Source organism: Wyeomyia smithii, chromosome 1 (assembly GCF_029784165.1).
Source record: "Wyeomyia smithii strain HCP4-BCI-WySm-NY-G18 chromosome 1, ASM2978416v1, whole genome shotgun sequence".
Lineage (NCBI taxonomy): Eukaryota > Metazoa > Arthropoda > Insecta > Diptera > Culicidae > Wyeomyia > Wyeomyia smithii.
Window position 1 is genome coordinate 26047439 of NC_073694.1, and position 116533 is coordinate 26163971.

Consider the following 116533-nt stretch of genomic DNA (forward strand, 5'->3'; position numbering starts at 1 on the left):
AAATTATTCTTGAAATAGACGAATAATCGAACAATGTGTTCGAAAATTTTTATTCCTGCATTCTTCTTCATATTTTTTTTTCGATATATTATTAATAAAATTTTTATTGTTATATCTTATTATTCTTTTGCGTTCTGCAAAATAAAATTTCTGAGTCGATGAAGTCTCCAATTCAAACTACATACCAGCACTACTTTCTTAACTAAGAGAGAACAAATCGAAATCGGCTGTCCACACTTTTATTTCAGATAACCATACCTAGTTGATTGCTTTTCAATGCCTCCTCGGTAGAGAGTCTCGCTTTCAGGCCATTCCGAGAGAAAGAGCTAAGCTAAATGTTTACTTCTTCGCACGTAGCACCTGTGGAAACGAGAAAATCTCTTTCTGCTACGCAGGTAAACTAAAAAATTCAAAACAGAGAGCGAATACCGAGAGAACTTGTTGAGCAGAAGAGCAAGAGAAACCCACACGGATACTCACTCCCAGTGTGCATTTGGTTAAACCAACCTCAGCTAAGTCAGTATCGAATGTGCGGTCCCATCGAATGCAGCAGTAGCAGCAGCTAGAGTGTAGTCTACGGGTGTTGTGACAGTGCGTGCTTTGAAAAAGTGTGGTGGAATTTGCCAAGTGTATCCACAAGGCAGTTTCAAATATCCAGGGAGGCACAAAAAGAGAGAGTGAGAAAAAAACAGGTCTTCCGTTCCGACGATTCGCGAAGCGCACGGTTGGTTGATGAAGCAGAAGACGGCGAGAAGAAAACAGGTATCACACCTGTTTCTTTGCCCGTAGCTCTCGACACACTTGTGGAGGTTTCGTTCGTACTCCGGCAGCCACGGACTCAGATAGTGACAAACGAAAAAAAAAAATAGTAATAAAAAAACGGTGTTTCGAGAAAATGCATATTTATTCGGAATAATTACCGAGCTGATATCGAGAAAAGGGCTTCCTCTGGGGCTGGCCGCGGGAAACTTGTGAATTAATTCAGCTAACGCTGTTGCGGAGTGCGTTTGCGAGTATCTGTGCGAAAATAGAAAAAGTTTCCGGGTGAGAAGCGGGTGCGATCGCATTCCTCTGTTGATCTGTTCTGGGATAGGAAAATCTGTCCCCCATTCGAAAACCGGGTGCGTGTGCTGCCGTTTAACTGTGCTTCAAAAATAGATCCCCGACTGCGACTGGCTTGGTGGTGACCCCAGCTCGGATTGGAGCGGAGAAACGACGGGTTGGTGTGTGAGGCGCAGAGTGTCAAAAACTCGTTGCTAGTCCCTTACGGTACAGCAGCAGCACCAGCAGAGGCATCGCGGAGAAAGTTTTGCGGTCAAGCAAGCAACAGAGTGTCGGGGATTTGTGTGTGGCTCGGACTGGGACACAGCGTTTAACACTACCACCATGATGACAGAAACCGTCGTAACGGTGGACCAATCGCATGCGGCTCCGAGGTCCAATGCGGCGCAGGCCAAACCGGATAATAGCCTCAACTGGATCAAGTTTAACGTGCAATACTTCAAATCCATCCCGGGAATCCTAAAGGTGGTGCAAGTGGTAAGTTGCGATAATTTCGGATCTCCTTTTGAGTTTTTTTCTTGATTTGCTGGCTCTGCCAAACTTAATCGCAGGTCTGAGGTAACGCGAAACGTGAGAACCGGCGTTTGTTTTCGTTTTCTGCGGTTGCACACCGTGGTCTTTTTTTGGGGGGTGTATTTACCACAACAAACGTGCGCAATGCGAACGCATTCAATAGTTGCTCCCCCATCTCGTCCCCCGTACCTGGTGGGCAGTCAGTCAATTGTATAACCGCAGCCGTCCGATTCGGCAGCTATTTTTGCGCAGTTTGTGTGCCTGCCTGGTAGGTACCTAAGTGGATAATCGCAGCTTGGAGTTTTTTTGTTTTATATTATAGTCACCTGACAAGATTTTAGGACCACAATCTGACAGGTGTTTCGCAGATAAAAGTACATTATCTTGAATGAGCTTTGCCCACAGATGGGTTACCAACATTTATTTGCCACATAAAATGTTGATACTTTCATTTAAATGTGGATTAAATTTGCTGATATTAATGTTGGACTTTGAAAAAACAAGCCCTGCTTTACAGTCCCAATTCCGTATAAATTCAAACATAGACATTTGACTGATTAAGATGTTTAATGATTGACTTGAATATTTAAAAATGGTAATAATGATAATAATAAAGATGTGTTCAAAATGAAGAAAATGATAAAAATTGGGCAGATCGTATAAAAAGGTCACAATCATGAAAGCAGTGAAAACGGCAAAAATATTGAGAATCTCCAATCATCAAAAATGGTTGAGATGATAAAAAACGGTAAAAATGATAAAAATAATTAAAATAATGAAAAATTTGGAAATTATAAAAAATATATAAGAATAAAAAACTCGAAATGGTGAAAATCAAAAAAAAAATCTAAAATTATCAAAAATACTACGAATGGTAAAAGTTTATGGTAGAATTTTTGAAAATAATAAGAATAAAAATGCCCGATTTTTTTTTCGTTTTGATGAAAACAATAAAATTACTAAAACGGTAACAATGATAAACTGTTAAAAATAGTGAAAAAAGGGTTGAAATATATTTTAAAAGGTGCAACTTGTCAAAATAAGCAATGACTTTCGATAATTTTTGAAATTTAGTTCAGAATTTTTACTATAGATTTTACAGCGTCCAATCTCGGAACTGAATTTGTAAAATAAGATTTGAGATGACTTGAAAAATGAATTTTTTCTCTTAATTTTCCATTATTATACAATTGATAATCAAACATTGGAAGTAGAATCACTTTGACGTAGAATTACATCTTGAGCAACATATATAGGGGTACAAATAAAAATTCGAAAATATCGGGAGCGTCACGGAAATCGTCCTGCTTTCAATTGTTAAAAATTCAGTCAGCTTCCGAAAGATTGTCTTCATTTTTACAGCAATCGATTGAAAAATAGGTATGCTTCCACCAAAACGCAGAAAATGTTGATTTTGTAATGCCAACTATTGTTCTATTGAAAAATGTATAGCCATGTTTCGATCAATCGGAGCTAAAAAAAAAACAAATCCTTCTTTCCCTGCCCAGCTAAAGTATACAAACGATTAAACTTTATAACCGAATTGTTGTTGCCGTTTTACTCGGTTAAGTCTACAAAGATACCTACCGGAAGTTTAACTCTCAGTAGTCATGTATAAAAGCTAGCACGTTGATGATATGGATAACAATTACACAAAAAAAGTGTGTAATTCAATTCTTGAGTTTCTTTGTGTTCATTTCTCTACCGTGGCCGGTGCAGCTTGCAAAAACGTTTCCTTCCTTTGCCAATCACTTACGATTACGTTTACGATTTTTTGTTTTGCTTGTTTGACATGCCCACCGGAAGTTTAACTCTCAGTAGTCACGTATAAATGTTAGCATACAGAAGTTTTGTCTTCAGCAAGAAATGTGTTGACATAGGGGAGGCTGTCGTAATTTTACGTTAACTTTGCGGTCGTTCCGCTTTCGGGTTTGGATTTTCCATTTCCATTAACATTGCGAATTGTATTGCATTTCATTTTCGATTACTAATTCATTTAATATTTTACTTTACTCTGTATAAGGAATTTGCAATATTTTCAATTTTTTGGTCTCAGAATTGGATCTACGATTCTCTCTTCTTGATTGTAGATATTTTAATTAGTTCTGGATTTTTTTTTGCGCTTCATTCTCTATTATTTCTTCTGGATTAATGTTAATTAATAGATTTTCAATTTTTGTTTCTTCTTTTTTGATTGATTCAGATATACTGTTTCATATTTCCAGCTTTCGAGTTTTCAAACTCAATCTTATTTTTTTTTCATTTTCAATTTTCGACAGTGGATATTTTTATTCCTAAAAATCAATTCACAGTTGACGAATTGTTAGTTAATCTCTCGTCTTTTAATTAGAGATTTTTTGACGTAACACTACGTTCTAGTTAAGAAAGGCATGCTGTGGAAAATTTACCACCCCAGTGCATATGGACTCAAAATATGGCTATTTTCAACGAAAAACTGAAAATATCTAATAACAAATGGAAATACCAAAGCAATATATTCTACAAAGTTGTAAGGTTTAGTAAAATGAATAAAATCTTAGAACATCTTGAATTGTTTCGACGATTACAGGAAGAGTTATGAGTAAAAACTGGTTTTGAGGGGTGTTCCTCGAAATACTCGATTTTATCATGTCCAAAGTACAGATAGAAAATTATAGTGTTCAGTGTTTTTATATCTAACTGTTATGGAAAAACCGAAAACGTCAAGAGAAAGGCCTTGTTTCAAGGAATAAACTTGCTGAACACACAAAAATTAATGTTTCACCGTCAAATCTAAAACTATCACGATTTTTCAAGTTTGGACCACTGTGCCATGTTGTGACTCCACTTTTTTTCTAATTACTCATTTTCCTAGTTGCGCAAGACACAATAAGATTTTATTTCGTATGTAATATGAGGTTCGACACAGAAGGCAGAATCACAAAAGGCAGAAATTCTATGACCGTACACACTCGAAAGATAGAATTTCGAAGGGAACGAAAGGCACAATCACTAGAAGCAAATCCTGCCTAATTGGTGCGAATTCTGGTCACGCTCCCGAAGCCACTACTCTACATTTATTATTTATTATTATTTGGTAACCAGGCTTTTGGCTGGTTGCAAGCAATGACCAGTTTTGACGGGAGGTGCAAGTCTTCAAGGTCCTCAAGACTATCAAGGCGTCGTGGACAGTAATTTTCCGTTAGGTATGACTTAGTCTCAACGGCTTGTTGTATAAAATATGCTCAATATTCTGCCTTTCATAATTCTGCTTTTCGAGATTCTGTCTTTCGTGATTCCGCTTTCTGGTTATTCGCCTTTTGTGGGAGACCCGTGATACGAATATACGAAACATTTCAATATTTTATTCGATGTGTAAGGAAGTTTTCAAAACAAAGCCAGTATTTTCAAAATGATTGACCATCCCTTTTTGAAAGAAACCGCTAGCATTTCAGTTCAAAAGAACAGTTTTAAGATCAGCATATATGTACGTCAACCATGCGGTCATGTCCTGGATTTTCAATTCTCTGATATTCGATTCTTGATTTTTGACTCGCGATTTTCAGATCATTTCATGTCAGCTCTTCGAAATTTAGTTTTGGAATTGACTGTGAGTCTCGATTTGCATATTTTTTTGTATGAACCCCACTACGACCAGTAGTTTTTTGATCTTTTGTGGCATTTTGTGCTGTTCGCACATTTTTTGACCCTTTTGCAGTGTAACTTATTGAGAAGTAACTTGCTCCGTGTCATAGTGCTTTTTTTTCTTCTCCTTCAGACTTAGTAAGCTACTTTCTTCCTTATCGGCAGTGTATAACGTGCTATAGGTCTATGATATTATCAAAGCTTTAGACCAGTGGTTATTGAGTCTAGAGGGAAGTTTTGTGTGGAAGAGGCTAAGAATAAACCCATACTTGAAAGTCTTTTTTGCCAACGAATGGCTTGATTCTACTAAGATTCAAACCTATCGCCTTTCAAAGCGGACTCTGTAACCTGTAACGGCTACGAAGCTCTACTGCTAGTGTGTTAAAAGCAAGAATGAAGTTGATTTTTCTACACGCAGTCCTTTGTATCGAGCTGAGCGTAGATTTTTACAATAAAGGCGGGGCGACGCAGACTCGAGAATGAGAAACGAAACAAAATTTAAAAATTTTCTACCTTTAATTTTTTTTATGAACAGAGGGCCCTACTTCTACCATTCATAGTTCTGAAAAGAACCGATTTCATAATTTTCAACTAAAAATGTGTGCTACATATGATGATCGCACCATCTACACGCAGTCTTTTGAATCGAGCTGAGCGTAGATTTTTGCAATAAAGGCGGGGCGAAGCAGACACGAGAATGAGAAACGGAACAAAACACTTTGCTAAATCAAAATATGTAGGCAGTGGAATTTATTGCGTCCATGTTATTGTTATCCGTGCTCGGGAAGCTAGGCAATAGCAAGTGAATGGGAAAGCTCGACCTTGGAACTTTTCATCTATTTTCACAATCAAGCAGTAAAGCAACAGAGTTAAACATTATATCAATCAATTAACACACATTTTATCTATCCATCGACATATAGATGGCTAAGATGCATTAAGTCATTCGCTTGCTATAATCGTTTAAAATCTGACGTTACATTTGCCAGTTTTGACGCGGGACTACGTCTTTGTTTACTATACTGGGATGTATTCTGTAAAATTGGAAATGAAACTGGCAAATATTGCGTCAGATTTCAAACGTTATTAACAGCATAACCACATGATGGATAACAATAACCAAAATCTTGTTGGATAGATAAAATGTATGACAATTTTGTAATATGCTAGTTATCGCTCTAATTTCATTACTAAGCGGTAAAATTGATAAAAAGGTTCAATGACAAATTTACACGAACAATGAACCAATTACATGCGAGCATTCCTAGCACAGACCTTGTGAATGGACACCATCCGTTCCCTTTGATATTCTCTATATCAATATCGAAATAAAAATTGACAGAGTCTCCTCGTCCCAATAGGTCAATTTATTTTTGCTTCCATGAGCTTGGACTAATATGATATCTCGAAGGTAAAAGTTTTCTGAAAAGTTTGAAACAATCCTCATTCTTGAACAATTCCCAAACCTGCTTTCAGAACCTAATAAAAACTGATGTCTTGAAAGAAAACATGCCGGTAAAAGCAACAGTACCAGTGGAGTAAAGAGCCGCAGGTCTCTCGTCGTCTATGATTGCAGCGGTACTCTTCTATTCGTACTTTCCAGCGGTACACCTCTATTCGTACTGCAGCGGTACTATTCGTATTGCAGGGTACATTTTTGTTCGTACGTTTCTATTAGTGTGCAATCGAGGAAAAACTGCAATGCTGCTGCTGATGGTGATTGAAAGTTTATCTATCTCATAAATATGATCACCATAAATTACTCAATAAGAATTGTAAATTCGGATATTCACTAAATAATCGTGACCGGATAGTATCGAAAGAGTAAATTCCCAAATACACACATTCATAGAAGAGTAAGAGCCTGCGAATGCTTGTGATTTTTTTGGTTTATTTACTAAGATTCATTCAGAATCTCTTTTTACGTTTCCACATTGTTAGATATATATAATTATTCTAAGCTTTACCATAATGAACGTATATTAGCTGTCTTCGTAATATAGCGAATGTAGTTGATTGCTACAATTTTTTGCTGGAACTTGTTAATAATAGTGTTTAACATATCTTCTTATGTTTGCCAATTAATGATCCTTTGTAAGGGCTTCCATATTATTTTGAAAGTAAGATCCATATTATAGATTTGATTTGATCAGAGTTAAATAAGACAAAACCATTCATTATGATAACGTAAGTATTATTGGATTTAGTTTTTGAGGATATAGAGTTAATTCTGACTTTGACGCATTATGAAAAATTCTTGGTGCTTCTTCAACAAGCACGATATGCTTGTTCCTTATCAAATACATGTTGTTTGCACAAGAAAAACTACAGGCATAATATCGCCAAATATAAACGATATTCTTTCGAGTGCTGTTGAATATATTTCAAAAATTAATTTCCAGGGGAGGCTGAAAAAAATACGTACAGTCGCTGAGCAAACACATTGATTCTGTCTGCAGACTCTATATATTTTTTTACAAAAAAATCCCCTAATTACAGTGTTTAATCCCACGTCACCATTTCATACAACTTTAGCGCTGTATACCTTTTAGTATCATTTTCAATTTTACAAATGTCTAGATTACATTTGTAGAATACAAAGAATAGAAAACAAAGACGTAGTCCTGCATCAAAAAATGGACTTTTTTTGGATGGCAGGGTGTCGAAAAAATTTTCAAGATGAAATTCCCTGATTTTCCCTGATATTTTCTGAAATAAAATATTAATTTCCCTGATATTTTTCAGCATTCCACACCAAAAAGTGCAACGTAGATCAACGCAACTTCGAAATCTCAGTGGAAAACTCATTCAATCGGATTTAAAACTGAATCGTAGAGGTTCCAAAATAGCTTTTTATGCTGAAAAAAAAAACAGATTTTGCGCTGAAGAGTCATTAAAAAAAGAATGACGTATCGGGTAAAAGTTGTCCCTAAATATTTTTTTGTTTCCCTGTTGTTTCCTGAGCGAAAAATGAATTCTCTGACATTCCCCGACATTCCTTGATTTTCCAGGTTTTGCCAGGTTTTCGACACCCTGAGATGGTAATAAAAAATTAAGACAGATAATTGAGTTTGATAATTTTTTCATAGAAACTAATATATATATATATATGGAAAATTTACTCCAATGCGAGCATGTAGGCATATTTTTGAGTTCTTTCTTCGTTTTATTAATCAATTCCTCCTCAGTTTTTTGTAACGAAATTGTAGGTCTTACGCTTCAGATTCGCTAAGGAATTCACGATGATGCGCAGCTGAGGGACTTTGGAGGGGTTCGCCGACTTGGCTACGACATCAATATTTAGCCGCTCCATCTCCTCCAACGATCGTCTCGAGTAGTGGGCCAACGCCAGATTCGGCCAGAACACCGCGTCTTCGCCCTTATAATATTTCTTGATGAACGACGCTACTTCCAGACTGGCAGAAGAGCGGCTTTGACATACCCTTCTCGCTAATTGTCAATCACAGCAGCACCTTCTTGGGTCACTTGATGTGTGAAATGAACTTCGCCTCGGAGCTCACTTCCTCCGTGAGGGAAGTAAAATACTAAGCGCCCTGCCAGTCATTACCATTCACGGTGAAATAGGTCTCGTCATCCATCAGCATCACCACGTCGCGATTCGCCGGGAAAATCAACTTGACGTTCATATTCAGTTGCTACCGTTGCGTCGTTACCTGCAGCTCCGAGACCAGTGGGCGGGACTGCCACTTCCCGGCCAACCCCTTTTTTAGCCTCTTGTCGCTCAGGGTCGTCGGCCGTTAATAACCGGGCTTTCTTCAATGCTTTGCTGTTGTAGATGCCGGAACGGGCGTCTCCAGCGTCCACAAATTACCGCACGATGTCGGTTTTCGACGAGGCAGGGTACCGTTCTTTGAACGCGCACACTTCTGAACGTAGTTGCTTCACTGTTTTCGCCATCATGATAGAGTTCGACCAATAGAGCTTTTTCTCTGCTGACTTATGGACTACTTTGATTGATGCTGCATAGTAAGTGGAAGTTAAAAAATCGGCAATTTTTGTCCTTTTTGTAACGAAAACGTTAGTCACGAAAATTACATTCCCGCAGACAGACAGACATTCGATACAACCTTCTGTTACATCGTCTGAAATAGTATATTATTCCGATATTCCTTCGCCGGATCAAAGTGCTGGTACTAGTCACCTTGTTTCCCGTGGGAGAATGAACAACGACCGAAGTGGCAGCGAATTGAGTAGCTAGCAAATAATTTAGAATAATTTAAAAAGCTAGAAAATGACAGGAAGAAAAATCGACAAAAAATTCTCTTCGGGGTTTCAGTAATTTAGGTTTCAGTAAAATTTGTTTAACAAAAGCAATAAATCAGACTAGAGTCCGGACGGCCGGTATTTTCTCCGAACGTACGAGAAACTATGTATTACAACTCCATGGTAAAGAACTTTCTTAGTCGACTTTCTGAGAGTTAGAAAGTTTTCATGCTGGAAGACAGAAAGTCGTTTTTTCTAAATAATTATATTTGAGACAATACTAGATTTCGAATTCCGTTTCATAATAATTTCGAGAAGATAAAGTTTTTGAGCCCTACGAAATTCAAAAGTCGAATTTAAAGATCAAAGGCTTTGGAGGTAGTTTGAGCCCTAAACCTTTCTCCCCCTTGGCTGGGAAACAAAGTGTTCTCACTGGATTATTGAATTTTAAGTAATTTATGCAAGCAAATTTGCTGAAAAGTGAAGAAAAGTTGTCAGTGATGTTTTTATTATGCGCAAGCCAGGAAAGTTGTGCAATTGTTAGTGCTAACTCGGTGTATCGCACTGGCTAGCGGTGTGTTATACACGTACAAAAGATAGCGTGGTGATGCGAGCGAAAATGATGGCAGTTGGATAGCGTTGTGCTATGGTGTCGCTTGGTGCTGCTCGGTGTGCGTACCATCACCGACAAAGCACCATCATCAGAATGATGCAGATGACTCAGATGAGTATAAGTTTTGTGTCTCATATTTTTTTGAGAATGCATAGGCACTCGGTTTTGTGTGGTATCTGATAGCGAGTTTCGGTTTGCCCTTTTGGCAAGAGTATGAATGTGAGATTGTGTGAATGATATGTTTGCGGTAGGAAGTTTTTTAGACATGTAGAACATTTTTTCATTGCCAAACTGCCAAGCTGGGTTGCCGGGTGCGATGAGTCTCGTTTTTTTTTTGTTTTCAATTATGCGCTGCGCGTTTGTTTCCAGTAAACGACAAGAGCGTTTTTTGATAATGTGTTGAGATTTTGTTTCATTCCGTGTTTTAGGCGCAGAACGCAACACAAAATAACACTTTGGCATTTCGTAGAATTGTATTGAATAACATCAATTACTTTAAATTGCTATTTGAATGATTGTGATATATGTTTTGAACTGTTTTGCCGCGCATGGCGGGTCGGTCCCGTCAGTATTTTGAGCAAGCCGAGAAAAATTTAATTTAATGAATAATTTCATACCATTGCTCATTACGATATGGGACAATATGTTTGAATGCTTTCCCGAAATTTTGCAAAACAAAGTTGTTGAATTCATGAATTCAATAATTGTTATGGAACTATACATATTAAACTATCACTTCCGCCCAATACTTCAGTTTTGATGGGGGTTCAAATGGGTCGGACACACTATGCGCGGCAGTATTATACTTTCAACTTTTTTATGACTTCTTTAGGATTTTAATAAATTTTTTTGATCCCAAGCGAGGTATCAAGAATTGAGTTTTGTTTTTCCTTCAGTTGCATTAATTGCCCCAATCGGTGAGTTGTTTTCCAATTTTTGAACACGCTGGAATTTGATGGAATTGGAAACATTACAATTTAGAAATTTATCGTTCGTATTTTGACCAGACGGTTACGAACATTTTGCTTAGTTTATGTATCTGCTTGTTTTATGATTTTTCGAGCTTTTGAATAAATGTTGAAACAATTTTATTTAATCACGTTGAATCTTGTCGGTCGACATAGTAACTAACTCTTGATTGCGATTGTTTTGGCATTTTATAAATCAACTTAGAACTCTGTCTTGTTCGATATGCATGTTTGCATTTTTGCAAATTTTAGAGCTATGAATGTATGAAATTTTGCCAGTTTTTATACTCAGTAGGTATCTTAGCTTAATTATTCGAGAAGTAAGAAATAATCAGCGCGAAACTCCGTGTCCCTGCGCGTCTGCGTCGGTAAGAGGGAATAGAGATGTCGTTCACAATGCTCCGGTGTAAACATGTCTTCGGCCCGGAATTTTCGGTGTGTTGTGACTTCCGAGGTGTATCAAATAATTTATTCGAAGACTGCCCGCTTGTTGGTTCTATTCCAGCACGTTACGATTCAGGGCAGGTTTCGTGCAGTAAATATATCATCGTTCGACAAATTATTAAAATCATTCGCAATAATATATACGCGATGTATACCTCTACTGAAGTGCGCTTGCTTTCTTGCAGGATCTAATACGCTTGCTTTCTCGAAGCTATTCAGGATAAATATTAAACACCTATATAAATACTTAGATGCTTCGGGTTGTATATGATTTCCGCGCGCGTCATTCGCGATTCCGTCAAATATCGTGATGACATGATAACACAAACCTTTCTTTCCGCCGCAGTAGTAGAGATTTAGAAATAAACTCAATCTCGGGCTGTCCGTTTAGCCGGAGTTTGTTGCTTTGATATAAGCGTGTTGTCAATCAGAGTAGGTTTCGTTCGGTTTATGAATATCTTGAATAATCTAATGGCTACGCAAAGTATACCTTTGAAAGAACCGCGTTTATCGAAGTGCGGTTCTGCGTTTCTGATACTCGGGATTGACCTTCTTATGGTTCATTGGTTTAAATCAGATTCATATCGTGTAATCGTATATGCGTGGCTCCAATAATATTGTATTGTAAAAATCAGTCAATTTTGTACTCCATTGAAATAAACCATGCACACCTGTGCGCGGCCCCAAAGGCATTGGTAAAGTCTCTTGGTCTAAACCGGTACCAGATATAAATAGGCTAGTTGTGTTTCTCTAGTCAGCCGCCAGTTAAGCAGAACACGTCACCAATATCCGGCAAGCCACCTTATCTCATCAGGACCACCATCATCGTCGCCAAATCAGCATAAAGCAGAATTCCCAGAATGAAAATAATCTATTTCTCACCAGTAGTGTTTAGTCTGCACCAGCACTATCTTTCGATTATACAAAGCATAAACAAACACTCGCTGCGAGGCTATATATAAGAGTATTAAAAGAATTGTAGTTTAGTCTTAAGTCTTAAGTGAATAAAGATAGACGAGCAGAAGCTCAAAAAAATATATTTTTTTGCCCTATTTTGTGGCAGAAGAATTAACTCGGCTGACTATAGAATAAACCGAAAATAGCTAAATAGAGACGGATAGAAGTTGAATGTATGATCGCATCACATATCAAAGTGAACCCTGATCCAACGAGCCCTCCCCTACTAACATAAACCTCCTTCCTGTGATTTTTGTGGAGATGCAGAGGTAAACACGGTCTCCAAATAGCAAGGATCACACTAACATCCCTTTTTTTTTGTATCATGCATGCCTGAAGGGCACTGGGTACTGAAATGCCACTGCGACATTCTTGCTGATTGTCTTTTGTGGCGGGCCCCGATTGCTGTGCACAGGTTACGGATTGCTCGTACTAATTGATGGAGTAGAACTGTTTTGTTGTAAACCTGTACCCCAATTAGGTACAACATAGTTGATGAAACTAATGACCTGCTTGGGATTGGAGCTCCATACTTGGTATGGAGTTAAAAGGTAACTTCCTAAGAAGTTGTACCTAGAGGAAGCAAAAGCTTCGCAAGAGCAAAGCAAATGCTCTGAACTCTCTGGTTCAGATTTTCAGAATCGGCAGGTGTCGTTCAACACTACGCCGATTTTCTTTAAATGAAAAAAAGCGGGACAGTGTCCGGTGAGGAATCCCGTGATTATTCGTAGGTCACTACGATTTAGACTAAGTAGCTTTCTGGCGGTTCCAGGGTTCGGATAGATAAACTGTTTAGCTTGTCTACAGCCCTGTGCCTGTTGCCATTGGGATACTATTTCTAGCCCTTCCCAAGTTAGTAGTTCGCTTTTGATAGCGGAAATGGACGTACCCAGAAACGGCTCGGGGCCAATAAACCGTTGAGCTGATCCCTGTCTTGCTAGGTAGTCAGCGTGTTCATTACCCTCGACTCCGCAGTGTCCGGGCACCCAATACAGAAAAACTGAATTCTGTCGGGAAAGTTCCCGTAGAGTTTCAATGCATTCCCAAACAAGTTTGGAAGCGCATTTGACGGACTTAAGTGCTAGTAGTGCTGCTTGACTGTCCGAAAATATACCGATTTTCGCGTGTCTGTAGTTGCGTTGCAGACATATTTTTGCGCAGATATATATGGCATATACCTCTGCTTGAAAAACGGTGGGCCATTTTCCCAGGGAAAAAGTTTCCCTGATACCGGGTCCGTATATACCAGATCCCGTAAGGGATCCCATTTTCGAGCCGTCCGTATAAAAACTGACGATGCCAGGTGGAAGATTAGGCCCTCCATTGTTCCACATAGAGCGGTTTGTTTCAATCACTCTATATGGAATATCCATGTTGGTCCTAACGTCCATCCAGTCGGAGACTGTGGTTAATAGCGGAGTTAGTTTGAACTCCCTAAGTATGCGAAGGTGGCCGATTTGGTCCCCTTCAAGTATGGTTTTCCTCCTTTGCAACCTTAGAGCGCCAAGCTCTGCTTCGTTTTTCACATGAAGATGTAGAGGTAGTAGGCAAAGCATAGCTTCCATGGCTGCAGTTGGAGTTGTTCGCATAGCGCTGGTAACCGAAAGACATGCAAGTCTTTGAACTTTTTTGAGTTTGGCTTGCGCAGTCACTTCGTTCACCTTAGGCCACCACACTAGGGCAGCATAGGTGATTCTTGGTCGGGCAATGGTCTTGTAAGACCAGAGTGCCAAGTCTGGTTTCAGTCCCCAGGTCTTACCGAACAGAGCTCTGCAGGCCCAGAACGCTGAGATCGCTTTCTTAGCGGCATGATCCAGTTGGGCAGACCAGTTCAGTTTCTTGTCCAGAATAATTCCGAGATATTTGACTTCATTGCTGAAGCCCAGTCTAACTCCATTCAGTATTGGAGGAGTGATGGAGATCGTCCTTCGTCTGCCGAATGGAATTAGGACTGTTTTTAAGGGGTTTATGTTTAGACCCTCATGTAAACACCATGACATGGTGGTATTCAGAGCCGTTTGCATTCGGCTCGACAGAGTTGCGTCATCTTTACCTCTGACGATGAGGACGATGTCATCGGCGTATCCAATGACCTCGTAACCAAGCTGTGAAAGCTTGTTGAGAAGTGCGTCGACAACTAGTGACCATAACAAGGGCGAGAGAACTCCTCCTTGCGGGCATCCCTTGATCACTGACATTATTACAGACGAATCTTTCAAGGTTGCTGTGATCACTCTGCTAGAGAGCATTGCGTGTATCCAGCTCCTTGAAGTGTGGTCGATTCCCTTATGAGAAAGAGCCGTATCAATTGATGCAAAGGACGTGTTATCAAAGGCCCCTTCAATATCACGAAAGGCACATAGCGCCGTCCCCTGATAACTCAGGGACTTTTCAATCAACTAAGCTGTGAAGAGCAGTTTCTGTTGACTTGCCGCATTGATAGGCATGTTGGTTCCTGTTCAGCGGGGAGTCTTTAAGAAACTCATCACGGATATATTTATCCATTATTTTCTCCATCAGCTTGAGAAGTGATGAAGTCAGACTTATGGGCCTGAAAGTTTTAGGTAGGGTTTTGGCCTTTCTTCCAACTTTGGGAATAAACACTACCTTCACCTTCAGCCAGTTATCCGGAATATGGCCCAGGATAAAGCTGGCTCTGAAGAGGTTGATGAGTTCGGACATGATAACTGCGGCCGATTTTTGTAGAAAGATGGGTAGTATGCCGTCTGGACCAGGAGACTTCATAGGGTCGAATGAGCTTAGAGCCCAACCTATTGAAGCTTCCGTGAACAGTCGACGGGCCAGCAGGATGGACTCCCGAGACGCCATATGTCTCGAATTGTCCTGTCGCGACCCTTCACTATTCAGTTCTTCGGTCTCTGTCGATCCAGGAAAGTGGGTGTTCATAAGAACCTCCAGCGTTTCCTTGGTAGTGACAGTGAGGCATCCATCCTCTTTCCTCACTTGTCCTAAACCGTTAGTATGGTCTTCGGACATCGCCTTTTGGAGCCGCGTAGCTTTCGGCAGAGTTTGGATTCTTTCACAGAAACTAACTCTGGATTTCCGTTTAGCCTTGCGTAGCTCGGCGTTGTACTTAGTGAGGGACGCCCTGTAGTCGTCTTTCAGAAATAGAGGCGCTACACATAGTGAGATCAAGGACCTCCTGTCTGATAGCGTTGATAAAAGTGGAGTTATTCCCTACATTACATACATTGACATCGTTAGAAGTAAGGTATTCAAGTAGGTACTCACCCCTGGTGTTGGTGTCCGAGCTGCCCCAGATCGTGTGGTGAGCGTTGGCATCGCAGCCGATCAGAAACGGCTTGTTGATGGCCTTGCAGTACCGCACGAGCGCAGCAACTTCGGGTGGCGGTATATCACCTTGGTCGCCCGGGAAGTAGGCCAACGCGACAACCATTTCCTGCTTTCCTCTGGTTGTCGGTACTTCAACCGTGACGGCAACGACGTCGCGTTGGATAAATTCTGTAATAGGTAAAAATTTTAGTTCTCTATTTAGCAGAATTGCAGTCCTTGGTTTGGACTGCGTGTCACAGTAGATTAACCTACCGTTAGGAGCGTTAAGTCCGAGAACTTTGGATTCGTTGATCCACGGCTCCTGGATGAATGCAGCCGCTAGCTGCTCTTTGGCGAATCTCCTGCAAAGAACACCCGAGGCGCCTTTTGCGTGATGGAGATTCGCTTGCACGCAGCGAAGGCTGCTCACTTTGCAGTGAAGTTGCCGTCTTTGTCCGGATCGGAAGATGATCCTGGTATTGTTAAGTTGCTCTTCCTCACTGTTCGGCTTCGGTTGCAGCAGTCGATTGGCAACAGAAGGTCTTCGCGCAAACTGTGGCGGTTTTTGACTCCGGGGGTTGCGACTGTTCGGTGGTTGATACTTCACACTCTTGCGAGTCTTCGGCGGAACCGTCCGAGCAGCCGCGGGGTTGCGTTGTTTGGGTGGTGACAGGGCACTCACGGGGGAGCATCCTGCGCGTACCTTCCCAACCGCAGGGTTGCGTTTGGGTGGTTGTGGGGCACTCCCGGAGGAGTTTCTCACGCGAACCTTTAGCCCATTCGCAGGATCGCTTTGCCTGGGTGGTGGCAGAGTACTCCCGGAGGAGTTACCCGCACGTACCTTCCCTGACGTTGCGATGGAGTCTTTCCTGCCTGTGACGTTCGGCCTTCCGCTTACCTTTCGGATGCGTGCTTTGCCGAAACCGTAGTGCAGTTCATTATTTCTACTCTCAACGAGTTTGGCCGATTCTTCGTCAATATCCAGAACTAGTTCGACCAAGGTCTTTACCAATTTGCGGTTACAGACTCGCCACATTTTGGTAGAGAGATGGTCGTTCTGATTCTGGAGTGAACGAAGAATCTTCTCGTCCGGAGAGTTCGCACTGTCCGCGAAGTAACCGACATACTGTCTGGCCGTTGTCGGCACAGGCAAGTTGCAGGAAGCCATTTTCTAGATGGCAACCGTTAAACTTGGGCTTGGTGGTTGGATTTTCCTGGTCCGCAATGTGATCGAGGATGGAGGTCCGGACGGCCTGAAGCTGGTCCGTTGTGAGTAGGAAGCTGGGGTGGGTAGCAGAAGTAACCGCAAGGCTTATAGCTCCCATCATGTTCCTATATGAGGCCTTCGAGAGCGGCTTCGAGCCCAATGACCCCAAACCAGTGCCGTTCCGCAGTTTTTTAGGCTGTGGACACTTAGTACTGCTATTTGGGGACACCAAGTCGTCCGACCGCTGTCGCTTGACGGCGACTTGGTTCGACTGAGCAGGCTGCTCTGTTGGAAGGAGGGCCAGCTTCCTGGTTTCTTCGTGCGAGAGACCGGAGCGGAGATTTTTGCTCAGTCGCCGCCTTTGCGCATTTGAAAGTCGCTTGACAAGGGGTGCCGATGATTCGGGTTTCCCTTCGTCATCGGGCCTTGTCTGTGGACCGGGAACTAAGTCCATTTGACTTTCGTCATTCCCTTGTGGAGAAAGTAGGATTAAGGATGAAGCAGAGGGTCCTCCGTCCAGCGATTCGCTGTCGAGGTTGAAATCATCCTCATGCTCCATCTCCTCCGTTCTGCCCGGTGCATTTGTTTTTATTGGACTACGCTCCGATGAGTCCATGGGTTTCGGCAAGGAAAGGCTGCCGGTGGCCGAATTTTGTGAAGTTTTGTCGTTTATAAAATTCCCACGAGTCGCTGGGTAAAGAAGAGTCCGCTGCATCAGTGACCCGCGTGATGCAGTAAGGGCTAATTACTGTGAAGGGTGCCCTGGTACTCCACAGGCTCCGTTAGAGGCTGGGCATTTCTTAACCCCCCCCCCCCCACCACGTCATCCATCGGCACGGGTCGCATAACACCATAGCTTAGGGGTTTTAACCATTGGATTTTACGCAACAGCCAGGGTTAAGAGCTGTTGCAACCATCCTCCTTTACAGGGGCTTTGGACCCTCTGCTACAGTTCTCAATAATTCAAGTCTATTCGTAAAGGCTAAACTGAACCAAGAGAACCGTAACAGGCGGAGTTAGAAACATCCCTTACCTCTTCCCACCTGATTGCAAGGACGTGGCCGGCGTCGTTATTGATCCTTTAAAGTATTGAGTCACTAAAACTTGTACAATGAGAATGGTCGGTCACTCCCAACCCCATTCAGTTGATTCACTGTACAATTTTACTGATTCGGATCAATCACGGAGTGCAACCATTGATATGTGCAGTCAGTCAAGCTAAGCTAAGCTAAGCTAAACCTTTCTCCCCCTTGGCTGCGCCACCTGCGAAAAAATTTAATCATGTTTGACATAGGGTAGGGAACGGTTTAAGCGGTAGCGCCTATTTTAATCAGTCGAAGAAAGGAGGCCTTAAACTCCTGAATTTTAATCAATATCAAAAATTCCAATTATAGAAACGAAAACTTTGTTTGTCTAGCTGTCTTACGAATATAAGAAATACCGTTAATCACAAAAAAATCTGTGAACAATTGCAATTGAAACAAATCGACCTATATTGCAACCATTCAGGAGCCACTTCGAGTGCTGAAAAAAAAACACCTGCAAAACAGATGCAAACTGCTTAAAATAGGTTCTGGGTGATTGGAATAGTGTTCCTTGATTGGTAACTTTTATTGATTATTGTTAAAGTTTGCTAACTTGGTTATACAATCTGAAAACAAGTTCTGAAAAGATAGAGAACAGATTGATATACTTCTGTTTAAATTTCACCCAACACATTTCGAATATTTCGTCTCAATACACAGGCGGTTCCTAAAGCTGCTTAAAATATGTTCCCTGCCCTAATTCGATAGCATTTTTGAATCATTTCTTGAGGTGTTTTTGAGTCATTACTTAGCGCATTTTTGTTAATATGGCTTTTTACAGATGTTTCTGATGTGTTTTTGGTATCTTGGACGCTTCGGTTTTTTCTATTTTTTTTACGTAGAATACATCTTACGGCAACATGTACAGGGGTCCAACTTCAATACAGGGATCCAATTTCGAAAACCAAAAACATCGAGAGCGTCACGAAAATTGTCCAATTTTAAACATTTTAAACTCAGTCAGTTTACAAGCGATTTCCGTCATTTTTGCAGCAATCGATTGGAAAATCATCTAAGCACCCGTCCAAATACAGAAAAAAATTTCTGATTGTTCTAACTATTGTTCTATTGAAAATTGTTGAACCTTGTCGAAACGTAAATGTCGACCTTTGATTGGTCGCTTGCTGACTTTCCCTAAAAAGGACGACAGGATGGAGTACCTAGTTAGCCGGGAATGCACTCGTTCGGCTATATAAGAGACTGCTTCTCCTCAAGCAAGCTCAGTTTACTAGCAGCAGACAGCAGCGGTGAACGTGTGTGAATATCTATAGCGTGTGTCGCTAGCGTGCGTGGCTAGCTATATAGCGCGTGCATGTCTATAGCATGTGTAGCTTGCGTGTGCATGTCTATAGCGTGTGTGGATTGCTATATAACGTGCGTGGCTGCGTGTGCATGTCTATAGAGTGCGTGGCTTGCGTGTGTATATCTATAGCGTATCTGTGCATGTTTATAGCGTGTGTGACTTGCTATATAGAGTGCGTGGTTTACGTGTGCATGTCTATAGCGTGTCTATGCATGGCTTGCTTGTGCATGTCTATCAGTGCTGATAAAAGTCATTTTCCCCAGCAAAATTCTTTGAAAATTACAGCCAATCATTTTCAATTTTCACTTAAAATGATCGCAGCACTCTTTCGAATGTACTAGATTTTCATCCTAGTAAGGTGTGTTATACTCAGATGAAATAGATCGCGCGCATCGTTCACGGTTACGGAATCAAATTTGACGACAAACCCTACCAAATGAACTTCACTTCAAAGCGAAAAAGAAAAACAAACAGTCCACTCAACCAAAATGAACCTCACCGAAACACTTTTTCACTGACACTGACCGATGCCTTGACAATCTTCGTTAACTGATAAACTGATTTTGTTGTCTTGCTCCCATCGCATGAAATATAATGAGGAGTTTTGACAGTTCACTTCCATGCAAAAAGCGGGAAAGGAGAACTCTGAAAGGATTGTAAAAAAATAACGTTTATGGATGCTTTTTTTCACTTTTACTCAAGAGTGTCCACAAATATCAACCCTGATGTCTATAGCGTGTCTGTGAATGTCTGAAGCGTGTGTGGCTTGCTTGTGCATGTCTATAGCGTGTCTGTGCATGTCTATAGGGTGTGTGGCTAGCAGTATGGCGATTGAAATTATCATATATAGTCGCAAATAAATCACCTCATTTTGATTTTAAATATTACAGTGAATCATTCAGAACTAAATAAAAAATTGCCATGTTGAAAAAACAATATTCAGTTGTGAATAAATGGCATTGATAAACATTATTAACCTCTTTTGACTTCAGCTAAGCCTCAAAGTTTACTGAGCGTTTTTTAACATTTATTTGAAGAATGTTTAAGCCAGTGAGTCTGAATCACATAATTTTTCGCTCTAGTCTAGTCTAGTAGTATTTGCAGCAATTAGTTGTAAAATTATCTACGCTACCGCAAACTGCAGAAAATTGTTCGTATTAAACCTAGTTAACCGGGAATGCACTATTGGCCCTCGTCTATCATCTCTTCGTAGCCACTGCCTAAATTAAGCTATCTCAGTGCAACTTGATACAAGAGACAGCTTCAAAACAATTCAATTTTATTCTTGTTTTGGATACGGCAGCAAGTGAAACTGCATAGCTGGACATAGCTTCTGTTGTTGTTCATTGTCGTTACCGGGGCCGTCTGTAGAGGTAAACGTCATCTGGAGCAGAGAGACCATTAAATTGATTAGCTCCATTGAGTGTATTCCCAAAACTATGCAAGAAATACATTGACTTAAGACAGGCTGTCATATTCTACGTTAACTCTGCGGTCGTGTTTTATAAACAACCTCTTAAAGTTTTTTGTTTCAAATTTTTTGACATGTTAATTGTTGACTAGATATCGAAACATTATTTTCAAGACACTGTGAAGGCGGTCTTTGAAGACATGTCTACGAAATGACTTACTGGCGTATTAAGGGTATTATTTTAGGTATTTTAGGTTTCTTATTTTCTAGAACAGTTTGAAATGTTGGAGACATTTGCGTGACTGTGGAGCCGTTTTTGAGATACCCAAAAGATGTTTTTTCTGAAGAAATTAGTGAGATATTTCTAAAAACGTTTTCAGAACATTTTTGAGATGTTTCAAAGGCGTTTTCTATGGCATTTGAAGAATATTTTTCGGCTTTTTTTTTAGATAACGTTTTCAAAATTTCTCAAAAAGGTCACTAACTTTTTCTCAAGCATTTAATTTTGGTGATATTTTAAGGGCAGTTCGCGACATTTTGGAGATAAGTTTTTTTGAGATGTGTTTTAGACACTTTCAAGGCAAAATTTCAGATTTTAGTTTTTGAATTTTTAAAATCAACATTCGATTTTTTAATTTTGAATTGACTTACTATCTAAGTGTAATGAGGTTTAACATTATGAACAATTTCAGTTGATCTCAACGACTTCAGGAGGCCTTGGTTATTGCAAGCAGCTATACCGTAACCAAATAGTATTAATGTTTTATGATCGCACTAAACCGGTAAAGCAGAGACTGGCTTTTCAACTGCCTGGACCCAATCGCGTAGGAACAAACATCTAAACTAACTCAAATCCACTTTCCAGTGCTCGCTCCAGAGAATGGTTCTGACGCGCTGTTAGCGCATTCTCGAAATCCAAAACCGAATTCCATCGTCGTCATAAAATAAAAGTTGGGTGGCGCAACATCCAGAGCCAACAAACAAACAAATCGCGGGTAAATTTCAGCGTAAAAAGTTGAATGAAATTTAACGGTTTTCTCCCAGCTTGGTTCCGATCGGTGTTTTCGTTCCACCGAAGAAGCTGTGAGAAGAAGACAGAAGGGCGAGAGTTGCATTTGAAGTCCACAACAAACCGGAATGGAGTGCCCCTGCGGGTCGCTAGCTAGCTCGCTAGACCCGCACCCATGTTGTTAGGAAGCAGACCAGCAGTTTGTGCAACGGATTTCCTCACCGCAATCCCACCCAAAAAAATGAATAAGTTGAAATTTACATTAATGCACACGCGGGCTTTCATCGTGACACAGTTAGACGACGACGTCGTCGTCATCGTTGCCAGTTAAAACGCACACACTTAACTGCTCACTGGTGGTGAACGGATGCGGAATGCGATTCACGATGCGTGCTGGGGTGGAGTAAAATAATAAATCCAGGCTTGCGTCACTCAAATGTTAAAAACTTTGTCGTTTATGAATGGGTTCTGATAGCTTTTACATCAATTAAATGAAAGTAATGAAGCTCTTGACTCAAAGCTAATAACCACAGTGGATGTCACCATTGCAGAAATTTCGGTCATCGTTCAATAAAACGATAAGATTAGATACGGGTTTGCATTGCGACCGATAAGCTCACAATTCGGTTTCAGATTGCGTATCGTAATACATCATAGCCGTCGTTAAAAACGTTTTGATCGATAGAATATGCAGGCATCGGCCTCTGATAAGATTACACTCGTGTGTGCTCCCATCCATTATCTTACTTGGAGTGCAAACCTCTCATCGTGATCTTACGTTACACCAGTAAACCGTGTAACCTGTGCGGTTGCAATTTCAGCATCGAGTGGAAAATTTATCTAATTTTGGGTACCGCTGCAATAGCGTGTTCACGTGAAAATAACCCTTATTATGGGTACTTTTGCGAGGGAATATTAGTGAAAATTACCCCCACTTGAACACCCCCGCAGCAGCGTGTACCCAACATGACAACTGTCACCACTTGTGCTTAATATGGTTCACATAAGTGTGTTTATTTTCGTTCAAAATCGTTCGGTTTTTTGTTTGTGAACGATATTGTCGCGTTAGTTAGGTTCGATAATTTTTTGTCATGTTTGTGAAATAATTGTTAGGGATAGATAGGCCGGTATTTTCCTCTAACTGCTGTTTTTTTGCAGTCTGTGTCCTGTGAGTCTCACGAAGGTTGTTCCGCGGATACGTGTAAGATCAGCGAAGGTTGTTCCGCTGGCCCGTGAGTGCGAGTGCTAATACAGGTGTTTGCTCGCCGGATAGGGTAAGCTGCGCTATTGGCTACCCCCGGCTAAGTGCCAAGGAGCAGGAAGACACCGCCCCGCCGACGACCACTGCAGCAGAAGCGACCGGAGGATATTTCGAGCTGCAGGAGCAGCAGAAAGCAGCCCGGGACGGCCACCATCGGCGACCCTCACCGCAACTGACAGCTAGAGGAACCGGAATAAACAGATGAGTTTTTGTTTATTTATTTTGTTTATTTTTTTCTTTAGTGTTCTAGCAAAAGTCCGAAATCCGATAGAGGTAGTGACGGTAAAATTTATCAAAGTATCGATTCTCGAATCGATACTGTTATCGAGAAAAAAACTGATACTTTGATAATATCGCTTCCAGAGTATCGATTTTGTTAAGTATCGGATCGTTCGAATAGTTTTTCAAGAACAATGTTTTGAATAACGTTTAAAATAATATTATTGTTTATTGCAACTTAAGTAACATATATTTATTCTAATTAAACCATTCGGACTCATCAATACTTCCCAAAAAACAAAGCTTTTGTAGATATGTCGCCGATAAACGGTTTCATTTTTCCGATATCAATAACCCAGCTTTCGAAAACAGGCGCTCGCACGGAACTGAAGTAATTTAATCACTCAACGGTAATTTAAGATAAACCGCTAATTCATCCCCCGCTTGAGTTTGTTTATTTGGCGTATCAAATGTTAATAGCTTGTGATGTTCCCAAAAGTCGTATGGTTTTTCATGTGATTTATGGTGTATCTGCGTATCTACACTCGCGTCAACTTTTTTGGCTCCATCTCTTCGCTCTATGACGTTACGGATTTTACTCAGCGCTTTAGCACAAGCAGCAGAATCCTGAAAATGGATGTTTTTAAATCTCGGATCTAGGATTGTCGCGAATTTTCTGTTACCGTTAAAAAAACGACACGAAACTAAAGCATATTATATAGCCTGCTCGCACCTACACGAAACTCTATAATGAACTATGTTCTAAAAAGAAGCATAAATGTTTGCCTTCCTTTTTTACCACAAAAGTCAGGAGAACAGCAGAAGTGTTGTAGTCGCGAATAATTTTTTTTAATTCTAACAAAATGTATCGATATCTCAAAAGTATCGAGCTCGAGCATCGATACCAATTTGTCGTGTATCGTGAAAAAAGAATCGATTATGGATCGGTATCGGCAGAATCGTAACGTCACTAGATAGAGGTACACACCGCCCTGTAAGAGTCTGCCGGGCAAATTAAAATACGCAACCCGAAGAGTAGCTAGCTGCCCTCTGCAGTTAGCTATTTTATTAGTGTGTAGGGTAACCCCCACTAATAACCGGCGTCGATTGAGTCAACAACACTCACACACCCACTTTTCTTACATGGAGGTGAAAACGCGAAGAAAATGAGCTCACAGCAATTTGCTTACAGCGAGAAGAATCATTGTTACTTTTCGCAGCTTAATCTTCTATTGCTGAATCGATCAGTACAATAATCCGAATCATATAACGTCTTAATATGACTTTAATACCCAGTTACAGCAGCAGCCAGTAATTCGAAGCTTGTCGCTCTACCCAACCCGCGCGTTACCTGTCTGTCTGTTCTGGTCAACACTTGGACTAACGACAGCATAAATGAAAACGGTATTTGTCCGGCCGCGTTCCGGTGAATAATGGTGACCAAAGGTGGGTGCAGCCGCTAACCGATTCACCTTGAAGTGGGCGGCGTCATTCTCAAGTCTCGTTACCCGGCATTAAAGCTGGTACGAGATATTGTTACTGTTTTAGACAGTAAATTTACTGTGCGCTGGTTAGCACCTTTCCACCGAGTGCTCAAGGTTGATCGTTAGGGACAGTTTTTTTTTTTCAAACGTTCGTGGAATAACTAATTGCAATTGACACCGGTAAGCTGGCAGTTCCCAAAAACTAGTTGGAAACACAATCTTATTGCAACAAAATGCACTGCTGTGTAGGCCAAATCCCACAGTATTTTGCAATGCGAAGGCACTGTTTAAACCTGCTTTTAACATGTAGGTGTTACATATTCATATGTGTCTATCTCGGGTGTCAAACTTGTACTTGAATACCGTTCGGAGTGAATGTGCTCATTTTGGCACCGGGTGGAACAGCTAAAATGAGAGTCATATGAGTCTGAGAAATCCAAAATGATTATACTTAGACATCAAAAAGAAACAATCAAAATATTGATTGAAAATCGTCGTATTCATTATTATTATTTTTTGTTTTTACTTTCAACGACATTTAAACCATTTTAAGAACATTTTTGTGATTTTTATGTTTTGTTGTGCGATCAAAGGATTTGAGAGAATTGCTAATTCCTGTATTAATCTCATTTCTTCTTTTATTCATCAAAAGAAAAAAATCAATTATGTTACATAAGTGATACATTCTTCCGTGACGTTACAACGGTTTGACTATTCTCTCGGCTAACTTTAGGCCTTAACTCGATTATTTTTCAAGAAACCCTTCAAGAAACGGCAGTTAATTTTTCGCTCAAGAATTCTCACTCCGTCGTAACGTCACGAAAATATGAATCAATTGTTATCCATTATTTATCACGTATTTCTGCTAAATTTCCATAAAAAACAGTTCGAAAACTAGTTCTATATATTTTTACTTCTACTTTTTGAACTTTGTTTCATGGGTTGTCCATAAACTGCGTAACAAATTCTCTTTGACGTTTTCCTCGGAGTCCTTATTCTAGTTATGTGGACTTGCTTGTGATTACTTCGTGGATTAAAGTTCATACAAATTCTATTACACTGGTCGACAAAGCGAAAGAAAAGAAACAATGAGAGAAAATAGCTTTTTAACAAACGCTGTGAATTATGCCGAGTAGAGTTAAAAACGAATGATGGTAAAATCGAAAAAGCACTGTAATAACGCTGGAGTCTTGAAGTAAAACATCAAACAGTTGTATACGGGGCGGCTTTACCTCCAGGGGAACATTTTCATATTCCACCGAAAAAGTAGTCATAATTACAAGCTTACTCACGGCTTTCGATATTGCCGAAAAAAGACAGATTCAGGCAAGCGATTAAACGTAAGTTCACAAACAAAACAATAGATTTTTAGACAGAAAAATCTTAAACGCATTGACTTGTTGCCAGCTGAATGGTTGTTGTTGACTATTTCTATGACCGTTCGCGCACTATCAAAACAGAAAGGGGTGCAAAGTGTTATATAATTATACTGTCATAGACACGTTAATGAATTTTTCCTATTATTATATAACTTGGTAGTAAAACTACGGTGAGCGGTCTTACTCTGTTTATTCCTACCTATATGATGGAAAAATCCCGTGTGATTATCTCAAATAACTACGGAGAGGACTAACGCCACAACCAGGCGGCGCCGCGTAAGCCGTGTGATGAAGGAATGTGAAAAAAGGGGCGGACTACGCTGCACACTGTTTGTTGGTATACAGACGAACGTTGTGCGCAAATTAAATTAGTTTATCGTCAACAAACTTAGTTATAAACAGTGTTATATTTGAAATAGTTTCTTGCATTCACGCTATTATACAACTCCAAATAAATGATTTCAGGGTATTGAAAAGTGCCATTGGCATTGTCACAATATTTGCTGCCAGCGAGTCTATTAACTTTATGGCTAGCAAACAACTTTATGGCTAGCAAACATATTTGCATATGATGAAGGATGATTCTCGTTTTCTCATTATTTCTGGCAGCATTTCTTTTAACAAAATTATCAAATGATTTTTTCGAGCGGTGTCTTCGCTGCATATTGTTACGCGATAACTCTTTTTATAACTATTGGCAGGTGGCAGTAAGTAATAATAATTTCAATTGAATAACTTTGAGGCGCCTGAAAGTGCCATTGGTGTGTCTCAAAAGCGGCACCGGCAAGTTTGTTTAATATGTCGTCATTGCGAATTTCGATTTCGCACGGAACTACTAAATGTGTGCATGCTAGCTTTTATACGTGACTACTGAGAGTTAGATAATGGTGACAAATAGTGTCGACTGTTCTGGGGAAGAAAGGTAGTGATTGATTGATAAGTTTGATTGAGACAAAGACTGAGAGTGTCATCTGATATTTGGCCTACAATATCACAGTTTTCCGCATTTTGGTGGACGCACAGGAAATTTTCTAATAGATTGCAGTAACAATGGAGGAAATCCGTTAGAAACGCTTTTGAAGTGGATAACTTTCGTCACGCTCTCAATGTTGTCGGTTCTTCAACCGACTTTCTTTTAGTGAAAAATGATCTGCTGTGCGAGTTCGAATAAAACTTTATGAAATACACACACGGTTTATCTGGAAAAATAAACGAGAAAATTGAAATAATAAAGTGAGAATCATTGACTAAAACTCAATTCAAGGGGTAATATCTACCAAAAAAAAATTTTTTTGTCATTTTTTAATGGCTTAAATCATACTGAAACTATCCTTGAATCGAAACCTACATCGCCCAAGTACTGATCTAAACTCAAAATTCATTTAAATCAATTTTGCCGAACAACTTTTATGCTCCAAAATAACATTTTTCGTTTATTTTAGTCAGACTTCCTGAAATCTCGCTCGTACAGAAAAGAGACAATGCGCTTTGCGCTACAAGTCTCGTTTCTCATTCAGTCGTTTTGTGCTGTGCGCCACATGCGAGCGAGAGAACTTGCAATACGTACGAGCCATGTCTCGTCGCATGGAATTTCTTTTGCGACGTACACGAAGATATCTCGTCTCTCAACATAACGAGCGCGGTGCATGGGCGTTGCGCACACGAGACAACTTGCGCGCAAATTCTCGTGAGCTCGTCTCGCGAGCTAGTTTCACATATTGCTTTGCGCTGATGGCGCAAGGAAGAAATTGATTTTGCCCAGAGGGATGAAGGCAGGAGATTTTATGTGATTTATTATTTACGGTGTTATAGGAGCTGGCGTCAGAGCACCGTTTGAATAATGAATGGTGTGTAAACTAATTCATTTGTTTATCAATTCATATGTTGATTAATCCGACTTTTGTTAACAATAATGAAGAACGTTTTGTTACCATATTTATATATTATTATTTTCTTTGCGAACGGTATAAAAATGCATGGTATTTTTAACTGAAACAAATATATTAGATGCAGAGTGTTAGTTAGATGTTAGTGTTGGTTAACGTGGAGATGCTGTGAGTTTCTGTCGTCGTTTAAGATGTCATTGACTATCATATAATAGAAACCATTCCAAAGAAAATCATATTCAGTTTTGTACCTATAAGATTAGATGTAATTTTTAATTCGAGTACAAGCCTCTCGGGAGTATCAATAACAGAACCAATATAATCAATTTTATATTTTTCAATACATGTTGGGGGTAAAGGTGTTGGATAGAATTCAAAGCATTGTAGCTCAGAATCCTTCAGTTGTACAAAATAAACTGTCTGAGAATGAATTGCAGGGAACTAATAATGCTTACAAAAAAAAATACACCGCAATAAAACCTTTTGTGGTCAAAATAAATTATAAACAAACACCTTATCTTAATTGACAAACAACAATTAAGAGTTAATTTTTTTTTTCATTTTCTTTTCGAAGAAATCCGAAGTTATAACAAAATTTCTGGTTTAAATTTCAGGATAGTGGAATGAAATGTAAATATTTTTATTGGAGGTAAACTTTTATAAAAAAAAATCAAATTAAACATTTTGCAAAACATTCATGCTCTCATGATTTTGGGTAGAGGCGGGCATCGCACTTTTTGGACTAAAATGTTTATCTAAATAACTTATTTTGAGAAAAAAAGAACTGAGAAATCCGATTTTGTAAACCTTTCCCGTTCACATGATTTAAAAATACTTTCGGGTTAATTTAAGCAAAATACTTTGTAGACCAATTAAAGTGAGTGTAAAATATTGCATTTTGAAGAAAAAAGTTAAATCTGAAATGGTGCTTCAGAGCGTCTTTAAGCACAGCAGTGACTTTTTATTCATGACTCAAAATTTTATCCCTAATATTTAACTGTTTGAAGTATTTATTAAAAATGATTTGAAAACGGAAGAAAACCAGATTTAATTTTCCTAAAAAAAATAAAGTTTATGATTTTAAAAGGTTTTAGTAAACATTTTCAATCAAAAAGTTCGACTAGCTTTTGTTGTCAAAGCATTTGTTTATAAGGTTTAGCAGTATGAACAAAATCTTAGAACATCTTAGAATCGTCGAAACATTACAGAAAAAGTAATGGACAAAAAACTAATTTTGAGGGGTGTTTTCCTTTCATTCAGTTCTCGGTTGGATACTACTAGAAACAGTTGAACTCTTATGAGTAATACATTTCTTTTGACAAACTTTTAAATGCATACAGTCTGGTTTGCTACTATCTGCAACCTTCGCCGAAATATGGACTCAAAACCAGCGTTGCTAAACGAGCGAGAAGCATAACATATCCACTCCTTTCTGCTTGAGAATGAGATGTGTGCTACGCTTCTCCAGTCGTTCGCACACACACCTTCGAGACACTCTTTATTATTCACGCACTTGCCAGAGCAGCAGCCAGCATACAACCGCTCGCAAATTCTCTTCTATCTTTTTACTCACGCCGAGTACGCGAGTACTCGAATAAGAGTACTTGACTAGGAGTGCTTGAAAAAATGTGCCCGAAAACGAAAATGCTTCGTTCACCGACTCACGCATGCGGTTTGTCAATCGCTGAACTGATGCCAAGCAGTTTTGCATCGTGCACCGACAGCCGAAAGTGGGGTGATAAATCTATATAGAATCGCATGCTTGAACGTGTAGGGTATCGGAATACCTACTCGCAGTGATGCCACATTTTTATCTGTATTTCGAATCTCAGGAAATCTCCTTGGTGATATTTCAATCTGTATAAAATTCTGCATATTTACTCAACATATCCCTTAGAAGAAAAAAACGCAACATAGTTTGTTCATTGACTCATTTATGCACACGTTTACGCGTAACATATAAATATAATGAAAACTCTAACACGCTCAATAGCATTTGAGTTCATTTTCGATTTTCAACTATATCGAGAAGTTCATTTCGCGACCTCATGAAAATAAAAAAAACTGTATAGTTCTGTACTATTTCTAGAAAATCTGTAATTTGTATATACAGATATCTGTATGAAAAATACACAAAAAATCGGTATAAGTACTGATAAATCTGTATATGTGGCATCCCTGCCTACTCGTCGAAATATTCTTTTTGTCACTCCGCTTCGTCGTGCCTTGTCACTCCGTATCGTCATAATGCGTCTTGACGGTCTTAATAATCACCTCCGCTGGTTGTGCTCGCGAGAAAGGGAGGTACACGAGCGAGAGTGTGTGTGAGAAAACTCGCAAGCATCAACGCTCGGTAGTGTGAAATGAAAAAAGTAAAAGAGAACGAGAAACAGTACGACAGGAGTATCTCTAGTGTGAGATTTTGGTAGCGGCGAGAACGCCACTTGGAGTATCGCATGCTTTTTGCGAGCGAGTTTAACAACGCTGCTCAAAACATGGTTATTTCCAGCAAAAAAACTAGAAATATCTTTACAACAAATAAAAATAGCAAACCAATATATTCTACAAAAATGCAAGGTTTAGCAGAATGAACAAAATCTTAGAACATTTGAATTGTTTCGACGATTACAGAAAAAGTTATGGCCGAAAAATTAATTTTGAGGAGTGTTCCTCGTAAAACTCTGCTTCGTTATATCAGACGTACAGTTAGAAGATTACAGTGTTCAGCAATTCTTTTTCTTATATATTTTCCTACAACTTTGCTGAAGCAATCTGGTATTTTGAAAATTAGAAAAAATAGTTTTTATATCGAACTACTAGGGGGATTGATAAAAAAATCGAAAATGCCAAAAGAAAGGCCTTGTTATATGGAATAAACTTGCTGAAGACACTGGGTACAATCAATATTTCACAGTCGAATCTAAAACGATCACGGTTTTTCGTGTTTAGACCACTGTGGGTTGCTTTGAAAAAAATTTACTATTTAACTTTATTTTTTGCTAACCAAAATCAAGTGTTCATTAACAATTCACTCTGGCCCAAAAAGTTTAAAAAAATACACAGTTTGCCAAGTCAAACACGAGTGCAAAGTTCCATTTAAATCGAATAAAATAGGCTTTCCCTAACAGAACAGCACAAAATAAGTATTACTTTGAGCCTGGTACACGAGAAAGTCTCACGATTTCTGGCGCACGAGCTGTATCATGTATGTACAGTACAGGCGTCTCGCTCAATTCGTAGTGCGACGAAACATCGCTTGCGCATCGCAATCCGAACCGAAAGAGAAGCGAAAGAGCAACCTGCAAATCGCATGTGACGTTGTCTCGTCTCGTAGCACGTACATGGAAATTCAACGAGCGAGAGAAAGATTTCTCTCGTCGCTTGAGAAAAAAGCACGTGCACAGGAAGTCTGATTTTAGTGATGGTCGTTTTTGTTTTTATTTTGACCGTTACAGCGTCTCTACAGCACGTGTTTACTCACAATTTCCGATCAGCCGTTCTCGTGGTGTACGTTCTTTGTTTGAGTTTTTTGATTCTTTTTAACTGTGAGTTATCCTCAAAAGTACTTAAATATGAGTGACAAGTTTGAGTTTTGCGTGGGATCGGACGCCAACCGCGTCAAAGTCACTGAGCGTCGCATGTCTGATATCGCGCAACGCAGCCTTACATCAGATAACAAAAAGAAAGAAGAGGAACATAAAGCCCAGGAATGACAACTTTACGGCGCAGGTCAGCTGACTGAAGGTAGAAAAAATATTAAGGGGCTTTATTATTAAGAGAGCTTCGTAGCCGCAAGGTTACAGAGTCTGCTTTGATAAGCGAGTGGTCGTGTGGGTTCGAAACTAAGTAGAATCAGGCCATTTGGTTGTCAAAGGACTTTAACATGGGTTCATTCTCAGGCTCTCTACTACATACCCTTCCTTCAAGCTGAATTCTTTAGAACCCTTGCTGACTTTCATCTTAACAAAAAAGTCCCTCTTATAATAAAACTGTTCTGAGTAACGTATAATAGTTCTCTTCAGGGAATTGTAATTATGACGCGGTCTTGGCTGGAGTAACGAGGTTTCGATAAGACTCCTTGCTCTTGACGTAATAAGTCCTTCTTATAATAAAACTGATTTCAGAAATATTTACCCTCTACAGGGAATTGTAATTGGCGATATTGGCACGAGGAACGAGATTTCGATAAGACTCCTTCCTCTCGACATAATAAGTCCCTCTTAGAATAAACCTGGCCAGAGAAGAATGTTAAGTGTAGCCTCAGTTCAGGGAATTGTAATTTGACAACATTGCACAGTGGTCCAATGAGGCAAAAAGTGGAACTTAATTCCATAACGCCTTTCAACTTCATCCTAGCTTAATAGTGTCTTCGGAGCAATTGTATGTATGAATGACCCGCATAATTTCAAATTAACAAAAAATATGGAAAGTTTACTATACTAAATATTAAAAAATTAACTTTTTTGTGTTAAGAGATAGAAGAATAGTTCATTCAGCAAAGTTGTAGAAAATTCAAAAATATGAAACTTTGTTGAACAAATGAAAATCCTATCTCTTTTCGGTACAAAGTTATAAAGTACACTACATGGAACTTATTTAAAAGTTAGTTTTTTGTACTTAACTTTTGTTAGTTGCATTCTACACGAAAGTATTGTTCGGAGGAATTGTTACGACACATAAAACTCACATTTTTGCCGAAGACTATATATCTTCAGGACTTTTCCTTACAAAGTTATATCATATTTTAACTTATTTTTTCGATGACTTCAAGAACGTATAGGTTAAAAAGGGGCAAGTGGAATCATGATGTCATTACTTTTCCTTGCAGTTAAGCTGAGGTACTATAAACTTCTTTTGGTTCCATTTGTCCCAATCCACCCATTTTAAAGTACGGCGAGCATATGTTACAGTAGGTTTTCATATATTAAATATACTAACTTTTTTGTGTTAAGAGATAGAGGAATGGTTTATTCGGCAAATTTTTAGAACATACAAAAATATGAAACTTTGTTGAACAAACAAAATTTCTATCTTCATTGGGAACAGAGTTACAGAGTATTTCATGTAAAAGTTACTTAAAAGTTAGTTTTTTGTATTTAACTTTTGTTAGTTACATTTTACAAGAAAACGTTGTTCTAAAGAAGCATTTGAGCATACAAAACACACGTTTTTGTTGAAGGCCACACATCTCCAGGACTTTTCCTTACAAAGTTATAGCGCATTCCAGCATATTTTTTCGATAACTTCAACAACGTATAGAATAAAGATTGGGTGGATTGGCACGGATGTAACTTATAGTAGTTTTGAGCATTTGAGCTAAACTTTGAGAAAAAGAATTGACATCATGATTCCACTTGCCCCTTTTTCCTTTATACGTTCTTAAAGTTATCGAAAAAATATGCTGAAATGTACTATATCTTTGTAAGGATAAGTCCTGGAGATGTGTGACCTTCAACAAAAACGTGTGTTTTGTATGCCCAAATGCTTCTTTAGAACAACGTTTTCTTGTAAAATGTAACTAACAAAAGTTAAATACAAAAAACTAACTTTTAAGTAACTTTTACATGAAATACTCTGTAACTCTGTTCCCAATGAAGATAGAAATTTTGTTTGTTCAACAAAGTGTCATATTTTTGTATGTTCTAAAAATTTGCCGAATAAACCATTCCTCTATCTCTTAACACAAAAAAGTTAGTATATTTATTATATGAAAACCTACTGTAACATATGCTCGCCGTACTCTAAAATGAGTGGATTGGGACAAATGGAACCAAAAGAAGTTTATAGTACTTCAGCTTAACTGCAAGGAAAAATATTGACATCATGATTCCACTTGCCCCTTTTTAACCTATACGTTCTTGAAGTTATCGAAAAAATAAGCTAAAATATGATGTAACTTTGTAAGGAAAAGTCCTGGAGATATATGGTCTTCGGCAAAAATGTGTGTTTTGTGTGTCCTAATAATTCCTCCGAACTACACTTTCGTGTAAAATGCAACTAACAAAAGTTTAGTACAAAAAACTAACTTTTAAATAAGTTCCATGTAGTGTACTTTATAACTTTGTACCGAAAAGAGATAGGATTTTCATTTGTTCAACAAAGTTTCATATTTTTGAATTTTCTACAACTTTGCTTAATAAAATATTCTTTTATCTCTTAACACAAAAAAGTTAATTTTTTTAGTTTTAGTATAGTAAACTTTTCATATTTTTTGACAATTTGCAATTTTGTGGGTCATTCATACAAACAATTGCTCTGTAGATATTATTAAGCTAGGATGAAGTTGAAAGGCGCTATGGAATTAAGTTCCACTTTTTGCCTCATTGGACCACTGTGCATTGGTAGGATAGAAAAGAGGCTCGGCGATATAGTAGAGCAGTAAGCTTGAAATGAAAGGGTAACCTCTCACACACAAGCACGGATATAAATAAAAAAAAAGCGTATCATTCACTTCAATAATGATACTGCCAATAATATGAAGTGCGGAGTACAGTAAACACCTGGGCAACATCACAATCGATCAAAATGTCTCTGGTCGCAGTGATGAGTCCACACAGAGGAAAAAAAAGAGCTTTATTATTGCATTTTGAAATTTTAAATTGATTTGACTTGAGATTTTAACTATAGCTTCTTCATTAGATTATCTAGTGAAGTACACACAATTTTGGCGATTAATTAACAACAACAAATGTTATAAACAATTGAAGTCGATTTTTTTTTGTCGAAAAAGGATATTTTTCAAACCGTTATAATCATGTGTACTTCACTAGCGATACTTATGTAGATAACGAAAAAAAAATTGTTTTGGTTGTAGGTGGCTTTGGGCACGACTTCTACTGCTCGCCGCGGAAGAACTAAAAAAAGCGGTTCACGGCAATTGCTGCACAGCCGCCATTTTGTTAAAAAAATAGCAATTAATTTTTTTTTCTATTCTCCAAGAGTTGCTTAATCCAATGATGTATTATTTATATACCTTGCACCTCAAATGTCCTGTAAAGAAAATCATGAAAAAAGCCTTGTTTTTTTGAGCATTTGGTGGATATTACCCCTTAAGATATTTTATCAAATTAATTTTACTGTTATAAAACATCTTGATTCATATGATAAATTTTCAATTTCTGGATTCGTATTATTTTCAAGAATTATGTGAACCTCGATTTTAATTTGACGCATTATATGTAAACCTTTCTTTTGTTTCTTCCAAAATTTCAAGCTTGTTCCGTAGTTGTTTTTTATCTATTCTTTCAGGATCTCAAAAAAATAAAACACTCAAAACAATAATACAACAATTTCTTCATGGCATGAAAACTTACCAAGCACATTAAGGGAACATCCATAAATGACGTAGCTTTTTTTGACACCCCCCTCCCCCATCGTATCATTTCGTCACAAAATCAGGACCCCCCTCTAGATAATTACGTAGCTTTATAACAACCCCCTCCCCCCACATAATTTTTTTTTTTGCAAATTTTATTATCAAAAACATACCTTGTTTCATAAATGAACAACAAAAGACAAGGAAGTAATAAAAATAACCCTAAACATACAAAACAGTGATAAAAAAGAACAATCATAAAAAAATCAAATATTTTTCTTAGTTTAATATTTTCTGCGTAGCATGGCTTGACCCCCCACCCTCCCCCTCGTCACCTTTCGTCACAAAACTGCAAATCCCCTGCTCCCCCCTCGAATGCTACGTCATTTATGAATGTTCCCTAAGTCAAATTTGGGTTTACACTACTGCCCCCTTAAGGAGGGGAGGGGGGACTGACATACAAATGAAAAACAAATTTTCGCATGACTCGAGAACAAATCAAGCAAATGGAGCCAAAAGTGTCTGTAATAATTGGATGCCTTTTCCTACTCTGGAAGGTGGGGGGAGAGGTACCATACGAATAAAGTACACATTTCAGCTAATTTCTCCGGGAAACAGCTTTAAATGATCGGGATGATACGTGTAAACTTGAGTTCCTGTTTATCCTTCACATTTTCTAACACTTCTGGAGTATTACAAGGCAGCAATATGGGGCCGCTTCTTTTTCTGCTTCATTTCCACGATGTGGCATCGCTGTTAGGTGCTGGATGTGAGCTGGTGTATGCTGATGACCTAAAGCTGAAATTGGTTGTGCGGCCTATTGATAATAATTGTCGTGATATACAGAGACTGCTGGATGTTTTTATATGTTGGTGCCGCAGAAACTGGTTAATAGTAAATACTGCAAAATGCCAGATTATGACGTTCCATCGAACTGTGAAGCCTATTTCGATCGACTATAAGATCAATGGTTATGTTCTCAATAGAGTCTATTATCTACTCCGACGATCGCTTCGATTAATGGTCAAACTGATCTGACAAGAACACCGCGTCTTCGGCTTTATGGTATTTCTTGATGAAAGACTCAACTTCCGACAGGCACTTCGTACTATGAATTTCCTCGTTCACGGCCAGTTCGGAGCGAAAAATAGGCGGCTTTGACGTCCCCTTCTCGCTGATTTTCAGCCACAGCACGACCTTCTTGGAGAACTTGGTGTGTGAAATGAACTTCTCCTCGGTGCTCATTTTCTTGTGGGGGGGGGGGGGGGGGAAGTACACGGTGACAAAAAAGCCCGGTCACACTTTTTTGGGGTCGCCTGTAGCCTACACGTTGCATCTCTCTGGTGCCATCTATATGTCAAATGAAAAGGTTAACTTTGTTGCTCAAATTGGCAGAGTTTCGTTTCTGTGTAGTTTGTTTACATTGAGTTGTGAGCCATGGCAGAGTTAAGAGCAGCTGTTATCGCTGAATATGTGAAAGTGTACAAACCTGGACACATATTCAAACACCTAAAACCGCTCGGAATCAACCGGAAATTCGTGTACCGAACCACAAATCGGTACCTAGAGACCGGAGGCACCGAGGACAAGGCACGATCTGGACGACCAAGGTCTCTGAGAACTCCAAGGCTAAAAAAGATTATACGAGACCGGATTCGCCGGAATCCCGCCCATTCTGCATGGAAGCTGGCCAGGAACCTTAAAATGAACCGAGAATCAATCCGCCTGCTTCTGCGCAAGGATTTAAAACTTACACCGTACAAAAAACAGGTGGTTCATGGGGTTACCAAAGCTACAAAGGACAAGAGGTACCAACGGTCGCGGGAGTTGCTCGGTTGGCGCGCAGATGACGAGATTATTTTTCCGGACGAAAAGCTGTTCGTTTTGGAGCAAACAGTCAATCGTCAAAATGATCGAGTTTGGAGTGTGAGCCTCCAGCAAGCTCCTGCGGACAAGCTGAACGTTTCCCGGTTCCAAAATAAGACGTCAGTGATGGTTTGGGGAGCCATTTGCAAGAGAGGTAAACTGCCTTTTATTTTCATCGCTAAAGGGGTCAAAATCAACGCAGCGTACTACCTGGACACGGTTTTGAATAAAAATGTTCTGCCTCAAGCTGAACTATTGTTTGAAGACGATTACTACTGCTTCCAGCAAGATGGCGCCCCATCCCACACCGCAAAGGTTGTTCAGGCGTGGTGTGAGGAAAACTTGACCGATTTCATTTCGAAGAATGAATAGCCTCCGTTGTCTCCGGATCTGAATCCACTGGATTATTTCGGGTGGGAATACATGATGTCGAAGCTGAACGACTATAAAATAACAAATTTGGAGCAATTCAAGCGAGTTATCACGAAAATCTGGGACGAGATGCCGATGGAGCACGTGCGCGCCGCTTGCGACGACTTTCCGAGACGTCTGAAGCTGGTTCGAACAGAGAAAGGTGGTGTAATTCCGAGATATCGTCTGTGAAGTATCTTCATGAGTTACTGAATAAAGCTATGAAAGCCAGATTCAGATTTTCTTCTGATTCTTTGAAATATTGAGATTTTCCTGTGTGACAGGACTTTTCTGTCACCCTGTAGAATACGAAGCGCCCTGCCAGTCGTTGCCATCCAGGATGAGACAGGTCTCGTCGTCCTATTATTGGCTTGCCTAAAGAATGGTTGATTCGAACACCTTGAAAATTTTTTTCACAGTACCGCAAGCGGATAACTTTCGAATTTTGCAGATAGATGCATTGCAATATAATTACTTCTGCAGTTTGCAAACGTCATAGAAGCCAGCAACCGCACATTCGATGTGGGAGTCCTCTTCACGGTCACCGTGGAGCCGTTTTTACGTTCATTTGATGATGATGGAAGCCATAGTGGACTGGAACAAATACCTTCTCGTTGTCGATCCCAGGTCGCTACAAGAAGCACCATTCGTTCTCCTTGGGCCGAAAAAAAACAATTCTTCTATAAGAGTTTGACTTGGTTGGACCGCTTCGTGCACTTTCGCTCACAGTTTACCTCTGACATTGAAATTTCTGCAGTCGGTTACATCGCGAAAACAGTCTGGCTCATCTACGGAAAGAGGCTCGACAGCAGTTGTCTCGAATCCAGTAATAACATACCCGCTCCCGTTTGCTGTGTCTCGTGGACAGACCACCTGGTTGACTGCAAGCTTCGCCTCATTCAAGTTGCGAAGGGAGCGCTAGCGGCACTTTGTCTTCGACGTCAACGTCCTTCGACTTCTGGCTCCGGTGTCACGATAGATTCGTTCTCATCGGCCAGCGGTTCAATGGTATGCTCATCGCAAGTTATGGGAATCACCAAATTTTCATCCTATGACTACTGGTTCGGATCTTCATTAAATTTGGGTATCCAGGCATAGGCTTAGTATCCCTTAGTTCAAGTCTATCAGCACCTGCTCAACAAGGGTCAGCTCTCCGCAACTCAGTTTGCTGGGAGGGAACATGCGACTGTTGGCTTGGAGACATGTACCTTCAACGCTGCTGTTCCATCGTCTTCAAGAATACGTCTGATTTCAGTTTAAGCAAAAACACAAGTGTTCATCTCACGTAAGCCATTAAATGAACCCTAGCGTTGCTTTCCCTGGTCGCAAGTATCACAAAGATTGAGATTTTTGACATTTATTTACATTCGATGTACGAGCTTCTCGCAGACCATTCGACCCCTTTCCGCTCTCGCTAATATGACCAAGCAGCTGGTGCCATAAATTTGCTTTGCGGTGAGCGTAAATGTCATTCTCAAGCTCTGCAGTCTGCGTAGGGATTGTAGATCGTCTTTCACCTGATCGCTTCACCTTGCCCGCTGTGCCTCTCTCCGTTTCGTTCCTGACGAGTTGGTTTCAAGACTCAATTTGCCGGGCTAACGTCTGGCATCCTCACGACATACCTACTCATAACCTGCCAATCTTAGCGGTGTAGACGACAGATGACTCCCCAAGTAGCTCCTGCAATCTGTGGTTAATTCTCCTTCTCCACGTTGCGTTCTCGATCTGCAGTACTCCGAAGAAGTTACGTAACACCTTCCGCTTGAAGATCGCAAGTGCGCGTTGGTCCTCCACAAGCATAGTTAATGTCTCATGGGCCGGTCTGATCAGTGTCCTAATGTGTGTAGACACTGCGAAGGTTATGCTGTGTATTTAGTAACTGAATGAAATCATCACTGAAGAACGGTATCGACTTTAATTGATTCAATCAGGCTGATTACTGAGCGAAAAACGACCAAAAAACGAGCAGAGCTACGAAAAAGTGAATCTACTGCATGACAATGCTCGGCCTCATACTACCAAAGTCGTTAAAACTCACATCAAACGGAAAGTCCTACCTCGTCCGCAATATTACCCAGATATTACGCCGTCCCATTATTACTTGTTCCATTCGCTGTCACACGGTCTAGTTGCTGATGAGAATGAACTATTTTTCCAGTCGCATTTAAAAAAAAAACAGTGAGAACTCAGTTTCGCAACTAATACCAGTAAACAAAGAAAGCGAGTCACTGGTTGTGTTGTGGACTAACCAAAAGCGAAGTTACTTACGTGGGAGGAATTTGGTTTTACATAGAGGGTCCAGATATTTAAAACTGTTTTTTTAGGGATCTCAGTTGAGTTTACTAGTAAAAAGGTGCGGGATGTTCGGAATATCGTGAATCTTATCTGCAGTTAAATTAAGTGACAGGAGGTTTTCGGTTGAATACTCTTGCAGTAATCCCATATCTTCCCACCTTTTATGGCATCAGAATTGAAGCCATGATACGACAGGGTGGTATCTTAAGCAAACAAGCAACAACTGACCTAAATTGCTTCCCTGTGGAACACCCACAGTCAAATTACTCGAGGTACTGTTAGCCCTAGTGATTTACATATTTCTACTACATATTGCGTTCGGCCAGAGAGATAGCTAACCCGACTAGCAACATCTCTAATTCTGTAGTTTTAATGTTTCTGAAATATGGTTTGGTCAGTCAATGGTTTTTTTCATGTCAAGGGACAAGACTCTCCCAAATTACTCTGTGTCAAAAGCTCCTGTGATAACCTGTTACCGAGTTCTCAAGCGGCAATTAAAGTACTTACTTAAGTCAGCACGAAATTCACCCAGGCAGCATTGCAGATAACACAGAAAATGGGTGATAATTACATATTTCTGTATCACTAACATGGGTCATTTTGAAAATTTATCGTCCCGAATCAACGCGTTCGTCAAACGCATCTTCCAGCAAAGAAAATATGGTGGGCTTTGAGGTATGAGGCTAGAATGCCATCTAGTTCACAACTTGTCGAACTATCTAGTCCATTCAATCTAAGGACGAGTTCTTGTTCTGTTGCTGGCGCCAGGAGTCATTAGTGCCAATGAAAATAAATAGAAATCGCAACTCAAAACTCTAAATTCGAGTTTAATTGATTCTGTAAAATAAAAATGTCAAATAGTGGAACAATTATTAGTCATGAACTCAATTCAAATTTAAGGAAATGAAATATCGATAATCCGCCAACAAGCCGGGAACCGAGAATCAGAATCTACCAAAATTCAGTCAGGAATTTCAATTATTCTTAAGCAAAGTCTAATTGCATAATCAAAGCTCGAAATTAAAAATCGAAAATAAAAAATTCGTCATCCACCGTACAAAAAAAAAATTTCCAAATCCACCATTGAAATATGAATATATTCAAAATTCACTTCTTAAATCCGCATTACAGCCTTAATTTATTCTAACTATAAAATTTCATGTGTTAAGTTCAGTAAACAAGACACAAAATGGAGAAAACAGGAACAAAAACGTCGAAAAGACCTAAGCATTCAAAGAGTTTAAGGAAATTTGAAAAAAAAAAACAATGAACGACCAAATTAGAGAACTCGTCAAAACCACAAATAATAGCTGAAAAGATAATTTCAACATAAATGAATTGATAAAGTCAGAAGACTGAAAGCAGAAAGTGTAAACATTTATGCATGAAAATGTCTTCTCAATGAAGGCACTGTTTGTTCATGAATTTGTAAAGACTCGCTTATCTAATAGACTGGTGTTTACAAACAAGCTGCTTACGTTTAAGATACAACTCTATCGAGTAGCTAAACTTTCACTACTATTTTTCAATTATTATTCCCTATTGTTTACCTTTTTATTATTGCAGTGAATCAACGCAGCAAACCCGGCAAAATTCCCTGGGCAAACGATGATCTCAGTCAGAGTACGCGCCACTTGCACAGCGGTCGTCATATTTTGCATGCTGCGCTCGATACTTACCGTAATTGGAAATTATGCAAGATTGTGTGCGAACCGCTGCTGGCTGGCTGCAGCTCCAAATGGGGGGGGGGGGGGGTTCGGTGGGTTCAAAACAATCAAATTCCTCCCCACCGCGCGGGTACAGGGTAATTCGTTTCATTTTGTTTTCGAATTGCGTTAGCTGTATGTGTGCTAGCTGCGTGTCTTTTTGTTCGTTTCCCCGGTAGAAATATTATTCATAGACGATAAATATGACCAAAGAAATCGCCGCGCTCTGGGAACGAGCGCCGAGTTTGGTGAAGTCCCACACAGCGCAGCGCAAACCAATCGTCGTCTTCTTTAGTCATGACTAACTAACAAACTAAGCTAAGCTAAGATTATTTCCCCATTTTTGGGTCCATGATCTTCGGATGCAGCAGAAGCCCTGCTGTGAATTTTTAACCAACTACCAAAAAAAACCAGACTCATTAACTCCTCCTGCGGGCCTCGCCGATGGACATCGGGAGCAATAGAAAGCGGACCGCGATCGTGATCGCCATAAATATGCTAATCAGTTATGGACTGATTCCAGTTCGATGAGACTCTCGTTTGATGATACGCGATGACAACTCGAACGGAACGGAACGAAATAACATTGTACAAACCCGAAAAATGGCGCCCGTCTGCCTGCTGCTCGCCTTCGATAAACAGCCTGGGAAATGTTGAATTAACAATTTTTCTCTCTCTCTCTCTCTTCTTCAAACCCACAGATAATCGGCATCATCTGCATGGCCAGCGCCTCACCCGCCCTGATCGGGGGAACCCACTTTTTCCTGTTCGTGGTGGTTTCCTCCTTCATCGCGACCGTTCTCTGGAGTTTCGTCTATCTGCTAGGGATTCGGGAAGTGCTGAATCTACCGATCAACTGGATTCTGACGGTGAGTTTGCTCGAGCGAACCACAAAGTAGTAGGGTAACAAAACAAAAAAACCGCACCGAGAGGCGAACCGATCAGTTCCGATGCGCTTTGGCAATCAAGCGTGCCGTCGATCAACAACGAGCAATGCAGCCCGATATTGTTGTTCAGTGTTGTACTCATGTTCGCCTTTTTTCACCTTTTTAGGAACTGATCAATACTGGCGTTTCGACGTTGCTGTACTTAATCGCGTTCATCGTTCAACTTTCAACCTGGGCTAATATTATATTTGTGAGCAGGGCAGCGAATATTACGGCTGGTGTAAGTATCGTAGTTAGGGTTTTTTATTGTTTACATAGTTAAATGACTAAATGACTCGAAGTAAAGTGGCTACTTGTTCTTATATGTTTTGGCCTGGCTTCAATATGGGATGCGAGTTATCGCATTCATGGTGCTCCCACAGACCGTTATTATGAAAAAGTGCAAAGGATCTGAGTACACCATTCGATTCGTTATGGCGTCCTAAATCTCTGATCAAAATTTCATAATCGTCGTACGGTACATTTTTGAGTAATGCACTTTTGAAGGTCGTAAAATACATAAAAGTGGTAAAAAAATGACGCAATACTTATTGTAAAGCACGTTTTTCAACCACCATTTGATAGAATAACTTCCCAAATATTTTCTCCACATCCCAAGTATTATGTTTCATGATATTTACAATTGGTGGAAAGATTTTTTCTAAAACCTCACAGTGCTCGAAGTGCAATCGTGATTATTTTAGATTTAACTGTGGAAAATTTGTTTCATGTACTCAAAGTCTTCAGCAACATTATTTCATATAGGAAAGCCTTACTTTTGGCGTTTTTGGTTTTTCGATCAATCTACCTAACAGTTGAATAAAAAGAATATTTTTTATAATTTTCAATATACCAGCTTGCTTCCTTCGGCAAAGTTGTGGATAAATTTTAAAGAAAAGAAAAACTGAATACGAAATAGAATATGATTCCAAATTAAGCTCAGGATGGCCGGAAACCCCTTCTAAAGGCCAGAAAAGGCTGAAATAGAAAATGATCCCAAATTAGGCTCAGAATGGTCGAAAACCCCTTCTAAAAACCCGAAAAGGCTGAATTAGAAAATGATCCGAAATTAGGCTCAGAAAGGCCAAAAACCCCTTCTACAGGCCAGAAAAGGCCGGAATGGAAAATGATCCGAAATTAAGCTTCTAAAAGCCAGGAAAGGCCGAAATAGAAAATGATTCCGGATTAAGCTCAGAATGGCCGAAAACCCTTTCTAAATACCCGAAAAGGCCGAATTAGAAAATGATCCGTAATTAAGCTCAGAATGGTCGAAAACCCCTTCTAAAAGCCCGAAAAGGCCGAAATGAAAAATGATCCCAGATTAAGCTCGGAATGGTCGAAAACCCCTTCTAAAGGCCAGAAAAGGCCGAAACAGAAAATGATCCCAGATTAAGCTCAGAATGGTCGAAAACCCCTTCTAAATGCCCGAAAAGGCCGAATTAGAAAACGATTTGAAATTAAGCTCAGAATGACCGAAAACCCCTTCTAAATGCCCGAAAAGGCTGAAATAGAAAATGATCCCGGATTAAGCTCAGAAACGTCGAAAACCCCTTCTAAAGGCCCGAAAAGGCCGAATTAGAAAATGATCCGATTAAGCCCAGAATGGCCGAAAACCCCTTCTAAAGGCCAGAAAAGGCCGAAATAGAAAATTATCCCAGATTAAGCTCAGAATGGTCGAAACCCCTTTTTAAAAGGCCGAATTAGAAAATGATCCGAAATTAAGCTCAGAATGGCCGAAACCCCCTTCTAAAAGCCCGAAAAGGCCGAATTAGAAAATGATCCGAAATTAAGCTCAGAACGGCCGAAAACCCCTTCTACAGGCCAGAAATGGCCGAAATAGAAAATGATCCAGGATTAAGCTCAGAATGGTCGAAAACCCCTTCTAAAGGCCACAAAAGGCCGAATTAGAAAATGATCCGAAATTAAGCTCAGAATGGCCTAAAACCCCTTTTAAAGGCCCGAAAAGGCCGAAATAGAAAATGATCCCAGATTAAGCTCAGAATGGTCGAAAACCCGTTCTTAATGCCCGAAAAGGCCGAATTAGAAAATGATCCGAAATTAAGCTAAGAATGGTCGAAAATCCCTTCTAAATGCCAGAAAAGGCCGAAATCGAAAATGATCCCAGATTAAGCTCAGAATGGTCGAAAACCCCTTGTAAATACCCGAAAAGGCCGAATTAGAAAATGATCCGAAATTAAGCTCAGAATGGTCGAAAATCCCTTCTAAATGCCAGAAAAGGCCGAAATAGAAAATAATCCCAGATTAAGCTCAGAATGGTCGAAAACCCCTTCTTAATGCCCGAAAAGGCCGAAATAGAAAATGTTCCGAAATTGAGCTCAGAATGGTCGAAAACCCCTTCTTAATGCCAGAAAAGGCCGAAATAGAAAATAATCCCAGATTAAGCTAAGAATGGCCGAAAACCTCTTCTAAAAGCCCGAAAAGGCCGAATTAGAAAATGATCCGAAATTAAGCTCAGAATGGTCGAAAACCCCTTGCAAATGCCGGAAAAGGCAGAAATAGAAAATGATCCCAGATTAAGTTCAGAATAGTCGAAAACCCCTTTCAAAGGCCAGAAAAGGCCGAAATAGAAAATGATTTAAATTAAGCTCAGAATGGCCGAAAAAAATTTAAAAAATGAATCTATTGAATTCTAACTAATACCAAATTTGATGGAACTCTAATTTAAGTTGCAATGTACGATTGATAAAAGTTAAATGCGAATCAATAAAAAGAGAAATATCTAATTAAATTGATTGAGGAATAAGCAGAAGATACTGGAAGGGACAAACGTTCAAAGTGATTTCGTAGAGTGATTATGATAATATTTCATTCTATGCAGGTTTTTTCTGCTAGTTTTTGTTATTTTGTGCTCTTGGTGTGTATAAAAAATAATGCTTTTTTAATATTCTTTGGCAATAACTCGATTTGTGTGGAAGCTATCTATTTCGTATCTTCTACAAAGTTGTGTGTTTTAAGGATATACAAAAAAAAAGTGTTTTGACAAAGTTTGTTGTAAGAACTTTATCTATATTTATGCTGAAGACTCCATTTCTCTAAAGTGTGAGGCTGAAAAGTTAGATTTTGCAGCGCCACTAGCGGTTGAGTTTCGAACTATTTTTTTTGTCATGATTGGAGTCTTTTTTGCAGTTTACAGATTGATTTTTCGAATTTCTGATTAAAAGTATCCTAACTTTAGTTATTTTTAGGATGTCCCATGTTTTAACACTCATTTTCAGAGTTTATAAAGTATAGCTTGATTATCTATGAAAATGAAGCCACCAAATTATCCATTCCATAATATATTGAGAATGGAATATTGAACAATGCTTACTTAAAAACAAGAATTTCTTATGATATTTACAAACTCAACCAAATGTCGACTCGTCGTTGAAATTGGTGGCCTCTTGCAAGCTTTCCAATTTATCGAAAAGGCCAGTTATCGAAGAAACAACCAAATAAATAGTTACTAACAATATTTCCATTACCATTTCAGGTATTCGGTGTTTTCAACTTCCTGGCGTACGCGGCTGGAACGTACTTCCTGTACGTAGAGCACAAATCGTCTGGCGTGTAACGCGAACGCTTCTCTACTAAGGCTAGAGAGCAACAACAGATGACTATCTATTAACCACACTCACCCACATAAGCACATACAAACATGAGCGGCCGTGGCACTAAACGTTGGTGTGCCCCTTTATTAAGACATCTGACCGACGTTACGCGTTAGATCAACATATGCAATAAGAGCAACAGAAAATCATATTCGGTTTTTCTAACATATTATCACTGTTTCGATGTGAAGACGGTAAAAACCGTTTTTTATTTTATTTTGTTGATTTCCCAATTTTGTTACTATAGTTTCTTTGTTCTCGATAACTGAAACACACACACACACACACACACATACACAATCATTAAACGTAACAAACCAAAACATCACAACACATGCTTATTAAACATAGCAGAAGAGAATGAAAAGCCATTTTTACGATAAACTACAAAAGTCCTAGCATTTAGCAAGCGCGAAACCTTTGCTATAACGTACAATTGTAACAACTTAGAATAGAAAGAGAGACAGAGAGAGAGAGAGTTAAGAAGAGGGACCAATAAAAAAAACACACACCCCTAAATATACAAAAGCATGGAGGGACCTGAAACAATAGCAACAATAATATATGAAAACTAAAAGGAAGCGAATTTTTAGGTGAAACGAAACACACATACAAACAAACACATAAGAAGAACACAAACTTTTCTCGAGGAGACATTCGAAAGATGCGAAAACGATGTTTATTAGTAATTAAAACTATTTATGAATAATTACGGCGTGGATCAAATGATTGTAAACAGATAATATCACGCACCATCAGGTGCTTTTTTTCAGTTCAAGCTCACTCCAATAGGAATACCCCTAAATGTAGGCACGAGCGCGTAGCGCTCAAAGCGTAATCTTATCCACCTCAAATTGGGTCAAACTTGCTTATCAACACCTGTTGAAGCCGAGCTGAACACTGAAAATCAGTGACAGTCAGTTAGTCAGTGAAGAGTACGCGAATCGAGCGGGTTGCTTTTGAGACTTTGAACGAAGACTGCAGCAGTAAATATTCCCACGCCGCGATGATGCAGGAAACGGTTGTGACGGTTGGCCAACCAGCACCGGTAACACCAACCATAAATCCAGTCGCCTCTAGCTCGGTTGGACTGCGGTTCAACATCGGCTACTTCACCACAGCGTCCGGCGTCCTGAAGCTGATCCAGATCGTGAGTAGATTGTTGGTAGCTTAGTATTAGGTTCTAAATTCTAGCTCGGAGTGTTTTACTGATTGCGACACATTTTATTTTTTTTTTTCGGGGGAACTTCTATTGATGTTATCGCACGCGCATCCACAGAATTTTGTTACCCAACTGGATGACAACCTAAGATAAGATTAAAAATCACGGCGGTACCGGCGATAGCCGAATGTACGGCGATAGAAAATCAATAGCGCACCTGAAGCTTGGTTAGCGTTTTTTTTTTCGTTGGTATTTGAAATGGGGAGTTCTTTTACGTCGTCTGACTATGGTTCGGATAAGAATGACTAGTTTTTGAAGTAGAATACTTCTCTCAGGAAGTTCGGCTACATAGGGATGTGAAATGAAAATCTAAAACCGAAAAAAGTGAAAAATATGTCCAATTTCAAATGCTAGTTAATCGGTTAGTATTAGATGGATTTCCTTCGTTCTTGCAGCAATAGTTTGGAAAATCTTCTAAGATTCTTCCCAAATGAAGATAATTGTAATTTTATTAATCAAACTATTGTACTATTGAAATTAGTCAAGCCTTGTCAAAACGAAAAATTCGACCTCTGATTGGTCGTTATATGATTGCTTCCCAAGCACGGGCGACAGAATCATTTACCTTGCAAAAGTAAAGGCATTCAATGAAAAGTTGACTCATTTTGACAACACATGAGCCGTTTAGTTTTGAGTGTTAAATCCGCTTTCAACTGTTTATTTTATCACAAGGAATACTATATTCGCACTGTCAGTGATAACGCCAAGATGCGAACGGTATCTTATCCGATATTGAGTTGAACAACAAATTGTCCTTTTCAGGATGCAATAAAAACCTGATGATTGAAGAGTCAACATTTTCTCTTGAGTTAATTCACATTTTTAAATTTGTGAAAGTTATAAATTTTACCTAATCTCCGTGTCTCAGACCGTACTGAATTATCTTGAGCACGATATCCAAAAAATTTTCATTATCTGCATAAAAATTGTCAAGCCTCAATCATGACAAGCAACTTACTATATTATTGAAAATGGTCAATCCTTGTTGAAGGGCAAAATTCGATTGATCTGATTAGTCATCGTTTATTTACTAGAAAAAATGACTGACACGCAAGATAACCCTTTCCCGTAAAAGAATTCTACTTCAACCATGCGGTTGTGGCTTTGCACACAACCCTCCTGTTATTTTTTTTCGGGTGAATCATTCCACAATTATGAGGGTGGAAAAATTCCACTTGTTGAAAGAGTATTGAGTAATAATGTTGGCGCTTTGTTGTTCGCTGAAACTATATCATTGATTTCAAAATATGAATAAACGGTTTTACTACATTATATGAACAAACTTTTGGGCTGCCTTTCGCGATATCCCACGATGTTATCTATGTTTGATGGTAGAAAAGCAACTGTAGTCTTTTTTTGTTTGCTTTAATTATTTCGATTAGCGTCCGGCAACGTGACACATTCCTTCTAAATTTAGAATCAATCAAAAACAAAATTTAGGTGCACTACGCAAACAACTTTCGAACAATTTGCTCAGAAAAAGACGCTTTTTGTATCAGTTCCAAGTTTTTTTTTTTTTATTCAGTGATTATTGACCTTTTGTTGAAGAATTGTAATGAAGTGGTTATATGTGTTTTTTCTTTTTGCTAAAGTCCCGAATATTTGCCAATTTTTCGATTACTCATTCCATAGAAATAGAAAATATTAATAATAATTAGTAATAGTTTTTTAAAGTTTTTTTCGCCAGCATTCAGGTTTTGAATATTTTGTCATCTTACTGTAATATTCTGAGGCATAAAAAGCAGAAATTTTACTTTGAAGAAATTTATTTTCAAGGCAGTTTATCAGTTGCTTACTGTTATCGGTGTCTCCATTTGTGAATTTGTGTCCTCCGTTAATTATTGTTTATTATTTGTAGCTCCTCAACACTAACACACTTTCTAATAAGTTTTATTGAATATCCAGAATATTACGCCATGGTTGAGTATCTCGCAGCACCTATCTAGTACCGCCGGGAGTCACAGTCTTCATTGGTCCACAAAGATCTGTATGAATGATATTGAATACAACCTCCAATTGTTCATTCACTTTCTTGGGAAAAGTTACTCGAGCCTTTTTACCTTGAATACAGCATTCACACTGCACTTTGGATCCCGATCTTTTTGTTCGAGTTCGCGGACTGCTTCAGGATCGGGATGTCCAAGTTTTCGATGCCATTCGAGTGGACACGGTGAATTGTAATGGTTATCTGCAACTGCTTGAACGGACTGGAAAAGATACAGTCAATTCACTAACGGTGCCATTTTCTGTCGGTCTAGCTCCGCCACTGTTGTTGTGCCAATCACCGACGCCCGGGAAGGCGATTCCACCCTGGACCCTAACTTACAAGCCGTTCATCAACGGACCGGCGCCAACGGCTGTACTTCCTGATACGATGGAAGGCGAGATCCCAGAGATTTTTCGCCTCAAAAAATCTGAGTTGGGTTGGGTTGGTTGTAAGTGGATCACGCCATCCCACAACCATCGACACCTATGTCGGCGTTGGGATTCGAACCCAGGCCACCAGCATGATAGAGATTTTTTTTAATATGTTTTTTAAAACGTGGGCTTCGACGATTTTAAGCTTAATCCAAGAATATTCCATATTTTTGCTTTTATTGAAAGCGTTTATTGAAGAATCTGAGCTCAATTTGGGCTTAGTTTCTGATCTTTCAAAACGTTTTTAACACAATTCTATTTGAACCTTTACTGGCCTCTAGAGGAGTTTATTCGTTGCTCTGAGCTAAATCGTTTTTTGGAAATTTTGGAATTAATATGCAGCGTTTTTTTATTCTATAACGTATCCGCTAAAAAAAATGGACTTTTTTCAGATGGTGATAAAAAAAATAACTGAGACTGATGATTGAGTTTGATAAATTTCCCATGGAAGGTAATCATGTAAGCTTCCTCGCAAAAAAATTTACGTCCTTGTGTGCGGCCTTCCGACAGTTAACCGGAACATTCGCCATGGTAGACGAAAACATGCGTGTAGGCCTGTTCTTTAATTCTTTCTTCGATTTATTTATCAATTTCTCCTCAGTTTTTGCGACGAAATTGTTGGAGTAGATTTTTCGCTTCAGGCTTGGCCAGAAATCCTCGATGGGACGCAACTTGGGGACGTTGGGCGGATTCGCCAACTGAGTACCACATCGATATTCAGCCGCTCCATCTCCTGAAACGAACGCTTCGAGTAGTTGGGCCGACGCCAGATCCGGCCAAAACATCACGTCTTCGGCCTTTTGGTATTTTTGATGAACGACGCAAATTTCTCCGTTCACGGTCAGCCCGGAGCTAAAGAAGAGCAACTTTGACATCCTCTTCTTGCTGATTGTCAGCCACAGCAGCACCTTCTTGGGGAACTTAACTTCACACAACAAATAAACTACACCTCGATGCTCACTTGATTCGTGGGGGAAGTAAAATATGAAGTGCCCTGCCAGTCGTTGCCATCCTGGGTGAGACAGGTCTCGTCGTCCATCACCACTGCCACGTCGTGATTTGCCGGGAAAATCTTGACCATTTTATTCAGGTGCTGCCGCTGCGTCTTTGCCTGCAGCTCAGAGACAAGTAGACGGGACTACCGCTTCTTGACATGTATGCCCATGTTCGCCAGGTCTTTTTCACTGTTTGGCCGGTTGCAACGAACTCCTAGCCGAGCGCACGTAACGATGTAGCCACTTTGCTCTCGGTCTTCCTCTTTAGCATCCTTGGAGCTTCTTGTCGCTCAGGGTCGTCGGCCGACCGAAACCGGGCTTTCTTTCAATGCTCTGATTGTTGTCCAATTGTGCAAAGATGCTAGAGATGCCGGAACGGGCGTATCCGGTGTCTGAGAACTACCGCATGATATCCGTTTTCGACGCGACAGGGTACCGCTCTTTGAACGCGCACACTTCTGAACGGAGTAGCTTCATTGCCAATTTTTTTCTGCTAACTCATGGGTTACTAGTTTGGTCAGTGTTCATTTTTCTTACCGCGAACGTTACACCAAGCAAATATTTGCTTAAAATGACGGTCAATATTTGCTTACCGTGTAATATCGAATTATTTGCTTCAATTATTTGTTAAAAAATATCTGCTGTTTTGTTCAGTAAACGAAAAATTAAGTAAATATTTGCTTCGTCTAATGTCGTTCTTTGATAGCTAGCTTACTACTGTGTGAAAAGTTGCTTGAATTTTTCCTGTGTTCATTGATAAAAATTAGAAATTTAAAACTGAATTCAAACAAAAGTATATCAATCTGTTCTTTATCGTTTTCTCTGTCAGAGCTTGTTTTCAGATTGTAAAACTAAGTTAGCAAACTTTAACAATAATCAATTAAAGTTACCAATCCAGGGACACTATTCCAATCACCCCGAACCTATTTTAAGCAGTTTCCATTTGTTTTGCAGGCGTTTTTTTGCAGCACCCGAAGTGACTCCTGAATGGCTGCAATATAGGTCGATTTTTTTTTTTTAAATAGTTTATTTGAGACGGCACGATACAATTTATGTTTAACTGAGCCAAGTACATTTTTTTTAAATTCAAAATTAGCAGGGAAAAGAGGGAGGCCTTTTCTTTATTCTCGCGGCCGACTACGAGCTAGTGGGGATTTAAGGTGAGAGGAGGGGAGTTACAATTTTGTTTTTAACTATACAGAATGTATTCATTTGTACGTGGCTAACCAGTGATGTTCTATTTGAGCAGTTTGGTCTGAGGTGTCTGCGTAAACATAGAGATGCCGAGTCTTCGTTTTAGTGTCTCCAGCCGGGTGTATCATTCTCTTTCAGTTTGTGACAGAAATTGTATTCTAGCAAATAGATAAAAGAAATCAAATTTTAATGCCAGCATTTTTCATAAACCCGTATAGCTGTGTCATGTACTGGAGATCACCGCTTCCCAGAATGTCTCTAACGGGTACGTTCGGTTGTTTTCCTCGGGCCCGAAGGGAATCTATAAGCTCAGACCTAACACCACAGTATTCGGTACACGACCAAACAACATGCTCGATGTCATGGTAGCCATCGCCACAAACGCAGTGATTACTGTCTACAAGCCCTATACGAAAGAGATGCGTGTTTAACGTGTAGTGATTGGACATAAGTCTGGACATCACGCGAATGAAGTCCCGACCTACATCCAACCCCTTGAACCATGCTTTCGTCGATACCTTAGGAAAAATGGATTATAGCCACCGTCCCAGTTCATCTGAGTTCCATGATTGATTGCTAACTGTTGAGTGTTCTCTGACGCAAAATGCTATAAAATTCATCATAAGCAATTGGTCTTACAAAAATATCGCCATCAATAGCACCCACCTTAGCTAAAGCGTCAGCCTTTTCATTGCCCGGAATGGAACAGTGAGAAGGGACCCACGCTAAGGTAACCCGGTAATTTTTATCTGTTAAAGCACTTAAAAACCGCCGTATTTTCCCCAGGAAATACGGGGAGTGCTTCACAGTCTTCATCGATCGCAGAGCCTCAATGGCGTTGAGACTATCTGTGAAGATGAAGTAGTGGTCTATGGGTAGGGTTTCGATGATTCCAAGAGAGTACTGAATAGCAGCAAGTTCTGCGACGTACACGGAAGCAGGAGCATCGAGTTTGTAGGAGGCGGTAAAATTTTCGTGGAAAACACCGAAGCCAGTGGACTCATCTAGATTAGATCCGTCAGTATAAAACCTTTTATCACAACTCACATGTTTAAACTTATTTGAAAAACTCTTAAGGATCTCTTGTGGGCGCCATTGATCCGGGATACCAATAATGTCTTCTTTCATGGTGGTGTCGAAGAATATAGCATTGTTAGAAGTATCTAAAAGTGCGACATTGGAGGAATCGTATGAAGAAGGATTAATATCTTGAGCCATATAGTCAAAATATAAAGTCATAAATCTGGATTAAGATTGAAGGTCGACCAACCTCTCGAAGTTTTCAATTACTAATGGGTTCATAACTGTGCATCGAATTAGCAACCGGTAAGAGAGATTCCAAAAACGATGTTTCAACGGAAGAATACCCGCTAGCACTTCAAGACTCATCGTATGGGTCGACTGCATGCAACCTAAGGCAATACGCAAACAACGATATTGTATTCTTTCTAGTTTCAAAATATGCGTGTTCGCAGCGGAGCGAAAGCAGAAACAACCGTACTCAAGAACTGACAGTATTGTTGTTTGGTATAACCTCAGAAGGTCTCCTGGGTGGGCTCCCCACCAGGTTCCGGTAATCGTACGAAGAAAATTAATCCTCTGTTGGCATTTTCGTGTCAGATACCTAATATGACAAGCCCAGGTGCATTTAGAGTCGAACCAGACCCCGAGATATTTAGCGACTAAAACCTGAGAGATCGTTTTACCCGTTAGTAGGAGCTGCAGCTGAGCTGGGTTATGCTTCCTAGAAAAAACGACCAACTCAGTTTTCTCCGGAGAGAATTCGATACCCAGCTTAAGAGCCAATTCAGACAAATTGTCTAAGGTATCTTGCAATGGTCCTTGCAGATCGCTAGCCTCGCTACCAGTAATGGGTACAACGCTATCGTCTGCAAGTTGCCTTAGCGTGCATGAATTTGCAAGACATTCATCGATGTCATTGACGTAAAAATTATATAAGAGAGGACTTAAACATGAACCCTGGGGAACCCTGTGAGAAATACATATGCTTTTCTGACAACAAATTGAACAAAAAGTTATTCAAATTTGGTGAAAGTCCCTGCGAATGAAGTTTCGCGCTTAAAACTTCTACAGAGACAGAGTAAAAAGCCCCCTTAATATCCATGAACGCAGAAGCCATTGCTCTTTTCGAGCAAAGGCTAGTTGAATTTCAGTAGAAAGCAACGCTAGGCAATCGTTCGTCCCTTTGCCCCGGCGAAAGCCAAATTGAGTATCTGAAAGTAAACCGTTTGTTTCGACCCATTTGTCTAACCGTAAGAGGATCATTTTCTCCATTAATTTCCGGAGGCAAGAGAGCATCGCAATCGGCCTATATGAATTGTGATCAGAGGCAGGTTTCCCGGGTTTCCGAATAGCAATGACTTTTACCTCCCTCCAGTCATGCGGAACAATATTTAGCTCAAGAAACTTGTTGAACAAATTCAACAAGCGTCTTTTTGCAGAGTCAGGTAGATTCTTCAACAGGTTGAATTTTATTCTATCTAACCCTGGAGCCTTATTGTTGCACGACAGGAGAGCCATTGAAAATTCCAACATCGGAAATGGAGGCTCTTCCGTAGTTACTAATAACGCGTCGCGAAAGGTTTTCTGTTCCGGTAAAGAGTCCGGACAGACCTTTTTGGCAAAATCGAGTATCCAGCGGTCTGAATACTCCTCGCTTTCATTCGAAACGTCACGGTTCCGCATGCGCCTGGCGGTATCCCAAAGAGTGCTCATCGCTGTTTCCCTCGACAACGCGTTTACGAACCGCCGCCAGTACCCGCGTTTTTTTGCCTTTACTAAACTTTTCATCTGCCTGCCCAGTGACTCGTACTTTCGAAGCAGGTTGACAGTGCCGTACTCCCGGTAGTCCTTATACGCCGCGGACCTTCGCGCGTACAGCTCAGAGCACTCTTTGTCCCACCATTTGTTGGGAGGGCGCTGTCAAACGTCACCCCGGGTATCGGTTTCGTCTGAGCTTGAGTCGCGGCGTCGATTATCAAGCCAGCTAAGAACGCGTATTCTTCCTCCGGAGGAAGTTCCTCGTGAGTCTCGATAGATTGCGCTATAATAGACTCATAACACTTCCAATCAATATTACGTGTAAGGTCGTAGGAAATATTGATTGGGTTCGGGGGGGTCGAACCATTAGAAATTGATATAACGATTGGAAGATGATCACTACCGTGGGGATCGTTGGATTCACGTGCTGGAGGATTAGGTACGCGTGTCGCTTCCCCAATCGTACAGCGACCCCCATAGCGAACAGTGAGAGTTAAAATCTCCCAAAATCAAAAAAGGTGCTATATCAAGGAGTTGCTTCTGTTTAATCCGCGCGGATGGGGGAATATATAACGAAACAAGGCAAAGGTCTTTTCCATTCATATTCGTTTGAATGGCAACAACTTCAATATTCGAGATCGAGGGGAGGTCGGTTCGGAAGAAGGAACAGCACTTTTTAATCCCTAAAAGTACCCCTCCACCGTGTGAGTCTCGATCTCGACGAATAATGTTAAAATCGTGGAAATTGAGTTGATCGTTTGAATTGAGAAAGGTTTCACAGAGCGAAAATGCGTCACAATTGTATGTATTTATTAAATGAGAAAATAGATCGAATTTGGGGATGATACTTCTGCAATTCCACTGTAATACAGTGATAAAATTCCTAACCTCTTTCGCCGAATTAGTCATCGAAAGATATGATAGCTGAAATGAGGGGCCAAGTTGCTGCTAGTTGCTTCAAAAAGGTTTTCACTGTGGGAAGAAGGGCAAGAAGAATATTTTGTAGGGGATCTGGTATGTTGAATGTTTTAAATATCCAGTCCACAATATCAGAAAATTTTATGAACCCTGTTTCTTTTTTATCTTCTGATCGAGAAATGGGTGCACGAGGGGTTTTTGGTGCCCCAGGAAGCGGTGGGTACTCCTGGTTTGATTTAAAATTAAAACCGGGAGGTACTTGCTTCGGTTTTTCTTCACCGCTTCCTTTTTGTGTTGGCTTATTGGTCATTCCGCTAGGGGTTATCTTGCGACCTTTGCGAGAAAGATTAGGAGAGTTGATCATTCTCCTCTTCCTAGATCCTTCTGGCATGGCATAAGAACACCCTTCGACGGGATCGTCAGATATACCCTCATCGGTTGGCAAAAAGGAAAAGATGTTTCCTGTCGAGGGTGGCTCAGCTCTCTCTAGCATTTCTGCAAAAGAGCGCTTTGATCGTTCCTTGAGGGAACGCTTAATTTTTTCCTCGCGCTGTTGGTACGCGGGACATGCCGAGTTCCCTCGCAGTAAAGACACCTTTCAGTATTCTCACTGCAAGCGGTCTCAGCATGATTGCCTCCGCACTTGCTGCAGCGTGCCTTGTTGCAGCAGTAGGTGGCTGTATGACCTAACTGCTTGCAGTTTTGGCAATAGTAGGTGGCTGTATGACCTAACTGCTTGCAGTTTTGGCAATGCATGACCAAACAGGCGTACAGGCAGACGAACCCTGTCCAAAGAGATATAGCTCGGCAGTGCGGATCCGGCGAATGTTACAGGGAAGGAATCCGAAGGGAGGAATTTCTTCTTCCCTTCTTCGATGGATACTGAATGCAATTGCTTGACATCCAGTATCTTTACATCTTGAATCAGGGGGTTCTTGAAGCAGCCAACCCCGTGACGCAAATTGTCATCGACCGTAAGGCTTCCTTCGGTAACCACACCGTCGATCTCCACGTCCTTGGCAGGGATGTACACGCGGTACTCCCTTGTAAAGAGCTCGTAGCTAGCAATTTCGTTTGCTTGCTTCAAGCTACTCACGACAACTCGCAGTTTGTTCGGCCTCACCTTCGTAATCTCGGTTACGGCCGAAAACTGTTTTGCCAGGTCCTTGCCGATTTGAATTATGTTTAGAGGCTATCTTTATGGGCCTGAAGTAAACTACGAACGGACCTTTCGAGGCATCTGGGTAAGCTTTCACCCGTGTTGCCGGTACCCTTGGTACGGGGCTAGGTAGCGGGGAAGGTAGAGGGGAATTGATGGGGGAGATCTTAATCTCTTCCCCAGTTGTTTCCACATCCAGGAATAGTTGCACCTGCATGTCGTCCATTTTGCGGGAGCGTTACGCTCTACCGCACACAAACGATAAATATTCGAATGTGGGGGGGGTCAAGTAGTTGCTATTAAATTTTAAAAACAATTTTTCAAACTACAATGGATCAAAATAAAAAAAAAGACAGTAATACTAATACTAATAACAATAGTAATAATAGTAATAATAATAATAATAATAATAATAATAATAATAATAATAATAATAATAATAATAATAATAATAATAATAATAATAATAATAATAATAATAATAATAATAATAATAATAATAATAATAATAATAATAATAATAATAATAATAATAATAATAATAATAATAATAATAATAATAATAATAATAATAATAATAATAATAATAATAATAATAATAATAATAATAATAATAATAATAATAATAATAATAATAATAATAATAATAATAATAATAATAATAATAATAATAATAATAATAATAATAATAATAATAATAATAATAATAATAATAATAATAATAATAATAATAATAATAATAATAATAATAATAATAATAATAATAATAATAATAATAATAATAATAATAATAATAATAATAATAATAATAATAATAATAATAATAATAATAATAATAATAATAATAATAATAATAATAATAATAATAATAATAATAATAATAATAATAATAATAATAATAATAATAATAATAATAATAATAATAATAATAATAATAATAATAATAATAATAATAATAATAATAATAATAATAATAATAATAATAATAATAATAATAATAATAATAATAATAATAATAATAATAATAATAATAATAATAATAATAATAATAATAATAATAATAATAATAATAATAATAATAATAATAATAATAATAATAATAATAATAATAATAATAATAATAATAATAATAATAATAATAATAATAATAATAATAATAATAATAATAATAATAATAATAATAATAATAATAATAATAATAATAATAATAATAATAATAATAATAATAATAATAATAATAATAATAATAATAATAATAATAATAATAATAATAATAATAATAATAATAATAATAATAATAATAATAATAATAATAATAATAATAATAATAATAATAATAATAATAATAATAATAATAATAATAATAATAATAATAATAATAATAATAATAATAATAATAATAATAATAATAATAATAATAATAATAATAATAATAATAATAATAATAATAATAATAATAATAATAATAATAATAATAATAATAATAATAATAATAATAATAATAATAATAATAATAATAATAATAATAATAATAATAATAATAATAATAATAATAATAATAATAATAATAATAATAATAATAATAATAATAATAATAATAATAATAATAATAATAATAATAATAATAATAATAATAATAATAATAATAATAATAATAATAATAATAATAATAATAATAATAATAATAATAATAATAATAATAATAATAATAATAATAATAATAATAATAATAATAATAATAATAATAATAATAATAATAATAATAATAATAATAATAATAATAATAATAATAATAATAATAATAATAATAATAATAATAATAATAATAATAATAATAATAATAATAATAATAATAATAATAATAATAATAATAATAATAATAATAATAATAATAATAATAATAATAATAATAATAATAATAATAATAATAATAATAATAATAATAATAATAATAATAATAATAATAATAATAATAATAATAATAATAATAATAATAATAATAATAATAATAATAATAATAATAATAATAATAATAATAATAATAATAATAATAATAATAATAATAATAATAATAATAATAATAATAATAATAATAATAATAATAATAATAATAATAATAATAATAATAATAATAATAATAATAATAATAATAATAATAATAATAATAATAATAATAATAATAATAATAATAATAATAATAATAATAATAATAATAATAATAATAATAATAATAATAATAATAATAATAATAATAATAATAATAATAATAATAATAATAATAATAATAATAATAATAATAATAATAATAATAATAATAATAATAATAATAATAATAATAATAATAATAATAATAATAATAATAATAATAATAATAATAATAATAATAATAATAATAATAATAATAATAATAATAATAATAATAATAATAATAATAATAATAATAATAATAATAATAATAATAATAATAATAATAATAATAATAATAATAATAATAATAATAATAATAATAATAATAATAATAATAATAATAATAATAATAATAATAATAATAATAATAATAATAATAATAATAATAATAATAATAATAATAATAATAATAATAATAATAATAATAATAATAATAATAATAATAATAATAATAATAATAATAATAATAATAATAATAATAATAATAATAATAATAATAATAATAATAATAATAATAATAATAATAATAATAATAATAATAATAATAATAATAATAATAATAATAATAATAATAATAATAATAATAATAATAATAATAATAATAATAATAATAATAATAATAATAATAATAATAATAATAATAATAATAATAATAATAATAATAATAATAATAATAATAATAATAATAATAATAATAATAATAATAATAATAATAATAATAATAATAATAATAATAATAATAATAATAATAATAATAATAATAATAATAATAATAATAATAATAATAATAATAATAATAATAATAATAATAATAATAATAATAATAATAATAATAATAATAATAATAATAATAATAATAATAATAATAATAATAATAATAATAATAATAATAATAATAATAATAATAATAATAATAATAATAATAATAATAATAATAATAATAATAATAATAATAATAATAATAATAATAATAATAATAATAATAATAATAATAATAATAATAATAATAATAATAATAATAATAATAATAATAATAATAATAATAATAATAATAATAATAATAATAATAATAATAATAATAATAATAATAATAATAATAATAATAATAATAATAATAATAATAATAATAATAATAATAATAATAATAATAATAATAATAATAATAATAATAATAATAATAATAATAATAATAATAATAATAATAATAATAATAATAATAATAATAATAATAATAATAATAATAATAATAATAATAATAATAATAATAATAATAATAATAATAATAATAATAATAATAATAATAATAATAATAATAATAATAATAATAATAATAATAATAATAATAATAATAATAATAATAATAATAATAATAATAATAATAATAATAATAATAATAATAATAATAATAATAATAATAATAATAATAATAATAATAATAATAATAATAATAATAATAATAATAATAATAATAATAATAATAATAATAATAATAATAATAATAATAATAATAATAATAATAATAATAATAATAATAATAATAATAATAATAATAATAATAATAATAATAATAATAATAATAATAATAATAATAATAATAATAATAATAATAATAATAATAATAATAATAATAATAATAATAATAATAATAATAATAATAATAATAATAATAATAATAATAATAATAATAATAATAATAATAATAATAATAATAATAATAATAATAATAATAATAATAATAATAATAATAATAATAATAATAATAATAATAATAATAATAATAATAATAATAATAATAATAATAATAATAATAATAATAATAATAATAATAATAATAATAATAATAATAATAATAATAATAATAATAATAATAATAATAATAATAATAATAATAATAATAATAATAATAATAATAATAATAATAATAATAATAATAATAATAATAATAATAATAATAATAATAATAATAATAATAATAATAATAATAATAATAATAATAATAATAATAATAATAATAATAATAATAATAATAATAATAATAATAATAATAATAATAATAATAATAATAATAATAATAATAATAATAATAATAATAATAATAATAATAATAATAATAATAATAATAATAATAATAATAATAATAATAATAATAATAATAATAATAATAATAATAATAATAATAATAATAATAATAATAATAATAATAATAATAATAATAATAATAATAATAATAATAATAATAATAATAATAATAATAATAATAATAATAATAATAATAATAATAATAATAATAATAATAATAATAATAATAATAATAATAATAATAATAATAATAATAATAATAATAATAATAATAATAATAATAATAATAATAATAATAATAATAATAATAATAATAATAATAATAATAATAATAATAATAATAATAATAATAATAATAATAATAATAATAATAATAATAATAATAATAATAATAATAATAATAATAATAATAATAATAATAATAATAATAATAATAATAATAATAATAATAATAATAATAATAATAATAATAATAATAATAATAATAGTAATAATAATTATAATAATAACAATAATAATAATACTATTAATAATAATGATAAAAATTCTAAAGTGAATACTTCACCGAACGTCTAAGTCACGACCTCACGGCTGATAGTAGGATCAATCGAGTGTCTCCGCAGAACAAACAATGACGATCCAGCTTCGTGTTGTGACACAGTGGCCGTATCTTACACGCGACCTTGTAGATGCCACTTGTAGTTGACTTCCACTCGCTCGATCGTATGGTGGTCCGTGCTGCTAGCGGGGTAACAGCGGTGCGGGAGAATTATTCTTGCTGATATATCAGCTGCGTATCAGATCACTGGCGGGGTAGCCTGCCCTTACCAGTGTGCAGAAGATGTTTCTGCCGATATATTGCAGGCTATTGTTATCGCACACAACAACTAATCGAAAAAAAATAACACCCGTACGATAACTCGTGTATTGTTATTTTGCGAATCAAACGGAGATAAACAATTTGCGTCTAATCAAGACGAAAGCAAAACAACGAATGAAGGTCGATTTGTTTCAAATGATATTTGTTCACAGATTTCTTTGTGATTGACGGTATTTATTATATTCGTAAGACAGCTAGACAATCAAAGTTTTCGTTTTCATCATTGAAATTGTCGATATTGATCAAGAAGCAGGAGTTTGAGGCCTGATTTCTGCGACTGATTAAAATAGGCGCTACTGCTTAAGCCGTTCCTTACCCTGTTCTGGGTCGTATTGAACTGATTATTCAGTATTCTATCGTTTACTTCCGGTTTGTCTCGGTCTTTCACAGTAAACCCCTGAATGGCGAAATAAAGTTTCAGTTAATCGAACAAAATTCTTGCACGGGTACCTGCCCTCTAATCAATGGTGATGCCAACTCCAAAAGAGTTCAAGATATTGTTCTGCCAATGAAAACTAGATTTACTACGCACTTTATTTTTGACAATTCCATCTGTTTTTTACCCTTTAGTACCATTTTTTCATTCCCGTTTCCCGAAAAACCTCAGGGCCAAACCTGTGTTTAACAATGCAATTTTTTTACGTCTAAGTCACACCTTCTTTCCTCGTTAATTTTTCGCATTCTCGTAAAATTACGTACATTGATTGAATTACATACATTTACTCAAAAACAATTTTTTTATTTTACGTAATAATACCTCACAAATTAGTCGTGGTGCTAAAAAAATACTAATAGCACAAAATGATGTCTCCAGCTCATAGGAACATCTGTGCAGAGTTTTAATCAACTCAAAAAGGACAATTAAAATTATTTAATGAATTCAATTAAATTTTTTAATGGAAATAGCCATAAAAATATAACATATCATGAAATTACGAATATCATCGAATCAAAAAAAAAAATGAAAAATAATAGAGGCATCAATAAAATTTGAAACTCATTAAATGAAAAAGTCAAAAAATCATGCAGGAAATCGTGCCCCAAGGGAATTATGAATTTAAAAAATATAATTTGAATGCCAGTTAAATTAGGAAATGATACTCAAAATAAGGAATGACATGAATTTGAAAAAGGGTAATAAAATAGAGCCGTGAAAATCCTCGAATCATTAAACTATAAAACGAAAAATCAAGTTTTGAAATAAAAAATGAAATTGAAAATAAAGTCAAATAAGTTATAAAGCAAACAAAGATATGATTGAAACAATTAAACTATTTCATAATAAAACTATTGTAGAGCTAGGTTAATAAACCAAAAAAAGCACAAAAATCAGAAAGTCAAAATATAACTTAACAGTGTAAAACGAAATAAGATGTGATAAAAAAGTAACAGAATCAAGAACGTCACAATGGTTGAAAATATAAACATAAATCAATGTAGTAAAAACATCCAAGAAGTTATAAAACATAGAAACAAAGTTGATTAATAGGCGAAGTGATCGAGTGAAAATTACACAGTAGAATGGTCTAGATAAAACTAAAATCAGAAGAAAGTCAAAATATTATAAAATCAGTGGGAAAATAAAGCTTCAGCCAAAGAATGCAGTATTTTTTTAATTTGAGTAAATTCAATTTAAAAACAAGACGAAAATTTCAATAATTTTATACATTATGCATATAAAAGCACCCAGATTTATTTTATGGTATTTTTTCTTATAACTAGACGTAATCATCTTTAAATTGACCCAAAAAGATCGAAAATCTATCAACTGGTTCAAAAGTTATGAATTTTTTTAAATAAAATACATCGAATATAGCTGTTTTTTATGGTTACCCTATTTCGCAGCTAGTCCCCTTAACAACCCAACGAAACAATACGGGTTTGATTATTTTCAACAGAGATGCATCCCTGCTATTTTGAGCACAATTGAAGCACTTTGCGTGACCAACTTCGAAATAGGGTGACCATAAAAAACGACTGTGTTCGATGTATTTAAATTTAAAAAAATTCATAACTTTTGAACCAGTTGATCCATTTTCGATCTTTTTAGGTCAAATTCAAGGTAATTACGTCTAGTTATAAGAAAAAATACCATAAAATAAATCTGGGTGATTTTATATGCATAATGTATAAAATTATTGAAATTTTCGTCTTGTTTTTAAATTGAATTTACTCAAATTAAAAAAATAACATATCTCTGAAAGCTCTTCCATTTATAGAGTCAAGTATGCCCTTCGAAATGAGACCAAGAGATATTTTTTATGGTTGCCCCAAAATGAATGACATACAAATGAAAAACGCATATTTTTTGATGAAAAATATTAATAACTTTGAGTAAAATTGAGATATTTACGATGTCAGCATTGCAAATTGTTTCTCTTAAAAAGCTCTAAAAGTCGTTCAAAGACAGTTTTGAGATGAAACTTGAAATAAAAAGTTAAAGCGTAAAATTTGTTTTTTCAATATAAATCGGTTGTTTTTAAAGATAGAGAAAATCTTTTTTTACGAAGTTACTTAAAATTAATAGAGCTATAACATTGTAGAACAAATTTTTCTCCTATCTACAAAGATAAAAAAGTTAGATACTTGATTGCATCGAAAATGTTGGTCACCCTAATTTTTGATAATTTTTCAATGAGCGCTTTATCATATGTAACAACTTTGTAGAAGAAAGTTTTTCTCTAAAATGTTGCTATAGAGCTCTAGACACAAATTTCCCCCTAAATTTGGTTTCTGGACCATTGTGCATTGAGAAAATATAGTATTTTGGTTTAATTCTCTCTCTCTCTCTCTCTCTCTCTCTCTCTCTCTCTCTGGAGAGTCTTTGAAGGGGGAGTAGCTGTCAAATTAGGCACTTTTTATATGCGGTCTTTTGCTGTAGAAAGTATTCCAGCGGAATAGTTTTGCTAATGGCCATAAAAGGCTAAAACTAGACTGAGAATAGAAACGAAGCGCTAAAATATATTGAAACATCTAAAGAGCAGGTTATAACAGAAAGTTATTCCAAATAAAACTTAATCGACGCTTCTGATGGTCAGTTCTAAGATGAGTTCAAAACACTAAAAAATGTTCCAAGGAGTCGAAGTAATAATAAGCTGAGAAGAGCGAAAAACGCTTCTTAAGGCCTTAAAAATTAAATGAAAACGCTTCTAGAGGACTGAAGAGACTAAAATTCAGAAGAAAAAAAAAACAAAAAGCCAATGACGAGAATTGTTCTTAGAAGCTAAAACTGAAATGAAATTGATAGAAAAAATATTCTTAATTTCAGCTCAGAATTGCGACAAAGCATTGCTTAACACCCGAAACGATCAAAGTATGAATTGAACGTAGAGTGGACGAGTATGAGTGGGAGTTTAGAATGGAAAAAACACCTTTCTATGCTTAACGCGAAAACTATCTCAAATCCAGCTCAGATTTGCGAAAAATTATTGCAAAGACGCTTTTTGAAACCTCAAAAGGCAACTAAAATTATGACAAATGAAACCCAGAAACCTTTTAAAGACCAAAAATGATCAACGTAGTAGTGCTCCTGGAACTCATCCCAATTTGATATTAAAAAAGCGAATAGCGGAAAGTGGTACAGATGAGGACTTCAGAGGAAAAATCTGGACATTATCGCAAATAAAATCTGGAATGTCGTCAAACGTTAATCACTACGTGATTTAAGACCGACCCTTCCTAAGAAGATTTCCCCTGAAATATGTAATTTTCATCGATATTCCACGACAGCTCGTTGCCATGGTGACAGTTCAAGTTAGTGGCCCGAGTGCCCTGCGCCGGTTACTGCGATCGTCAATGGATAACACCGCGCCTTCCAGACAATAGACAATCATTTGTGATTTAAATAGCGTCTTTTGGGTGCGCAGTATGGCGGCAAAAACGGCGCAAAAGCAACTAAGGCGGCTTTTATCACAAACTGCGGCAGTGCGCGATCCGCACCGCGGCAACTTGAAGGAACGAGAGAAAAAAATTAAGCGCAAAAATTGAAAGGAAATTTCAATCAGGCAAAAGATGATGCGCGCTATTCTGTATATTAGCCCTTGTGCGGTCGTTAGCGGCTCGGGGATGATTCCCAGACTTAAAACTGACCGTCACTAGCTGTTAGGCCGAATTCTTTAATTTCTAGGTCTTCTTTTAATAGAACAGCCTGAATTGAAATTCGAGTATTAACCGAGGATCGGCCGGGCGCCAGCTCCAATCACAGCTCCGTTATCACTCCCTTCTTACATGATGATAGTTAGAAAAAAAAAGTTAGAAAAAAAAAAGTTAGAAGAGACATCAAAAGAAATGATGTTCAAACAACCAGTTGAGCTCGATAAAGGATTGGATTACGGATGCAAAAAAAAACCTGAAATATAAAATAACTAAAAGTAATGAAACCGAAAAAGTCATCAATCATGATACTAGATAATTGTTCTGTTTTCATTTACATAGTTTGTACATATTCAATCGATTTACTCAGATCCATTCTGAACAAACAGTTCAAGGAGAAAGCTGAATTGATTCTCATCTAGAGACGAAGTTCGATATGCTCCGTGACTGTGATATTTTGTTCCTTAGGTATAACCTGCGCTTGAATCACTTCAATCATTACCATAATTGACTGCACATTAGTCATCAAACGCTAGAAACACCCGCTCAAATACGTAAAAAAACGCTCACTCATCACTGGTAGTTCCACTAAGATGTGAGACCTAAGCGATGAGATAAGTGAGTTTCAAAGTGCAGTTGATTCAGCCAAAAAAATTGACGTAACGTACCATAAGAAGGGATCCCTTGCAAACCGAATGACTAATAACTGTTTTTTCCTCCGCCTAATTACAGGTCTTCGGTATAATCTGCATGGCCTGTGCCACTCCGGTCATCGCCGGCACCGGCTGGTTTCTGTTTGTGGCCATTTTCTCCTTCATCTGTACGGCCTTGTGGAGTTTAGCGCATCTTTTTGGCGTCCGGGAAGCGATAAGCCCGGGCTTCAATTGGGTAGTGACGGTATGGAAGCTTTTTTTTCTACTGATTTGACTCTTTCAATTAAAAAAATCAATTTTCTTTGTAGGAACTATTCAACACGGCCTTCATAGCGCTGATATATTTTACAGCCTTCATCGTGCAGCTTGCGTTATGGGCTAACACGGTCCACGGCGACAGAGATCGGAACTTGGCGGCGGGGGTAAGTACAGTTTACTTCAATTTGAGCTTACCAGAGAAAAGTTCGAAACCAACAACAAAAATCAAATGTAATGTCAAAATTTTTAGTCCTTTGGAATATTCAACTTTCTGGCGTACATGGCTGGGATCTATGTTCTCTATTTTGAGCAAAGCTAAAACCGCACTTGACTCAAGAGCGTTGGATGGAGAGACAACTTGGGGATTATCATACCAAAGCCGGAGTAATGTTAGCTGTTAGTGGAATGTTATGCTTAACTATTTAGCTAAAGTCGATTTAAATAAAAATTTACAATTTACTTACTTAAGGACCGTAACCGGTTGGATTGCAGTTTGTTCCGTATGTTGCCTTGATGATTGGAAAAAGTGAACAGACAGACTCCTTTTTAGATGTCTTTGTTAGGAAGATGATATTATTGTTAGTCCAATAATGAAAAATTATAAACTGATATCAAAAATTATGATTATAGTTATGAACTTTAAAATTATTTTAAATTTCAAATTTACAATACATTTTTTCGTGGTTCGACGTCCGCAGTGCGAAAGCCGTGTAATTAACCGTTCACACCAATTGGAATTGTGGTCGAAAATTCGCCACACTTACAATCAACCATTGTTTGAAAGCTTAGGCTATAAAAACCCAAACCTGTTAATTGTAGTGATCGGAGCTCAAATATGTTCAAGCTGTTCTTTGCCGTGTGGCTCGCCTTGCTGATCAACTGTGGTCATTCCGGTACGAGCTTAAGGGAAAATTCGCGCTTAAATATAAAGCTTATCTTCATATTCTGGCTTCTTACAGTGTACATCGGACGCCTCCCACCTGGATATTCCTGTGCTTCGATAGAGTTTGTTTTCACAGATGAGTGTAATAATAAGTGTTTTTGCGACCATAACGATGTCGTGCTATGCGATGGAGAACCGTGCTACGAAAGTTTTTATCAATAAAAAACGTTGTTAGTTTTTTCGGGAAATAAATAAAGTAGGATAAATCAGCATTATTCAACGCTTTTATTATCTATGACTTAATTTTGATCAAATTTAGACTATTTTGCTAAAAAAAGAATCTTTGTACACCATTTAGTTATGGTCGAAAATTCGGCACCCCAAATAAGATGAGGATATGACGAAAGACGAAACTTACTGGTTTTCGAGATCAAAAGTTAACTTGTTCAAGCTAAATTAACAAAAAAATCACAGGAAGGTTGTATGCAAAGCCACGACCGCAAGGTTGAAGTAGAATACTTTTACAAGAAAGATGCACTTTATTTCTAGTAAATAAACGTTGACCGTTCATTGGCAGTATTGTAATTTCTTTTTGTTTGATTTTTTGAGTGAAGTTCATTGAATATTTTTAAATTTTGTGCAAATGAGAAGTTGAAGTGCTGCCGAATTGTAATATGCACATTTAATACGACATCATTAAACGGGAACGGAACAAAGGCTACGGTTATGCAGAACGCGAATGACGGCGCGATGCGATTCGCCTTACCGTGGTGAAATGTACAGCTCTTTTTAAGGCGAAGTAGAGCTATACATTTCAACACATTTCGTCTTGCCGAATCGCATCGCGCTGTTATTTGCGTTCTGCATAACCGTAGCCAAACACTAAGCGACGCAAACACGTAATAATAGTCAGAGTATGCATGTAGATAAAGATAATTAACTTTGGATTATAGCGCAAAACGAGAAAATATTAACTCTTCGAATATTCATTTGTGTTCTTCAAATTTCAGTTGTTTAATTTAGTATCCGATGAAATGTCTGTTTATTATCTGATGAAGCTCTTATATAAGCCAAATGATGCATTCCCAATTTACTAGGTCCATAACTCTGCCGACCGTACTTGGGAAAGCAATCGTATAACGACCAATCGGAGGTCGAATTTTGTGTTTTGACAAGGCTTAAGAATTTTCAATAGTACAATAGTTCGAATAATAAAATTGCAATTTCGTGCATTTGGTAGGAATCTTAAAAGATTTTCTAATCGATTGTTGCAAAAACGTGAGAAATCTATCGAAAACTAACCGATTTATTAGCATTTGAAATTGGACATATTTCTCACTTTTTTCAGTTTAAGATTTTCATTTCACATCCCTATGTAGCCGAACTTCCTGAGAGAAGTATTCTACTTCAAAAAACATATTGTAAGAATAAGAATCTTCAACACTGTAACTACGCTGAATGATTTATAATTTCTCATCCATTACAATCCGCTCTCGTGAAGTCTGTTCGATTTTTGTTAGTTCATTCATTTTATTTAGATTAAACATTTCTAAAGCAATATAAACCGCCGACTGTCGTAGCAAACTTCTCCGTCGCAGAGGACATCCTCGTTATGGTCGCAAAAACAGAGATTACCACATTCATCGTAAAAGAGAGGCTCTAACCCAGCGCACGAATATCCGGGCGGAAGTCGTCCGAGGTACACTGGAATAAAAAGCAATTAAACGTGAGAAAAACCACTAAATGTTTCCTTTAAAACTGCAGTACAGGTTTGGCAGAAGCTGTTCAGTAAGGTGAAACACACGACGAGGCACAGTTTTAGCATATTAGTTTCTGTTCAATGAAATCGATAGGGTATGGATTTTATACCATTAACTTACTGCAAGCAATGTTTTATAATTAGTGGGACGAATGTACGAGCATGATTTATTGGGTGTGAACGACAAATTACACGGCTTTCGCACTGTGGAAGTGAAGCTTCGAAAAGTTGAAATTTTAACTTCGTCTTGTTTACTAGTTTACTCGCACTAACCTAGGTTAGTAATAGAACTGCCTTTTACACTCTTAGCTAAGTTAGACGCTTGGCTGTGCTAAGAGCCAAGCGTCTAACTCTGATAGGAATGTTTTAACCATGTAGTTTTTAACAACTTTAATGTGCAATTCGTACAATGTGGTCGGACGATAGTTTGTTCCAGGCACTGTTCGATTTTCACTCAACTTAACAGCTTCAATGCGCCTGAAGCTATACTATGCCATGAAGCATGTCGACTCTAGCGGCTATTTGCTACTGCTGATGGTTGCAAGTTTCTATACAAGAACCAGTACTGCGTACAACAGGTTATTGCATCAGTGAAACAATACCAAGCGGATTAGGTGTTTATACTTTTACCTCCAACACTTGGCAGAGCTGAATGCCACCATGGACAGACACCTGCCGACCGCCGAAGGCATGCAATGTGTGTGACCACTGACAGTACCCAAACAGTCCCGGACCAGCAGTGGGAAGCATCTCTGACGGAGCCAAACACACAAAATCGCCCATTGGGACTGCTGCCAGTAAGGTCCCAATTATGGCAACTGGTAGAGTAGGAAACGGATTTCGTTAAGGGCTGGCACCTGCATTGAACTCCCTTAGTAAAGTGGTGAGACAACGGCTTGAAACGGCGAGGTGGAACCCGCTGCAGGGGTCTTCGTCCTGTCAAATCTGGCACACCTTCCAGAACGTTCCTGGTGCATTGCTTAGTCAGAACCAGGCAGGAGTAAGAGTGACTGTTCCTTACCCTCGCCAGTCGAGAGCCTACCCTACCCATGGCCTGACTTCTTCGGCATAGACCACCGACTACCAACTACCAAAAATGAGCAACAATAAAAGCCAACGACAAGCTTAGAGGGGTTATCAAACCCCTTTGCGCGTGGGGACATCCAGCGGTCTTCGCAGAAAAAAAAGAATACTAATACAACGAAAACCAAAAGTGGGAATGCCAGCACATCTATCACCACACCGGATATAAAGGGTCGACATGGGCACGTGGTCAAGCGTAGTACAGCCACTCTCCGAACAACTCGCTGCCATAATCGGGTTCTTGGTGAACAAAAGGACCATCGCCGGTGACCTGAAACAGAACCTCCTGCTGCTTCGGAACCAGGGGCGGACGAAGGCTGATTTGAGCTGCAGGCGAAGACTGATTTTGCCCCCCCCCCCACAAGTTTTTATTTTATATGAAACGCATTTTCTATGGACTCGAAAATTTGATTAGACAGCAGGTGTTGTGTTAACAATTCAAAAATTACCTTTTCATGCTTTCAATGTTGCAAATTTTTTTATCGTTTCCGACATATCAATTTCTTGAAGCACCTGTCTTTCTATTGCTATTATCGCCAAGCCACACAAACGTTCTTGCGACATGGTCGATCGTAGTTACGTCTTCATATGTTTTAATTTTGAGAAGCTTCTCTCGCCACTTGTTACTTACTTACTTTACTCTACTTTACTTTTAAGGCGACAGACCGATTATTAATCCAGTGCCGAATCCAGAATACGTCGCCATGTCACTCGGTCTTGGGCTGCTATCCTCCAATCGCCCCTAACACCTATTTCGCGTGCATCCTCGTCAACAGCACACATCCAACGAGTGCGGGGTCTACCCCGAAGTCGACGACCTCTATCGGGATTCCTGCTAAATATAGCCTTCGCTTGACGCTCATCCGGTATTCTCGCTACATGCCCAGCCCACTGAAGCCTGCCGTGTTTTATCCGCTTGACTATATCCGCCGATTTGTATTCCTGGTACACTCCATGGTTCATGCGTCTGCGCCAAACACCATTTTCTAGTTTGCCGCCAAGGATTGAACGCAGAATCCTACGCTCAAAAACACCAAGAGCTCGCCGATCAGCCTCTTTCAGCGTCCATGATTCATGGCCGTAGAGAGCCACCGGAAGAATCAGTGTCTTATAGAGTGCAAGTTTAGTTCGGATTTGCAGACTGCGGGACCTTAGCTGGTTACGTAATCCGTAAAAGGCCCTGTTTGCGGCTGCTATCCGTCTCTTTATCCCATGGCTAACCTCGTTGTCACATGTCACTAATGTTTCCAGGTAAATAAATTCGTCGACTACTTCAAATGTTTCCCCATCTAGCACCACCGCAGCACCAACCTCCAACGGACTACCACGCACTCTGCCAGCCACCACGTATTTCGTTTAGGCAGAGTTTATGACAAGCCCTAATCCCGCAGCTTCTCGCCTGAGAGGTCCGAAGGCCTCTTCCACTGCTCTACGATTATTACCAATAATGTCGATATCATCCGCAAAACCTAGAACAAACAACAATATCGCACGCTAGCCTGGGGCTAATGCGGTCTCGATCAACTAGATTAGTTGAGAGAATTCGTTATCGATATTGTTTTTCGGCACATTTTGCATGTTGTAGGATAAGTACAACGACACACCGTGCCCCAGTGCTGAGTCGAGAAAATTTTTCGCTCGAAAAGTTCCTCGACTTGATCGGGAATCGAACCCAATATCACAACCGTGTGGGAGAGCTAGCCGACCGACATCGCTAACCACAGAACCACGGGGACCACCTAGAAGCATGTGCGATTTCGTAATGATGGTGCCGCTTCTCTGCACACCAGCTCTCCGTATAGCACCTTCCAATGCGATGTTGAGTTCGACAGCCCATCACCCTGCTTCAAATCATCTAACGTCACGAAAGGGTCCGATATCTCACCGGCTATCCTGACGCTTGATGTAGAACCTTCAAGGGTGGCACGTATGAACCTAATCAGCTTTGTTGGGAAGCCATGTTCGAGCATGATCCGCCATAACTCATTTCTCTTAACTGAATCGTTCGCTGCCCTGAAGTCTATTAACAGATGGTGCGTCTGTAAGTTGAATTCTCGAAATTTATCGAGGATTTGTCGCAAGGTAAACATTTGGTCCGACGTGGAGCGTCCCCCTCGAAAACCGCATTGGTACTCGGCAACAAAGGTCTCCTGCAATGGCCTCAGTCTGTGGAAAAGGATGCGGGAGAGAATTTTGTACACGGTATTGAGAAGAGTTATGCCCCGATAATTGCTACAGTCCAGGCGATGACCTTTTTTGTAGATCGGGCATATGAGACCCTCCAACCAGTCCGAGGGCAATTCTTCATCAGACCACACTCTCAGCATGATCCGATGGATGGCACGATACAGCTGTTCGCTCCCGACTTTGAAGAGTTCGGCGGGAATGCCGGCCTTCCCAGCTGCCTTGCAGTTTCTCAGCTCTTTCACTGCTTTCTTCACCTCGTCCATGGATGGTGGATCCACAGCTTGACCATCATCCTCAATAGTCATCCTGCTCCTTTCGACTCCACTGTTTCCCTCACCGTTCAACAGCACACTGAAGTGTTCCTTCCAACGCCTGGCCACCTCTGTTTTATCGGTTATCAGGTTCCCCTCCCTATCGTTGCACCTGACAGGAGCTGACACGTTTCGATTCCTAATTCCGTTGACCTTCTTGTAGAAGCTCCTCGCATCGTGCCTGGAGAAGCAACCTTCCGCCTCCGCAAGAAGACGCTCCCAATGCTGTCGTTTCTTCCGGCGATGGAGTCTCTTTTCAGCGGCTCTAGCATCTCGATATCTACCCACGCTCTGACGAGTCACAGCCGTGGACGCAGCTGCCGCAGTTGTACCCAACACTTCTCGCGCTGTAGTGCTCATCGAACTGTGGATGTGTCTCCTACGCTTTCATTGTATGTCTTTTCCAGGAGCTCAAAGAACACCACTTGTTACACTAATGGGTAAAGTGAGTAAAATTCTCAAAGATACAAAAACATTTGAAAAAGTATCAATCAGTTGATTTTTTTGTGATGTAGTTTAACGCATTCATTGGAGTCGTCTCAGCTGGCAACAAAGGTGATAAAATAACAAGTTTTTGGTGCATTTCATGTCCATCGATGTCACACTCTTTCTTGTGTGTGAGGATTTTCTGTAAATGTAGACAACTTTTCTCTAACTGATCTGTACTACAACCCATTAAACTGTGAATATCATACAAGAAGCTGAAATTGTCACTGTGATTTTTCATTAACTGGAATCGATCATCGAACGATGCAATAGCTACATCCAATACAGAATAGAAGAATTTCACTTTGAAAGAGAGTTTTTTCGATGTAATTGGTTCATCTGACTGTTCGTATGCAAACTGTTTCTTTATCATTCTCGGCCGAATTCGTGTTTCTGTTTGAAACTCCGGATTTACTTCTAAAATGTCGGCACGTTCTTTAGCATCAGTAATGACGCTATTCAAACCTTCATTTCTCATATTTCTCCAAAAGTTCTAAACGCTGCCTATCAAGTCTATAGTGTTTTCGAGATTGCTATTTATTTTTTGAAGGTACTTACTCACTAAATTGATTTTGAACAAAATTGAATGCCAAGCTACTAAATTGCATAAGAATTTGATTTTTTTAATTTTTTTTTGCTAGGCTTTCTGCAGTATTTCTTGCAAACGCATCTTGCTTCAGATCCTCGATTGCTTCATATAGGGCATAATAAATTTCTCCTATTTCAAACCTCAAGGGAGTGACAGCATCAATTCGACTTTCCCAACGCGTTCCTCTCAGAGGCTCTACCGTAAGAGAAGTAATGTGTTTTTTGAACGATGAGTTGAAGCAGAAAAAAAGTTGAAAATTTCTTGCACGACACTGAAAAAGTCTACTGCATCAAAACATGACTTGGCACCATCGCTAACAACAAGATTGAGAGAATGGTCGCTGCATGGAACGGATTGATTTTTACAAAAATTGATTTTTACAAAAAAAGTTTAAGATAATTAGTTTGAGAGATTATGACAGATCTCGACGTTTCATGCATTTCTAAGACCATTTTTTTCAATATCGAACATTGTACGAACTACCTGTGCATTTTTTATCGGCCGAAAAAGTGAAACTTTGACCGCTTCGAGGCACCACTTTTCGAAGTCCGACTGAGCTGAAATTTTGCAAGAAGACTGTGGCATGTGAAGTGTTAGTACAACGTTAGTACATGAAAATGTGGATGGTCGCGTCGCACGTGAATGGAAATCCTGCTAGAGAGAGAAAAAATTTCCTCGTCGCTCAAAAAATAAACACACGCATTAGCCGTCTATTTGCCGCCCCTCGATGATTGACGAGCAGCGACCGCCTGCTTCGCCCACGCGTTAATCCGCCCCTGTTCGAAACACTATTGATAAGGCCAGAAAAGAGCAAGAGTAACTCGTAGCTCGAGTGGAGGCGGCCGAGAAGATGGTCAGGACCAGAAGGGCGACTGCATCTCAAGAGGTGCACACAAACGCCCTCTCATTATCAGCAGTCTGTTCTACGGGGCAGGTCGCTAAGAAAATGAGGTAACCTCCAGGGAAGGCGGCCTCCAGAACACAGAGAAACGGTTTTTTCGTGGATCATTGCGCCCTTCTATTGTGATGTTGTGCTATGAGTGTTATATCCATGCTTGTGTGTGAGTTTTACCCTTTCGTTTCGAGCTTACTGCTCTACTGTACCGAGCCTCTTTCCATCCTATCAATATCGCCTAATTACAATTCTCTGGAGAGAACTTGCATACGTTACTCACACTAGTTTTATTATAAAAGGGATTTATTTTTGTTACGAGGAGGGTCAACAGGGGTACTTGATTGAAGGGTGTGTGGTGGGGAGCCCATGTTAAAATCCTTTGACACCCAAATGGCCTGATTCTATCAAGACTCGAACCCACGACCATCCGCTTGTCAAAATGGACTCTATAACCTAATGGTAACGGTTGGTTGTGCCACTCTCGCGGGAAAACACACCAAGTGGTTCAAACTCCGACGAAAAACCGGTCGAAGCGAAGGCTACGGGCGTCAAGATGGCGGAGCATCCAAACGACCAAAGAATATCAGGAAGACACGGAGCAGGGAACACCCGAGTACTCAAGATGGACGGGTCCAAGTACTCAAAAATCTTTAAAAAAAATGAGGGGCGAAACACAGATCTACGGGCGGATGTGCGGAGCATCCTTCGACCTTGCGGTTGCGGGATGACACTTGTGCTCCGAAAGGACGCTAAAACAAAGGAGCTACCTACAAGACGGTAGCTGACCAGGTTCTAGGAAAAGAGATGCAAGTTCTGGTACTTACCTCAGAGGGGACTCTCCAGCCTAAAATCTGGGTCTGTAAGGGGCCAATTGTGCAAACGCTACGGTGGTGCAGGCAATAACGTGAAAGTCTGCGGGGAGCCTTCCAAGTGCCTGGCATGCTCCGGAAAACAGGATACCAAGCAATCCATGGAAGGCCCGAGGAGCCTAGCCAAACCGGCTACTAAGCCACCCCAAGTAACAAAACTAGATTTATCAAAGTTTTATAGCGCTGTTTTGGCCATATGAAGCGCTATAAAACTTCGATAAAACAAGTATTGTTACTAGGGACGGGTGCAATAACCAAGAAGCCTCTGGGTCGTTGTCGGACATCACCATCTTATCGGACCCCTACCGTATCGCTCCCGGAAACAGATTCCCGGTTCAAGAGATTGCGTCAGCTCTAAACGAAGGATACGCGGTTATCAAGATGAAAGGAGGGCACGGAGATCCAACAGACCGTAATTATTAAAAAATGTACTAAAGAATCTGAGTACACCATTCGATTCGTTATGACGTCCAGAATCTCTGGTCAAAATTTCAAAATCATTGTACGGTAGGTACATTTTTTATTTATTTATTGTTCTTTGTCTTCGAAAATTTCGTACAGACTGTTGCTTAACATAAATACCTAATTCTATTAACAAAAGCATTTCTACTAATACAGAATTAGGAATAGTCGTAAACAGCGTTAAAAAACGGATGCATGCACTGAATGAATTATTAAATCCATAGTTTGTCTTACTAGCTGGGAGCCAAAGTGCATCATGGTATCGAAGAGTACGAGATGGGACGTGGATGTTGATGCTTTGCAGTAAAGCTGGAGCGCTACAAAACCGTGCTGAAACTCGCTAATTATCGGTTTAGCGGCGTTGTTCAGAAAATCGTGGACGATTATTTCAAAGACTTTGCCCAGACAGCAAAGTTACGATATTCCACGATAGTTTTCAACTAGATTTTTTCTACCTGATTTGTGGATTGGAATCATCTTGGCAATATTCCACATCGACGGAAACGTACGCTCATCGAGGGAACGATTAAAAATTATCGTTAACGGTATTACTGGTCCGGGAGCACAAATCTTTAGCATATGTGGCGTCAATACAACAACGCCAGGACCTTTTGAAGCATCCAGGTTGTTCAGTGCTTCGAAAACGTCCCTATCAGAAAAGCGGAATTCAGGAAGATGCACCTCATGAGTTGGTGTACGCCGAAATGTATCCGGGTTGGAAGCGGGAGAGGTGGTTCGAAACACGCTTTTGAAAAAGCCTGCAAATAGGATAACAGCTTCCTCAGCTGTGCTTGCATGACATCCGTTCGACTCAACGTTCGATGGGATGCGTTTCGATGATTTCTGAGTCCTAATAAAAGCCCAAAATGATGACGGGTTCAGTTTCAGATTTGATTGCAATCTATTCACGTACGTTGAATAGGTCGTCGCCAGGAGACTGGAATATTCACATTCGATGTGCCGAAGAAACTGGCTGTTTTCTTCGGACCTTGTCTTGAAGAATCGGTTACGGGCTTTACGGAGCTCGTTGCGCAGGCGACGTAGTCTAGGAGTCCACCAAGGTTTGCGTGCAAAAGAGGATGCATCAATTTTGCGACGAGGAACAAGTCTTCCGAAGATGACATAAAGTGTATCATAAAAAACAGACAGTTTCATCTACAGAGGTACAACTCAATCGTTGTGCCCAGTTGATTGCTGAAATTTCATTGTTTAACAAGTTAGTGGCACATGTCTTGAAGTCGAATTCCGTGGTATTCACTGAAGCGTTTAGGAGTGGAGTTGGCGCGCCAAAATGTTTCACGTAATCGGGAGAGTTGATGTACGCTAGGTCGAGAATTCTCCCACTTGCATTTCGTAGGCTATTCATCAGAACAAGACCAGCAATGGGCATTGATTCCGTCAGTGAAACCTCTCACTCTGATGTAGCGTTCGTAGGGAGTAGTAAGTAGTAGCAACACAGGTGGTAAAGTACAAAAAGTAGAAGGTTGTATCCAAGACACGAACGCATAACTGACGTAGAACTACGCACACCAATAACAAATGCATTGTTGTAAGTGTTTCATTAATGAGTCATAAAGTCTACTAATGCTTGCTTGGTGCTGCCTCAACAGTGGAGGAATAAACACATTGAAAACACGAGCTGTAAAAGCTGTTTCACATTCAGTAAAATAGACGGCCGCGACATTCACTCCAGATCTTCCTGATTTGCCTCCAGGATGCACAAAGTCATTGTTCTGCGATGATACAAGCCTTTTCCGTAAAAGGAAAAAGTCTTCGTGTCATATGCAGTCGATTGCAGAAAAGTTTAGATATTTTTTCTTCCTACTTGCAAAAGTGGAAAATCTCTCCCAATGCTTCTAAAACTCAAATGATAATTTTTCCTCGTAAGCCTAGGGCTTCTTTCCTCATGCCAAACAATAATCACGTTGTCAAGATGAATGGGGTTATTTCAAGTTGGTCTGACAAGGTTAAGTACTCGGGACTAATTTACGATAAAAAAACTTATTTTCAAAAAGCACATTGAGAGTATACAAGCCAAGTGCATCAAATATACGAGATGTTTATATCCTCTCATTAACAGGAATTCTAAACTTTGTTTAAAGAACAAACTGTTGATTTACAAACAAATTTTTAGACCAGCAATGCTTTATGCTGTACCGATTTGGTCAAGTTGCTGTTCAACAAGGAAGAAAACGCTCCAAAGAATTCAGAATAAAATTCTGAAAATGATTTTGAAGCGTCCTCCTTGGTTTGGTACACTAGAATTACATAGACTTACTGGTGTTGAACCATTAGAAGCTATGTCAAATAAAATTATTAACAATTCTCGACAAAAATCGTTGAAATCCTTATTTGCTACGATAAGCTTTCTTTATAGCCAATGAGTTAGCAATTAAGTAAGTTGTAAGTTAACATCCCCTTTTTTGACAAGTAGGTTTGAATCCCTACGAATGATAAGTCCTTATTGCGGAAGCAAACAAATCCTAACAATTTAAATTACAAATTTCTAACAGTGTTAAGAAGTCACCATTTGTGATTGGACACACATACTAACAAATCCCCCCCCCCTTTAAAGAAAAAGACAGATTTAAATTGATAGTATCGCTTTAGTTGTCAAAAAATTATTAACCTTCAAATACTTGTTTATTTGCCTTGAGAAAGGCATTTTGCTGCTCAAAATTGGATTTTCTGATGGCAAACCTTTTTGCTGCCTCAGTAGAGGGGCAATAATGGCCATCTGACGACACACGCTGAGAAGTGAGAAGAACCAGGCTGCTTCTGAGACATGGTGACCAACCACAGGGCAAGTGATTTGTTTGATTTAAAGGCAGCCACAGGCGCAACCCGCTGCTATCCGCTGTTACTGCTGAGTGCTGATATCTGCTGCTACTGCTATCAACGTTGTGGACGGTCTAGCCAGCTCACCTTCCTACTGATGAATGCAGCTGGTTTTACCAGAAACACTCTTTTATAGCCGAAGGTTGCTACGAAATAGGTCGCGCCTTTCTGTTCAGTTTTACCATTCTCTAATGATTTTTAGACGAATTATTCCATAATTCGCATTTGATTTTTGTATACAGCGAATAAACACCATAAACACTGATGGTGCTCTCACACACGCAACAATTTAAACCCGTATCGTGTTGCGGTTTGTAAGATCAGCGGATTTCGTTTGCTCGCTGTTGCGTGTTGCATCATGTTGCAACTGAGTAGCTGGGAGACGTCGAAATTCTGTTCATGTTGATTGAATGAATCGACTTCAATTCATTCCTGTAAAGTCGAATTAAGCACCTTTGTTAAGGCGTTCTAACATAACAAGGCAGTTTGTTGTTTCGCAGCCTTTGTGCAAAATCTGTAAAAGCTGTTTTCGCATTCAGTAAATAAGACGGCCGCGACAGACTGTGTTTTCTTGGATTCAGCACAGGATGTGTTGTTGCCAAGATAAAGCAAAACTTTATTGCGGGAAGAAGGTCGAAGCCCTTAACTGGCATAACGAGAAGGTTGGTGCTACTTCGCTGCTGCTTAGATACGTGATGTGATTTGTTTACTGGCGCAATCCGCTGCTGCTACTTCCGCAATTCGCTGCGAAGCGGATAACTAGTTATACTATTCGGTCGACCTTTTTAGGAAAAGGCAGCAAGCGACCAATCAGAGGACGTAATTTTCGTTTCAACAAGGTTTGACAATTTTCAATAGTACAACATTTCGTATTATCAATCAACACTTTTCTACATTTGGGTGTTTGCGTGTATAATTTTCCAATCAATTACTGCAAGAATTAAGGAAATCGGTTGAAAACAAACCGATTTTTAAGCAGGAACATTTTTCGTCCCCTTTTCGTTAATATTTTTCCTATTTACATCCCTATGTGGTAGGCTAAGGAAAAACGTAGTTCTACGTCAAAAAGTGATATAAAAACGTCGAAACACTTATTGTAAAGCACGTTTTTCAACTAACATTTTATGAAATAACTTCCAAAATAGTTTCGACACGTTCCAAGTATTATATTTCAAGATATTAACAAATGGTGAAAATATTTATTTTGGAATCCCACAGTGCACAGTGGTCTAAATCCGAAAAATCTATGAAACAATTTTGCTGAAGACATTGAGTACATAAAATCAAGTTTTCATAGTCAAATCTGAAACGATCATGATTTTTCGAGCTTAGACCACTGTGCACTGTGGGATTTTCAAATAAATCTGTAAATGTCATAAAATATAATACTTGGAATGTGTCTTTCTGAACAGCTACGATAAATATAAATCAAAATATATATTCGTCTTAATTAGACAATTTTTATATTGTTTAGGCGATTCGAACACATCTAAAGCTTTCGATTTTTTGCACTTTGGTGGTTTGGTGCATACGTATCGATTTAACCCGTACATCTATTTCCAGTTTATTTCATAAACAGTTTTACATTGGCTGTATATGTACTGATTTGTAGCTGATCAAGCGCTTCAGCATTTTTATCATATATTATGATTGCGCTTAAGTCACTTTTGCAATTATGTAAATGTTAGTAAACATAAAAACCGTAGTTTTCGTTACAATGCACAACTTTTAAATAGAGATAAACGGTTTCTGGTATAGGGTGAGTGCGTTGGCGTTTGAGAAAGTTTTGTGATTTAGTGAATCAAATAGGACCTTTATGTATTTAGTAGCTCTGAAGGTAATGAACAACTTTCCCTGCTACATCAACATGTTTTATCGGGAAAATCGTGTAGTTTTGATTTTTGTCCCGTCTTACCCTACGTCATAACGAATTGTATGGTGTACTCAGATCCTGTGGGAGTACCGTACGACGCTTTTCAACGCAATTTAAAAAAAAAATTGATATCTAAATATGTAAATAGGATGATATGTAAATAGGAAAACTATTAACGAAAAAGGGACGAAATATGTCCCTTTTTAAATGCTTCTAAATCGGTTTGTTTTCAACCGATTTCCTTCATTTTTGCAGCAATTGTTTGGAAAGTTATACACGCATCCACCCAAATGTAGAAAATTGTAGATTGATTATGCAAACTATTGTACTATTGATAATTGTCAAGCCTTGTTTAAACGAAAATTACGTCCTCTGATTGGTCGTTATATGATTGCTTCCCAAGCACGGTCGACAGAATCATATACCTTGCAATTGAAAACATGCTGTTTGGCCTATATAAGAGCCTGTTTCAGCCGAAGCCGCTCATAATAGTTCTGGACAGCGACAATAGCAGTCAATAGCCGTCGTCCTTCCTTAGCAGCAACACTAGCCCTGTGGTTAGTCACCACGTCTCAGGAGCAGCGCGGTTCTTCTCAACGTGTGTCGCCAGACTGCCATTATTCCCCCGTGTTAGGGCAGCATGAAGATCGTCATCACCAAATCCAATTTTGAACAGCAAAATGCCTTTTTTCAAGGCAAATAAACAAGTAATTGAAGGGTGAAAATTTTCTTGCATTAACACAAGCAAACATTCTTCGCGGGATCCTAGCAATCAAATTCTGTTGTAGTTTATTTAGTTAACAGTGGGGGTACTGTTGGGACAGCACAAAGGCAGCGATCAACATAACCGATTTTGAATAACAAACTGCCCTGTTAGAACGCATTCACAAAGGCAGTTAATTCGAATATGCAGTACTGATATAAAGTCGATTCTATCAATCAGCATGAACAGAATTTCATCGTCTCCCAGGTGCCAAGTTGCAACATGATGCAACACGCAACAACGAGCAAACGAAATCGCTTGCCTGATATTACAAGACGTAATACGATAGGGGCAATATCGTTGCGTGTGTGAGAGCACCATCGGTGTTTACTAGCTGGATACAAAAATCAAACGCGAATTGTGGAATAATTCGTCTAAAGAATATTAGAGAATTAGACAACTGAACTGAAAGGCGTGGCCTACTACGTAGCACCCTTCGGCTATAAAAGAGTGTTTCTGGGAAAACTAGCTACATTCATTAGTCGGAAGGCGAGATGGATGGACCGTCCACAACGTTGACAGTAGTAGAAGCAGATACAGCTAGGGGTGTGCGAAACTGGCTTTTCTGGTGTCGAAACGAAACGAAACGAAATTAACCCTTAATTTCGGTTTCGCCAAATTAGTCGAAACGAAATCAAGGTGGATTTCGAGTTCTCGAGACGAAACGAAATTGGTCTCTAAATTTCGCGAAATTTCGAAAAATAAAATAAATGTTTCTGAAACATAGCATTACAATGATTTTTAACGTTGGAGCGTACGCTAACGAAGTACCCTTCAGTAGCTGATCGCTAGGTGCTTACCTGGTCGACGAAGAGTAACGTAGGTATTCATATATTGATAAACCGACAATGACGAGAAAATCAAAAATGTTTAAAACTAAAATCTTGATGCATTCATTCATACAGATTATATTGCAGGTTATAGTAGCGCGATAGATACAAATGATCTAAAGGTCAAACTCGAAATGTCTTTGTAAATAATAATTTAATAAACTTCTGAACTGATTGTTTTGGTTTGAATGTAACTATGTTTAAAATAGTAATCCTTCTTTCATAGCACTTTCATCATTCAAAATCCAACTTTTGTCCTAGAGCACGAACTGGAAAACATGAGAGATGGTAGGAAGGTTTTCAACCATTCCTGTGAGTTTTGGTGTCCCTAGCAAAGATAACTTTTCCAAAGAGTTTTTCCCTATGCAAACGTAAAAGCGACGAATCCGATAAGCAATTCCTCGGCGGCCTTCTGATGCATTTCTGCATTCTCTAAAAGCAGCAAAATTCACAGGAATGGTTAAAAAGCTGTAAAACCTTTGGAGGGCAACTCTTTTTTGAATTTTTTTAACACTGTTTAGTCAGACTAGACTAAGTGACATCTTTATCAATTCGAGGAAAACAAAATTTAAGTTAACTATTCTGTAAACTTTGAAGTTTTCAATATTTTTGCACATTTTTTAATATAACTTAAAATTACTTTTTAACTGAGCAGTTCCACAAAAAATGTCCCAGTTTCAATATTTTTTGTCATTTTAGATTTGGCCTAAACTTTGCATACACGTTTCTATAGGCTGAGAAGCTATTTAAAATGCTATTTTGGGAGGGTTATTGTGATTATAAATATTTTCAGAGCCAAAAGTTTTTTGATCAGTGTGACGTCTCTGGAAAAGTTTTAGACAGTAATTTTATCTTTCCGATAAAAAAACTCTAAAAAATTCATTTTTTTAATGAAAAAGAAACATTAAAACTAATATAAAAAAGCTAATTTCTCAAAAATCTTTTTTTTTGCGTAAAAATTACAAAAAAAAATACCGAAGCGATGAAGAAGTCAAAAAAAAGTTATATTTAAAAAAAAATTTATAACATGGACGAGGGAAATTTTTTTCTAAGCCTAAAAGTCACACCTTCTATTCCCGTTCATTTTCGCATCCTCGCAAACTGCATACATTGCCCGCTTTACTAAACTTAACCGTTATGTACTCGGCAGGGTACCCGGGTACCTTTTCAGACTTTATTGCAACAAAAACCAAGGATAACGTCAACTTAGATAGCTGAAATTTATGGAATGCTCCTAACTAGTGGAAATAAACCATTTTCCATCATTAGTCTGTTTGTAGAAACAAGGGGGGTCGAAGGGGGGGGGCTTCGAGTACGTAAGTACTCGGCAGGGTACCCGGGTACCCACAAAATGAAATACTTCTTGCTTATTCATTTCTTGACAGATTTTCGATCTTGGCCTATCAAAAGACATCTACATAACCACATCTGGTTCCTGTAAATCCGGATCTACGGGTGCATGTTCCGGTGAGACAAATTAGTACAATTGTCAATAAAACCGAACAACATTGGTATCAAAATTCTTGAAATCACTCCAGGAATCGATCTACATCCATTTCGAGTCCAACTGGTGAGTTGTCCTCGAAATTGTCTTACCGGAGCAGATTCCCGTGGGGCCCTAATTGGCCATAAACATGAGTGGATAGAAACCCTAGCAATATGCATATGAGCAAGTTGTTGGCAAAGAACTCGGATCAACAACTGCAGCTGATACATCTACCTCGGTCAAACGAGACTCAACCCCCACCCCCCGCCCCGTCCCCCTATATATGACGACGTGGTTTGGGAACCTAACCTTTCTTTTCTTCTACCTTGTAAATTCGTCAAGTGCAAAGTCAGAATCACTTTTATGCTATAATCTGAACTTGTTTTTGACATTGTAAAATTTTGTGTCCCCCAAAACAAGAGTAACATTTCTCAGTTATGTGTTCAACGAGAGCGAACCATGTACTTTTTATTCATTCATTGATAAAGTATACTTTTTTGGTAACACGATTAAAATATTTTTGATAAGGGACCTGGCAATTTTGAAACCTATGCTGACTTTGAAGTCAGAGTGTTTTGAAACAATACTAAAAATTCAGGCAATTACGACTTTTTCTGCTTGACACATCGATCACTCTGTCTGCACACTTTAAGGCATGATATCTGGTCAGCCTAGTGATAGCAATGAACTATCTGAAAAAACACATTTAAATACACTACGGTGTGCGAAGAGGAGTCCTCTAACACAAAGAAATCCGAAAAAACGCTTGAAAATTTTTACAAGTCTAGTAGCATAGAACATTTGGCCTGTAAGATAGAGCTTCAGAGCTTTAGTTTTGACAGAAATTGCTATGCCCTCCTAAACGAAAGACAAAAAGTGACCTCTTTAACCTTCTGGGCAGCGTTTCCAGGTCATTCTTTTAAAAATCTGGAAAAGGCAAAAAAAAAATCTGGAAAAAATCTGGAAGTCATTTCGTGGGGTGAAAGGTAAATTCTTCGGATAAAAGTCTTGGGGTATGTAAAATTTGGGGTGACAAAATTGCAAAATTTCGCGCCAAATTTGAAGTGATGACCTTTTTGCGGAACAGAGAAAATAAAATCTGGATGAAATCTGAATCATTCATGAAAAATCTGGATAATTGTACATCAAATCTGTCTACCTGGATGCATGTTCAAAAATCTGGATAATCCAGCTAATTCTGGATACCTGGCAACGCTGCTTGTGGGCTGCAAATATAACCACATTTTGATGTACGTGAAAGATGCGTAAAATTTATTCCTACACCCAACGCAAACGGGGAATATTTTATTACTTTTGGGCAATTTTTTATTACTTTTTGTGTCTTATGACTGCGCATTATACACAAAAAGTAACAAACAAAAAGTACTAAAAATTATGACGGCCACACGCTTGTATGTATTTCTGCAGGAGAACATACAGCCAAGCACCGAAATGCATGTGTTGGCAAGACTTCACTCGCTGCATTTGTATTGATGCAACGATCTGGCTCATTTTTGTCTCCCTTCATCCACACACAATCAGAATCTCAACCGTCAACCTCAAATGTCCAATTAGAAACACTTTCGTTTCGTCCCCCAGTATTTACTTGAAATGGAAATATGTAATACTGTCTGACCAGAGTTGCCGAAGTTGCGAATATTGTTCTGGATGGGCACGAGTTTTGTATATTCAAACAGGTCCAAATGAGTTTTCATGAACCAATGATTATGAGCTGTAAATAGCTTGCAAGAAAGCGAATGTTTTTATTTTTCTCTAACGCAGTTCACAGATCGTGATGTCATTTTAAAGCGCATTTCAAGTCTTTGAAATCATCAACGTTTGAATACTCTATGACGGGCAAAATGTTGCTTGGCAGCTCTTGTCATATTTTTTCGCTGCTCCGTATGCATACAACGAGCGAACTAATACACGCCCACCGGATGAATTGGAGATTGAAAAAACTTGTAACATGTGCAACTTATGCGACGGTGTGTTGTTTTTTTTTTGACTTGAGGTGGAGAGGGAGCATTTTTCGACAGAAAAAACGTTGCATGTGGTTGAAACGACCATTATTAGATAGCCGTACTCTCATAACACGTGCTAAATATATGACAGTATGTGTTGTTACTTGACTGGAGAAGAATTTTATTGCTTTTTAAGTAATGGATTTGTTACCTAAAAGGTAATTTTGCGCTATTGCTTCTAAAGTAATAAGGAAAGTTTTGCGTGTACAAACAATTTACTAGATACCTTGTAGCGTATTTGGACGGCTTCATATTCCTCGAATATGACTTCAGTGATGACATGAATTTCATGCTCTGCGTGAATAAAAAATACCTCCCGCATGATGTTAAGGTTTTGTCTTTAAAAACAAAAATTACCAGCTGAGAGTTTATTCTTCTATGTATGACTTAGTTTACCAGATATCTGTTGAGATATATTCTATTTAATTTATAGTCGCAATTAGCACAAACCAAAATAATGTAATAATGTGCATCGGAAATTTGGTCCGAAATTTCGCGAAATTTCGTAATCGTCGAAATTGGAAGTTTAATTTCGCGGAATTTGAAGCGGAATTTGAAGCGGAATTTAGCAAAATTCAACGAAATTTTTCGGCAATTTTGCGAAACCGAAATTTCGCGAAATTTCGGGAAATTTCGAGTTTTGCTAAATTATACGAAATCATTCGAAATCTCGCACAGCCTTAGATACAGCACTCAGAAGCAGAGCTGCGAAAAGTCAATATCATACTACTGACATTACGCCAAAATGATGCAACACGAGAATCAGCCAACTACGATGCATGGTTCATTACAAAAGAGTTTGCGATGTTATAATGATTCTCTTAGCGTCAACTCTCACTCTCATTTTTTTCTTGCTAACTTTCTCGATCATTCGGGTATGGCTGTACTGAGATTGAACCAGCAGAAATATCAAGTTCATTCTGACAGCATGATGTTATGAGGATAGCAAACATAAAATCAATGATTTTTCTTCAATTGATATGTATGATATTGATATATAGTCGGCGTGCGATCAAACCGAATTAAGCGCCGTTTTCTCAGATTGAGTTATTGACACCCAGTGGATATGAGAAGTAATAATCTATCTATTATGAAGTAACGAAATCGTTTGAGCATTTGATAACGATATTATAACAAAAATTCTCTGTAACAGCTTGTACACAGCAATTGCGGCGGTAAATGTTTTTAGAAGCTTGGTTCGGTTTGACTGCACGCCGACTAAAAGCATTGTCAATAAACAACTATTACTTCGTTTTGTGATTGAGCGTATTTTAGTTTGGTGCTTCTTCATAACACCAATTGTTATAAAAAAAAATCTATTAATCTCATATCTGAAAAATAATATTGCATTTTTATTTGTTTTTTGACAGCATGAGTTTATTATTTGATTCTTGAATATTGTGCTCGTTGTAGGTTAAACTAAAGACAGTAGGGGTCTTCACAACGAGCTCGTATACGAATACCCAGCCGTAAACTGTGTATCTTCCATTACTCGTCAATGGAGGTGAGTATTTTTACGGCTGGGTATTTGTTTACGAGCTCGACATGAATACCCATAGTGTTAGTTCGCGGCAAAAAATGAATCGCGGGTGGCAAAACAGAAAACTTTATAATATGTATGGGTATGTATATTTATATACAGATCCTGTTAAATTTTGGCACGGTTCAACTTGGAAACTGTTCAATTTCGGTTCGGAACGGTTATGCTTTTCTCCTAGTTTTCATTCATATTTTCTTTCAACAAAGAGGATGGCCGGAGTTAATCGACTGGTTTCGGATATATGGCCGTAATATGTTTCAGTAACATGGTAACGATGATCAAAGCAGTGCTTAGAAGTGCTTAAAATCCTACCATGCCTCTCATTGAAAAATGTAAAAATGCGGACCTGTTTGAAATTATAAACCTAGTTCATTGGTGGCCATATCTTGAGTTGGGATCGTCACGGACCGCAAAGCAGATCAAATTAAAAAAAACCCTGATAGCAACAAACTTCAAGCTGGCACTGACATAATCACGCTACTGAAACGATTTTTGATATTCCAAAAATCACCTTGATTTGCATTGCAGTGACATTTCCGAGTGAACTCTGTATATTCACGACGATTGACAATGAGAACCCGAAAATGGCAACAAAAGAGACAAGATATTGAATCACTTGTCGGATCTCCACGCTTACTGTGATGGTTGCTGGCTATTCATGAGAGAAAGAAACGAGTGCGATGATATTTTCTCTCTCGTCATAGTCAGCATGTTGCTTGGATTAATCGCAGCTCTGCTCAGAAGTTACAGCGGGTTGCGCCTGTGGCTGCCTTCAAATTAAATAAATCACTTGCGCTGTGGTTGGTCACCATGTCGTCAGTTGAATTCAAAACTGGCACAACTCAAAATTCATAGTTTCGAGAAAACCGCGTTTGAAAATTTGCGTAAAAAATTTCTTTTTTTCATTTTCGTGAATAATTACAATTTTAAGACTTCCTATTTTTGTTGAACTTGTTTGGGTCTATCAGTTGCATGTAATAAGCAAGTTACAAGAATTGTAATCTCATTTTTCTGTCTTTTTAGGGATATTTTAGATTCGAGCAATATAGGCACATCCACTTATATTTCTATAAATATTGTGAATTTTGAAACGAGTTTTTGTGAGATGAAACTTTATAGTATTTGGCATCGTTTGCCATCAATAACTCAAACTGCGAAATTTTGAGTTGTGCCAGTATTGAATTCAACTGACGATGTCTCAGTAGCAGCGCGGTTCTTCTCAGCGTACCTCGCCAAACTGCCATTATTTCCCCACTGTTGGGGCAGCATAAAGATCGTCATCACCAAATCCAATTTTGAACAGCAAAATGCCTTTTTTCAAGGCAAATAAACAAGTCATTGAAAGTTAATAATTTTTGACAACGTAAGCAAGCATTCTGTGCGGATTCTAGCAGTTACATCTGTCGCGGCCGTCTAATTTACAGAAGGTGAAATAGCTTCCACAGTGCATGTTGTCCGTGTATCTAAACTCCCCCACTGTTGGGGTAGCACAAAGGTTGCGATCAGCAACCGATTTTGAACAACAAAATGCCTTTTTGGCGTAGAACTATGTTTTACTTTAGCATACCACACAGGGATGCAAACTGAAAAACTGGGACGAAATTTGTCCCTTTCCTAATGCTTATAGGTCGGTTGGTTTTCAACCGATTTTCTTTATTCTTGCAGCAATCGATTGGAAAATTATACACGCATCTGCCCAAATGCAGAAAAATGTTGTTTGAATCTACGAACTATTGCACTATTGAAAATTGTCAAGCCTTGTTGAAATAAAAATAACGTCCTCTGATTGGTCGCTTGCTTGCTGTGTGTGTATGATATGGTATCATGTGTGTATGTGTGTATGTGTGTATGATATGGTATGATGTGTGTATGGTATAATGATATGGTATGATGTGTGTGTCTATGATATGGTATGATTTGTGTGTGTGTGCTGTGTGCTGTGTATGGTTTTTAACTCGACACGATCTGCTAACTGCTGAAACCGGTTCACGAAATTCACAACCCTGCATTAGTAGACATTATAACTCATTACCCAAGTAAAAATATTGGTTTTATCAAAGTTTAATAGCGCTCAATACAGCCAAAAAAGCGCTATAAAACTTTGATTAAAACAGTTGTGTTACTAGGCCCTAGTAACTAGGGTAATGAAACACTCAATGCCAGTGCTGATAAAAGTCATTTTCCCCAGCAAAATTCTTCGAAAACTACAGCCAATCATTTTCAATTTTCACTTCCAATGACCGCAGCACTCTTCCAGATACACTAGATTTTCGTCCTAGTAACGTGCTGTTATACTCAGATGAAATAGATCGCACGCATCGTTCAAAGTGAAAAAGAAAAACAAACAGTCCACTCAACCAAAATGAACCTCGCCGAAACACTTTTTCACTGACACTGACCGATGCCTTGACAATCTTCGTTAAGTGATAAACTGATTCTGTTGTCTTGTTTCCATCGCATGAAATATAATGAGATGTTCAAACAGTTCACTTCCATGCAAAAAGCGGGAAGGGAGAACTCTGAAAGGATTGTAAAAAAAAATAAACGTTTATGGATGCTTTTTTTCACTTTCACTCAAGAGTGTCAACAAATATCAATCCTGCTCAATGCATTTGTTAATAGTGTACGTAGTTCTACGTCATTTATGCGGTCGTGTCTTGGATACAACCTCCCACTTTTTTTAATTTCAGTTTTATATTTTTTTATTCAAATTCTGGTTTTCCTATTGAAATTATTTGAAAAGTATATAGATTTTTTTTTTCAAACTGACAATACAAAAAAAAAAAAAAAAAAAAGACATCCGTTGTTTTGCTTTCGTCTTGATTAGACGCAAATTGTTTATCTCCGTTTGATTCGCAAAATAACAATACACGAGTTATCGTACGGGTGTTTTTTTTTCGATTAGTTCTTGTGTGCGATAACAATAGCCTGCAATATATCGGCAGAAACATCTTCTGCACACTGGTAGGGGCAGGCTACCCCGCCAGTGATCCGATACGCAGCTGATATATCAGCAAGAATAATTCTCCCGCACCGCTGTTACCCCGCTAGCAGCACGGACCACCATACGATCGAGCGAGTGGAAGTCAACTACAAGTGGCATCTACAAGGTCGCGTGTAGGATACGGCCACTGTGTCACAACACGAAGCTGGATCGTCATTGTTTGTTCTGCGGAGACGCTCGATTAATCCTACTATCAGCCGTGAGGTCGTGACTTAGACGTTCGGTGAAGTATTCACTTTAGAATTTTTATCATTATTATTAATAGTATTATTATTATTGTTATTATTATAATTATTATTACTATTATTATTATTATTATCATTATTATTATTATTATTATTATTATTATTATTATTATTATTATTATTATTATTATTATTACTATTGTTATTAGTATTAGTATTACTGCCTTTTTTTTATTTTGATCCATTGTAGTTTGAAAAATTGTTTTTAAAATTTAATAGCAACTACTTGACCCCCCCTCACATTCGAATATTTATCGTTTGTGTGCGGTAGAGCGTAACGCTCCCGCAAAATGGACGACATGCAGGTGCAACTATTCCTGGATGTGGAAACAACTGGGGAAGAGATTGAGATCTCCCCCATCAATTCCCCTCTACCTTCCCCGCTACCTAGCCCCGTACCAAGGGTACCGGCAACACGGGTGAAAGCTTACCCAGATGCTTCGAAAGGTCCATTTGTAGTTTACTTCAGGCCCATAAAGAAGCCTCTAAATATAATTCAAATCGGCAAGGACCTGGCAAAACAGTTTTCGGACGTAACCGAAATTACAAAGGTTAGACCGAACAAACTGCGAGTTGTTGTGAGTAGCTTGAAGCAAGCAAACGCAATTGCTAGCTACGAGCTCTTCACGAGAGAGTACCGCGTGTACATCCCTGCCAAGGACGTGGAGATCGACGTTGTGTGGTTACCGAAGGAAGCCTCACGGTCGATGACATTTTGCGTCACGGGGTTGGCTGCTTCAAGAACCCCCTGATTCAAGATGTAAAGATACTGGATGTCAAGCAATTGCATTCAGTATCCATCGAAGAAGGGAAGAAGAAATTCTTCCCTTCGGATTCCTTCCGTGTAACATTCGCCGGATCCGCACTGCCGAACTACATCTCTTTGGACAGGGTTCGTCTGCCTGTACGCCTGTTCGTACCGCGGGTCATGCATTGCCAAAACTGCAAGCAGTTAGGTCATACAGCCACCTACTGCTGCAACAAGGCACGCTGCAGCAAGTGCGGAGGCAATCATGCTGAGACCGCTTGCAGTGAGGATACTGAAAAGTGTCTTTACTGCGAGGGAACTCGGCATGACCTTTCGGCGTGTCCCGCGTACAAACAGCGCGAGGAAAAAATAAAGCGTTCCCTCAAGGAACGATCAAAGCGCTCTTTCGCAGAAATGCTGAAGAGTGCTGAGCCACCCTCGACAGGAAACATCTTTTCCTTTTTGCCAACCGATGAGGGTACATCTGACGATCCCGTCGAAGGGTGTTCTTATGCCATGCCAGAAGGATCTAGGAAGAGGAGAATGATCAACTCTCCTAATCTTTCTCGCAAAGGTCGCAAGATAACCCCTAGCGGAATGACCAATAAGCCAACACAAAAAGGAAGCGGTGAAGAAAAACCGAAGCAAGTACCTCCCGGTTTTAATTTTAAATCAAACCAGGAGTACCCACCGCTTCCTGGGGCACCAAAAACCCCTCGTGCACCCATTTCTCGATCAGAAGATAAAAAAGAAACAGGGTTCATAAAATTTTCTGATATTGTGGACTGGATATTTAAAACATTCAACATACCAGATCCCCTACAAAATATTCTTCTTGCCCTTCTTCCCACAGTGAAAACCTTTTTGAAGCAACTAGCAGCAACTTGGCCCCTCATTTCAGCTATCATATCTTTCGATGACTAATTCGGCGAAAGAGGTTAGGAATTTTATCACTGTATTACAGTGGAATTGCAGAAGTATCATCCCCAAATTCGATCTATTTTCTCATTTAATAAATACATACAATTGTGACGCATTTGCGCTCTGTGAAACCTTTCTCAATTCAAACGATCAACTCAAGCTCCACGATTCTATCATTATTCGTCGAGATCGAGACTCACACGGTGAAGGGGTACTTTTAGGGATTAAAAAGTGCTGTTCCTTTTTCCGAATCGACCTCCCCTCGATCTCGAATATTGAAGTTGTTGCCATTCAAACGAATATGAATGGAAAAGACCTTTGCCTTGTTTCGTTATATATTCCCCCATCCGCGCGGATTGAACAGAAGCAACTCCTTGATATAGCAGAGTTGCTTCCCGCACCTTTTTTGATTTTGGGAGATTTTAACTCTCACTGTTCGCTATGGGGGTCGCTGTACGACGACAACCGATCGTCTTTAATCTGTAACTTGATCGACGACTTCAATATGACAGTTTTGAATACTGGGGAAGCGACACGCGTACCTAATCCTCCAGCACGTGAAAGCGTGCTTGACCTATCCCTTTGCTCGACATCACTAGCGTTAGATTGCCGGTGGAAAGTAATCAACGATCCCCACGGTAGTGATCATCTTCCAATCGTTGTATCAATTGCTAATGGTTCAACTTCCCCGAACCCAATCAATATTTCCTACGACCTTACACGTAATATTGATTGGAAGTGTTATGAGTCTATTATAGCGCAATCTATCGAGACTCACGAGGAACTTCCTCCGGAGGAAGAATACGCGTTCTTAGCTGGCTTGATAATCGACGCCGCGACTCAAGCTCAGACGAAACCGATACCCGGGGTGACGATTAGACAGCGCCCTCCCAACAAATGGTGGGACAAAGAGTGCTCTGAGCTGTACGCGCGAAGGTCCGCGGCGTATAAGGACTACCGGGAGTACGGCACTGTCAACCTGCTTAGAAAGTACGAGGCACTGGGCAGGCAGATGAAGAGCTTAGTAAAGGCGAAAAAACGCGGGTACTGGCGGCGGTTCGTAAACGCGTTGTCCAGGGAAACAGCGATGAGCACTCTTTGGGATACCGCCAGGCGCATGCGGAACCGTGACGTTTCGAATGAAAGCGAGGAGTATTCAGATCGCTGGATACTCGATTTTGCCAAAAAGGTCTGTCCGGACTCTGTACCGGAACAGAAAACCTTTCGCGACGCGTTATTAGTAACTACGGAAGAGCCTCCATTTTCGATGTTGGAATTTTCAATGGCTCTCCTGTCGTGCAACAATAAGGCTCCAGGGTTAGATAGAATAAAATTCAACCTGTTGAAGAATCTACCCGACTCTGCAAAAAGACGCTTGTTGAATTTGTTCAACAAGTTTCTTGAGCTAAATATTGTTCCGCATGACTGGAGGGAGGTAAAAGTCATTGCTATTCGGAAACCCGGGAAACCTGCCTCTGATCACAATTCATATAGGCCGATTGCGATGCTCTCTTGCCTCCGGAAATTAATGGAGAAAATGATCCTCTTACGGTTAGACAAATGGGTCGAAACAAACGGGTTACTTTCAGATACTCAATTTGGCTTTCGCCGGGGCAAAGGGACAAACGATTGCCTAGCGTTGCTTTCTACTGAAATTCAACTTGCCTTTGCTCGAAAAGAGCAAATGGCTTCTGCGTTCATGGATATTAAGGGGGCTTTTGACTCTGTCTCTGTAGAAGTTTTAAGCGCGAAACTTCATTCGCAGGGACTTTCACCAAATTTGAATAACTTTTTGCTCAATTTGTTGTCAGAAAAGCATATGTATTTCTCACATGGCGATTCGACAACTTCCCGAATTAGTTACATGGGCCTCCCCCAGGGCTCATGTTTAAGTCCTCTCTTATATAATTTTTACGTCAATGACATCGATGAATGTCTTGCAAATTCATGCACGCTAAGGCAACTTGCAGACGATAGCGTTGTATCCATTACTGGTGGCAAGGCTAGCGATCTGCAAGGACCATTGCAAGATACCTTAGACAATTTGTCTGAATGGGCTCTTAAGCTGGGTATCGAATTCTCTCCGGAGAAAACTGAGCTGGTCGTTTTTTCTAGGAAGCATAACCCAGCTCAGCTGCAGCTCCTACTAACGGGTAAAACGATCTCTCAGGTTTTAGTCGCTAAATATCTCGGGGTCTGGTTCGACTCTAAATGCACCTGGGCTTGTCATATTAGGTATCTGACACAAAAATGCCAACAGAGGATTAATTTTCTTCGTACGATTACCGGAACTTGGTGGGGTGCTCACCCAGGAGACCTTCTAAGGTTATACCAAACAACGATATTGTCAGTTCTTGAGTACGGCTGTTTCTGCTTTCGCTCCGCCGCGAACACGCACATTATAAAATTAGAGAGAATACAATATCGTTGTTTGCGTATTGCCTTGGGTTGCATGCAGTCGACCCATACGATGAGTCTTGAAGTGTTAGCGGGTATTCTTCCGTTGAAACATCGTTTTTGGAATCTCTCTTACCGGTTGCTAATTCGATGCACAGTTATGAACCCATTAGTAATTGAAAATTTCGAGAGGTTGGTCGACCTTCAATCTCAATCCAGATTTATGACTTTATATTTTGACTATATGGCTCAAGATATTAATCCTTCTTCATACGATTCCTCCAATGTCGCACTTTTAGCTACTTCTAATAATGCTATATTCTTCGACACCACCATGAAACAAGACATTTCTGGTATCCCGGATCAATTGCGACCCCAAGAGATCCCTAAGATTTTTTCCAATAAGTTTAAACATGTTAGTTATGATAAAAGGTCCACTGGCTTCGGTGTTTTCCACGAAAATTTTACCGCCTCCTACAAACTCGATGCTCCTGCTTCCGTGTACGTCGCAGAACTTGCTGCTATTCAGTACTCTCTTGGAATCATCGAAACCCTACCCATAGACCACTACTTCATCTTCACAGATAGTCTCAGTGCCATTGAGGCTCTGCGATCAATGAAGCCTGCGAAGCACACCCCGTATTTTCTGGGGAAAATACGGCGGTTTTTAAGTGCTTTAACAGATAAAAATTACCGGGTTACCTTAGCGTGGGTCCCTTCTCATTGCTCGATTCCGGGTAACGAAAAGGCTGACTCTTTAGCTAAGGTGGGTGCTATTGACGGCGATATTTATGAAAGACCATTTGCTTATGATGAATTTTATAGCATTTTGCGTCAGAGAACACTCAACAGTTGGCAATCATCATGGAACTCAGATGAACTGGGACGGTGGCTACATTCCATTTTTCCTAAGGTATCGACGAAAGCATGGTTCAAGGGGTTGGATGTAGGTCGGGACTTCATTCGCGTGATGTCCAGACTTATGTCCAATCACTATACGTTAAACACGCATCTCTTTCGTATAGGGCTTGTAGACAGTAATCACTGCGTTTGTGGCGATGGCTACCATGACATCGAGCATGTTGTTTGGTCGTGTACCGAATACTGTGGTGTTAGGTCTGAGCTTATAGATTCCCTTCGGGCCCGAGGAAAACAACCGAACGTACCCGTTAGAGACATTCTGGGAAGCGGTGATCTCCAGTACATGACACAACTATACGGGTTTATAAAAAATGCTGGCATTAAAATTTGATTTCTTTTATCTATTTGCTAGAATACAATTTCTGTCACAAACTGAAAGAGAATGATACACCCGGCTGGAGACACTAAAATGAAGACTCGGCATCTCTATGTTTACGCAGACACCTCAGACCAAAACTGCTCAAACAGAACATCACTGGTTAGCCACGTACAAATGAATACATTCTGTAATATAAAATAATTAAAAACAAAATTGTAACACCCCTCCTCTCACCTTAAATCCCCACTAGCTCGTAGTCGGCCGCGAGAATAAAGAAAAGGCCTCCCTCTTTTCCCTGCTAATTTAGAATTTAAAAAAAAATGTACTTGGCTCAGTTAAACATAAATTGTATCGTGCCGTGTCAAATAAACTATTTAAAACAAAACAATACAAAAATGAAGCTTTACTCATAATTCTGAGTTCTCCCCATTTCACAAATGGAAAAAACGGGGTTTCACGAAGGTGCGTTATATTGGAACACTCTTATCGAATGATAAACAGTGTTATCTAACATCAGATGAAAGTTGTTCACTGGCTCTATCTTGGAATGTGGATGAGTTATTTTATTTCTGTGTTTGTCATCTGAATCATCAGCGTTTATTACTAGAATAATAAACAAAATTTTACTTTCGACACTTAGTAGGGTATGTATATGTATATAGATATATTTTGGTTTATTTTATTGCATTGGTCCAATATAATAATAATACTAGCACACATAAAAATACACTTGCACACACATGCATAAGATATGGCGGAATTTCGTTACACTTATTTGTTGCCAGTTTGTCTATCGAAGGGACGAAGTTTGATACAATGTAGATCCCAAACTGACAAAGAGCAGTAAAATTTGTTATTAACATATATTTAGTCTACATCAAAGCAGTAGAAGTGAGAAAAAAGAAACACGACTGCACACATTCCAGATGGTGCGCAAAGCTGGAAGTAATTATTTGTACACGCTGTTAGAGTAAATGGCTGGATTTCGGTTCGATCGCGTTGCACTCGCATCCGAGGGTGTGACGCATTATTCTACGACCTTCACGGAATCACGTATTCTCTCTGTCTCTCTCTCTTTTGTTTTTTTCAATATTTTTTCCTGACTGCTTCTGTTGGCAGAGTGGCCGTGCGTTGAATAACAAAATTAACGCATCCGCTGTCGGACACTGTTTCGAGTTTGAAAGCGGTGTGGAATTTAACTCACGGTAATTTGCTCCACAGTTTTGGGTGCGCTCCGGCCACTAAAAAGTCTCCACCAATCGGCGAAATACAGTGCGCTGGCCACAAAGGCAAAAACACTGCCGAGAGCTCGTTGAGCTGTTATCCACCACAGGTTAATGGTTCCCATCAGCGTCCAGAAGGCGAGGCAGTGTAGCACCAGTGCCACTCCGCAGGTGAATCGCAGTTCTACCAGGGGCCAAAGTTTTGCTCCGAAAGTGTTCTCAACTGAAAAACGTTTTTTCAGCAACGAATCGAGCAAAACCACAAACGTGACGAACGTTACATTTAGCGTAACGAAAAATAGAATATATTCTGCCACACTCAAATGCGCCCTCGGATACTCCAATCCAAGAACAACGATTCCCACCACCTGCCAGAAGAAAAAAAAAACAAACACTTTCATCTTCACCCAGCATCACTTTCTACGCACTACTCACAATCTGCGCCAACTTCAGGGCCCCTCTATACGAGCGGAGCACATCCCAATCCAGACCGTCCAGGTTTGGTCCACGGCGTTTCTTGGGCGTTGTTCCTTCCTCCTCCTTCCCGTCGGAACTGGTGAGCGGAATTTCGACGGTATTCTTCGCTTCCATCGTACTGTCGCGGCTACTGGGCGCTTCCTTCAACTTATCGGACATTCCAAAAAACGGGCTAACAACGCAAAAGATGTCCGCGGGAAAAAACAGAAAGAAACAAAACAACCACAGAGACAAAGACAAAGCCAAACTTTTCGGGTGAAATGTTCGCAATGGATTGAATGCGCGATTCACACCCAGCAATCAAAACACGAACCGTGATACGAGAAGCGCGCTCCCTCTCTCGCTCCGATTCCAGCTCCGGATTCCAGGTTTGTTCAGCTTCACGACGGGGCATTCAACAGGCGCAGAACTCGTCGTCGGTGTGTGTGTGTGTGTGTGAGTGTGCGTGAAATGGCGATTGCGTGCGCCTTTTTTCCTGTGTGTTGGCCGTTCGGTTGGGTGATGAAAAGTCTCGTGCGCGGTGGGAGGAGAATTTTGGTTTGGGTTCGACAACGAAACGAAGCGGAACACGCGGCAGGAGCGTCGGCAAGGGCATGGTGATTTCGATACGGCACTAGCACGCGAAGTTGGTTTTTAGTTCAAGAAAAGGTCACCCCGATTGGCAGCAATCAAGCGGCGGCGGCGGCGTTGCAATTAAAAGTGTGACTTGCCAGAGGCAGTGGAAGCATTCCTCTGGGGTAGAATTGGGTGGGAAACGGTAGCGAACAAACGCGAAACTAATTTGTTCATCCGCGTTAGGTGAGGTGATTAGGTTACGATTTGAAAATTCTGATACCTAATTTGCCGACTGAGTTTGGACATTAAGACAATTAAAATTTGAAATGACCAATAATTAAAATAATCTGGAGATTCGAAATTGGGAAAAACAAGAGACATTTAAAAACAATATTCAAAACAAAAAAAATTGAATGTCACAGATAACATAAATTTGATAAACAATAAACAAAAAATTATGAATATAAAAATGAATACAAAATTTGTTTTTTTTTTGTGACAATAAGAAAAAACCTTAATCACTAAACTTGAAAATTAAACACCCTTAATTGTGAGTTTCGGAACCTTAAAGTTAAATTATGATAGAAAAATTTGAAAAAAAAAAACATATTATATCAAAAGTCGAAAAAACAACAAGATAACGCAAAATGAAACATCCAATTTGAACCAAATGATAATCAGAATTCTCGACCACGGTGAATTTCGAATCTTCCTCTTCATATAAAAATCAATATCTGTTGAAATGTGGTTTCAATGTGAATTTATGTCCTTTGTTCTTCGGCCAACTTCTCACTTAGTTACTGAGAAGCTGACAAAAATTTCTCTACCAAACTGTGAGAGAAAAAAATCTTTATCTATCACACGCGCTGATTGAGTGTGAAACTGAACAATGCAACTGAAATGCTCTTCGACTACTGCATGTGGGCAGTTATTTCCTCTGTGTGAGAGAAAGTTTAGTCATCTCAGGTGTTTAACAGATAGAGCAGAAAGCACTGAGCAAACATCAGGAGACTAGATTAAACCTTTTTCTATGCTTGTATTTTTATTAGTTTAACACAGGAATTCCAAAATTGTACTTCTCGGAGCTTTTGCAAGTGCTCCGCGTCGTCCTAGATCGTTTGCTCGGCGGAACACTTTCACTACATGAAATGTTCGTAACCCATTTTTTTACCGCCAAATACCTTGAAAATGCATGACACATTGAAATCTGGTGTTATTCTTTTTTTTTTATTCAGCCTCAGCTCGAAATTCGCAAAAAGTCAAATATTCAAAAAAAAAATGGTTTGTCAGATAACACCATACCTCGAAATTTCATGCATTTTTGAGACATTTGGCATAAAAAAAATCGATCTAGACAATTTCGTGAACCAGACCATTTTTTAGTCTTGAATGAGACAACAAAGGGATGAAACTAAAATCAAAATAGAATAACATTTATTGAAGAAAAGTTGAAAATAAATGAAAAAATGCAATCAGATATTAAAAATTAAAAGTCGACGGTGTCATTTCCGTTGGAATCTTGATCCTCTTCAAGTGTTCATCAAAGTGCTGCTTCCATCTCTCGGTCACCACACGATCGTCCACCAGTGTACACCCTTCCTCATATATATACACTAGGGTGGAGCAAAGTGATCGATTTTCCAGAACCAAATCCAAACTTACCAGAAGTCGATTGGTTTTGTCTTCGCTTAGCGCCGAGCATTTCAAATTTGTATAAAAATTTGTATAGGAAAACCAACTTGTTTGCATTTTCCTTTCTAAATAGCTCAGTAATGGATTATTAATGCCTACATTGCGTTAAAGTATTTTTTTTTGTAAGATTTGGACCACTGCGACCATTATTTTGATCTTTTGTGGTATACCTCTTCTTTATGCGTTAAAGTATAGTATTTTAGATGCTTAACAACTTTTACACATCCACTAAAGAGCTGAGATGCCTTTGAAACATGGTATAGTTGTTCTATGTTGAGTATGCCGAATCAAATGCAGGAAATAATTTTCGTCTGTCAACTACAATCAAAACACCGCTGATTCTTGTTTACGAACAATTACCAGTAACTCACCCTCGCGATGCGGCGACGAGTTACCGGCCCATCAAGTACCGAACCGCGGGCTCTTGTTTTAATTAATTGTGCTTACGGGTGGCGATTTTCGTCACCCAAGCCCAGCGGGAGACTTGGCCTCAACTGTAAGCAAGCTCTGACCTACTTTCATGCACAGCTGAAGGCTGTGTCAACATACGAAGAATCCGGTTGAGAACCGGTTTCTTTCCGGCTTCTAAATACGCCACCTAATGTGACGGAACGCTGTAGGTTAATAATAATAATAATAACAATATTATGGGAATGATGGGTGCCGTTACATCCACCCCCACTTTCATATGATGTGAGCAGTGGTTGGCACCATTCCGCTAATTCGCTAATTAGCGACGCTGAAATTCAGTTAGCGATTTAGCGGTTTCGCTAATTTTTGAGCTGGTTAGCGAAACTGTTAGCGTCGCTAAAATTTTGGCCTTCGAAACGCTAATCGCTAATTCGCTAAATTTTGTAGAGAAGCGACAATAGAAATATTCAGGAAAACTGTAGATTGCTGATGGCGTACGTAAATTGATTCGAAAGATGAACATAATTTACTGCGAAAGTTACTTTTGTCGGTTTTTTTACCCTAGAATGGAGTTCCAGTTATCGCACAAGCCATAGGAGCATTTTGAAGAACAAGCACAAAGTCTAGATTAAATTTTCGGCACACCAAGAACTTTGGTAAATTGCAATGCGCTTGAAATTATGACAACTTTGGTTCTACTTTTTCGATTCAGATAATAATTGAATTTTTATGAAAACATTCCTAAGAGCATCTATTTTCAATGCAAGCTAAATAACTTTTGTTATTCTTGTTTTTACAAAATCAAATATGAATACCGTTTCGTGAACCTCTTATTGTAAATAGGGTAGGGAACATATTCTAAGCAGCTTTAGGAACCGCCTGTGTATTCAGACGAAATACTCGAAATGTGGTGGGTGAAACTCAAACAGTACTATATCAATTCGTTCGCTATCGTTTTCTCTTGTTTTCAGATTGTAAAACTAAGTTAGCAAACTTTAACAATCATCAATCAAAGTTACCAATCGAGGGACACTATTCCAATCACCCCGAACCTATTTTAAGCAGTTTCCATCTGTTTTGCAGGCGTTTTTTTTTTCAGCACTCGAAGTGGCTCCTGAATGGCTGCAATATAGGTCGATTTGTTTCAATTGCAATTGTTCACAGATTTCTTTGTGGTTAACGGTATTTCTTATATTCGTAAGACAGCTAGACAATCAAAGATTACGTTTCCATCATTGAAATTTTCGATATTGATCAAAATACAGGAGTTTGAGGCCTGTTTTCTTCGACTGATTAAAATAGGCGCTACTGCTTAAGCCGTTCCCTACCCTACTTAGCTTTAAAAAGTAATTGTTTTCGTTTGTTTAACCAAAAAAGATCAAAGTGGTCCAAATCTTACAAAGCACGAGCAATAAATATAGCGATATGACTATTTACATATTAAAAAGTTAACGATTAGCGATTAGCGAAAGTTCCGCTAATGTGGGTTTAGCGTTTAGCGATTATCGAGCTAAATTTTCCGGTTAGCGGCTTAGCGATTAGCGTCGCTAAATTTTCGTTTAGCGGTGCCCACCACTGGATGTGAGTCTTCTTGAAGAGAATGACTTACATAGGCCTGTCACGTTGGCCCCTAGGTATGCCTCGTATTCTTAATCTTTCATTGATACAACGCCGTTATGTAAAATATTGACGCGTCACTCCTTTCATGTGGCTGCTGCTGCTGGATTCATGCGCTGGGTTACGAGCCTGGTAAGACGGGAGGCGCGTGCCTGGTTGTACTGTGAAAAAACGAAAAATTTCACACATTACTTGAACATTCCTTTTTTTTACATGAACAACAAAAAATCCAACGACTGGAACTGAGGAAGTCCCTGAATGTCAATTGGCAACAAATGTTAAGAGATGAAGGAAATGTCGAATCATCTGGAAGCGTCTGTCGAAATAATTCTGTACATCATCTCTCAGGAGAAGAAAAAACGACGTCACGCTAACACTACCCTAACTAACACGCTAGAATCCTGAGTAAGAATTCCCAGGATTCCTATTATTCGGTGACGGAATCGTGAGAGGAATCGTTTCTGCGATACGGACAGAATCTATACGAGTCGCATATGGAAAACCTTCTCTAGAATCCTACAGAATCCAAATGAATCATGAAAGGAATCGTTTCTGCGATACGGACAGATTCTGTTCGAATCGCTTATGGAAAACCTCAAGATTCCAAATTTAGGAATCTCGGTGACTCAGCGACAGAATTGTGAGAGAATTCGTCTCTGCGATTTCAGCAAGGAATTTATTCTTACTACCGATGCAAGCGATTATGCAATAGGGGCAGTACTGTCGCAAGGGCCCGCAGGCAATGACAGACCCATAGCATACGCATCGCGAACTTTAAGTAAAACAGAGGAACGATACTCAACAACGGAAAAGGAATTTTTGGCAATCGTTTGGGCGGTCAAACATTTCAGACCGTATCTATACGGACGGAAATTCAAAATGTTTACAGATCACCAACCACTTACCTTCTCTATGACTAATGCAAATCACCGAATCATAAGAGGTAAACTGGCTTTAGAAGAATTTGACTACGAATTAATCTATAAACCAGGGAAACAAAACGTCGTCGCAGACGCGTTGTCTCGGATAAACCTAAAAAAACATAATCAATTAAACGCACATTCACAATCATCGATGTCTTTAAACGTGGAACCCTCCGAACGAGAAGAGGAACTTTCAGATGATGAAAGTGACGACATGACAGTACACTCAGCGGATACAAGCGATGATTACTTTATTCCGTGCACTGAGAGACCAATCAACACATTCAGGACCCAAATTATTTTTAAAATCGGAAAAATAGAGATTACGGCATATGAACAGATCTTTCCCAAATTTCACAGGCACATAATAGTCAAACAAAGTTATACGGAAGAAGAAATAGTAGAAATATTAAAGCGGACTCTTAACCCCAGAGGTTCAAGTTGCCTCAAAATTCCAATCTCTTTGGTTCAATTAGTTCAAGAAACTTACCGGAAACATTTTTCAACTAATAGCCCCTACAAAGTTTTTATTTCAGAAACCCTTCTAGAGGACATACGCCTAGATGAACAACAGGATGAAATTGTGAGGGAAACTCATAATCGTGGCCACAGAGGAATCAAAGAAAATAAGAACCAGATAATGCAAAAATATTTCTTCCCACAACTTGATCGAAAGATTAAAATTTTGATAGATTCCTGTGATATCTGCAAAAAAGCCAAATATGACAGGAAGCCACCGAATTTGATAAGAAAAAGCATTTTCGGCAATAACCCTTTCGATCGAGTCCACATTGACATATTCTTTTTAAAAGGTCAAAAGTGGCTCACCATAGTCGATTCGTTTTCCAAATTTGCAAATGCCATACCTTTGGAAACTAGAACAATAGTGGACGTAAAAAATGCTATTACAGAACACATTAGACAATTTGGCAGACCGAAGACTATTGTGAGTGACCAGGAACCTTCTTTCAGGTCTATTGATTTCATCGGATTCCTTAACGACCTAGGAGTCGAGTTACATTTCGCGAGTAGTTCAAATTCAAACGGTATTGTAGAACGGTTTCATTCTACCCTAATCGAAATTTATCGAACAAACAAAATTAAATTCAACGATTTGTCTACAAGAGATCAAATTAATATCGCCGTCGATATTTATAACAACAGTTTTCACACCGCTATAAAAAATTTACCGCGTAATTTGGTATTCAATCATTCGGGCTCGACAAACATGGAAGAAATTTCGGAAAAATTTAAAAGCTTGCAATCAGCGGCTAAAATCGAACTGGATAAAAGGAAAGCTAAATATGAACAACAAAATAAAGATAACGAACAACCTGAACAATACAACCCAGGCGATGCTAAATACATTAAAATTTCCCAACGAATAACTAAAGACGTAAACCCTTACAAAATAACTACCATAAAAGAGAATAACGATCTTACATTTAAAGACATCAATGACGTAAAAATACACAAAAACAGAATAAAAAATAATCGTTTAAATCAATAACTTAACTCTCGTTACAGATTAACTTACATCATCCTAATACACGGCACAAAATTTAAAGAAATATCATATAATAATGGCATAATTGCCATAAAACTAAAACAAGTTAGGATAAGAATAGGGTTTGAGAGAGTTATACACAAAATCAATATTAAATCCATTGCAAACAACATTGACTACATAGAAAAAACGACAGAAAACCTGAAAATAATAGATCATCTCAGAAGGACCCTTGATTACAAAATCCAATACGCAAGAGGAAAATTGTTGAGTTTATATCCCCGCAGAAATAGAAGAGCATTAGTTAACGCTTTAGGATCAGTAATTAAACTTATTGCAGGCAATCCAGACAACGATGATATGGAAATTATAAATCATAATTTAGAAACGTTAGAAAAGCAGGGAAACTTACTCTCTCAATCTTTATCAAGGCAAATAATTATAAACGAAAGAATTCAGAATAAACTGAATAATATTACAGATATTCTCAAGAAAATAAACAAACAAATTGTAGACCAAAATAATAACTCACTTACGACCAATACGGACTTGGAATACATTAATCTTATTATGAACCTTGACATGTTATTTCAAATTCTCACTAGCGTAGAAGAACAAATCGAATTTGCAAAGCTAAACATTTTGAATAGAAACTTATTTTCATTAGATGATAAATTGTACATTTATAACAGACTTAAAGCACAAAAATTGAATCTGGATTACTTAGATCAAATATTCCAATACAGCTCAGGAAGCGTAATTGTAAAAGGCGACGAAATCCTAATTTTGGCGAAAATACCCATCCTAGAAGACAACGAGTTCGACCTGATCAACATCCAGACGCTCAACTAAAACAACACACGAATCAGTACAGACATCAAGCTGGTGGCAAAGCACAGAGACATTATCTATAAACAAGAGCACATTTGTGACATCTGCGAAGCAACAACTCTTATCGAAGACGACTGTATCAACAACCTTTTGAATCATTTGACACCAAAATGTGTCCTAAAACCCGTCAGGCAACATATCAGAATACAAGAAATCAAAAAAGGAATCATACTATTGGATACGAATCAACAAGTATTGATTTCCGACTCATGTAATAACTCGAGATTAGTCAACACCCCGACTATTGTCGAAACAGACAATTGTACGATTAAGGTGATGAATCTCACATTTAATGGTCAAAAGCATCTAACAGACCACGAAGAATACCTCATACCAATCTATGGAAGGAAATTCATTCAACTCAACTACTCGGAAGAGCGAAATGAGATCACCCACATCAAACTGGAACACTTAAACAGTCTTCAAGAGATAAAGTTGGACCTGCATCGCTCGAAGAGGACAACAACCATCGGAGGAGGAATTCTCCTCACACTAACCTTTTTCTGCTCTTTTGCAATTTATATCATCAACAGAAGAACCAAATCTAAGGAAGATACCATCCTGAAAATCCATAAGCATGCTGAAACCACCACGGAACCTAAAGGAACCATTGGAAAAGGAGAACCCGCAACCTTACCGAGGCTCGTCCTTTTCGAAAAATCGTCCGAGGACGGACGACAATCTAAGGGGGGAGACGTTACACCACGACCGACCGGCCTAGGCGCAACCGGAGCCGAGACGTCAGCAAAAACCCAGCTGAGGCCCGTAGCAACAAGCGGAGGAACCAAACCAGCAACGAAACCATAAATTGACAATCGATGACGACTGCAGGATTCGATCGAACCACGCGGACAAAGGCTGCATCAGAATCGAACCACCGGAGGAACGACGAGTCAGCGGATTTAGTTTATTTAAGCTTTCTAGATTTAATTTTCAATTCAGTCTTGTGTGTAATTCAGTAGTGATCGGACATTAAAGTGTTAATCGTAGTAATAAAGTTTTTTTTGTTCCCGCGATAAATCACGGCATAATTTATATATATATATATATATATATATATATATATATATATATATATATATATATATATATATATATATATATATATATATATATATATATATACACTCTGAAAAAATACACGTAAAATTTACCGGGAAAAGTGGCTGATTCTCATCCACCTTCTTTTCACGTAACTTTTGCCGATTTCTCGAAAGCCGTTCATGTGTTAGTGTGTTAGTGTTAACTTCAGTGTTAATCGTCTACAGGGTTGTTACAGAAACCTTCATTTTGAATCCGCAAAATCCGCGCCACGGGTTTTGGATCCGCGCCGTGAAAACTAAATCCGCGCCGAAAAAAAAACTAATAAAAACTTATGATTCAACATGGTAAAATTATTACCATCTTTAAAATGTCATGCTGATATGTATAACTTGTTTGTATTTAGCTTAAAACGCAGGACAGTCGACTTACTGCGGCCATGTTTAGGAATGATGCTGACCAAAAATGTTGTTTGGAAATTCTTATATACAAATGTAAAATACCCGTAGCACTGATTTTTTCTCATTGAAAAGAGTATGATTATGACGAGTAAAATTCCTGTGAAACATAAGTTAAACATAAAAAGTGAGAATTGAATGACGAGATTTGAGAAATGTGGATAAATACTTGAGATATGAAAAGTGATGGATAACCATTTAATGCCGTATATTGTCGGAACATTCAATAAGTAATTAATAATCCTCGTGAGTTGCAAACCATAGCAAGTTTGACTAAAATTTGCAAAAAAATCTTGTTGAAAATAATTCAAAAGGACGAGATAGGTTTTAGCTAGAAAAAAAGGTTATTAATACGATTAAATATATATAACTCGCGTATAGCGCCAAACTCGAAAACGTAGAAACAATCGAAAAAGTAGAAAAATCCCTCAACTCGATTTCAGGTCTAACATTCAAACATAAGTTGAATGTCATTAAAATTTTTTTCGGAAAGTCTGAACAACATCCTCTGTAGAAACATGGAATAGACTCAAGTAAGAGTTTTTTAATGCACGGTGACCACTCAAAATCAATTTTAGATTTTCCGCTTTTTCCCGGTTTTCCCGATGATAGGTTTTAAATTTTCTCGGTGCTTTATTATTAAAAAATTTATCAATCAATTTTACATGTTTATTTATATCCTTGTGAGAATAGTGTTATTGTAACTATAAAAAATATTTCTTCTTCAAAATTTTTCTTTCTTTAACTGTTCATCGACTTTAGCAAGTACCTGCATGGAGACCTGCACAATTTGCACCCTTTTTATCTAAAAATCGTTGACAATCTTCCTTCTGCTTTTTCTCTCTGTCAACTTAAATGCCAATGGAATGTATGGAAAAAAATTGAACATCGATCGTTTTAGATTGAAGCTTAGAAGTTTTGTCTTCTCATGCAAAATTTGTTCTCAAGCGAAATTCGGGAAGAAGAGCCTCGAAGTGACCAATGAAAAAATTCACATGGAACTGTTAAAATTATTAAATATTTTATGGTAAAGCAAAGCAAAGCAAAAATACATTTCTAAACGAAAGCATGACAGTTTTTCAGGAATTCGATAAATTTGAGCTCCTCGAGAGGACTGGGTGCACTGCTGAGCGAAACGGTGTTTTTTTTTTTAATTGTGCGTGTTCAAAATATTAAAAACTTATTTTTGATGAGTTGCAGAGCGGGTTAGCGAGAATAATTGTGTTTAAAGTGAAGATTAGTGATGTAGTTTACTCAGCAAGTTGAAGTACTTGCCAAAGCTTTGCAATAAAGTGTAGAAAATACTATTTTATTCAGGTGCAAGGCAGCAAGACGCAATGGCGGCGGTAACGACAGATAAGTAAAACTGTATCTTACACAGTACAGAGAGGTGCTAGTTTTCTTCCCTACCAAAGGAGATTTTATAATCCATCGTTTACTTATATATTATATAGTATTTTGTATGTATTATTATAATTTCATCGACCTCGCGAAACCCATAAATGCTAAGGTGAGCCCAATTCTTTCCAACGTGACGGATGCTAGCGTTTTCCAATAAGATCCACCGCTGTGAATTTTCCAATAAGATCATATTCATTATCTCACTCTCACGCGATGGCTGTTCAAGAATGAGAAGACTGTATTCAATCAAAGAAATAGTTATCGGTTTCCGTTATACTCTACTAAATTTAGTAGAGTATAACGGAAACCGATAACTATTTCTTTGATTGATCTCAATCACTCTGCTAAGACGCTCGTTATAGATTTTCTAGAAGACTGTATTATTTAGGTGACGACGGTGAAAGAGATCCTAGTGCAGTCTCTCCTTTTCCCACGTGGGCATGGACAACATAGCAACGAAGTTTGCTTCTTTTAACATTAGTGTGGCCTAGATCAGTTATTCAGGAATACCAGCAGCGATTCCAGATCTGCTGATTTTTTTATTTCACTTTTACGAAATACCAACCCACATGAATAAGTTTAACTCGGTCGATAAATATCGCAATTGATCTAATTATTACGTGATGTATTCTTTTCAAAGTCCGCTTATGTCGAAAGACGTCTTCTGTTTTGAGAGGAAGGGGGATTTTAATTAGGAAAATATTGAAATGATTCTGGTGGTGGATGGATTTCACCTAACCAGAATCTTATGCTTTATTATTCGATTTTTCTAGCTTTTGAATAATCGTTTTAAATACTATTTCTTAATTATGACTAGTTTGGCGTTTTGTCCTCAAATTTGAGACTACGTTTTGGCAAATATGTGTACCTGCATTTTTTTTAATTTTTGGGGCTCTTGATGCACGGAACTTTGCCAATTTTTGTATTTAATAGGCGACTCTTGCGTAGACAAATAAAATTAATCGACCTAAAACGCCGCGCCCCTACGCGTCCACATTGGTAGGAAGGAATAGAGCGGTCGTGCATGAATTGGTCTCAAATCAGAAAATCGCTTTTTAAGAACAAACGAACGTCGTTAGTCGATCTGTTAAGCAGAAAGCCAGATGTCTGGGTGACCGAGTATCTAGAGACTACGCGTCGATACCTTCCATGAGTTCGTGTTTTATACAGATAGATTATCAACGCGATATAGTTGTCGGTATAATCTCACCGAGAAAACGAAAGTGGCGAGACGTTAACGTGGATAGAACTTTTGTAGCATTCGTAACATTGTGTAGTCGGCTGAGATAAATCAATGGGATATTCTTTTCGGTACTTACTAGATGATTTGCTAAGGAAATATTCGAATATTTTAGTCTGTCTCAATTTAGTCGCAGGTACGGATTCCTCGCATGCTTTTTTTACCGTGGTATATCAAAAAGAATGAGTTCGGATCGCGTAATAATTTTCGCGGAGGTTATTTTGAACTTATAGGCGCGATATTTGTAATTATGAACCCGGTACTCGAACTCAGCGCATCGTTTACCAAAACGAAACCTGCTGCAAACCCTACCCTTTTCTCCAACATCCCAGTGATTTCTCGTGGAAGTGCAGAGGTGTTCTCGGCTTCCAATAAAGCGAGTATCACGTCAACATATTCCTATACACATTCCTCCTTTGACCTGCATTCGGATGCGGCCGGCGCTGGTATTGCCTAATATAAAGATTAAGGTCACCAGTTTTTACACATCGAGGATGAAAGATAGTCCCAAGCATCATCCGTTGGTTCTCTGTGTAATAACAGCTGATCTGGCAATAACGGAGTAGCAACCGCGGGCGGTCAATCATGCTCATGCCCATGCTCAATTCGATAAATTTGAGCTCCTTTTTTAAAACAGTATACAACACATCCTAACGAAATCGTCTTGAAAATTCTAAGATATATAAAAAACTGTGTTGCCAAAATAGTTTTTTAATGATATCAATTTTAGATCGTTATAATTTGGAAAACAAGAATAATTATTAACAATAAATAATTTTCCAGATCTGGGAATTAGTTTACTACAACTGATTCATTGGCAACATTAGTAGAAGACATGCAGGAGGATGATTATCCTGATGTGAAGCCCGCGGAAATTATCCCGCTTTTCCCATCTTTTTTCCGGTGATTTGAAATTATCGTCTTTTTCCCGCTTTTCCTGGTAGAGTGGCCACCCTGATTATTAATTTACATAAACATTTTTGTAACAAAGCTTCAAACGACGATTTGATGAAACTGTTAGGTAGGCCTCTCAAGGTACGATGCTGGCCTAACAAGCCAGTTGTCGTAGGCTTGAGTCTCGGCACGGGAAAGACTGTTGGTGTCAGTCGGATCGTAACGCTAGCCCCGCAATTGTCCTGTACACTTAACAGTCGGCTTAAGAGTGACCATGTTCAGAAATGTTCAGAAGAGTTTCAATGAATAATCAATGAATTTCAAAGGTTTTCTATATGCCAGCCCTTGACAACTTTTTTCGAATTCTTGTCATTACTGACGTCGATGTGTTTTCAAAACTCGTTAAAAAGTAATATATACGGTTATGGGTATTTCCGAAATCAGGATGACCTGAAATCGACCGTTTTGAAATCCAAGGTGGCAACTTCTGGTTCATGAAAATCAGCCAAACATGGCCAAATACCACCCAATATGAGTATTTTCGGAGCCGGGATGACATTCATAGGCCGTAAATCGACCACAGTTGCCATTTTGAATCTATTCAGGACCACCACATAACATACAGAGAGTTATGTTATTAGTGAAGCCCCAGCAGAATCTTTTCGGGGAGGACCATTTTGGGGGCACGTAAGGGTGTTTTAATGTCGAGCACATAACGGTTACGATAACATTTTGTTTTTGTAGTAGGGTAAGGAACATTTTCTAAGCAGCTTTAGGAACCGCCTGTGTATTCAAACGAAATGCTCGAAATGTGTTGGGTGAAATTCAAACAGTAGTACAGTGCCTCCACAGTTATGGGTCAGCTACAATTATGGGTCACTTTTACGCAAATACGTCTATTCTCACGAAACTGAACAATTTTCATTGACAGTGGTATTTTTTATAACTCAATTGTAACCCTGTTCATACGATTGAAATGATTTAATGTTGAAATGTTACTAAAAACAATAATTCTGCTCGGTGCAATAAGTGAAGTGACCCATAATTGTAGTAATGTTACGTTTTGCGGTGCACAATTGTGGGTCAGTCCATATTTTGGCTATTTTTATTACTTTTGAATGAAAATACATCACGACCTAACAAAATAACTTATTGTCAAGCTTATACAACAATAACGTAACTTTTGTGATGGATTTTGATGGTTTTATAAACTAAATGATCTTGAAGGCCCAAAGTGACCCATAATTGTGTCTTTTGCTATGCAAGTACTATTTTTCTTCTTAATCGATTTACACACATCAGCTGCAGTGAAACTAATTGTCGATCGAAAGTATACATCAGAACACAGAAATAGATAGTAAAACATTCGTAGTTGATAACTTTTCCGATTTCATATTAATTTTTTAACATTTAGGCAACACGTTGACTGACCCATAATTGTAGGGGGACTGTATATCAATCTGTTCTTTATCGTTTTATCTGTCAGAACTTGTCTTCAGATTGTAAAACTAAGTTAGCAAACTTTAACAAAAATCAATTAAAGTTACCAATCGAGGGACACTATTCCAATCACCCCGAACCTATTTTAAGCAGTTTCCATCTGTTATGCAAGCGTTTTTTAGCAGCACCCGAAGTGGCTCCTGAATGGCTGCAATAAAGGTCGATTTGTTTCAAATGATGTTTGTTCACAGATTTCTTTGTGATTAACGGGTTTTCTCATATTCGTAAGACAGCTAGACAATCAAAGTTTTCGTTTCCATCATTGAAATTGTCGATATTGATCAAAATGCAGGAGTTTGAGGCCTGTTTTCTGCGACTAATTCAAATAGGCGCTATTGCTTAAGCCGTTCCTTACCCTGTCTCAATTATTTATTTTTCTCAATATTTTTAAATGGAAATTCAGACAACTTTCTCAAAGTCGTTCCTTGACGCCTTTTTTTTGTCATTATTCAGATATATCGATTTACAAAAAAACTTCAGTCCTCTTTGAATGTAAGTCCAGATAATTTTAAAAAAATAGTATATGCAAAGTTGCTCAGTCTAGTAAAGTCTACATTCTAGGATGCCAACCAAAATATACATACAAATACAAAATATACAAAATTTTCACCTGCCCGAAAAAACACCTGAAAAATAAAAAAAATCACCCAAGAGGGGTTGGCTGCATGAAATTTCGGTTTTCGAACAAAATTTTGGTGTCAGATAGCTTAAAAATGCATGAAACATCGAGAACTGGTATCAGCTGAAAATAATCATGATTTTTATGATTTTTCGGATTTCTCAAGGTCTAACATCGTTTTGCGCCACCCCATTTTGAATCCAACTGACCTGAAATCTTGCACAGGGTGTTTTTCAGGCAGGTAAACATTTTGTATAGGTTTTTTTATAAATTTTTTGATTACTTTTTTCTCATACAAGTGATTGGCACCCTACTACACACCCACCATGTTTCATTGAACTCTGAAAGAGTGCTGCCAGCCCTTCAGTCGATATCCTGATTTTTAGGTAATTGAAAGCAAGGTTGCAAGGCTTTCCGCAAAATCCGCGCCATGGAGTAGTAAAAACGCGTCAAATCCGCAAAAAACGCAAAATCCGCAAAAAACACCAAATCCGCGCCGACTGTAACAACCCTACGTCTACGTGTTGGTCAGGTAATTATAACCTGATTTTCACGTACCTTTTTACGTGATATTTAGGTGAAACCACAAACAGAACGAAAAACCCCACATGATTTTCACGTACTTTTTACGTGTTATTGAGATGGAGTTTACCTGAAGCGCATATAAAAAATATAATTTATTTTAAAATACTAAAAAATAATTACTTGTCAAAAACCGGGATTTCCGACAGGAAAAAAAAACAGGAATGGCCGGAAAGATGTCGACCGTTCAACCGGCAGGAGGTGTTCTGCTCGAAAATGACCGTTGACAATTCCAATCGTCCGGAAAGAATTCACCAACTGAAAATTCGAAAAATGTGTATGTTTCTTCTGTTAATCTAAATATTATTCTGGCCACTTACATTGCGTGTTTTCCAATATAGAATTAGCTGAAGCAGCTTAGGAGTTCTTTGTACGCCATATTGACTTTTTTTGCATACTAAAAATTCACGTAAATTCCGTTCTCGGAAACGTCACACCACAGTCCTACTAACACTAACAAAGTCAATACACACAAATACCAACGCGCTCAAACTATTTACATTATAATTTGGCCGATTTACGTGAATTGACAGTGAATCGTACGTGAAATTTAGGTGAAAGCTACTAATGTCACGTAAAATGGCAGATTTTCTGAAGGTCAGACACTTTCGTAATTTTTCAGGTGGATTTTACGTGCCTATTTTTTTGAGTGTAGGTATCACCAAAGTAAACTGAACACTGCGACTGTACATGGGCCTTGCGTCCTTCTAGCATCAAGCCGAAATTGTTTCAACCTATTAGAATGCGAGCAAACTTCTTTGAATATGCGAACAGAATTACAAATTTGAACAACTGACTCTAACGAGGACAGACTATTCGACATGACCGACGTCCCGGCTAGAATAAACTCATATATACTTTAGTCGCACCCATAGGTTTCGCATAGATTTCCTAGGATTCCTCACATTGGAATCGTAAAGCGTCCGCAATAAGGAATCCTGACGAAAGAATCCTCAAGAATGCCTTGTATATGGGACTGGGATTCTTGAGTGAAAATCGTGTTTGACCTTTGATTTTAACCGTTTTGTGCTAGAAATTTCTATATCTGTCGTGATTTTCATTTGATTTCGATGGCACCAAAAGATCCAGTAACCTATCTACTTTCAAATTAGCGTCAGCGGTGCCCAAGAATTCTTTCATTCCCGGAAATCCGATATTCCGAAAACTGAGCAAATTTCATGAATATTTGGACAAAATCTAACAATTATTGGTTCAAGATACATAAAATTACTTTAACAGGCCATTTGTCTGGTTTAGGGTATTTTGGTCCTTCCGGAATAGATTCCACTGGCGCTTCTAGTGACCATAAAATAATTAACTAGAACAAGGTCAATATCATCCAATATTGGTATATTCGGAACCGGGATGACGTCCAGAGACTGTTAAACGACCCCTGATGTCAATTTGAATAGCAAGATGGCGATTTCCGGTTTCTATAAAACAACCTAAATTGCCTGAATACCACAGAATATGGGCCCAGGCGCCATGTTGGATTCCGAAATAGCGACTTTCGGTTTCTGGAAAATAAGGGGCCGTCCACATTCCACGTGGGCAACTTAAGAGGGAGGAAGGGTACGCAAATTTCCACGGGATAGAGGGAGGAGATAATCAGAACAATGATAATCACGTAGACACGTTATTCTTTCCAACAATCATGGGAATCTGACAATGCTGACAACAACAATGGGAATCTGACAGAAAAAAAATATTGGCCTATTATAAAAATTCTCAAAATGTTCGGGATTTGAAGTCCTTGTAAGCTATATTTGAGATAAATTTGGAATCGTTTCTTCTGTGGCCTGTTTGTGTTTTTGGAAAGGATCTTCAGACATGTTGAGAACCGCTCAAGAATTTCAAATAAAATAAGGTACATTCTTTTTTTTTTCTCTATTTGGCAGTGCTACTTTATAGTTGCTTTTTTTTTGATAATTTAAAATTATTTTCCATAAACTTCGCTCTAACTCTTTGTTACAATTTCTACTAAGCTGTGAGCTAAATTTTGTCTCTAGTCTGATCTATGCATGGAACCACTTTTAGTTAGATTTGGAAACACTTTCCTCCTTTCACGGTGTTCCAAATACCGTTATTATAAAATAAAATACGCCATCAAAACTGTTAATGCCAGTTAGTTTGTGTTACTGTCTTGCACTTCTGGGTCAAATTTGGAAATCATCGTTGGACTAATTTTTGAGTTACGCCCTTTTAAAGTTTTATGGAGGATTTCTCATACAAATGTACTTAAACAACCCTTCCAAAACGAACATAAATCATAGTAAGTATTGTTTTACAGACAACATGTGCCTCTTTGACAACCTTTCTGGAAGATTTGAGCTGTATTAGAACCATTGGGAACATTTCCGGATCAAAAAACCTTAGGTAAAATGGCCATTCGTAAATTTAAACTAAAAAAACATCATTTGAACCTCAGTTCACACTGGTATTCGAAAACTAGACCTATGGAAACTTTATATCTTAATGGCTTAGTACGAATATGTTTCAATTATAAAAAATATACCTTAAAAGCTGTTCACGTTAGATGGTTTTTCGAAGATTTATCATAAGAATAATTATTCCTCATATACTACTGTACCGTGATATCTTTGGCAAAGTTATAAACTATGTTTAGCCTAAATCGTCTTAGATAAATAACCTCTTTTGTAATTGATGCCTGCGAGCTAAAATTGTGATTTGCATGATTTTGAGGTATGAAGGGTTTTTATCGCTCCCAAGTTATCGTGAAACAGGGTGCATTTATCCTTAGTTGAATTAATGATTGGCACAATTCATTTTTTTTAGTTTTGGTGGTAAATGATGCCTCAAAGACCCGTTTCCAAAATTTACAAAAAATCAGGAGTTATATATTAGTTGCCTCAAACCTCGAATATCATAGAAAAGATAAAAAAATGAGGTTTCAACTTGTACAAATTGCTCATATTATGTACATAATAGACCTAAAAAGTTCTAGTTATTACATATACATTTCAATGTTGAAAGGATTTGTGTGTTACTTTATTTTAAGTACTCCATTCATCTTGTCTAATAACTAAACATAAATAAAAAAAGTGTTTACACAACATGTTTTTCATTCGATTCTGCTCCTGTTTTTAAAACGAAGTTCGTGCATTGTTCAAATAAACATTGATTCTGCCCAAATAAATCC

The 116533-nt window shown here is 37.9% G+C and overlaps 3 protein-coding genes and 2 long non-coding RNA genes across 5 annotated transcripts; 3 read left to right on the top strand and 2 right to left on the bottom strand.

Annotated features, from left to right (window-relative positions):
- Positions 1-511: 511 nt before the first annotated feature.
- LOC129723272 (CKLF-like MARVEL transmembrane domain-containing protein 4) lies at positions 512-46785 on the top strand. Its single transcript, XM_055677394.1, has 4 exons — positions 512-1539; positions 42238-42405; positions 42590-42703; positions 45956-46785. The coding sequence occupies exons 1-4, from the start codon at positions 1387-1389 to the stop codon at positions 46034-46036; spliced, it is 516 nt and encodes a 171-aa protein (XP_055533369.1). The 5' UTR covers positions 512-1386; the 3' UTR covers positions 46037-46785.
- A 294-nt stretch (positions 46786-47079) lies between these two features.
- On the top strand, positions 47080-67372 carry LOC129723280 (protein MAL2-like). Its single transcript, XM_055677406.1, has 4 exons — positions 47080-47223; positions 66731-66895; positions 66960-67073; positions 67160-67372. The coding sequence occupies exons 1-4, from the start codon at positions 47080-47082 to the stop codon at positions 67226-67228; spliced, it is 492 nt and encodes a 163-aa protein (XP_055533381.1). The 3' UTR covers positions 67229-67372.
- Positions 67373-67714: 342 nt separating this feature from the next.
- Positions 67715-68067, top strand: LOC129718507 (uncharacterized). Its single transcript, XR_008726933.1, has 2 exons — positions 67715-67802; positions 67869-68067. It is a non-coding gene; the product is annotated as an uncharacterized LOC129718507 (long non-coding RNA).
- Positions 68068-68995: 928 nt separating this feature from the next.
- Positions 68996-69632, bottom strand: LOC129718451 (uncharacterized). The gene is made up of 2 exons (XR_008726900.1): positions 69560-69632; positions 68996-69496 (listed from the first exon to the last, which is right to left on the bottom strand). It is a non-coding gene; the product is annotated as an uncharacterized LOC129718451 (long non-coding RNA).
- Positions 69633-96963: 27331 nt separating this feature from the next.
- LOC129726378 (uncharacterized) lies at positions 96964-98777 on the bottom strand. The gene is made up of 2 exons (XM_055682992.1): positions 98001-98777; positions 96964-97933 (listed from the first exon to the last, which is right to left on the bottom strand). The coding sequence occupies exons 1-2, from the start codon at positions 98199-98201 to the stop codon at positions 97538-97540; spliced, it is 597 nt and encodes a 198-aa protein (XP_055538967.1). The 5' UTR covers positions 98202-98777; the 3' UTR covers positions 96964-97537.
- Between the last annotated feature and the right edge of the window lie 17756 nt (positions 98778-116533).

Excerpts from the sequence above, each read along its gene's own strand:
- LOC129726378 (XM_055682992.1), bottom strand. The coding sequence starts at position 98,201 with ATGTCCGATAAGTTGAAGGAAGCGCCCAGTAGCCGCGACAGTACGATG. Across the intron at positions 97,934-98,000 it reads CCCTGAAGTTGGCGCAGATT|GTGGTGGGAATCGTTGTTCT; the intron begins GTGAGTAGTGCG and ends TTCTTCTGGCAG.
- LOC129723272 (XM_055677394.1), top strand. The coding sequence starts at position 1,387 with ATGATGACAGAAACCGTCGTAACGGTGGACCAATCGCATGCGGCTCCG. Across the intron at positions 1,540-42,237 it reads TCCTAAAGGTGGTGCAAGTG|ATAATCGGCATCATCTGCAT; the intron begins GTAAGTTGCGAT and ends TCAAACCCACAG. Across the intron at positions 42,704-45,955 it reads CAGCGAATATTACGGCTGGT|GTATTCGGTGTTTTCAACTT; the intron begins GTAAGTATCGTA and ends TTACCATTTCAG.
- LOC129723280 (XM_055677406.1), top strand. The coding sequence starts at position 47,080 with ATGATGCAGGAAACGGTTGTGACGGTTGGCCAACCAGCACCGGTAACA. Across the intron at positions 47,224-66,730 it reads TCCTGAAGCTGATCCAGATC|GTCTTCGGTATAATCTGCAT; the intron begins GTGAGTAGATTG and ends GCCTAATTACAG. Across the intron at positions 66,896-66,959 it reads GCTTCAATTGGGTAGTGACG|GAACTATTCAACACGGCCTT; the intron begins GTATGGAAGCTT and ends TTTTCTTTGTAG.